Genomic DNA, 112,266 nt, shown 5'->3' with positions numbered 1-112,266 from the left:
AATAAAACTGTTGAAGATCATGTGGAAAGCTCTTCCATCAAACTGGCTGAAAATGCTCTTCAACGTTACCAGTGCAAGGTTTGCTCGAAAGGCATTTTTGTCACAGTTAGCGTAAGACTTCAGATCATAGGGCACCGACACTCCTGGATATTTTTCAACTTAGGACATCTCTAGAGGGGAGTTACCTAAGATATATTTGTAGTCTGCAACATGTCTCAGATGGACTACTTTACACTTTGAAGTGTTAAAGGTAAACCCGTTGTAATCCTTTCAACTTTGAAGTGCCAGTATATCTTCTTGCTTGCGTATCCCTCTCCAAAGTTTCACATCAGCAAAAAGCAACAAGTCAGACGATTCCTGTTGTGGAAGATCATTTATTATATATCAAGAAGAGAAGAGGTCCTAGTAATGAGCCCCATGGGACCCCACTAGGACATTTCATAGCCTGAGAGAAAGTGAAGTTAACCCTGACCTTAAAATGTGGAGTTTTTAGATATAAAGTGAGCCAGTCAATTAGAGGTGGTTTGATACCCAATCGCCTATTGATAAGACACATATGGTTGATCCTATCAAAAGCTTTTGAGAAATCAAGGTAAATGATGTCAACCTTCCCCTTACGATAAAGGATGCTTGTCCATCTTTCCACCTCAGTCAACAGGTTGGTAATACAAGGATGAACCTTCCTGAAACCATGCTTTTGGGGTGAGAAGAAATTTAAGGACAATAAGTAGTCGTGTATACCATCTCATATCAGGGACTCCATAATTTGAGAAGGTATAGAGAGAAGGGCCGAATGTCGGTAGTTTGAGAGTACGCCGCATCAGCCTCCTTTAAAAATTGGTGTGATGTGAGCCGGATTCCAAATTTCCGGTGGTTTGCCTCGACTTGGAGAGTCTGAGGACATCACGCTAAGCGGTGTTGTCAGGATTGAAGCTGATTCACTAAGTATAGCAGAATGAATCATATCCGAACCAGGAGAGGTGTCTTTTCTTATGTGCTGCAGTTTACGGAACACCAAGTCAGAGCTCAGGTTCACTTCGGAAAGACCTTTGCAGTTGCAGGTGAAGCTTTCATCAGTGTAGTTGATGTGGTCGATTGAAATGTCCGAGAGTATTGATCAACCAAAAGGTTAGCGGCATCTGATACTGATCTGATACTGAGGCCTGTCTTCTCTTATTGCCTTTGTGCATATGTTTGTATTGAATGTACGCGCCGTTGTTATCAGTTCGTTTGTATTCTGCCCAACAGTGTCTTTTGCGGCTCAGAAAACGAAGAGTGCGGTTCTTGATGATCGTAGGTTGGTTGTAGATTTTGGGGACCGTTTGAGGAACTGAATGCTTAGTAGCACATAAGAGCGTGTGCAGTAAAAAATCTCAATGAGCATCCACTTCAAGTTGAGGGCGAACATCCGAATGCTTAGTAGCACATAAGAGCGTGTGCAGTAAAAAATCTCAATGAGCATCCACTTCAAGTTGAGGGCGAACATCCCAATCCGCCGGCTGTAGATAGTCCTGTAAAGCCGACACATTCAACCGTTTGAAATTTCAGCTCCTGTTGTTGTTGGAATATATTAGCTCAGTTTTGCTGACAAAATTGAAGGCTATGACAGCGTGATCGCTCCTCTCCAGGGGAGCTGAAATCGAGAGGTTGTCAACTAAGAAATCTTCGTTTGTAAATACCCAGTCTAAGAGCGAAGGAGTGTAACTGTTTCTCCGAGTTGCCGACTTCAAATTTTTGAATAATCCCACATCCTCAGTGAGGTTGAAGAACCGAGTATCAGTTGAGTTTTCAACCCCAATATAGGTATGTTCCGCGAAATTGACTCTAGGAAGATTGAAGTCCTCTAGAATCAGGATATGACAGAATCCGAGACGCGTAGAGCGGGATAATCCTTCCAGCATACTATTTTCGTACTCGATGCCAGCAGTAGATGACCTCAACTAGACACCTCGGGGTGATAGATAATCTTACCGAGAACCATACGGATTCATCAAGATTGATAAATTCTTGGTCGGGCACTTGATGTATCTCCAGGCATGATAAGGCAAGTATAAAGCTACTCCACCCTCAATTCCTGTTTTTCTTTCATTGCGAAACAGAGACACCCCAGGCATTGCTAGCTCCTGGTTCGTAAACTGAGAAGATATCCAATTTTCAGGTATTCTTTTCAGATAAGCGTTATTAGAATTGCTAAGATCACGTAGCTCATCCGTTTTAATTGATAAACTCGCGGCGTTCATGTATAGGCAGTTTATGCTTTCAATTTGGAACGCATGAGATCCTTCCTGTTTGTCTGCATGAGCCTTACGTAACCTACCTATACACGATTTTCCGAGTTGATAGCCTCCGTCCTTTACACGTTTTTTATGATCAAGACAATTTTAACGTGGAATGATCAGCTCCAACTTGCCTTTGTGCTTGATCCCTGGGGTCATGTGGCCTATCCCGATGCATGGTGGATTCCAGTTGGCAACTGACGTCTGTTGCACGAAATGCTTCCAGAGTGCTAGTCGCATATCGGAGGGATGGGAAGTTTATTTTCATTAGCCGGGGTCTAGAATCTCCGTCCTTCTTGGCTAGTCTCGTCACTGATTGAGTCAGTATGTTTTCAAGCTTCAAGGATTGCGTGATGAATTTTCAATTCCCTAATATCAGAGTTTGTGTGACTAGGGTCCGTGTTTTCCAGTACACCTTGCACAGTGATATTTCTGCCGCAGAAAGAAAACTTTTCGAGGGGATTCCTTAGGGATGTTCTGAGTGAGATTGCGCTCAGAATACGGTATGTCAGGTAGTATTCTTACGTTCTCATCATATTTCAGTAAGTGACTAGCTAGTAGGATATCCTCTACGTAAGTAGTATTAGTAAGTGTTACGTGAAGCAGCCTCGGGTGATTTCGATGCTTAGAGTCCTTTCCCTGAGTGAGCCGAGTGACCGTCAAAGGCTCTATTGTGGGAAGTTCAAGCTTTTTGTTTAACACCCCCCAGAGAATCCTGTCATTTTTGTCCTGCGAACTGAGTGGATGACCAGGGCTGTCTTTAAGGTCCATGATTATGAGCGGATCAGGCTACAAGATGTCAGGCTACAATATGTTCTAGTGGGATCTCTTGGGGCTAGGACCTGATTTGATTTATCAGTTCTTGCTGGTGATATGAAACTCTCGAGAGAAGTTTGCAGCCAAGACAATAGTCTGGCATTTCAGAAGGATCTGACTCTACTTCAATGTTGAAAGGATTACAACGGGTTTACCTTTAACACTTCAAAGTGTTGAAGATACGACGGATATTCTAGTTTTACAACTAGCAACCAGTAGTACCTTCTATATTCGATCGTTCTCGGCCAAAGGAAATCAGAAGTCAGACGAGAAGAGGTAGGAGAGATATATTTGATACGTTACCAATATATCGAGAGGCGTTCGTTATTAGCTGACTATGGAAGCGTAGGAGCTGTGTCCCACGCCGAATTGCAACGTGATCTGGTACAGATGCATGACCGAAAGCCTTCAGTTAAACAAGCCCACTTAAACAACGTGGTCAGCATCCAATGTCGAACACTTAGAAAGCTATTGATTTTGGGGAATTATTTACAGCTACAGTGTAAAGTAGTCCATCTGAGACATGTTGCAGACTACAAATATATCTTAGGTAACTCCCCTCTAGAGATGTCCTAAGTTGAAAAATATCCAGGAGTGTCGGTGCCCTATGATCTGAAGTCTTACGCTAACTGTGACAAAAATGCCTTTCGAGCAAACCTTGCACTGGTAACGTTGAAGAGCATTTTCAGCCAGTTTGATGGAAGAGCTTTCCACATGATCTTCAACAGTTTTATTCAACTCCAGTTAAATTTTGAAAACATAGCGTTTCTTATCTCACTGAAAAAGAATAGGGACACAATGGAACACATCCAAAGGCGAGCCACTAAATCAGTTAAATTAATTGAATTCAAACCTTTTAAAGAGCGTCTCAAATCACTGATGCTTTGCCCATTTGAGTATAGATGTCAGGGAGGTGACCTTTTAACGGCTTTCAAATGCTAACCCTTATTTAGCACAAAATCCATCGTGATTAGGGCAGCCGACTGACTGGGATAACCACATGGGATGGTACCAACTATATGGAACGTTTTTGTAACATAAAAAAGCAAACACAAAGGAAGCATTAAAATTATAGAGCTTTTAAAGAAGATTTTAAATATGTTTTGAAGTGAACACGTGAGATTTTTTGTTCCCAACATGGCACCTTAACAAGGTAAAATTTAAATTTGTTTATTTTGATACCCAACTGTAGTAATACAGTTAGCCCGCCGGATTCACTGCTGGTTGTGCTCTTGTGTGATGCCGAAATTAGTTTGTTCCCTTAGTTGTCTTTATTTTTTAGGTACCTGTTTCTGTCCTTACGAAGGATGCCCAGTTGGACTTCACGCTGAAGCGCAAGGCCTCTGGGGCACAGCTCGTCTCAAAAGTAAGCTACTTGTGGTTGTCTTAAAGACTCAGGTTTGCACAGCTCTAGGTATTAGAGAGATGTGGTATTTTGGTCTTCAGTGTGTCGACCACAAAAACAGAATTACTTGGCCAAGAGCCGATAAAAAGATCACGACAATGCAAAAAAACAAGGATGGTCCATTGCATTTTGACGTCAAAGTGAAGTACTATCCAGAGGACCCGTCGACTGAACTTATTGATGAGACAACTCGTTTGTATTTCTACTATGATGTAACTACTGTTTTGCGAAACGATATAATGATATTCATAGGTTAAAGACGACATAGTGAGTGGAAAGATTTACTGTCCTGCAGAAACTGCTGTTTTATTGGCTTCTTATCAATATCTTATTCGCAATGAGGCAAATGGTCCATCTACTGTCAAAAAACCGCTCAATATCTCCAAATATCTTTCTGCAAAGTAAGTTTTCCTATTTGTTTTATGATTTGTGTAAGCTGTGTGATAAATATTGAGTAGTGTAGCTAAACCGTTATTGGTACGACTTTGATTCATGGGTGACCTGTGAGCGACCTCTAAATGATATTGCGAGAATCCAACCTGCTAGGGCTATATAAGGGTTGAAATACAGAGTAAGTGGTCAGACTTAAGATTTATGTTTCAGTCAGCTACAACGTAGGACCAGGTATATATATGCGTCGGTTCAAGTTGCCATACCTCGTTAGCACAACAAGATGAACACCGGATTCATAGTAGTTAATTTAGTGGGGGTAATATATAAAAGAAAGATCATACATAAATTTATAGTATAGGAAGGAAAACACGAAGCAATTTTAATCTCAGGGTCCAAGGGAATGTAAAGAGTGTATACATCTGTCATTGTGTTCGATTCTGAACCATGTCACCTAGTCTCCAACCATTGTTTATGATAGTCGCGCGGACCCCAACCAAATAGTCTGCATCTACCAACATGGCTTAAACTAGAAGTTGGTGAATTCAAGCTCTGATGCCATGTTTTGGTTTGGCCGCCGCAAACTTTCTTCCAACCATCCCCAATACTAGTCAGCCCTTGCGCGTCGAATGACCCAATAAGAGTAAAGGATAAACATCCATCATCCTCTATTGCCAAGCATATAATCGAAACAGATCACAAGATTGATCTTAACTCGGCTTTTGTTGTGTTGTTTAAGAGTGTAAAAGGGCGTATACTGAGGTTTATTGAAGCCTTAGCCATACGAAAATCCAAACCCCCTTTATGTATTCAAAAAGTTTGTTCTCTCCTTAAACCTACCCTGGTAATATATGCTTATTACCCAAAGTGACTAGGTGTCAAAGTGTTTTCGCATTATTTTTATCATTATTGTCCTTGTTTATTCTTACCCCTATTTCCAGTGTAGTTGACCTTTTATTTTTATATATAAATGTTCTTAACAAGTATGTGTGATCAGATTGTTTGAAATGTATTGCGCTAATATGTCATCACATAGTTCTGATAATCTTCGTCTTATTGCATTATCGAAATTTATCAAGGGGACTAATTGCTTTAAATCGCTATTCAGGCATACGTTTAGTTGTTAGGGTTACGAACTGGAGCTTTTTAAATCACTAACTGACAACTACAACTCCAGAATGTTATTTTGTCATATAGTCACATGGGTTAGATGCAAAAATTTGTAACTGGTTTAAATCTTGTTGATCCGCCCACAAATTATAGGCTTGCCAGGTTATCCCTTGAAGTTGCAGACCAATGAGTTAAACCGAGTCGAAAGATTGATGCTTCGTGGTTTGACTTTATCAAATATCTAAAGACTAAACAACAGCTCAAAATCGATTGAACTAACACGAATGTATTCATCTAATCTCTCATAAACCATGTAATGTTTTCTCACACTTTATAATCCTTCGTCCCATCACTTCAAAGCTATATTCTATATTTGTGTTTTACTATTATCTCAACACTCATTCTCACATTAATGTCCTTTCTGGTACCCTAAATTATGTTGTGGCACACCCACGTCTGGTACCTCCTTGTACCAATATTTGTGTTTAAATAATAATAAATAATGTAGTAGATTGGTATTCATCCCCTTTTAAGTCTTATGGTTTTTACAGACTTATTCCACATCAATATCGAAGAAGAGTATTCTGAACTCACGGTTAATCTTATCAATAGCTTAAGTATCCTTAATTCCGTTAGGACTATTATGAGTTACTATCTGATTGGCAATTTGATCCATTTTTGTAGATGCGAGTATTGTGACCATTTGTCGAGAGTGTGACAACTCAAATGTATCCACTTATTATTGCTCTGGGATTCCAAAAGTATTCCATACTTCGTTTCGTAAATCCACCTTTTCTTACAAAATCATTTCCTATCCCTTATCTTCTACTATCACTGATACTACTGCTACCACTTTGATAATCCTCTTGTCAGTTTTACAACTACTGATATCAGCTCAATCCAATTCACATATTAGCCAGATTTTTCCTCTAGTTATTACTTAGTTGAAGAACGCAAATAAATAACTCATCATCACACAACCGTCACCACAACGTGGATTTCAGTCAGTGAAGTTCCTGTCAATCGAAAATGTACCTTAACTCTTATCACGTGGGTGAAAAAAATGTGTCTATGAAAATAGTTACCCCTAATGGTAATGAGGAATGTATATCAGTATTTTAAAACATGAAAAATAGCCTCGTAATCCATAACTTGTGATTCAGAGGAGTATTATTCCTGGTTTGATTGTCCGGATGTTTGTCACTTGATGCTACAAAAATACTTCACCAAATATATAAATAATCTATCTCCAGAATCATAAACCAGCTAAAAAGTTTTTTCTCCTGCTCTTTAAACCTATAGTAGGTACAACGGGATCTCATCTTTTTCCTACACCAATCAACTTAACATGCTTGTTTGTCTACATTGATTTTAGTGTACGTGAACAATATAATCTAACTGATGAAGAATGGGAAGCTAAAGTGTTGAATTGTGCATCTGCACATAAAAATATGTCCAAGGACGATGCAGTAAAGGAGTATCTAAGAATTGCTCAAGATCTAGAAATGTTCGGAGTTACATTTTTTAAAATAAAAAATGAGAAAAAGACGGACCTATGGCTTGGTATTGATGCTTTAGGTTTGAATATTTATGAATACGACAACCAGTGAGTTTTTCGTTCTAATAAGTTTCTCAACTTCTAAGTTGTCATATTACATGACAATCCTCAATATTTCTCTTGTTTTCAGCCAGTAAGTCGTACGTTTAAACCATAATTCACTTCAGGTTGAGCAACCGGTTAGAATCACTAACCCTCATACCTGAAGTGTGACTCCAAACTACACACCTTTACCTGCCAATGAGTTTATAGTAACATGATCCTACCCCCTACCTCTTGTTTTCCGAATCCATAACAATCAGTCTTTCGAAACAACTTTTGTTTCATCTTGAAAACGCTACATCACATAGGACTTGTAGCATAAATAAGGATGCAGTTTTATTTGCTAGTTGTCACTTCATGGTAAGTTAAAATTGAGGCTTGAAAGAAATTTAATTAAACACATGTATCAACGGATTCTGATATTCACATTTATTAACACTATATTTCACATGTATTAGAGATAGCCTAACCATAGTTCCGATTGTGCGCTCATTTAGTGTATGTCCAAATTTCCGTTTGTAATAAGATAACTTATATGGGTAGAAAAGTGTTTTAACTTGAGTAATTTATCTGTACGACTATACGAAAGCAGAACATGAATACTAGGATTATGGATGTTCAATCGTGGATATCTAATGTTCCCTAGCTTGTGATAAAACTATGAGGCAACTCGTTATGTCAATGTAGAGTGTAGTAAATAAAGGTAGTAAGACTGCACATGAGCCTTCAACCTTAGTGCTTATGTATCCAGTCAAATTAAACATCTACCTCATGTTTACCAGTAAACAAGTTATTCCGCGGGAAATTATGAGTATATCATGTGAGATACCGGTTTGTAGAGTCTATAGTTATCCTGTGCCGTGTTACGGTTTACTGGACAAGGTGAGGTTTTATTTTCTAAGTCGATCTTCCTTATTTACTTTACGTCATAAAGATGCAGCATTGCTAAAGATCCTGGTTTTTTGAGAGGTATACCTTACAGTTGTTAGATCCTTATATATTCAAAAATACTTCACCACTGGACATGGAGTTATTATTTGTTTTACCACTCCAGTCGACCTGTCTGGCATGGTACGGATCCAAATAGACAAGTGTTGCAATCAGTGCGACTCGGTTGGTTTATCACAAACAAACTCAATCACCAACTCAAAGTACCAGCTACGATTACGGGTAGTTTCAATCGTGATCTGGGTTACTGGCTTACCTTATAAGATAGTGTTGGATCTCAAGTCGATTTCTTTAATTCTACGGATTTTACCCACATCAATCATTGACGATTTTGAAATTGCTAAGGTTTATTCAAACCAGTTAACCATATAGTGTAAATTTACTTGACTACGGTCTGCGCTTGACTACAAGAATACAATAAGTCAGTTTTTTTATGACACGGTACATCTTTAATAAGGGACTATCTATTTAGTGAATTCCGTTTTTAAAACGTTATACAGTACTCGTTAATCAAGACATATTCAATACTAATTTTTTTAAAAAACAGATTTAACGAAATATTGTTTCAATATATATGAACAATACTTAGTTTCGCTATACAATTTTACACAATACTTTAAATTGTTGGATAAAAAAAAGTCGTCAGTCCACTTCATGACTTGTGTAACGTCTCAATTAAACGTTTTCTTCTTCGAACTTCACAGATTAGCACCAAAGGTTACTTTTCCATGGAATGAGATACAAAAGTTATCCTATTCTCGCAACAAATTTTTCGTCAAGCCTGTTGAAGCTTCTGGGAAGGTAAGTGATTAAAATATGTTTTTTTTCTTTGTTCAATTAGTTATAAGTATGTACTTACAGACTAATTTCGTCGTGTTTATAAATCGATGTGCGCTAAACAGGAATCAAAGTCGGTTGACTTTTATTTCAAAATAAAATTCTTCACTAAATTTAACAAGCTCGTAAAGTGACGAAGAGTCTCTAGAGCTATATTTCTTACTGAATAAACATATAACAATTTTGACCGTCTCGATCTATGGGCCCCAAATACTATTTTGAAGTACACAAAATACTCCTGACAGACAGCTCGAACTCCTGTTTCATTCAGAGTTTCGTCATATGTCTACAATAACAAAAAAACAACAGGTCTCTTGATTTTTTATTTGATCTTACAGAATTACTGTGATTTTTATTGTTTCTCAAGTCAGTTGGTTCCTTGATACTGTTTGGCTAGTTTTTATAATAGGAGTTGTAACTTCCAGCATGTGGACTTCCTACATCAAAATCATTATGGTTAGTGTTTGAAGTTAATATAAATGTATTTAGTTTTCAGCTAAATGTTTCTCAGTGATCATGTTGGTATTTGTGTTGTCACCATCTTATGTTTGAAGCATTATTCTGCTTTGTTTATTTTGTTATGTAAAAAGCTGAAAATAAAAAGCAGCATTGTATTTTGAAGCAATAAAATGTGTTGTTATGCTCAGTTTACTGGTCATTATTTTTCTATAGTGAAAGCATAAATCGTTTTGTTGTATTTGCATCCACTTCTCTCCCTCTATTATTGTATGTAGTGATATGATAAAAATAGATTATCCCAAGTTTGTTTTTTGAATTAATTATACAATTTATTTTGGGCTTATTAGCTTTCTTTGTTAACCCAGTGTTCCAGTGCTGCTTCTTTTTGCATTGTACGTTATGCAGATAGATTGTTATGCTGACATCACTAGTTGCTCTTCACTGTCTCTTGGCTAATTTTAGGTTCTCGTATTCTACACGGATTGTACTCATACATCTAAACTTATTCTAAACCTATCTACAGGCAACCATAAATTATATGCCATTCGACGTCAACCCGATTCGATCGAAGTACAGCAAATGAAAGTTAAAGCTAAGGAGCGACAGACTATACGTGATGCTGAAAGGTGAGTGTATTTTAATATCTAATAATGTATTGTTTGTGTTATGTCCCGGCGAAATTAATCAAAACTAACGGTCGGGATCCACTCATGGACTAACATTATACGTATATTCTTATTGCATAGTTATTGGGTAACTAGATTATGTATATTCATATTCCTCCTATTATAAGCTTTATTTTGATCTATAGACTATTATGTTACGATTTACTGTTCTTAAATTATGTCCAGTTTATTAATTATAGTCTCCCACAATCACAGCCTCTTTTTGGCTTGATCTAGTACAAATGCCATTTCCAATTTTATGGTTTGATGTGGTCTGTTTGGCTTGTATATAAAGCAGGTATGTTTGAAATATGATGCATATAGTGGAGACTAGTATTGGTGTTCTGGACTCAACTGGCAGGGCCAGGAGGAAAAGGACCAGTCGGGACTCTAGATTGCTCATACCGGTCGATACATCTTTAATTTGGCACAGTGTCAAGATTGTATAAGTCATATCCCTATTGGCGAGTAAGTCACATGATAATTAGCCAAGCTTAAAGGCACAACGGAATACACTTCACATTTATAAAACATAAATACAAATAACATTTCTACCACAGCTTTTATAAGCTTCATGGGGGTTTGCTTTTGCAGCCAGTATAATGCTATTGAGATTGTTTACCTTGAATGATTACAAAAAGGGCAATATTAAGGCATCTGCTTGGTATGCACATATCCCAAAAAATCTAATCACGGATAATATACTTCAGACGCGTTTGTTTTCCATGTAGTCCAAAATGTTACTTCATGATACTTTGCGGCATTACTTAGTCTAACCATAAAAAATAAAAACAATCAAGCTTGTTTACCAATTTACTTATTTTGAATGTGATCAGTCCCATTCGATTAGTGACTAAAAAACTCAATATTAAGTCCCTGCTTAAGTTCTCCCAAATGGTATTATGTGTGGTGCTAGTGGTCTGCCTTATTATGTCTAAATTTACTACTCGGCAATTCGTCCTTTATTACCTTATGACTGCAAAACAGGTTATCAGGGTAGAAAACGTACATAAGTTTGTAACATTTGACTAAAGACACCCGAACCAAATCAGTGGCTGTTGAATCGTATCAAGAAATGCGATTATTTTGATTGGGACTCGTAATATGGCCATGACCATTTTCTGGAGGCTTTAGGCGACATAGCCCAAATGTATTCAATATATATTTTTCTCTAGATCTTTAATGTTATTATTATTTCATACTTTTTGTTTTTAGATCACGTTCGTTGTTTGCAAACTTAATTTTCTGTTTAGTTTCATATATCACTGGTATCATTTCAATCCCTTTGCTTTGTACAGTATTAACTTTTCCCATTACAACAGGGTAAAGGGTGTGAATTGCATATAATATCAAAGTGGTTTACAAAAATTTACTTTTAATTAAGAAGAATCCCAGAATAATCTTGCCATGAACCATTATTGGGTGATGTTATTTACACGGTAGAAAACAATTTTAGTTAATGGTAGGATGTACATACATTCACCTGAATCTTATAGGTTACATGATGAGTAGTATATCTGGTGTATTGATTTTTAAGTATTGACAACCAATATACCGTCATATGTTTTAAAAATGATTACAAGTAAACACAACTAAAAATTTAATCGAAAATGGAGTTCTCAATTTACTATTACGTTTTGTGAACAAGGTTATGTACTAAAGTGCAGAATCCTATTGCTATCCATTTTTGTTAAATCTACTACTACTGTCTGGTTCAGTATATATAAAGTCAACCATTTCTAACTGGACTGTGGATCTAAATATGTAATCAGTCAGAAATACTTTTAGATCTCATATTACATTGATAAAGGTATGCTAAATGCGTAATGTATAGCTTCACCAAGTTTACTTAACTTACTAATATGGCCCCACGTCTTTGATTAAGTGGTATAAACGCTTAACTTTCACCTGTAAGGGGAAAAGTCTAGTCACTCCTTTAGGTACACTAGTATAAAAAGCTTTTTAGTGCACCTGGCTTTACTACTATATATGTGCACCACTTGCAAACGCACACCTCTACTTGGTCACGGTTTACGACTTACTATGCTTTTTCGGTAAAACGCTAGATAAAAGCGAGGAATATCATTTCCGCGTGTGATACGCTTAGACGTAACTTATGATATTCCCATATATAATATCGTATCACGATATCACACTTGTTCACCTAGTCAGTCTTTCTATAAAACACGTTTCAAAATTGTCCGTGTGGCATACGTAACTTATACAACTTAATTATCGGTCTGTGTTGACCTAGCTGATTTGCATGCGAACACAGCTACTAGAAATAAAACATTCTAAATTCTACGCCATGTTTGGCACTCATTGGATATGCATTTATAATTGTTTTTATAATAGAGTGGTAAAAATCTCGTAAATGAGTTGGATTGTGGTAATGTTTCTTGATAATTACCTGTCAACATTTTCCGTGTACCAATCAAAAAACAGACTATAGTAATATAACTCTGAATTACTTATCAAATCAACTGTGCACACATTCTTGGCGATTGACACACCATTTTGTATACAGTGGTGATATCTAAAAATTTAAAAGCCTAAATCATTTCAGGATTCTGACTAGAGACCTTTGGGTAACTAGCCCTGTTTTACCAAGATTATAAACATGGTACCGTTTAGAAAACAGATTTCCTAACGCTTTCGAAAAAAAAATACTGAAACGAAGAAATACTCGTCTACCTTCTTGGAGCGGATAGATAACACAAAACAATATCCTTTCAGGATATTAAATTTACCTTTCAAATCTGTAAAATGTATTACAGACCACTCTTGAATATCCGATGTTTTCTAGCCAGACCCCTTATCCAGAAACTCTACTTATCCCAGGAGATGTCAGTTTCACATATTCTGAGGGATTGTCTAATGTTACTTCAATTCGTGATTTATCAAATAATCGCTACCACCAAAGGAGTCTTCGAATCACCACTCGTGTATTTTGGGACTAACAACCAAGCAACGTTGGGCTAGGAGTAGGGTATTTGAGAGAGATAACAAATCGATTAATGAGACAATAAATCTCCAATTAAGATGGTTGGGACAAACAACCTTTACGTCGACGTGTGTTATCTGATGTAGGAGTAGGTTAGAAAAAAGCTGAAGGCAACCAAACCAATGCGTGACACCAATCTAAGTAATCATTGACAATTAGACTGAGCCATATCAAAAGGTGTAGATTATCTTATTGGTATTCTCCAGAATACTGTAATCAATAGCTAAGCATCTTTGACGATATAGCTCAGGAGTGTTAGTGACGGCGCGGGCGCGTTCACTCTATGTCTTCTTCTAAATCCCAAGTTTCCATATTCTTCAGAATCCTGTTATTTCACTAATTTAAATCCTCTATGCCTAACTTCCTCTATTACCGCTAACACTTACTACATCCACTACTCTGGGATTCCTCCCGGTAATCTCATCGCACTGAGTTAGTGGGTTGTGGGAATTAAAAGGGGTGTACAAACGTGCTAGGTCCTGTGTTGGGTTTGATTAACTGACCTTCACCAGCAACCAACTAATATGACCCATTTTGAATCAAATCCATACGCAATAATCAGGATGCGAATAGATATCATTTTCTTAGACTTATTACGAATTAACCACCCGTTTGATACTAAAACGGTTTATCAGAATTAGCTCAATAAGGTAAGAAATAAACGTATGTAAAGAAAAAGGGACCAGTGTCAGGCATACTTCTTATTTATAAGTCTAGCAACACTTTACAATTTAAAGTGGTGTAAACATGTTCCGGGTCCTGCACTTCACTGGATGACCACCCTTCTCGTCATAATATACTAGCCAAAAAGATGTAACTCTTGGAGTAGGGCTTTCTGTGTTACTAAGTTTCAAAGTGTTACTTATCTGGTTCATAATTGTAAGTTCACATCCAGACTGTTTTACAACTTGATACATCGATCTGTCATTCAGTGGGCAAAACCCTCCTGTTAGTGCTAAAAACATCAGCTTCGTTGTCTTTTCGATTGAATTTGATTGAATTAGTTCTTTTGGTTACAAACTAAATTGCATCAGCATTCACTTATTGTTTTATACAATAGTGAATCTATTAAAATAGATCCTTAGGATATACCAGAAGAAAACCCAATTCAAACATTCATTCAATGAATATTCTTTCCTCTTTTTGTTTCGAAAGTAAATTAAATAACTTAACGTTTTATTTGAGCTAAACTTTACCAACGTGTCTAGTAGTTCTATCTCAGTTTGTTTTCAGTACATTTAATAAATGCTTGTTCTTTTCTTAACTGTAAATTTCAATGACTGAATGTACCAGTGCAGTGCACTGTGGTGGCATATATTAAGACAATAATTTTGTGGTTGTTTGTAATTTGTAAATAATTATAGCTTTTTTGCTTCTATACAGGTCTGATTATTCATATTTTAACAAACTCAAATTAACTTCTAATTAATTAATATATCATTAAGGGAAAAGCTACGTGCTGAACAAGAAGCGAGAGAAGTAATGGAAAAACGACTACAAGATATGCAACGTTTAATGCAAGAAAACGAGGAAGCATTTGCACGTACGCAAACAGTTTTAGAACAATATGAATGTAAAGTTAATGAATTGAATGCACAACTTGAAGAAGAAAAAAATGCACGAAAACAATTAGAAAGCTTACAGTGTTATCTAGAAGAAGCAAATCGCAAATTAGGACTGGTAAGATTTGATGAACATTCTAAAAATACTTTTGTTTTTCCCTTTCGACTTATTTCATGATAATAGCGTGCTTGTTTAATTGTTTAACAAATAAACCTATTCGACATGAAATCTCCAGTTTGTATCCTTATCTTACCAGCTAGCAATTATTAGAGGTGTATTGTCAAGAAGATCCTAATTTGCTTAAAGTTATATCGCCGTTACTCGTCTCTGTCATTGTAGATATTATCTTTGAACTGAAATGTGGAACTACACGAGTTCCCCCTACTTTGAAGTTGACCTTTTATTCCTCGTTATTGATGAGTCCCACAACCTCCCTAGGTAAAAGTATCACAGTAAAAGCAATCAGTTACTTTTCATGGTAAGCAGAGGCAGTTGTTAAGTGTGAATCCTATTCTTTTGAAGACCGTACAACAGCTAAGTTCATTAGTTAAGACTCTAGTTTAATAGTTTGAAAACTTCGCTTTCGATTAACACTTATCTACGCAAGTCAACAGCATTTCCAGTCTTCCTATGATAATTCCAGCTATAGGTAGCTATACTTGGTCATGGTGTTGTACTAATCAAACGATTCATGGTAAAGGACGATTTTTTTGTCTTATTTTTCATAAACTGTGGTTCAACTGCTTTAAGTCAATGGAAGAACGTCAGCGTCTAGCACAGGAACGCGATGAAATCGAAGCCAAAATTCATGAGCAAAACCAACTACTCCAGGAACGAGAAGAAGAAAAGCGTCAGTTTGAGGCTGAACTGGCTCGCGTTCGAGCTATGCATGAAGCAGATATGGACCACTATAGTGAACAAAAACAAGAGTCTGACGGTTAGCGATATACCACTTAAATATTTTTTGACCATTGTGATTAATTGGGAACAAAATGGTTATTGTGTGATATACATTTCCTCAGCTTTTAAAGTACCATCAACTTTCTAACCATTTATTTAACAAACTCATCAGATTTTCTTTATCAAACCGCAAACAAATAAAGTTATTAATCATCTATGTAATTTCTAACTTAAAGGACTGACCTTACATATAGCACTTGTATACATTAAATCACTATGTTTGTAGCTGCAGAGAGCTCCCATTCTTTGTCAGCTTAATATCTCAGCTCATATCACCTTTCGTGTCAAAAAATGGAAAAATCATACGCCTAGTCACTGTACAGGACAACAATGCTTTATATATAACGAGTTATGATTCATCTGCTTCCAACAGATTATTATTCCAAACAAATTATTTACATTAATAGTCTTCTTTATAACCAAATTAAATATAATTAGACATTTTATCATACCATCTTCAGTACCATATCCTAATGTATCCTTACCTAAGGTTTATTTTTCTTCTGATTCCTCTAAATACTAGTATGTGTATATTCGTGTACACAGTAATAACAGTTGCACTTAGGTCATTGAACCATTCTCGATCTATTTGTTTGCCCCTATGGCTACTACTTATACTATTATTACGACAGTTAATACCATTATTGATACTATGTATATGTATGTATGAAATTTATTGATTGTGTTTTAGAATGTGAACTGGAGGCAGTCAATAATGTTGATGAGGATTTACGTCAGTCCAAACAAGACACTGATGAGGACCATGCTACACGCCTTAAATTATTACGGCAAGATTTAAGCTCTGTTCGAAATCCAAATAAGATGCAGGCGATTGACATTCAGTATGAGGATATCGTAAGCAAAGGTATGGATAAATATCGTACACTAAGAGCTATACGTGAGGGGAATACGAAAAAACGAGTTGATCAATTTGAATCCATGTAGTTCGTATAATTGGTTGGCATTCGTGTAGTAAATAGAAAAGAATTGATTCATTTGTTAATTAAACTATTTCTTTCGCTTGTGTAATCAAACATTCCACGGGAAAACGCCAACTAAATTACTGTCAAGCTGTTTCTCTAAAAGTCAGATTATCATATTTGTGTTTTTTTGCCTCCACATTTTGCACGTTTATATTTTTTTATTGCCGTTGACATTGTAATAGGATGATAATTATCTCATGATTCTGGTGTAAACACTACTTGATTGTAAAGAAAAACAATTCTAGCTTCTCAACATCTTATAAGATATTTTGCTTGTGGCCTTCCCGTCATCATCCTTTTTTTGCTCAATTTTTTAATATATATTCGTTTATTAATAATGGTTATTATTTCTACTATTATTATCAATTGTTTCTATCGTTGGTGCTAATCCGCTACCTGATGATACGCCTCACGCGTATTCTATGCAAGACTAAAGAGAGGTCAAGTGAATGAGACCACAAAGAAAATTTTGTATCACAGAGATTAAGACTACTACACGCACACATACATATATGAGACACTCGTATAATTATTTATACATAAGGTGTATTTTATCCCATATCCAATGTTTTTCCATATTTCATGAAAAATCGGATGCTTATTTTCTGTCACCAGTCTTCCGCCAATTGGTTAAAACATGTAGACAACTTTGAAATATACTGGTGATGCAGTGATTCGCATATTAGTATATGTGTATCTTTTATAACGGTCCGTTTTTCTTTTTACACGAAGGAGACGTTAATTTACGTTAGACGAATATCTACACTAGATTCCCTCCTAGTATCTATTCTACAGGACAGCAACACAACTCAGATCAAGAACACGTGATTTCCACACTAAAACTCGACACAATCCAACAATGAACAATCGATCAATAATAATAAATAATAAGGATAGGGGAATATATAACTCATCCGACACCTGTCAGACTATATATATGTCTGACTAAGCAGACAACCAACCATTATCATTCTCGTCCACACATCGGTATCATAATAGGAGTATGCATAGACAGAATTGAATAAAACAACTATTTGCCGAAACAAATATACTTGTCCGACAGGATCTCCGATACACATGTTACTCTGGGAACCTGTTTATCTCAAGTTGCGTCTGTAATGTACTCTCAACAATCGGTAGCTTTAAACCGTTCGCTAAATTTATCCCTCCGTCTCATACAAAGAAAAGCACAAGACTATAGGTCAAACAACCCTTTATTGGATAATAAAAATGTCTAAACAACCCAAACTGAGTAGTCTACTATGGATTTGATATATGTAACATATTAGGGATGATGTCGATCATATGATGTGAAAATCATTATCTATATTCATTGATTGTGAATGGTAGTCTAGACAGTTGTGTAGGTGTACTTTGTTGTAAATTACATCTTGTTTGGTGTTGTAGTTACTGTTCATAATTTTCGTGCGTAAATTCCGGTGATATTTATATGCCAAGTAGCATCTGTTTTACACTATTTGGAAACGTTATAAGCCGACAAAATTTGCGTCCACATTATAAACCCATATATGTAACTATCCCCAGAGATGTTATAATGTCATTACTCCGTTATACCGACAGAATTTTTTGTGACAGGAAACTCGAAGTGACCACGTGACGGTTATTTGGTTCCAGTCTACTCCTTACTAATAACCTAAGTCATCAGTTACTCCGAAGATGATAATGTGCCAATTAAAAATCTTAACAAGAAGTCGAAATGTGGAGCCTGTTTCAAGTTACCTTGATCTTAGCGAAACACTTCGAAGCAAATTACTGTGAAAACTCAGATTTACAGATTACTTTTCTTAACCCCTGACTTTTTTCCCAGCGTAGTGTAAAAAGGCAGATAATTCTAAGATACTTAGTAGTAATGCCTGTTATTATGACAGCGAACCTATTGACATCCCTAAGTACACGATTGTCCCCAGAAGAATTGTCTCGACAAACCTTGAGTTTTACAAACCTATCCTAACCGGTATATCAAGTATCCTCTGTTTTTGGAAGAATAAGCTTGCCTTATGACCTCAATTGTAAAGTGTTGCCAGACTTATAAATAAGAAGTATGCCTGACACTGGTCCCTTTTTCTTTACATACGTTTATTTCTTACCTTATTGAGCTAATTCTGATAAACCGTTTTAGTATCAAACGGGTGGTTAATTCGTAATAAGTCTAAGAAAATGATATCTATTCGCATCCTGATTATTGCGTATGGATTTGATTCAAAATGGGTCATATTAGTTGGTTGCTGGTGAAGGTCAGTTAATCAAACCCAACACAGGACCTAGCACGTTTGTACACCCCTTTTAATTCCCACAACCCACTAACTCAGTGCGATGAGATTATCGGGAGGAATCCCAGAGTAGTGGATGTAGTAAGTGTTAGCGGTAATAGAGGAAGTTAGGCATAGAGGATTTAAATTAGTGAAATAACAGGATTCTGAAGAATATGGAAACTTGGGGTTTAGAAGAAGACATAGAGTGAACGCGCCCGCGCCGTCACTAACACTCCTGAGCCATATCGTTTTTGATCTCCATCCATTCATTCGATACACATTAAACTCGTTTCTTGGTGCATACATCGGTATCGTGCAAGTTGGTACAAGCCGACTGTGGTTTCTTAATTCACGCAGAGTATTCCAGTAAACAACTTACTAGGTCTGATGGGATTTCCGAGAAGCAGTCGACCTACACGGCTACTCCACTGATCGTTAGTTCAGGGATTAATGCAAACTTATCATGAATTAGTGTTTTGCTTTTCGTGGAACAGAAGCGTCTCCCGAACATGCTCACAATGTCTTAAGACGGTCGGTAGGTTTCAGCGTCCTCACCAGACGCATATATAACATCTGGGTGTTTTAATTCAGTAAAGCAGTCACTTGGGAAACCGATTCCTGATAAGTTAGATGGTAAGAAGTATTTTCTCTAAAAGAATGTCTCCAACAATGTTGAATAAAAATAAGTAAAGCGGGGAACTCTGTCAAACACCTTGAATACCAATGCCTATAACCGTTCGTCATAGTGGAGGTATAAATGTTATGATTTTCTGAAATATATTAGTAAATTAGGTGTGTGTTTCTCTTGGGTTGGGTGTCGTCATTAACAGTATGGTACCCCAAAGCATGGTTGTTGAAGTCTTATTGTAATACTAAGATACACTCAGCAAATCGAGAGATGTGATCTCTTTACTCCAATAATAACCTATATCTATTATCATTGAATAATTAATGGCATTTTCAAGTCATTAGCAGTTAATTGATCCTGATCGATCATAAAACAGATTTTGAACTATACCCCCAACACAGGTAAATCACTGGTTGATATCCTTTGTTGTCAAACTTCAGGTGTGTTGTTCAATCAATCGTAAACAACATGTGAACCTGTTATAAATCTTTAGCCCTTGTTTCCGCAGTTTGGTGAGATCGATTTGTCAGAATAAATATCGAAGTATTGGTATCAGTAATAGTAAAAAATATTAGACGTGAATAATATAGTTCTAGAAAGAAAGAAGATCCTTAGAGTAAAAATAACATTATAGTTACAAACTAGAGATAAATGGTAAACCTATCTTCTGAGCGGTCGCTCCTCAACTGTTATCCTACAAACTCAGGTAGTTCACACCTATCAACATACCTCAGAACTATAGTTAGTAAATTTATAAAGACATCCTACGTCTTGTCTTGCCAGTCCTTGACGTGTGTCGAGTATCACTGACTAGGTTTGGAATCTTTCCAGCCACTCAACGAAATATAGGTACTTTTATTTGAGGCTCTAAAATGGTAAGTAGAAACCTTTCAGCTAAGCTTTTAGATACCAATCGAACCCAGGATACGTCTTGCCTTATGTGGAACTCGGGTAGACATACATTCATCCCATTGAAGATGTAATAAAACGCGTAACAATTATGTGTTCGTTGTTATTTGCTTGTTCAGTCCATACATCTTTGTTTATTTTTTAATTCATACGTCAACCATTCAGTTTAGACAATCACAAACTTATTTAACGGTTATAAAAGTACTTTCTTTTGTTGATTCCCAATGCTCCTTTTGGCATATGTACCATCCCCAGAAAGTGCCTAGATATTGTCTCTACACAAAAGATTTCCGTGAAGTCATTATGTAGTGCATCGTCAGTGGTTAAATACACAACGTACTACGTATAAATCTAATAAGCATAGTTATCATCAACAAATAAAATGTAAGTGTATGATGAACACAGAACAATATGTCAAAAATGTGCCACGAATGCATCGTCATATGCTACAAGTGTCATAGATTCTACATCTTTGTTGAATTAAATAAGTTTAACAGTCCTCAAAAAAATCTTGACAGCAGAGCTAAGTCCCATTATCTATAATCGGTACCTGTGTATAGTGATGTAACAGTGACATCAACTATGAAGTTGAGTCCGGTTACTAGTGAATATCCAGAAATGAAGTGAATTTCTCGACAATGGCAAAAGTATCACAGTAACAGAGCGTTAAAGTCAGTTGTATAATATTACGTGACTCCAGTCTAGTTACCGTATTCATTCTTGGGTAATCTGTTAGTGAACATTGCCTTTAAAAAGGACCCAAATGGTTGAGTACCTCCAAGGATAAGGATAGTTCTCTTTGTTTCCAAATGCTCCCATATGGTCATAGGTTTGTAGCCTCGGACTGGGACGGCTTGCTCACTGGTTTTACGTGCTGGTGGTGTTTCCACGAAAATGAAAAGACAAATAGCTAACATTGTCTTTTTAATTGAGATAATGGATATAGAGTTTTCAAACAAGGTCGTTGGAAATTTCAGATTTCAGACAAATGGTCTCCAGGATCCAGAGAGAAAGAAGGTTCTGTGAAGTTATTTTAGTCGCTAGTCACTATAGGACAACCTTTTGTGATGACTCCTTACTGCCTTGTAGATTAGACCCCAAGTCAACGGTTCGTGGAATAGTCCCCTAAAAAACACCTACTTCAGTTTTTGCACAGTAGAAGGATCCAAGCTTTTCCTGGTACTGACGATAGTGTGATGCCTCTGTAATTCTCAAATTTGCTCAGATATCCTTTCTTTGGTATCCTGATGAGGTATCCTTCTTCCCAGTCTGTCGGCATTTGTTCCTCCTCCCAAATCACATTGAAAAGAAAATGAATCATGTTCGCAGTTACTTTAATGTCTGACATCAATGCTTCATCCAGTATATTGTCAGGTCCTGCTGCCTTCCCGCTCTTGATTTCTCCGATGGCCATCTTAGCTTCTTCGATCGTTATTGGTGTAGAGTGATGAATTCCATTCAATTGATTGTTCCACAATGATCCGTAGAGTTGCGATTTGGTCTGTACACGATCGATCCTTACGGAATTCAGTCTGTTGATCTCGAAGTTGGGCGTCTACGGAATCCTTCATTCTGTTTAACAGTATCCTGTTGAAGACTTTTCCTAGTATTGAGGGAAGAGTGATGCCTCTGTAGTTATCACACTTGCTGAGATCGCCTTTCTTGGTATTTTGATCAGAAGTCCTTCTTTCCAGTCTGTTGGTACTTGTTATTCATCCCGAATCTTACTGAAGAGAATGTGTAGTATCTTTGCAGTTGCTGCTACATCTGCTTTCAGTGTGTCTGCCGGGATGTTGTCTGGTCCCACTGCTTTGTCATTCTTGATTTGTCTGATGGCCATGCTGATCTCTTCAATTGTTGGTAGGCCAACATCGATTGTGAGGTCTGTGGGTGCTGCTTCGATGATGGGTGGGTTCAGTAGAGCTGGTGGATTCATGAGTTCTTTAAAATGTTCAACCCACCTGTTTCGTTGTTCTTCAATGTTGGTGATTACCCTGCCTTCCTTGCTTTTCACTGGTCGTTCTGGTTCACGGTAATTTCCAGGGAGTTTCTTTGTTGCATCATACAATTGTTACATGTTTTCTTCTCTTGCAGCCTTTTCCGCTGTCGATGCTAAATCATTCACATATTTACGTTTGTCGGTTCTTATGCTTCTCTTCACTTGCTTGTTTACTTCTGTGTATTCGGCTTGTGTCTTGTCTTTCTCTGCTCTTGTTCAGCTGGTATTGATTGCTGCCTTCTTGTTCCTCCTTTCTTCAATCTTATCCACTGTACTAACAGTGATCCATTCCTTGTGATGGTGTTTCTTGTGGCCCAGAACCTCCTGACATGTTGAAGTGATTGCCTCTTTTATCCCTTTCCAGTTGCTCTCCACAGTATTTCCCTCTCCATTGAGTAGATCATGAAAGGCTTGAGACCTGTTGCTAGGGGCTATCTTGGATTTGTTGAGTTTGTCAGTATCCCGAAGAAAAGCCGTATAAAACTTTGGTGATGTTTTCCACTTCGTTGTGCAGTGCTTATTAAGTTTTAATTTCATCTCGGCGAACAGCAAGTGATGATCTGATGCTATATCAGCTCCTCTCCTGATTCCCACATCCTCCACCGTCCTCTTGAAGTTATTGTTGATTCAGATATAGTCGATTCGGTTCTGCGTAGTGTGGTCCGGTGAAGTCCATGCGGTTTTGTGTATGCGTTTGTGTGGGAATATAGTTTCGCTTATGACCAGCTTATTGAAGCACATAGGTTTGCAAATCTCTCAGCATTTTCGTTCCCTACTCCCAGTCCATTTTGTCCCATGATGTCTTCGTATCCAGTGTTGTCCATTCCAACCTTGGTATTTAAATCACCCATCAGAATGGCCAGGTTCTTTGTTGGGCACTTCTCGACGATCGACTGCAGCCTATCGTAGAATTGGTGTTTAACATCTTCATCGTGGTCGTTGGTGGGCGCATAGCTTTGGATGATGTTCATTGTAATGCCCTCTTTCTTTGTTTTGAAGGAGGCTTTGATGATCGTTGGTCCATGAGATTCCCACCCTATAAGTGCATTTCGTGCTTGTTTGGACAGCATCAGTGCAACTCCTTGTGTATGTGGATCATTTTCTTCTTCATGGCCGGAGTATAACAGAAGCTCTCCTGAAGCTAATCGTTGTTGTCCAATGTGTTTCACTGATCCCAAGCACCTCCAGGTTGTATTTCCTCATTTCTGCTGCAATTCGAAAGACTCTTCTTGACTCCCACATTGTCCGGACGTTCCATGTACTTATAAAAAGTTTTTCTCTGGTTGTTAGAAGGGGCATCGGCCTTGTGACTTCCGAAGAATCTCGGCTTTCATCACTGGGTGTCACAATTCCTCCTTCAACTCCCAGTGCAGAGTTTAAATGGTTTGAATAATATTTTCTGGTTAGCGTTTTTTTAGCGAGTTGGTTTTCTACGGGATGGGGCCGCTAACCACATGCCCAACCCTTCTCCTTTATCTAGGCTTGGGACCGGCAGTAGCCCACGGAGGAGCTACAGTTGGAGTTGCTCCTACATTTCCCTCTAATATAATTTTCCTCTAACATATTCGATGTATTTCAATAGATCATGACGTTTTGCATGTTTTAACATTTTATAACAAAAATTATTAGTACTATAGTCATTTTCGATTATAGTTAATTTTTGTTAAGCCTTTTTATTAACTTACTTGACAAACAACGTTATTCGAACAGTAACAATTCGTCTATTTTTTGTACTATTATGGTCTCTGTCTTGTCTGTATAAAAGCGTACGCTTGATCACGTGACAGCCTACACACAAATCTCTCTCTAGCTAAATGTCAATCGCTTAAATGTTGCTCGATGAGTCATTCTCTTTCATGTGTATATATGTACTCGAATCCTGTTATTAGCCTTTGCCTTTCCTATCTAAGCCTTCTTCGATTTGATTATAAATTCGTCTCCGTATTTGCTCGCATATACACACGTTTGCCTCTCTGCATCAGTTCCGCTCGATATGCTTGTAGCTTTGTCATTCATGCTATCCGCCAGTAAACTGTAGTCGCCGCTTCTTATTACCTTCTGATTTCAACCACCCTTGAGATTTATATAATAACGGTTATCAAGGTGATTGATTAACGAAGCTAAACTACTACAGTACGAAGAAATATAAACGGATGGAAAATTTAAATAATAACTGAACAAATATATATTTGGATACTTAACATTGTTATATTTTACAGATAAAACTACTAAAATACATACAATGCAAATGACAACTACTGACATGTATGCGTAAATAAAATTATTTAGCAAAGTTTCTGTGCAATAAGAAAAGTCATAAATAAAGACTCGTGGTGTGAAGATATTATCGATTGAGTAAGCTACGTTGAGTTCGTTCGTCAAAATTATGAAGTGTGGAAGGTTCATCGACGTAGTGTGCTGCGTTAGGTTCGTGGTAGGGCTAACCACTTTAGTGGCTTTTTATCTGACACCAATTAGATCGTATGAATGATTGTTATTGAAATATTCATGCCGCCAATCCTCGTGTGTACTTATCGACTTAAATCGCGTTAATGAATAACAGAATAGAAATAAGACACATGAGAATGAAGTTTGCATACGCATATTTCGTACACTCATTGATCTGAACAGAAAATCAGGGAAAAGAAGTGGGGAAAGCGAAGCGAAACTAAGAGGAGAGAAAACCATTGAGTCAACTCGTATTGACCAGGCGTGACTCAATACTTATATTCAGAACAAAAATAAGTCACAGACACGTAATGAATATGATAAGTAAATAACACACATACGATCATACAAAGAAACAGTCAAGGCTAATAAGCGAGTAAGTGACAAGGTCAAAATGTAGCTTGAGAAGAAGGAATAAATTGGTCTGTCCAGAACTGGAATAACCTCTATGGGCTTGACGTAGTACCAGCCACTGCAAGATATCTCATTTAAAAACTCGACGATAAGTTACATCACTCGATAGTTTCACGATACGCGAATAGTACTATAAATACACCTATGATCAATTACTTGCAGCCTATGTATGTCTTCTAATTTCACACCTACAGAATAATGCATATTGGACTTTTGCTTATAATAATTTTACTTTGGTTGGTGGATGGACATCTGGTTCACACGACAACTGGTCCAAGACTCTAGAAACCAAGGCATTTTTCTAAATCCACATTGAGACCTTTTAGTTACCAACACATCGAATTTGATGGGACTTTCATGATAAATGAAATGGTCAAACCACCTGATTACTCCATTCCCTATGGACTAATAAACTTCAAACCTCTAGTCTCAACATGATTGTTGCGAGGCCTAAAAGTTTCCTGTGTAAATTTCATAGATGGTCACTACTGAGAAGTCTTAAACTAGAAAAAAAAGCCGTTCAATTCTTTCTAATTTCTAATAGTTCATCAATCCACTATTTTAAAGTTTGACATAAAAAATCATTCCTTCTTGAAATTTTTTACAACTGACTGATGTTTTTATCCGCCAATTTTTATTCTTAACAAGTATCTTAGCATTGAAATTATCCATTTAAAACGAAATTCATGTACATCATTAAATAACAGTAGTTAAAACACTCAATGATCAAAATGAACCGATTAGTGAAATCTTATTAACACCCATATGAAACTACTCATTTTTCTTATGAATAGAAGTTTATATAATTTCTTGTATTCATTCTTCAATAATAAAATACCACTGACAGAAAACACAAATTAGTTGGTTATGTGAATTGCTTTTCATATATGATGTACGATTTAAGTATCAGATTAATCCGATTTCATGATCATTTGATATGATGAAATGAAATACCAATCAACACCGGTGGATCAATATTGTTCAGATGTACTATTGACCCTTTTAAACTAGAAATGAAGTTTCAATATATGCTCATATTAAACTTGGCACAATCATATTATTCACTGATGGATTTTGACTTAATTAATTCATAATCAATGATGAAATTGTTCCAAGCGAAAATTGTATCAAACTCTGGAATCGTGATGAATCTGAAAAAAAACTTAGGTGATGGCAGAATTTAAAACAATTTCCTGGTACTTTATGTAATGCACTACAATTTTCTCTATAACAACTTCAATTTTTAGTACATTAGATAGTTTTATGAGTAATTCGTATGAGTTAAAGATAATTTTTGTCATGAACTAACATCAGCTACCAAAACACTAACTCGTAAACAGTGGTGGATATTTTTCTTTTCTAGTGTAGAGATCTTTATTGGTCATGGCTTTGTTTGCTAGATCAGGCGTCTGAACTAATTACATTATAAAATTTACCATATTTATGCATGACAAACAGCTAGTTTCGTTTTACACAGGACTTAACGATTTGTGTTATAGAGAAGTTAATAAATGGAATGACTCATACGGTGTGTCAATAATCTACCTCCATTAAGTAAAACGACATGACTTTAGACTTGTTAAGATAGGAATGAGTCATGTAGCTTACATTAGTGGTTAACATGGTAAACGAAGGCAAATGTCCTCTATCTATAGTTTTCTGTGCGGTCTAATATACAAAATGTTTTCAGAAAACTGTTTAAACTGAACTGAAATTTACCGGTTAACAAACTAAGGCTTACAAGGCTTTGCTAAGGATTTAATATTCATCCTTCGAACGGATTAACTATAAGGTGATCAATTTTACTTATTCTGACTACATATTAGTCTACTTGTTAGTAGGAAGAATACTTCCATAAGTAACGGGAATTAATCACATATGGTAGACTCAAATCAACAATGAAGAACGATAAACATTGATGATGCTAGGAAATATAAATCAGTGAACGTCGACCTAGTAATCAAGTGGTAGCAAAAATGGTAGGTAAATTGGACAATTTAATTTCTATCTTAAACATGATCAGGGATTTACATCAACGATAAATAGATCATTATATCACCTTAGTTATTCATCATGTACTATAAACAGAAAAACTAGTTATTTTCATGTCAATTTTCAGGGTTCAAGAATCAAAGTCCGGACCCTATCCCTCAAAGTTATTAAGGATGTTATTTTTTCAGTGTCATTGTTCCGAAGCTTTCAAGTATGCTTCCTTTCGATTTTGTCTAACACTAACTAACCACGAGAATTATCTCGAATTTCCAAGTTCAATATTCGATAACTTGTGAGCTGTTTCCTGAACTTTAATCAGGCAACGTTTAAAATCTCCAAGCTTCTTAGTCATTCGAAAAATTAAACAGTTAATACATTGCATAACATATAAGAAGAGCTAACAAAATATTTTGACGAAAGGTCAGTATTATAGTGGTTATTTAGGAATCAAGAATTAGATGTTCAGAATATGTAGAAATACAAAGTGACAGAAATTAGAAAATCATCAGTATAGGGTTTTGGAGGTTGTTGAGTCTCATTGAGATTGTGAACCGATCAATGTTAGACGACCATTGAGGAAATGGCCGTCCAGGATTTTAATGGTAGCCTAAACTTGATCGGTTCATGATTTCAATTAAGTTGGAAAATTGTTTAAATATTTTTGAAAGCAAGGATTTAATCAAGGTCCAAATAAAAATTCACGCCTAAACTGATCCCCAAGTTAGCGAGAGCAGTTGTACAAACTTCTCTTGGATGCAAAGGATAGGTTTGTGAAAACAGATTTCGATAGTTTCAGCAATACGAAACAGACGAACTGGTCAACCATGTGGTAAAATCTTATGGAATACGTTGGCTAACCTTAAAAGCTTCATTCAAGTCAACTTGATGGCCTGTGCCCGCCACGTCAGCGAGAATAGAACTCTTACTCATCTTATATCTCCTTTGGTCAACAAAGACGAATGGTGATCTGCTATGCGATGATGGACTTGCCGAATTCTACGCTCTATATTACTGACTCCACAGGAGCAAGTGAATTTGTAAATACTCATAGATGTGGTGAATTAAAGCAGTCTGTCTTTATTGATGGTTTTCATTATCAGGCAACTGCAGAAAACCACATTCAGTTTGGCTGCACCGTGTTTCTAAACTACTGAGCTGCAATTTCCTCGGTAGCAACATCACGAGATCGTAATTTTAAGACGAGTACTATATATGGAAAGGTAGGTACATTCGGTCTTCTAGTCATTCGTCTCATGAGTTTGCTGATGAATTTCTTATTTTATAATATATGCAGCTTTGTGTCAAATAGATGTCTTTGAGACTTTCACCTTACAAATGTAAATGTTGTATTATAAATATGTGAGTAAAACTATGCGTCAACCATTTATGAACTTCACGAATTTCACTGTGTTAGCAATTTACCTGTGATTATTTCGCTTTACTCATATCGTACCAACATTAATGATTGATTCATACTTTCATTTTATTTTAGTAAGTTTATACTAGTATCAGATGATTATGATAATGTAATATTCAGATTAATTACTGGTTAGTTTTTAAGACATTGGTCAATGAAAAATAGTAGTCGCCAAAAAATAATACAACCGGGGAAACTTTCAGATATTGGTACCTCGATCCAGAAAATATGATTTCCTTCAGCCTATGCGACAGCGTTTAGATATTAAACATAGAGAAAAACTTTTAATAGACAGTATTCAAAATGATCACCTTTGTAACGTGTATTATTAAACGTAGTCGACCAAGCTATTAACCATGGTTCAATACGTCATTTGCAAAGGAATTTAATCATACAATACACTTAAATTACTCGTACTATTTTGCAAATAATGTACATCCAGCTGACGAGTCCAAAACAGGACAAAACGCGGGTCCTGGATTCTAGTGCTAGCCTCCATCCATATTTGCTAGCAAATAATGAATGTTTTTGTCATTTTATATACTTTATTCTTAACATTGTTATCATTAATTGAAATATTATTTTAATTGTCTGTTCTACTGACCTTACCTTGGAAAGTTTATGTGAATTGTGTTATATTGGAACTATAAAACAACAATAAAATTTTTTTATTTGTATCTATTTTTCAATAGAACTTAACTTGAAGTTAATATTACATGTTTTGTTTAAAGTGTCTAGTCAAAATTGAGTGCCAGTGATTGTTCTGTTTAACCTACTTTCGATTTAATCTATATTTTCTAGTAATTCACACGTGTATTATTATTTAAAATATAGTAAGTGACTTCATAGAGAAGAATAGACATTTACACCTGATTGAAGTTGATTTTCATTGTTAGATAAGATTGCCTGGAAACTTAAGAGCCACTATTAGTTCATATTTTTGGGCTTAAACAATGCTTATTCACAAATTTAAGTCCCATAGTGACCGCGGTACTTTTAGAATACAACTTTTGACTAAAGTCAATGATTTCCAGTTCCAAATATAAGCAATTCGTAACATAATGTAATAATAATAACAATCATACTTTCATAATAGTTGACTGGACAAAATACGACTTATTACTAAAATATAAGGCAATTAATTTTGATGCTATTCACACACATGATAACTGCTCACGTTATTTGATAAAGTAATAAAAGTTAATAATGTAGACTATTTGGTTTGCTCTTGATGGAATAAATTTATCTTAGTCATCAGAATACCTTAAGTTCATTCCCATGTAAGGTTATGGGTGTTCATTTCTTAGTAGATGGAAATAGGTTTGGAATACTGTTTGTGTAAAAGCTGGCAATGGGATTATTACTTTTAGATATTCATGTCTACATAATAATATTAGTAATACCCTGATGTTTGAAGACATTTTTACTGAAAGAGAATAATGCTATACATTAATTCATGTATTTAAATAATTATCCACATAAATCTTCGAAATACATAGTGAATTTCAAACTTTATGTAGGATAAATTTATCCCCCCATTTCAAAATACATCCTCCAATCATAAGTGAAGTTAGATTGAAGCTAACTGTGGAATCCAGCACACACGCTTCGTCCAATTCAAGATTCACCAGCTGGATGTACCAGTTTGTTGTGTACACTGAGAACAGAACCCAGTACCTAAAGCTTGAAAGCTTAATTTTTATCCACTATGTTAATGCTTGTAGGTACATCTAGCTAACGAGTCATAAGTAGGGTGAGGCGTTTGGCTCAGATCTCACTACTGGCCACAATCCGACTTTACCAATAAAAACTAATTTATTGGAGTCCCTATTATCAACAACGAGACCTAAAACTATCCAAATATAATGCATGCTCTTTTTTACTACTATAAACATTACAATTACTTCGACCACTTTGCTCAGAGCTTATTTATTTCACTTCACATGATAGTGATGTGAAGTATAACAAATTAAATTACAACTCATTTATGTGTCATATCTAGCGTAACAAATGAATTTTATTTACTTAATTTTGACTGTATAATAATAATGAAACATTGAAATTTATTGAAACAAGTTTATTTATTGACAAATGAGAACTATAGGAATTAGACTACTTCAGTTTGTAGAATGGATCAATATTGTTAGAGTAATGAATTCATAAAACAAAACTGTGCACGTCAGGGTATTAGATATATACTGGAGTTACCTCAACCCCTATTGGTCAGTTTCGTTTATTTTAAAACGACTAATACTGAGTCCCTATACATTTTTACTGTACACAAAACTAGTTACTTATGCAGTGTAACACAACTGAAATTTCGCTACTAAATGCCTCATTCTCATTCCGCATACAATTATTGAAGTGTAGTTCCATTAATTATAAATCATTATTAAAAAACATTAGCATCTAACACAGTCGTTATCTTTATCTCTTCCTTCGGAAAAAATTTCGTGATTATTCCAGCTACTTAAAACTGAAAATGCTAATTTAGATGACCTTTTTAAGGACACTATATGAATGTATTATATCAAATTGTTTATTCTACTCATGCATACATACCACAGATTGTGTAGAATCTAATGTTATTATTTCCATGTATACATATATTATGATTAAAAAAAAAACAAATTACTGTTATACAGATGATCTGTCTTTCAAGTATAACTCGAATATATTTGTTACTAAAAAAATTCCTAATAGGTAGGAAAACATTTTTCGAAATACATGGTGTTAGATTTTACAGAAATATACTTAAGTATCTGAAAACTATTTTATATAAAAGCATCTTTTACTAGTTTTAAAAGTTTGTATTTCTCCATTGCTGAGACAGCCTCCAAGTAATAGTGAAATACACTGCTTAGGGAGCACATATACCAGCGAAGACTGGTTAAGTTCAACAATGAGTATAACAACAAAGAGGAAATGGAATACAACAATACCCATCAGAGAATCCTTTGATTGTTATGACTCACCAGACTCGTGGAAACGTTTTCAGCAGTGTTGCTGAACAGGATGAAAGATTCAACAGACGTACAGCTTCGAGATAAACAGACTGGATTCCATAAGGATCGGTCGTGAACAGACCAAATCGCGACACTACAATCAATTGAATAGAATTCAGTACTATATACTTCAACTTTCTTGACTATGAGAAAGCATTTGACAGAAGAACATTATGGAACCTTCTTCAACACTATGGTGCACTTAAGATCGTCAACATCACCAGGAATTCATACGATGGACTACACTGCAAAGTCATGTATAGAGGACAGTTGACAGATGCACTCCAAGTGAAACCGGTGTCAGACAAGGCTGCATACTCTCGTGAAAGGAAATGGAAAAGAAGAAGACTAAAGATCACACTGGGTCGAGAATTGGAAGCTGACATCGAAGGGATTAATGGCAACTGGAAACAACCGGAAAGGATTGCCCAAGACAGAATTCGATAGAGACTGCTGGTGGGTGGCCTATGCTCCTCTACGAGGGGTAACAGGCGTAAGTAAGACTCGTGGATAATGCTGTTTTGTCTTAAGCACCAGGTATGGGGTTCAGGAAATGATCTTTATCAATCACTTATTTTTCAACTTAGCAAACATTTCAACATATGTTTTTGATTTGTTCTAAATGAACAATTTTCATGTACACAATCGCCCTAATGAAAGGTCTACAACTTATCGCTAATATAATTCCTATCAAATTCAATCGAGACTCTTACGGTGGTTGGTATATTTCTCTTTTCCAATGCTCTTTTAAAAAGCCACAAATGGTTACACCGTAATTCATGCATGAAACATGCTACATGACAAAAAATGATTTCTTAAGAGTAAAACTAGTCAAAGAATGTTCGTGGATAAAGATGAATGGCAGTTAATAACATAGGTGATAAGCTTGTTTTTTTTCAAACATTTTGAATATTAGCAGTTTAGACGGATAACAAAACCGAAATCTATTATAATATTGTGTAGTTATGCTGAGAATCATTTACTGTAATCAAACATATGGTATTAAATAACGGGATGCTTATTAATGAATTAATATTATGATAAGAAAGCATTAATTGAAGAAAACTATTCCGGATTCTGTTGTTAGCGAGCATTCATAACTTTTAACTAATAATTTCATTACAATAATCGTGAGAGAAGCATTAGTGAATAGTAATGAAAGCCTCGCAATTATAAACTATTCAGTTCAACAAAGAACACAATACAACCGAATGCATTCATCTGAGTTGGAAAATGTGTATTGTTAACATTAAATTATTTAATACAACAAAATCCAACTAGTTTACAGTGTCTTATTTTATTTCACTATAAAGTAATAATTCTTTTGAAAGATAAATAGATAAAAATTATCTAAAAAAAAGAGATAAATAAATCAAACGAATATTTCGAAATAAATTGTTAATTGATTTGTCTAAACAAGTAAACACCATCAACATGTTACAAAGTCTATTGAAATGGAAAGAGTAAGACAGTTAGTAGTCATCATGGCAATAATGAAAAATCATTAACTCTTCTAAACAAATACACACATCATATATGACTCAGTTTGTAACTGTACATAATTATATTTGGATTTAACATGCATATAACGGGAGAATCCAATTGATAAGCATACAAATACATCTCTTTTTAAATAGAGGAATACGGAAGTACAAGTCACTTATAATAATATCAATGGAAAATATACATAATGAATTTGTGTCATTATTGCTTTACTCACTTTTAAATGATCAAAAAATCGAAAATTAACCAAGTTTGAAGAGAAAATGTAGAATAATGATAAGCAACTACGAGTAGTTTTGACTGTTCCTTTTATTCAAACTTCTTTGTACAAGTAACCAAACTAAATAGTCACGTGAGTATAAGCACACTCGCACAAACATACAAATAGGAGAACAGATCACAGTCATGTTTTTGTTTTAAAAAAAACAAACACAAATAATTCACCATTAGTTTTAAAAACAATAATAATAATAATGTTGGTGATTTCACTGTTTACTACAAAGTATCATGAAGGCGAAAAACACACACATGAAGTCAGTCATGTGCACATAGATGCATCATAGCTTTAAAGTTGAAAAAGACTCCAAGAAAAAAAAGTATTGTTGCACTTTTTTTCATTTCAACGTAATAAACACTTCTTTTCTAAACAAAAAGTACAGTCAATGAATATTAGTATGGTACTAGGATTGTTGAGATTATTTTCTAACCTTACAAAGTACAAGGAAATACACAAGAGTGGCTAACACGCAAAAAGAGACTGATTTCGCACTCATTTTAAACAAAATATGGTAAATGAAAAGGAAAACACACAGAATGAGGACATAACGGAGACGAAACAACACCAAAAACGTGAGAACCTCTGTGAAAAGAGGGGGGAATGATTGATGAATTAAACAAAAAACAATGATCCAAATTCACGTTCCCAAACAGCTTGACTTGATTTAGTTAATTTCTTTGATAATTTTATAGCACCACTACCATCGCCAAGGCGATTACCACCGCCAATAGGTAAACTAATATTGGGATTGAATTGCTCAGAATTGAATTTATTATTGACTGTATCATTGACAGATGAAGGATTGAAATTTTCACGTCCTTGTAGTTTTTTTAGACCGTTTAAAATAGGTGGAGACATATCATGTAGATAGAAGTCACATGATGATATATCATCAAATACTTCAGCCATGTGTGCACGTACAGAATGTGCCTAATATAGTCAACAACAACAACAACAGATAAGAAGTATATACTAACACTAAAGTGTATTTGTGATAAACGAAAATAATTATTTAAAACTGTATATCACTGAATGTGTTCTCTTCGGTTTAGTTTTGGGATTTCACAATAACACTCTACTCACGATAATAAAGCGAGATACATTAATTCCATGACCCATGGTTCATTCACTGAATATACAATATTTTTAAACTTCTTAAATCATAGCTACTGATTCGCAGCTTCAGACTGTTTACAATAAAAAAACGCAACTATTACGTCATATAATCGATATATTCTGTCCTTGAAATAATTGGAATTCACATATATCACCTAGTTATCCCTGATTTTTATTGGTTCTCTCTCCGGCAGTAATTCTAACAAGCTAATAAATTAAAGATCTTTAATATAAATATTTTTTGAAATTTGAGACATTGCAAACTGACTGTTTGGTATTAATACTGAATATAACATAAGACATTGTGCACAAACTCATCAGTGGTAGTTTACTCACAGCAATAAAAATTATTGAGGCTTTGATTTTGAAAGGAAAACGTGTTAACAGAAGAAATTTTTCCAATGATAGTGATAATGAACTAATGGTTGTTGTATAACGTATTATTATTTCGAATTCATTTTTGTGTTAAGCTGGGTACTGTTGATTGTTTTAATGTGAATCCATCTATCCCGTGTGAGCTTACAGAGGTATTGCGCTCACATTTTCTTTAGTTTACCGAAATCATACACGCTGTAACCCGAACACTTCAAACAATAACAGAAACAGAGTACCTGCGGCAAAAACAGAAATCTGCCAAGCGCTAGATACTGAGTTTCTGAAACCGGAAAGCTATTCGTTAAAAAAATGTATGCATAAATATTTCCAATGTATATATGAGGTGTTAACATTTTAATGTCTTTAGATTTATGCAGATATGTATAAAAAAAAGTACAAAACTGACTTTTTCACGTTGTTGAGCGCAGATTTCATTGAACTCAACTGAATTAAAACATCCGCCTAATAAACGATCTTCTTCGACAAATTTCGGCGGTTTTTGAATTTCTTCTCCGTCACCTATGTACATAAATGAATAAATAAGTGGAATTTGTGAAAACATGAAGTACAAAGTGTGAAAAGACTACACAAAAATACCTATTACAAAAACCAAATGACAGTTGACAGTTCAACTTTTATTTGCTAATTACACTATGACTAGGTGATATCAATCAGTCATAGTTGTACGAAGTATGAACTATCACTCTATAATCATATTTCCCTTCACATAGAAAAACAACTAATCGATGAAAGAAAATCTTATAAAGTCGTATCCGAATTACAAGATTACACATGACATCATTCATGTGTAGTAGCCTTCATGTAGACGATGAAATTATTCAGAAAAGTCAGTTAATCAGTTATAATCAACGTAGAGTTTAGTACAAATGTACGTCAGCACATCAACAGAACGAGGTGAAAAGTAAATAAGTAAAAATAGCTGTAGTAACAACGACGGCAAAATTAAACCTTGAATAATACTGTTCAAAAGAGGGGGGAATTCAAGAAATAAAAAATACGGAATAATATTGAAACTTAAGATTTAGTGGAAAATAAAAATTGAATGCACTACGACTAATTCTAGGTTATAAACAGGTATATATATATATGCCTGGTATCTGTAGGACTACCTCTGGAAGATTATTAACTATTCATTCATAAAGAACCTCACTTAAGAAGCAGTCTTGTAAAAACTACTACTACTACTACTACTACCCTATCTTACGTTCCATCGAGTGATGTTTGTGTTAGTAATGATAATGAAAGAAAATTAATATCAAGTTTAAAAAAACGCTAATATCCTTATGAAGTGAAAACATTTGTCAATTATTCAATAAAATACCGGACATGCTTTATGTCTCATTATACAAAAAATAGAGTATATTTGCAAGGTGCAAGTGAACTTGTTCTGCCTAAGGAAAAACAGAGAAATTTAGAAAACAATTAGAATTCATTTCGATTAAATAGTCGCTTTATTTCCTTTTATATTTTAAATATTCTGGTTAAATTAAAAATAATATTAATGTCGAAACCGCGATAATAGGTGATATTACTTGATTTAGGAAACTAGTGCAATTTACACAATACAAATAAGAACACGAAAACTGATGAAGGTGAGGATTTATTTCACCGTGCAAAATACATGAATTGTTATGACGGTAGCTAACTGATATTGACGTCTTGATCCCGTGAACTGCATGACATAAATAAGAATGTCAAGATGATAGATAAGGATTTATTTAAGACCAAAAATAAACCGAAACCAATGTCTGAATAGAACAATTTCGTATGATTTACATTTATTAACAGTGACTTTTGCATATATTAAACTGATTAATACCAGACATTAATTAGTCAATAATGAATATTTACAATATATAATTAAACACCTAAAACCAAAAGATATAACTAATATAACCACACCATCATAAAATGTGATTACAGATTATACACTATTGGAAAACAAAATCAATTGAGTATGTCATTTGAGCCGTCATTAATTAACATTCTTGCTCATCATATTAATGAACAATATCTGTGCCAGTGTAAACGGTAGTATTTATTTGGATCAATATTTAAATAAGAGAATAATGGTAAAGGAATAAACATGTTTGGATATTTTTATCTCGTGGAATGTTGCAGCAGCACAAAAACATATTTTGCCGCAAAGATTACATTCACGTAAATACTGAGGAAGTTACACGTAATCAACTGATATAATTTAAAGTAATAAAACAACAGTGGTAAAGACTTGTTAATGTAGAAAGAAATATATTTATCTTTTTGTAAAAGTTACAGAACTCAACACATTAGTCATTAGTAAATATACGTAGAGTTTATGTAACAATTTCAGAACTTTAAAGCGTTACTAATGTATATAGACAGAAATAAACAATGCTACTACTACTACTACTGTTACATTTTATCTAGGACTTACCACAAGTGAATGCATTGTCAATCATTAATTCAGTTTTGAGTATTCACAATGCAGGGAGATTTAAAAATTTGTGGGGAAAGAATAGGGTAACTAATAATCCAAAGTGCTATACAGTTTACTTAGAAACAGCTCAAATAAAAAGTTTGTTTTTAATAGGTCATAAAAAGTATTCCATTGGTCATAACCGTTGGATTCTTATACAGTAAAATAAAGTATTTTTAAAAATGTAAACATTAACTAACGTCCATCTTTATTCTTAATTCACTGTCCGAATTATTTTAACTTTATCAACACAACAGAGAAAATAAATCCCGAACTTTTCGTAAATGTGCAATTGACGCAAATAGTCAGCACATAGTACGAGATTCAGAAACAAAAAGGGGAAAATCTAAGACCGGTGTGATTGATAAAATATTTGATTGAGTGATGAGTGAATAATCATTTGATAAAATGGGTTGAATAAATGATTTAGAATATTAGTGAAATAGTCGTTCAAAAAGAGAACTCTTGTTTCAATATATGTTGATGTTTTAAGGAACTAAGGCTATGAAGAAGACACTATAACAATAATACAGTGAATAGTTAGTCAAGAATAAAAATAAAAACCTATAAAACAATCAGTGGAGGTTCACTTTCGACCATCGCATCAGCAATAACAAAGAACGGTAAAATGATCAAGTTTTGGACAAAGGTAACTTAATAGCAGAGAGAAATTTGTAACTTGGGTACATGGATCCAAAAAAGCTGTATCCCATAAACTTGATGGTTTAATTTATGAAGATTCCTATCTCGATCTTGAAAATATCAAAATTCACCGTATGGCTTCCTTAAGATTATAAGTTTTAAAATTATTTGATACCCTTTATTTTATGGATGCATTAATCTTTTCATACACATAATTTCCTTCATTGTTTTAAAAAAGAGCAAAAACAAAGATTGGTGCAGGATAGTAGGAATTCATTTTATTTCGTTACGTTCTCATCAGCTGTTTACAACCTATATTATTTTAAAATTAAAGTTATTACATATATTGACATACTTATAAATACGAAGGTGATTAGATATATGTGTATCATGATGTAGCGAAGAGTTTAATAGCGCTAATAAGGTCATATATAAAGTTCGAGAGGGAAAGTTCCAGAACATTGAACTAGTGACTAGAACACAGGGTTAACAAACATAAGATGAGTGTGCAACGAAGTAACTGAAAACAAATTAATGGTAATGAAGAAAGATATGAATTGAAATCAGTCAATTGTGAATTAAATAAAAATGAAAACGATTTAATCAAATTTCAGAAAGAGCTGAATCTTCTCTACATCATGATACATATATTCATATCTAGTCTTACCCCTCGTGGAGGAGAATAGGCTGTGTGTAGATATACTATGAAAAAACGTAGGTTGATGTACACTTGTGCTAAGTTCTACACTGTCTATGATACTGATAATGTCTAGTTTGAATAGAAATGAACATCTTTGGATTTTTCCGTAAGTGGCGAGTCAAATTATCCTGATAACTTGTATCTGTTTTCTATTTAGTCCTTAGAAGATCTATTATTTAAATTGTATAACCTCTATTAATAAACATCTCAATATAGATCCAATCTATTAATCACTGAGGATGAAAACTAGATGGTCAGAAATCAAGCTAAAAAATTTATCCACTAGGAGTGCGAATACCCATGAGGATAACACAACACTTAAGACTAATTACCAACGAGTAAGGTTATCAGAATACACTGATTTTATCCAGAAAGATAATGAAGGTTGTACAATTAAGATATTAGGCTAAGTGAATTTAATACCAATCAAACCAAATTTAAAGAAAAAGAGTCAGCTATAACCACAATAATCTGTATAATCGAAAAATGGAATGATAAGTATTGAAAGCAAAACAGTTAAACAATAATATTATTACGAATGATTAAATTGAGATAATAGAGTATAAAACTAATATACAAGGATTCAAAGGCCGACGACTCAACGTGTAATAAGCAAACGATAATATGACCACTATTTTGTTCTTAAATAATACTTTTTAAAAAATGCTTCTGTAGTTTCTACCGACTGACAAAATAGCAAAAGAGAAATAACCTCGTTTATCATTAATTTAACAAATATGAACTGAGAATTCAAAAACTAACTTTTCTTATGCTTAATTAAACGGATGATATTTTAATGAAATCTTATTTTAATTAATTAATTAATTACATTAAGCAAAATTACTCACCTTTAAAAAACACATCTAGACAAGTCAGAAAAATTTAAATAATTAAGTACAGAGAATAAATGAGAGTTAATGGGCGAGAGAGTTTAAACTAAATAATAGACATTAGATTATCACAGCATAAAAAAATAATAGTGACTGATTGAGAATGAAACTAGTTGATCTATTCTTACATCACAAACACTAAATGACTGCACAAGTTTTGAAAGTAGGTTCATAAACTTGCCAAAATTCTCTCTCGTGATTATTTTCAGACTCAAGTAGTATAGAAGTTTAACGGAAATTACATAATCAGATGAATGGATAATATCAATTGTTGGTTTATTATTCCCTTGCCATATCCAATGTCAGTGATTTAATGGATCTTATTACATCGCGATAATAATCCGTATAATTACAGTTGTTTTCGTTAGTTTGTTTTCGTAGCATACTAGTGATAACTGAATATGTCTCATTAGATTATCAATTAAAAATAGCAATGAAAATATTAACGGTTTTAAATTTCGTCATAATGTTAATAAATTATTTATTTCCACATGACTGTCGTCAAGAAGGTGCAAGTATTTATAAACAGTTGTCTACGCGAAATACCCAACATTCACTGGTCGGATACCATCAGCAACAACCTTCTGTGGGAGAGGACAAACCAACTTCCAGATGAAGAGGAAATTAGGAAAAGATGTTGGAAATGGAAAGGATATACATTGCGGAAGTTATCAAACTGCACCACGAAGCAAGTGCTAACTTGGAATCCTGAAGGGAAGCAGAAAATAGGAAAGCCAAAGAACACATTTCGCCGGGAAATAGAAGCAGATATGAAAAGGATGAATAACAACTGGAAAGGATTGCCCAGGACAGGGTTGGATGGAGAATGCTGGTGGGCAGCCTATTTTCCTCCACGAGGGGTAACAGGCGTAAGTATTTCCACATGATGTACAATAATGTAACAGTTCATTATCTGATCTTCCATGCAAGTTAACAGTCAGTATAATAAGTAGGTAAGGTACATCTGTATATGAAGAATCCCAAATGAGACGGAATATATGTTCTGGATTCAACTGTTAATAACTTAGAATTTACAACAAGGTTATATGGACCTATCTACTCAAGATGAGCATATGCGAACAAAGAACGGTCAAAAAATTTAGCTCTCAATATTATCAACATGATGCTATGCGATCCCTTGTAAGTACTTCTATATAGTATGCGTAAACTAAAAATATAGACATTAAGTCCTAACCACCTCGAAGTTCAAATCAATATAATTATCTGAATGTGTTAGTTTTCGATATATGTAGCCATATATCTGGACTACGATTGGAATTCCTTTTAACTAAACAGTCTAAGAAAAGTAGTTCGCTATGTTCATCTTCCTTTTTGAAAGTGAATTTGGAGTTCTGTATCCCTTTGACACTGAGTTTAATCCTAAATTCAGACCAATTCTCTTATAGACCTCCTATTTTCAATGCGCCCATAGAAAATATTGAGACTTTATTACACTCATTTTTAACTTTCCTTACGCAAAAGATTTTACGAAGTACATCATACCGGTATGCTATTTAGCCTTTTTCTAAAGTATTAAAGATTATCAAAACTGAACTGTAACACTGATCATTTATAAAAACGAACTAACATATTTTATCTACAAATTTAAATCTTCAGATAGTTTGAAACGAGGTACTATTAAAAAAGATAGTAGTATATTCAGTAGTTTAATAGATATGTTTCAGTTATCTTAAAACAGTCTTATCACGCCATGATCATTATTATAGATTTTAACATAACATTTTTTCATTGAATTCCGTTAAAATTAGAAAACATTATACCCTGCATAATTTCATCTTTTTCTTACAATCGGTCTTTGGAATTATTTATCCCTTCTAACGAATAGTTACGTTATTTGTATTCCAGGTTAATATACAAAGCATATAATCAATACTATATACGCTATTATCTTTTATTAAAACATTAAAAGGTCTTCTATTAGAACTTTCAATGTATTACTGTCAGCACGCCATCTAATACAGACAGTATTATATATATATATATATATATAATGTTTGAAGCTAAAATAAAATAGGTTCGAATTCTAGTACGAATGTCAATATTGTGATGTGTGTACGGTTGCATAAAGATGGGACGAAATGCGTGTCATGGATTGAATGGACAACCGAAATTGGAGAGACTATAATTTATAAACGAACCAATGAAACTAAAGATAGCAAATCTTGGATTTTGGCGTAAAGTTCATTAATCTATGTGGTTAAATAACAATTTGACATTATAGCTAATGTTAAATCGTGATGAAAACCATAACTTGGCTTTCTAACACTAACTTCTAACTTTAATCCTAATCCTGATTCTTCACACTAATCTATAACTCTTTTCTGATCCTAGTAAGTAGGTAAGTTTTCTTAAGGTTATAATTTCACCCTGAAATCAAAATCTACCAAAAATTGATATTGTTAAGTATGATTGCAAAGCTGGTTACTGTATCTTTCATTTCCTCAGTTGTACTCAACATATATTATAAATGTTATCTGTTTATAAACATTTACATTCCAATAATTATAAGTACATAATTAAATTAATCAGCTTGTATACAATACACAGACAGGCACCTAATATATATATATATATATATAAACACAATGTAACTAGTTGACTTCCAATAAATGTACACATTATAAATGTAAATGTATGAATATAATTAAGTATGTTTATACAGATCATTCTATTTCTCTCTTATGTGTACAACTGGATGTGATCTAATTACTAATGGGGTGGAAATACTTTACTCATTCAATCAGTCATTATTTCATCAGTATACATATATGTATGCATGGTAAAATCTAAATATGTAAAGATGCATGTACACACATATGAATGTATCTTTTCCTATACGTAAAACAGTATCATAAAATCTGTTCGCCTAGTAATTACCATCAGTAGCCTGATTGTGTAATTTTAAATTCAAAAATAACATAAGAAAAAGGAACATAACTCTACAAAATATGTGTCAATATCAACTGTTTGTCAGTTTTTTTAATTTGTATTTATCCATCTTTTTAAATTCACGCAGTTTCATAATCATTTCTTTTTTGTTTATAAAACAAACAAAGAATTTTAAAGTTAATTTTCATTAAAAATTGGTGTCAACTGGAGATAGTACCAATGAATAATCTGTGCGGTTAAGAAATACCAGAAGTTAGACAAGAACTTAAATACGAAATAAAAATTAAGCTACAAAACAATCGAATACATTTAATAATTTATTCAGTATATATATATATATATATATATATATATATATATATATATATATATATATATATATGTATAATAGCAGTAGTACATGAGATAAGGTAAAGTTAATCATTCTCATTCAAAACCCATAGTTTCACTAAAACTGGATAATTGATGTCCACTAAATGGATCACACAATATAATTGTTCAATCCAACAACTATACAGACTGAAACTATAAAATCTTAACAAATGTTAGAGTAATTTCGTTATTTTTCCTTCTTATTATTTACTTAAACACATAAATATTGGTACAAGGAAGCACCAGATACATATGCGCCATACAAAACTCATTTGATTTGTGTGAGGGCTGTGATACTGACCGGGTGCCCAAACTGAAGCAGGTGGTTGTCTTAGGGGGCCACACCCCGAGCCTTCGACCTAAAGGTCTGATCCACAAGGCAGTGGAGCATCGTGAGGAGATGCAGTCCCATGATAGCTGGTGACCAACGATTGATTCATACGCCATTTATTCCCTCAGGATACTGGAGCCCATTTGCACCATTGGTTTGAAATCAGGGTTTTCCAACTCCCCTAGGTGGACTCGCCGTGTCCACCAACCCGGTTAAAGCGCTGGACATTCGCTTTTCGTCCTCTCACTTTCGTAAGCAACCCCCCGCCACGAGAAGGCAGTGAGTAGGACTTCCCTGGCAGAGGCTATATACGCGTGGCCATGTGAGAGCATTTCGAGAGGGAGAGCGGACTCTCCATACTCTCGGCCATACTAGGGCATTTGGGTTTAATCCCTTTTTATTTCATTTTGCTTTTTAAATGCAAAATGGTTATGGAGTGGAGCGGATATCTTGAATGCACAGGGTAGCATAAATTGAGAAATGTAAAAAAAATCTAACTAGTTACGATTGAATTTATAAAAGGTAGGAAGTATACACAAAATAAATCGAAATCAGATTTGTTTGACCAATAACAACGAGATAATAAGAACAAAATAATCTGTACATATTCTAATAATAATTCATGGTTTTTTGAATCCATCCTTCATACTACATGAAAAGTACAAATGAGCCAAAGTAAACCAAGTTAGGAATGAGGCAGTAAATGACCGAAAAAAAGCTTAATGAGGATTGTAGCACACAATAAAAGTTAACTGAAATTGAAAAAAACACCATACTATTGCATTCCAACTCAGTGGTCTAAATTATTATGTTTTTAACAAGACCTGATGATAGTTACATGGAGTTCGACCATATATAGACTCGGAACTAGGATGCAGAGGGCTCCCTAGTTAAAACTAATCAACTAACTGATATTAGTTGAGTTTGTTTTCTGTTGTTTTTTTTTTGCGAAAAGGCATCTTAAAATCATACAAATCTCTCATTTACCAGATATAGTTTCGTTTAATCGGTTACAAATGTGAGGTCTATTGAAAATATACATCGCCCAAAGTGAAGTAGGTGGGATGGGGTTCGATTTCGAGACTTAATAGCTGAAAGTTGGACGCCTTGTCCACTTAGCCACCACTTTGAATATAAAGCATTACAATACTGATTCAGGTTATTCACTGTTTTCTACGTTTAATATCTAATTGGTAACAAGTCAAGTGTTATATCCAGTTAGTTATAGAGTGGTTTCTTGAATCAATAAGATAGAATTCTTCATGTAACAACATAAACTACGATGAAATCTCATGTTATGAAAGTAGTAAAACGAAAATTCTGATTACTAAAATCAAAAATTTCCTAAATAATGAACTTACTAATTATTTTGCGCATATTCTTGAATGACAAGTATTCATCGACCATCTTATATTTGGGAAGAGGGGAGGAAATGAGGAAATGGAAATCATCAATGAAAATGTTGGTTAACAAAATGCAAATATTGAATATGACATTATTTAATAATATAACTGAATAGCATGTGTTGGTCAACTATTTGTGTACACTAAACGAGCGAACAGTCAACAAACTTCTAGTAAGTTAAACCTATAACTTATTCAGATAGGCTTGAAATCATTTAGGTAGTTGTATACACGTGAAATATGCTCAATTGAACATCCACGGCTTACAGTTTAGTCGCGATTGAAATAGATCAATGACACTGACGTAACAATAGATTATATAGGTTTGATTCCCATGAAGAGCGTCAGTTCCCATTTAGATTGTAGATACTCTCTGTTTATGCATGTTAACTAGCACAAAGTTAACATTCAAAACTTACTACCGATTACCTCCGACTGTCTGAAAGTCAGACTTATATACTGAAATTCTTCCAGTTGATTGAACACCAACTAGTAAGAACAAATATTTCATGCATGCCAAAAAACCGTTTTTTTTACTAATCTACACTTTGATTTCGACCTGACCTTATAAAGTAAAAGTTGCTATGAGTCTTAGACAGTTCAAAGTCAACAGATTCTTGAAAACATTTAGATTACAGGTTAGTACATGTTGTATCAACAAAGATCACAATTGTCAAGGTCCTGATGAACACAATTCAACAAATTTCCACACAACCGAAAGACAAAAAAACTGAAGTAAATTCAGTTGTGTTCATTCTGATGACGAATAATTATGCTAAGGGCTTGGTAAAAAAAATTAAGAAATGTAAACAAAAAGTGCAGGATTGATCAAAAGTATAGATCAACTTTCTGCCTATCTCATACAATAGGGGAACTTGGGAGGAAACCAAGAGGAACCTAAATCATCATAATTGATGTGTGGGCGAGAATGGTTGGTTGTCTGTTTAGTCATACATGTAGATAGTCTGACAAGTGTCAGATGAGTTATATATTCCCCTGTCCTTATTATTGATTGATTGTTCATTGTTGTTGGATTGTGTCGAGTTTTGGTGTGGAAATATATTTACGTTCTAGTCAGGTTAATCACGTGTTCTTGATCTGAGTTGTGTTGATGTCCTGTAGAATAGACACTGGGAGGGAATCTATTGTAGATATTCGTCTACAGTAAATTAACATCCTATTTGTGTAAAAAGTAAAACGGACCGTAATAACAATAATATAAGATTAATTTTTCCGAACGAACAATACACATAGTTCAATGTTAGTTAAAGTCAAAAATACAGTACCAAGGGGAGTGCAGTATATTCCTTTCGAAAAATCATCCCACCTTGATGAATTGTTTACTTGTTTACTTTTCTCCTCTGTCGCTTTGTGTGTCTGTATATGAACTCAAAAGATTTGGAGACAGATACTTTTCAAGACAAAACAAATTGGATAATCAGACAAAGTGACAGGTCAATCAGTCAGTCAGCCTTAATCAACGCAGAGCTCAGCAAAAATATCAGTTGACCCAAGTTACAATAGGCTTGAACTTATCAACAGTACACATCGATCATTTTATATGAAGGATCGTATCCACGAGGATTGAGGTAGGTTTCACAATGAACGGTTTAGTTTGTTATTGGAGAGAATCTGACCCAAATTGATAGGGATTAATCTGATTTATTCAGTGTCAGCTGCTTATTACTTTATTTCACATTCAACACCACGCCACAATTTATGAAACAAAACACTAGAAATTATGTATTTGGGAAAAAGTCACTACTAGTGATTAGACTAGATTACTTTTTGTTGAGATTTAAAGGCATTCAGCGTTGGACTGTATGGAATTATTAGTGTGTATTACTGAGGTCTCGTTACGTACTGGAAATAAAGCAAAAACATGTCTGTCTGTCGTCAGACGTTCTCCAATCGTAATAAAATTTATTTTCGGTTTATGTTAAACCTTTATACATATACAATATCAACCATGATAATACTTACATTAGTTGAATCTGCCACTGAATAAAGACTATCAGTTAGCGAAAAACTACTTCCAGATTGAGCAACGCATGTACCGCTTTCTACAACTGTAATTAATAGATGAAAAACAACATTATTATCACTATTGTAATGAATTTTATCATGAATATTTAAACTTTCCTAAGGCTTTAATTTCTACACAAATGAATATTTGAATTGATTAACGATCTATGATCAGCCGAGAACAATTGCATAACTTGAGAACGAACAATAGTTATACATGTACATAATTTAATGAATTCTCATTTGATGAAATCCATTATTTTCAGAATATATTTTATTATTATTATTATTATTATTATGAACATGTGAATTTTATTAAGTAGGACACATTCATTACCCAGGCAGTATGAAATCCTACATGTTCAACAATCCATTAATTACAATCCATTAATTACAGAATACGACCAGCGTCAATTTTATTTTACAATCCTTACCTGACTAGTTTTGTAAACAACATAATTTGTTTCCTAAATGATAATCAGTGTTACGAATGGACTTAACCGACAAAGCTTTAATTGCATAGTAATCATTAAACTGAATGATGTGAACGCTGTACTGCATTTTATGACGAAAAGCATTCTGATTATGTTACGTGTCTGTGAGTACTTGCCAGTAAAGGATTCGAAGGTAGTGAAGAAACAGATATGGACTATGAAATTAAAAATGATAACATTCAAAGACACAGTTTAGGACGATGTAGATAATTTCCAACCTACTGAAACTGCAAGCATTTACATGTGCTAAACAAGATCAAATTATTATCAGTTAAACAGTTGGTAGCAACATCCACATAATGATTAATCCGCACTATAAATGTAAGCCAGGAATAGTCATCCGATTGTTCAAAGAAGACTTTAAACAAGTGTCATGGAATAAACACCATTCGTATGATAATGTGATGCGTCAGGAACAAAAAACATTGTGAAAATACACGAAATCCCTAACTGACTGCATGATCATAGCTGAAGAAACAATTTCATTGGTTCGAAACTCCACAAAATTATGCTATCTATAACAATAGAGAAATCTGAATTCAAGAATCCAAATGACCATAATGATCAGATTTGTCCGCTATCTGATCGGTGTTAAAAATTATTATAATTAATAATGACAACAATGGTTGCCTTATTCAATCCTGTCACATCCCGACGAGAATAATTAAAGCTAACGGTCGGGATCCACTCATGGACTAACATTATACGTATATTCTTATTGCATAGTTATTGGGTAACTAGATTATGTATATTCATATTCCTCCTATTATAAGCTTTATTTTGATCTATAGACTATTATGTTACGATTTACTGTTCTTAAATTATGTCCAGTTTATTAATTATAGTCTCCCACAATCACAGCCTCTTTTTGGCTTGATCTAGTACAAATGCCATTCCCAATTTTATGGTTTGATGTGGTCTGTTTGGTTTGTATATAAAGCAGGTATGTTTAAAATATGATGCATATAGTGGAAGCTAGTATCGGTGTTCTGAACCACCATAAGGAATAGATCACTGTTAGTACAGTGGATAAGATTGAAGAAAGGAGGAACAAGAAGGCAGCAATCAATACCAGCTGAACAAGAGCAGAGAAAGACAAGACACAAGCCGAATACACAGAAGTAAACAAGCAAGTGAAGAGAAGCATAAGAACCGACAAACGTAAATATGTGAATGATTTAGCATCGACAGCGGAAAAGGCTGCAAGAGAAGGAAACATGTAACAATTGTATGATGCAACAAGGAAACTCCCTGGAAATTACCGTGAACCAGAACGACCAGTGAAAAGCAAGGAAGGCAGGGTAATCACCAACATTGAAGAACAACGAAACAGGTGGGTTGAACATTTTAAAGAACTCATGAATCCACCAGCTCTACTGAACCCACCCATCATCGAAGCAGCACCCACAGACCTCACAATCGATGTTGGCCTACCAACAATTGAAGAGATCAGCATGGCCATCAGACAAATCAAGAATGACAAAGCAGTGGGACCAGACAACATCCCGGCAGACACACTGAAAGCAGATGTAGCAGCAACTGCAAAGATACTACACATTCTCTTCAGTAAGATTCGGGATGAATAACAAGTACCAACAGACTGGAAAGAAGGACTTCTGATCAAAATACCAAGAAAGGCGATCTCAGCAAGTGTGATAACTACAGAGGCATCACTCTTCCCTCAATACTAGGAAAAGTCTTCAACAGGATACTGTTAAACAGAATGAAGGATTCCGTAGACGCCCAACTTCGAGATCAACAGACTGAATTCCGTAAGGATCGATCGTGTACAGACCAAATCGCAACTCTACGGATCATTGTGGAACAATCAATTGAATGGAATTCATCACTCTACATCAACTTCATTGACTACGAGAAAGTATCTGATAGCGTGGACAGGACAACACTATGGAGACTTCTTCGACACTACGGCATACCTACCTGAGAAGATAGTCAATATCATACGGAATTCCTACGATGGATTAAACTGCAAAATCGTGCATGGAGGACAACTCACCAACTCATTCGAGGTAAAGGCCGGTGTCAGGCAAGGTTGCTTACTCTCACCTTTTCTCTTTCTCCTGGTCATCAACTGGATCATGAAGACGTCAACATCTGGAGTGAAGCACGGGATACAGTGGACAACTAGGATACAGCTGGACGACATAGACTTCGCAGATGATCTGGCTCTTCTATCACACTCTCAACAACAAATGCAGGAGAAGACGACCGGTGTAGCAGCAGCCTCAGCAGAAGTGGGTCTCAATATAGACAAAGGGAAAAGCAAGACTCTTTGATACAATACAGAATGCACCAATCGAATCACACTTGACGGAGAAGCTTTGGAGGATGTGAAAATCTTCACATATCTGGACAGCATCATTGATGAACGCGGTAGATCTGATAGAAATGTGAAGGTGAGGATCGGCAAAGCAAGAGCAGCGTATCTACAATTAAAGAACATCTGGAACTCAAAACAACTGTTTGTCAACCGACACCAAGATCAGAATTTTCAATACAAATGTCAAGACAGTTCTACTGTGTGGGTCGGAGACGCGGAGAACTACGAAAGCCATCATCCAGAAGATACAGGTGTTTATTAACTGTTGTCTACGCAACATACTTCGGATCGGTTGGTCAGACACTATCAGCAACAACCTACTGTGGGAGAGAACAAACCATATTTCAGCAGAGGAAGAAATCAGGAAGAATCGCTGGAAGTGGATAGGACACACATTGAGGAAATCAGCCAACTGCGTCACAAGGAATTCTGAAGGCCAAAGGAGAAGAGGAAGACCGATGAACACATTACGCCGATAAACGGAGACAGACATGAGAAGAATGAACAAAAATTGGACAGAACTAGAAAGGAAGACCCAGAACAGAGTGGGTTGGAGAATGCTAGTCGGTGGCCTATGCTCCATTGGGAGTAACAGGCGTAAATAAGTAAGTGAGTAAGTTTGCGATAATCGTATAAACTAAGGACATAACAAATACTATACCTTTGGTAAAAGTAAAACATTTCTCAGCACAAAATGTGAAATATCAGCAGCGTCCAGTTTCAATAAAATTTTACTCAACTTATTAATTCTAACTTGTTTTTTGATATTTTTTAGACAGAAACCACGAGGAAAGTACGTCAACAATAGTGGCGGTTCTGTTTGAATTTAACAATGATTAGATTGTATTAATGGGTAGGCTTGTTATTAAGGTGCATGATCATATGTGGTTAACATACGTAAAAATGAATGGAACATAAGAAACTATTGCGATATTTCAACATGCGAAGAGTAGATGGCCGAAAAGCTTGAGCTGACTACCGTGCTACTTTTTGATAACAGTTTTCTATTAGTGTTGATACATGACACAAGCCTTAGACAATAAAATTAGCCACCATAATATTATACTTGGAACCGAGAACTGTCCAGTCATTAGGGAACTTCTAGTCTATGAATGGACAAACAAGACAACATATTAGATCGGACGCAGCATAAACAGTTTTGTGTAACAAGCACACTACCTTTAGATCACTGGGTTCATAGTTTTAACTTTAGTCTATTCTTAATGTAACATGATCGTCAACTAGAGACAGAAAGGTTATATGACTAATCTAAAGCTATGAATAAGCACAGTACGAATTTTTATCTTAAAAAACAAACAAACAAGTTCAATGCTGAATAAAACAAAAGCAATCAAGTATCTAATCATACAGTACACCACGCTGAATATATAGAAACATTGGTATGTAACTATTTTTTTAATAACCGAATAGGTGATCATACAGGCTTAGTGGAGAATGCAATCGATATGATAGAGACATACAAATACAAAGACAGAGAAACAGAAAACACAACGGCCAAGTCAATATAGAATAACAATCAATTATTTCATGTATGCATACATCTAGATCTATAGCCAATCGTTTTAATTCCTTTGTGCACTACACTAAGAATTGTGATTAACCAAATATGCAGAACCATAAAACACCATAAAAAAGATATATGATTTTGCACAGACGCACAAATACTAACATTACTTAGTTCATAAATTCATGAGAAGGTATTGTTAATGCCAGAGATAAACATAATCATGCAAACAAACACACAGAGAAAACGGCGAGACTGATACAAAACTCTTTTTTTCAGATAATTTAACAAAAGACTAATATTTGAACAAATAATATTCTGATAGTTGAGGTCATGATTCAATTGAAGCTAGATTACCATGGAAACGGCCGTCCAGTGCTTCCACAAAACCCCTTCTGACAAATAATATTATTTTCGATAAATTCTCTTCAGGTTCCACAATTATGTATCCAAATTAATAATCCGAAAAGAAATGGCCAGGTTAAAGGCAAAGTACATTGTTTAAAGCGTGTAAATTTAGGACTGTCAAATCAAATAGAATAAAATTATTCATGTTGGTATGACTCATATAGAATGTCAACTTGAATCTGTATATATGTTAAGTAAAAATCTTAAGATTTGTGATCAGAGTAAATATGAGTCAGATAGGGGGTGAGAAAGATATGATAGTGCGATTACAATTCGATCGAGTGGAAGATTAAATTGTGTGAAAAACTAGTAATACGTAATAAGGAGGGATGACTGCGAAGTGAATGAATCATGTATAGGGGAGATTAATAATGATGTATAATAATAATACTATTATTATAAATTCAACTATTAGTGTATAAAGATAGGAGAGACAATTAGGCTTGACTACGAAAGGTCGTAATTACATAATCAAATTAGGTCATCCAATGGCTAAGATTAATATTGATTAATTGGCCTTGTGGTTGGCCAAGGGAGGAGCAGGGGTTGGAGAAATTTCTTATGTATGCATAGCTCCGACTTCTTCATCCTGATGGCTACTGCCTCAGCCGTTTGAAGGACTTTAAGCCTGACAAGCTTTGGCAAAAAATTACTGGCAAAACTAGAAAATGGTCCACTCAAAGACACAATTAGCCATCTAACATCTTATTGTCGCTATCTAGATGATACCTTCATAGTATTAGAAAAAGAACATGAAAAGGAGAACATCCTTAATATATTTAATAATATCCACCCATCAATTACCTTTACACTAGAAGAAGAACAGAATGGTAGTATATCGTTTCTAGATGTCCAACTAACCAGAAGAGTAGATGGAACATTAAAAAGAGGGTTACATAGAAAATCTACAGTTGGACAGTACGCTCATTTCTATAGCGCAGTACCAATGAAATACAAAAGAAACTTAATAAAGATCCTGACTCATCGTGGCAGAATGATTTGCTCTGATGACATTATTTTAGATAAATTGGTTAATATTCGAAATTCGCTTAGTAGGAATGGGTACCCAATGAAACTCATCGACAAACACATGATGGAGACGAAAAGAAGGACAAGGGTACCTACTGTTCCGAAGAAGGTACTGTTCCTAAAGTTACAATTCTTAAATGATGTTACGGAAGAAATCTTGACACAGAGGTTAAGAAGGGCAGTACAGAAAACATTTAATGCAGCCCGACTTAGTACCGTCTTCTACAAACGCCCCACAATAAGAACTGTTAATAAAGACAGATCGCCTGAATTCGACACATCTATGTGTATTTACCAATTCAACTGCTCCTGTGGAGCCAGTTATATAGGGCGTACAATTCGGCAAGTTCGTCAACGAATAACAGAACACCATCCGTCGTGGTCGACCAAAGGACAGGTAAAAGGGATTAAGAGTTCTATTCTCTCTCACTTGGTGGACACAGGTCATCAGGTTGAACTGAATAAAGCTTTTAAGGTTATCTACCATATTCCATCAAATTTGCCACATGATTTACGAGCTCGTCTATTACATATAGCTGAAGCCATCGCAATTCATATTCACAAACCGAACCTTTGTATCCAAAAGAAGTTTGTACAACCACTCTCGCTACCTTGGCCATCGGTATAGCGGAGTTTGTAGCAGAATTTCGGTAAACAATTATCTTATTCCTTCCATTTTTTGTATTTTACTTATTCTCTTCATTCGTCTCTTGATTCTTACATAACTACTATATTACTGACCATTCATCAAAATATTTTGTTAGTTCTTTCTTCTCCTTTTTATATATTATGCAACGTAGCAACTGATTGATTTTCGAATAATAACTCTGATTAGTATTAATTCTTCTCTTCCAATTAATGTTAGTTTATAATCGATGTCATTATATAATTATTACGTAACGTATCTACTCCATGAGTGTTATTTAATTATTTGTAAATCACGATAATGCAATGAGAAGACGAAGTTTATCAGAATTATGTGATATATTTGCGAAATACATTTCGAACAATCTGATCATCATATATATATTAGTGTAGAGCCATGATGAAAAACTAATTGAAAAGAAATTTCGCTCGATTCGTTGCTTTTTATTTATCAAATGTCAAAATGGGAATTTTCACTTTATTCAGAAATTACTGACCCTATAAATAACTAAAAAGGATTGGTTTATACTGGCACTATGACCAGTTTGTACTAAATGGGCCAATAGTGAGCTGTTTACTTTCTTCACCAAATCTTTGTTTAGCCACACTGGGAGGTGTTCGCGAGCACCATCATTTCTCTCTCATCCTATCTGACCTATATTTATTCTGATCACAGATCTTAAGATTTTTACTTAACATATATACAGATTCAAGTTGACATTCTATATGAGTCATACCAACATGAATAATTTTATTCTATTTGATTTGACAGTCCTAAATTTACATGCTTTAAACAATGTACTTTGCCTTTAACCTGGCCATTTCTTTTCGGATTATTAATTTGGATACATAATTGTGGAACCTGAAGAGAATTTATCGAAAATTTATATATTTTCAATCAGTATTGTGTTTTCACATAAATACTCATGTTTTCCAATTAAAAAGTGGGCCATGTTTGTAAACAATGGTACTGACAAAAACAATAAGAATTAATTGTTTAACTGATACATTTTATGAAACTTATGAAGTGTTTATGTGTGTTCAATACGTTAAATGAAGCTGTGATTGACCGAAAGTATATTTCTTAAGTAACAAAAACGTTTACTACTGCCGGCATAATATATGATACACATACAGACGAAACTACAGGTTTGTAAAAACGGAAATAGAAACTTTTACTAAGAGATATGGAAGTTAATTCATTCATATACCATGAAGGAAAAGTTCTTACTATTCACTTATGAAATAAATAACATTCTGCTTAACTGTTCCAAAATAACCTTAATTAATATACAGTAACAACGAATACATTCAATTTTCAGGTATCATTATATACAAGAACAGTGTCACATGTATGCGTATAAATTAAAGTACACTTTTACTGTATACAAATAAATCATAAAATATTTATAGAGCATAGAATGGCCTGTTATCAGTTATGTCGAAATTAGATGAATTGACACCGATAAGTACATACGTTAATAGGGATTTCAAATTATATCAATTTTTTATTACTGAAATTGGAAAAAAATAAGTAAATGGCAACAAATTTATCAAACAGTTGAAATGGCCTACTTTAATTTACTGGATTAAACGTTTGAACCTTATTCTACCTACATAAATTCGAGGCAGAGAGCATGAAAACAGTTTCGCCCAAATCCAAATACAGATGACTCTGTTTTAGTTACTCAGTTACAATAAGAAACAGTGAACAACTGATTTGAATTTGCATGGTACCACACATTGAGTACAGGTCACTTACTGATAAAAAGTAGTTTCAATTAACTGTAACTTATTAATGAAAGAGAAGCATGTAAGGGTCATTGGTATGACGGTGTGGATTGTTACAACAGAAACGGATTCGCAATGAAAACACACGAGTCGACAACAAGTACGAATGGTTCCTACCACAGTATCTTGCATCTTGCTGAACCACATAAATATCGGAAGATATAACTGCAATAAATTTTCATCTAAAACGATAAATAATCCAATGAAATTATTCTGATTGTGGTGTTTTCTACTTATGTCGACAGACATAAGTAGTATGTAACACCAATGGGAAGTGAAAATCCTGGCAACAAAAGGCTATGAAAGTCGACTTGAAGAAAACGGAATTAGAAAAGAATTGTGAACTAGAAGAATACAGAATATGAAGGAAAATGGTGTAAATTTGCAAATGGAGTAATTAATGTATGGTTCTTATATTTTATCAAGAGAATCTTTAACTCTGTATTAAAATGGATTAGGTTGACTCACCTGTAGGTTCATTCACTGCAAGAACATGTATCATGTCTCAAAATCTATGGTAGGAGACACTTAATCTTATCCATCAATAACTTCAAATGATTATTTCTAATTTACGCACTTCACCTCGGTTATCTTAACGCGAAGTGGTTGAAAGAGGTTTCAAAAATGAGGCTGGATGATTGAATAGCTAATAATTTAACCGCTAGGTTACTAAAGAGTGAAGAGAAGGGACAATGAAACGCAAAAAAGCAATTGTATTATTTGCAGTTTCTAAATCAACAACACAGTGACATGGTATTTCGCTGAGACACTTTTCGATGCAATCGATGATATAGTCTTACTTGACTTCAGTCCCCAAATGCCCAGGTACGATCGAAAGAAGGAGAGTCTGCTCTCCCTCTACAAATGCTCTACCATGGCCAAGCGTATATAGCAACGGACAGGGAAGTCCTACTCACTGACTTCTCGTGGCGGAGGTGTTGTTTACGAAATTGAGAGGACGAAAAGCGAATGTCCAGCGCTTTAACCGGGTTGGTGGATACGGAGGATCACCTTAGGGGAGTTCAAAAACCTTGATTCCCAAACATCTCCTGACGTTGTTCCACTGTCTTGTGGATTAAACCTTCAGGTCAAAGGCTCCGGGTGTGGCCACCCAAGAAAACTACCTGCTTCGCTCTGGACACCCTGGCAGTATCACAGCCCTCAAACGAATCAATGACAACTTCTACTGGTCTCATTGATAGTGTGTGGCATATATGTATTTGGTGCTCTTTTGTACCAATGCTTATGTTTTCAAATAGATAAATCAGCTCAAACTAAGAATAAACATGTTTCACATAAAATGAGAACATACAACTCAGTTTCCAACAAAAGATTTTGCTATTTAAAGGCCATCTGAATGATTTTAACACTTGACCGAAATATGGATGCAAGTCAATCACAAAGTAGATCAGTCAATTTGTCAGAGCAAAGTAGAACCAGCTACATACATGCATCGATTCAAGTTACCACATTATATTAGCACAACAAGATAAAATACCACGGTAGTGAAAGTAGTACTAATATCCGTACTGGTAGAATCAACTTGGCATGGACAAGATTATTTTAGAAGATGCAATGAATTCGTTGAATAAAAAGTATAAGATTCGTTCGATGCCGAGGATCTAATGAACGAGAAAGGATGTATGTATCTGCGTCATTGTTACCGATTCTGGAACATGTCACTAGACATCTTCAACCTATGGTTATCATAATCGTGAGGACACTAACCAGGTAGTCTGCATCTACCAACACGGCTCATTCAAAGATTAAATGACTTCATGGACTGACTCCCCATCTTGGTGTGATCATACTCAGCTTTTTTTCAATCTACCACTACAATACGGATAGTTGAAATAATTCTAATTTGATAAATCTGTTAAATAAAGTGCTACAACGAAGCGTTAAAAAATAGACACTACGAATTCTTTATTAACCAATCATAATAAATACTTACGACTGCTTTCACGATATAGCATTGTTCCATCTAAATATGTTGAATTCATACGTGCACCAGAAGTCGAGTTTGCAATACTGGAATTTTTATCATCAACGGTACCATAATAAATTGACTGATTTGTAAAATGTTCATTACCGCTTACACGTGGATAAATGTTACCATCGATAAGTGGATCAGGAGATTTGCCATCATATAATCGTAAATAAATCGGATTATAAGGAATTGACAAAACAGCAGTATCATAACCAGTATTTACTAATGATTCAGTTATTTTATCTGATGAAAACAATAGATCATCATTTATTTCAAATTCAGTTGGATAGCTGTTTGAAAAAAGAAAGAAATTAAAAAACAAAAGGGACATTAATTATTACCACTATTAATCATAAGAGAGAGAGCATAGAGAATAACAAAAAGATGTTATCTTGAAAACAATTGTGACTTGTGTGGTGAACCACATTGAGAATGATGAAATAGTAAAAAGCTGATGACAAAGAATGAAAATAGCACTATAGTTAATTTAAAAAACAGAAACCATTGAATATTGACTCACGCTATCGTAGTCATCATTAGAAATGAGGGTTGCGAGTTCTATCCTGAGTGAATTAATGTATGCACAATGTTAATCAATGCTGGTGTACAAGTAGATTGAAAAAAAGCTGAGTATGATCACACCAAGATGGGGAATCAGTCCATGAAGTCATTTAATCTTTGAATGAGCCGTGTTGGTAGATGCAGACTACCTGGTTAGTGTCCTCACGATTATGATAACCATAGGTTGAAGATCTAGGTTGACTAAAAGTCTAAGGAACGATCGTGAGCAGTGGTGGGCAACGAAAGCAAAAGAGATGGAAAAGGCAGTGGCCGTAGGCAACACCAGGCAACTCTTCAGACAAATAAAAGAAACCGGAATTAGCAAGTCAAGTGTAAGTGAAACGATCTCGGAAAAAGACGGAACCCTTATCTGCTCTCAGCCCAGACGTTTAGAACGATGAGCAGAACACTTTAAGGAGCAGTTCAGCTGGCCTTCAGCTACTGCACAACTACCCACTATTACCAGACAGCCGGAATGGAACATTGAAGTAGGCCCCCGACCCTACCTGAAGTTCAAAAGGCTATAACTAATCTGAAACGAGGAAAAGCAGCTGGTCCAGATGGATTGGATCCAGAGGTCTTTAAACATGATGGCCCAATTTTAGCGACTGGGTTGACTAATATTCTGAATAAATCTAGGAGACGGACGTAATCCCATCCGATTAGTCACAATCTCTGATTGCCCCAATATATGAGAAGGAGCTAAAATCATCCTGTGATAACCATAGAGGGATTAGTCTGACTAACATGGCATCTAAAATACTTGCCTCAATAATTATCGGGCGCTTAACTAAGACTCGTGAACTGCAAACACGAGAAAATCAGGCTGGCTTCAGACCTGGTCATGGCTGCATTGACCACATATTCACTATTCGTCAGGTCTTAGAGCACAGGCATGTTTATCGGCGTCCGACAATGATGGCTTTTCTTGACTTGAAAGCAGCATTTGACTCTGTAGACCGAGAGGTTCTGTGGCAGTGTCTGTCATTGAAAGGTGTACCTCGGAAGTACATAAACCTTGTGAAGGCTCTTTACTCGAACATTACTAGTCGAGTCAGAGCTTATGGCAAACTGTCATCTGATTTTGCAACCTCAAGTGGTGTCCGACAAGACTGTCCACTATCCCCATTTTTGTTTTACTTCATTATAGACCTATTGCTGGAAATAATACTCTCGTCGACTGAATTTTCAGGAATTGATCTCCTACCAGGGGCTCCACTAAACGACTTAGAATACGCAGATGATATAGTCCTGTTTGGTGAAGACACTGGCAAAATGCAGAGTCTTCTGTTAGAACTGAGTAATAATGCCAGGATGTTTGGGATGCGTTTCTCCCCACCTAAATGTAAATTGTTACTCCAGGACTGGCCTACGTCAACACCTGAACTAAGGATAGGGGGCGAAGTAGTCGAACGCGTCGACAACCTCACTTACCTTGGAAGTCTGATCAGACCTAATGGTTTGGTGTCTGATGAAATCTCAGCACGGATTCAAAAAGCTCGTTTGGCTTTTGCCAACTTACGTCACATATGGCGAAGACGAGATATCCGTCTATCAATCAAGGGACGAGTATACTGCGCAGCAGTTCGTTTTGTTTTACTTTACGGCTGTGAAACATGGCCATTAAGAGTAGAAGATACTCACAAGTTCCTAGTATTTGACCACAGATGTCTTAGAAGTATTGCTCGCGTCTGCTGGGATCAACGGGTAAGTAATAGTGAAGTTAGATGTAGGGTATTAGGGAATGATGGTAAATCAGTTGATGAGATCATGAATCTTCATCGACTGAGATGGTTAGGCCACGTGTTACGTATGCCTGAACACCGATTACCACGACGCGCAATGCTGACTAGTATTAGGGATGGTTGGAAGAGAGATAGGGGCGGCCAAACCAAAATGTGGCATCAGAGCTTGAAGTCACTAACTTCTAGTCTGAGCCATGTTGGTAGGTGCAGCCTACTTGGTTGGGGTCCGTGTGACTATCGTAACCAATGGTTGGAGACTCTGTGTGACATGTCTCAGAATCGATCACAATGACAGGTGTATACACTTTTTATCTTCCCTTAAACCTTGAGATTAAAATTGCTTCATAACTTTTTTTCCTTCCTATACTATATCCTCATATACAACCTATCTTTTATATACTACCACCACTAAATTAACTACTTCTATGAATCCGGTGTTCATGTTATTGTGCTAACGAGGTATGGCAACTTGGACCGATGCATAAATGTGCCTGGTCCTACGTTGTAGCTGACTGACTGACTGAGGTTGAAGATGTCTAGTGACATGTTCCAGAATCGGTAACAATGACGCAGATACATACATCCTTTCTCGTTCATTAGATCCTCGGCATCGAACGAATCTTATACTTTTTATTCAACGAATTCATTGCATCTTCTAAAATAATCTTGTCCATGCCAAGTTGATTCTACCAGTACGGATATTAGTACTACTTTCACTACCGTGGTATTTTATCTTGTTGTGCTAATATAATGTGGTAACTTGAATCGATGCATGTATGTAGCTGGTTTTACTGTGCTCTGACTGACTGATTTGACCAGTACCAAGATAATGTTTCATTAAGAAATAGTATCAGCTGCAGATTTATGAAAAATCATGATTGAATTAATGTTGTGGTCAAGGTTTTTTGTATAAAAATGACAGTTTTGTTTTCTTTAATATGTTTAACCTTTTATTTTGGCTTTCTGTCTTTCAAAAAAAGATTCAAAACCCGTGGTTATATAAGTAAATTATATCTAATATCAGCATTTCATCAACAAATTGCGACATCATAGCATGAAACATATCTAAACCTGTAGTGTAGACGTTGTTGTTAAAATATTCAGCTTGATATCAATAGATCATAGAATCAAACCTCGCTCCATCTACTACTTTAGTGAGAGCAGTCGAGTGCTACTGATGTGTGTCAAATACAAGCCTTGTACAAGGATTATCCAGTGAACAATTATTCGATTGGATTTTATTATTTGGGTCTGTTAATTAAAAATCTACCGTCCTTAGTCTTTTAATTGTACAATATCAACATACGTTTAGCATAGGTTTACTAGGAAAAATTCATTAACCAGGTACAGATTCGTGTAATTGGCTATTGATACTATCCGTCATTCAAACGAAATTATTTGGGACAGGGTTTAAATTTGAGTCTTAATAATTATAAGTCAAACACCTTAGCTACTCAGACATCCCTCATCAGCGGCTGTTGACAGTTTTGTACTAAATATTATCTGCATATAGTTAATTGACATGGACGAATTAAAGAAAAACTAAAATTGATGAATAACATATGTGAAGTATCATAAAAAAAACTACCTGTCCACGGTATTTGTTCGATTAAATGCAACAGAAGGCAGTAACCACGGCGCTATGTCTCGTCTACGTTGAATAACCTATTAAAAGTAGAAGAAAATAAACTAAGTAGGAAATCCGACAAAGATACAGTGAAAAAATTACTGAAGTTCGTAATATATAAATGCGGTTAGTGGGGATTTGTCAAATTTGAAGATCATGAATTAACATCTGCTAAGGTAGCACCGAAATATGGAGAGCAGTAGATATATGTTTCACTTCTATTTTCAAACATTCCATATGATTCCACTAAAGATTGCCCTCAAGATTTCCACGTACCCTGAAAATCTAATGAGCAAACGTAATCAGTGTCACCAACAGTATCGGAAGTGAAGTGAACTCCTGTTAATTTTAGTGAACCATGATCGGTTAATTATGCAAATTAGAGACACTTTATGAAATTTAAGCGTAGAAGACAGAAATCTGCATGCAGAAGTAGCATATTCAAGATCTAAATGGGCCTAATTTCCCATATAATTTTTTATACTCAATAATAAGTTGTTCTTAATAACTCCACATTTTCCATTTCCTCCTCACCCTCTGGATATTCGTTAAGTGGACAATCATCTTCCATATATTTAAACCGTCAATTATTCACTAACTTTATCCGTTACATAAATTTCTGGTGACATTTGAAATTTCCAAACACTTTGTGGTGAAGCTACCTTCTAATTATCAATAGACTACAAGCATTTTCTAAATAGCCATGAAGACAATTGTATAGCTCCCGTAAATGATATTGTCAAAAGATGGTGAATTTGATTCGTCAAATTATCTGTAATTATTTTTCAGTTAGAGATAGGTTCATAGAATATTAGGATATTTGGATTACCAAAAATACATAAGAAACATGGATCCAACTCTATATAAGATGGCAGGTACGAGCAACTAACGATTTCCAAATGAAAAGAAAATAGTCTCCTAGTTCTTAAAAGCTTTCAATAGTTCCATAAATGACATCAGCTTCTGGTGAAGTATTTATAAAATATGACAGAGATCAGTAATAAAAACATTAGACTAAGGATATAGACCCGAGAGCATCGTCAATAAATTTTCATTCATCGTATTCACTATCACATATATATTTCGATATACTACTATGACGAATAACCAAGAGTCACTTACAGTATAAATATGTTCACTAAGTGATTGAAGATTAATCAGCTGAACAAGTAATGTTATTGTGCTAGCTAGTAATGCATGTAAAGCACAGCGATGTGTTAACGGCATATACGTATTTTCATCAATGATTTTTGTTTGAACTGCTAAGATTAAACGAAACAATTCTGTAATAACCTGTTGAAAAAAAATAAGAAGGAAAGAATTAATTTATTAAACAAAAAATAAAATAAACGAGAGTGAAATAGAACGTTTTGTGAAAAAACTGCACTTGATGCGTTTTTTATCATCTAATGTTCCATGGTTTGAAATTTTAGTGCAATTAGGAAAGAAAACAAAAGATATATAACAGAAGTTAAAAACCATAACCCTGTATTTAACCGTTGAAAAGTCAAAAATAACACTCAGAAATCCTATTGCAGATAATACGTTTCCAGAAAATGTAATTCACATTACATAGATTTGCTAACACTAACAGAATGATTAGTTACAGTAGTTGTGATGATAACGTAATAGGATCGATTTCGATTGAAACTTAATGCCAACACTGATACTAGTAAAACATGATATTAAACGAGAAGGCCGACCTAGATTATAATATTGAAGTCAGAAGAATTCGGGACTGAAGTTTCAGATTACGTGAAACACCAATTGTAGGCATTCGCCGTTAGCGGCATGTAGAATAACTAAAATAATTTGACGAACTGAATAATACTTGAAACGCTTACTAAGCCGTGTGACCCTGATTTAACTAATTATTCTTAATTTGAAGATGTGTGAATTGCCAATCGATAAGACATTGCCATTTATCGTACACACACAATCGTATGTTACTAACTTTATTCATTTAACAAGTTGTGCAATACTTTTGTATTTATATTTAAGTGTACGTGCATGGTTTTTGTAAACAATTGGTTCCATAGTCTTACTTTCAATTATTATACTACCATTTAAGTAAATTTTATACTTAAAAACAGATAGCATCGTAAACTGCTCCGTGTTCTAAGTCATGTTGACATATTGACAAAAAGTCAATAACTGAGCTTAATCATTATTGTGTGTAGTATTAACTGGATTCAGTCAGATATCTTTAGTTAAGAAAGATTAAAGTATACATACACGATGTTAAATACAACGAAATCATCAACATTTACAATAAGCTGAATCCAAGCACATCAGTAGACAACAAGTCTCCACAGAAAATAAATTTGTATCAAAATATCGTCGAAATAAAATAAAGAAAAAAGGTAAAACACGTTTTAAAGCTAGATAGATTAAAAATTACTAGGAGTTTCAGGTACACGAAGATTGTTGAATTAGCAGTGCGCTGACTGCAAAACAATATCATGAGTCGATTTAGGTTTGAAAGATGAATCACTGGATTTTTGACTTGATGTTCTAAAAGTATGATGCTAAACGCGAGAATTGGAAGATGTACACTCGTTATAGATATGTGATAACGAGGAATCATAGCATAGACAGTTGTATGACTATACACCTTAATTTCTACGCAGTGATGAAAGTAAACGTTAGAACAAAAAACTATCCAATCAAAACAATTTATTGCTAATAATATGAGGGTGGTAACACGTGAATAACGATTTTTTTAGATCTATTATGATACTAAACCGTATTTAAATCTATAAAACAATGTAACTGTCTAGTTTAATAAAATATTCAAAAGAATAAAGCACATTTCATTTCATCATTTTTGTATTTAGAATAGCATAAAGTGTAGAGAAAAAATTACAACAACTAACCTGTTCTGCACCCATTTCTAATGCGACCAATCCAACAGTGCAAGACAGATATTCTAAATTGTCTACTTTGTTACTAGGATCTAATAACTGATGGTAAATATTTTCAATAAATAACACACCAGTCTGTGATAAGGCACAAGAAAGAAAGAAATTTAGATCTTACTATCATCAACATTAATTAAATAAATTCATCGTTTAGAGCTAGATGATGCGTCAGAGGATGATATTTACCAGAACCACAACTATATACATATATGCATTCGCTTTAATTGAAATTTTAGGAAAACCCATCATTGTTCAGCAGATATTAATTACTAGTACTGATCGACAAGATCGGTTTGTGCCCTGTTGTTACACTGACATTGGTAAATTGTAGATACTCCTTAGTGGTGATTACCTACTAGCACAGATGCTATTTCTATGGTTTCGCCATGTCGATTGTCTCAAACCATAAAAAATCGAAGATAATATGCATCATGATGCCCAGTCACTCGCACCAGTGTGATCACATTCCCACTTGATGGATAGAATCCGATCAAGATTACGAGATAAACAAATAAACATCGGTTAATGCTAAATATAACAGAAATCAATTGCATATTTGTTTTATTGGCAAATTCACCTATAGTGATGAGAAAAATACTTTATATGTCAGACTGGTTGCAGAGATGAAGTATTAGAATCCACGTAATCATAATATATAAAATGTAATTCATAAACCAAGTACAGATTTATGTACTTGGCTTTGAGTCACACTTTAGATGTGAGGTTTATACAATTCTACTACCTAAACCCGTTTAGATGGTATGAAGTTTCAACGTGTTGTCTAATGGTTGAATGTAGAGAAATCTTTAATCACTAAGGCATAGCTCAATAAGTTATAATTAAATGATTGAAGTCTAAGCTAATTTACCTACTTTGAACAGTATTTTAGTAGTACAAACGGTTGCAAAAAACTTTCAAATGAAAGGAATACAGTGATGCGTACCTCATTAATGTGGTAAGATTACATTCATTTTACTACTTACTTACTTACGCCTGTTACCCTTCGCGGAGGAGCATATGCCGCCTACCATTATCGTTTATTTCAATCCTTTCTCATATTTCGAATAAATCATTTTCATTTCTTTCCGATTCATAATTTTAATAGTCTGACGTCAACTGATGCTATTCCTTACAACCATTATTCCGTGTTTAGTAGCTTCCATACGTAATTGGGTAAAACTTCGTAGCACTATGAATTTATCTACTATTTTAATGCTCTAGAATTTTCCAGCTCACATTTTTCTATCTGAATCACTTTTTCTTAATCTTATTAACTTCGTGGTTGCTTTGCTCCAATGTGATGATACATATTCACTTCTAATCAACTTTCCTTGCAAAACTTTAAACTTTTATGACAATTTTTATTTAGAAATACTACAGTTCCTAACAAAATCAAATGAATTCATTTTATTCTGATCAAATATTTGTTCTTCCGGTCATTAAAAAGATAAATAGTTATGGATGAGTTATAGGTATATTCTCAGCTCGGTTACTCTTGGATTTCTCAATCAAATAGTTGCATTGAGTACCCATATAAGAAACGTATTTATCAGAAGTAAACTCATGTGACTGCATAACGTAACTGTTAACACCATAAAAAACAACATATTAAGTGAAAGTGTTGTGTTCAACGGTTCAATTCACATATTATCATATACTTAATCCCAGTGTTAGCCACCTGTGAAGAAACAGGAGACAAAGTGAATCTTAACTGCCCGAAGCCCATAAGCAATCTTTACATCTAAAAGATATTTATGGTTTGTCAGACTAAGAGGAAAATTTCTGTAGCAATCTTCATTGTCAACTGATTTTTCATATGACTTTGATATAGAATATTATTTGTCCAATAATCGAGGAATCCAATAAAAACCAGGATAATTACTTTTTCAGTATACTTTTTGAACCTATACAATGCTTCTCTCTAATGGACATTTTAGTATACGATATTTTTTAAATGAATTTTGTTACATATTTCATTTTCATAATTTTTAAGAAACGAAAAAAGAATTGTATTTTCGAGATGATCAGAGCAACTTATAAATTAAAAGGGCGATTTCAACAAAAATATACCATCTATTGTGAAGCTTTCAATGTTTTTCCAGAGAACATTAATAAGAGCAATATAAATCTCGTGATGAATGAGGATCTGGGCAATGTGACCAGTTTAAATAAACATTAAGACGAACCTAACGTGCTTGTTTTTTATATGGATAAGTTGATCTTTTAAATAGGTTCGCAGATACCCTGTTAACAAAAAAAACAAGCAAACTGAAGCAGGAAGACAGTCATATCTAAATCAAGATAGTTCTTGGCTAAGTTAATCCTGAGACTGGTATTGCATCAATTATGTCAATGTGTTTTACATCACAGAAGGCATATATATATATAGTATGAAAATAAAGTTTTCAAAAACATAAAACAATTCAACTATAAATAAAGCAATACGTTTACCTTTTTCATGAATAAAATATCTTGTCTTTCAGGCTTCTCCAAGATAAAATAATTGCTTAATCCGTTCTCACCGTAAATTCTTAAGCAATAATAAAACACGTATGAAACAGAAGTAAGAAGAGACAAAAGGGGATTGGAAATAAAACCAATCAGTCATTTTTCTGAACATTTCAAAATTTTATTTCGCTAGAATATAATAAATACATACGCGAATGATGGAAATAGACGTAATTTAAATTAAAGACGAGAATCTAAGTGACCTGGTGGTCTCGAATTTGCTAGTAATTCAATTACAATCGGTTAACTGGCACTGTTATGAGAATGAATGATATCGAAAATCTTAACCACTGAACCGATTTGTTTTGTAGAATTTCTGTAACAAAATTAATTATTCTGTATAAAAAAATATTATTCTGAACAGGAAAAGTTATGATCCCGTTTGTCCAACGTTCAATAAAAAATTTTCTGTACGTTGCCGATAAAAAATTTGATGCAGTTTCATTTATTGTAATATGGATTGTATTGGTTAAGTGGTAAAATGATGTAGTGTGGCATCAAATTAGTATGAATAAGGTTATTTATCTTCAATCAGTAAATCGATTTTAGACAACGGTGATTTACATCAATTGTCATAGACAGATATACAGTGGAAATTTTTACAATATGTGTAGTGTTGCTACTTATATTGACATACATAAGTAGCATGTAGCACCATTCGGAAGTGGAATGCATGCCAGCAGAAGATTGAAATGAACAGGAAGGGGAATGGAGAGCAATTGTAATAACAACAAAATTTTAAGAATCATGAAGTATGTAAAAGACAATTGAAGGAAGATGAGCATATAACTTATTTGATGTACGGCTTTCATAATTTACGAAGGCAATCTGTAAGTTTGCATCAAACAATAAATTTGTTTTGCCCACCGGTTTTCGTTCCCTACATATATGATAGCCTATGGTAATTAGTGTAGCTTGGTAAACAAGTATAGCATTTCACATTTATTCATCAACCAAACTTTACCACTGAGAGTTAGTGATATTACCAGGAGCCAATCAGAAAAAAAAGTGGGTGGGAAACATCTTGTACAGGTGATCTAGTTCCCAGAAGTTGAATACCTTACCAAGCAAAGACAATCGTAGCTGATGGGACGACTATTGACTAACACTGATAGATTAACAGTAATTGATAACAAAGAACTGAAGAAAGAAAGAAATGGTGTGAACTACAAACGAGAACAATGTGAGATATTATAGTTTTAGTTTTATGCAGCTGAAGGCTATACGAAATAACAAATCATGATAACGAATAAAAATAGACAGACAAACATCATCAACATACAGAATGGCCCAGAGGTTCGTTGGAACACGTTACCAAACCTCATTAAAATTGTGACAAAATAATTAAAGGAAACGAAATAATGTTTTAACAATGATAAAAAGGAGAATTAACATTGAGAATATGGTTTGAAAAAAAAGAGTGGAGAGACATGGATAAAGGAATACAGGAATTTAAGACCGAGAGTATGTTAAGCGTGGATCCATCTGTGTTATTGTGAGCGATTCGCAGACATGTCGACCAAAGTCACCAACAATTGATTGCGGCTATCTCGCGGACCCCAGCCTGGTAGTATCTCTTTACCAAAATGGTTTAGACCAGAAATTAACAACTTCGTAGACTGATACCACGTTTTGGTTCGGCCTCTCTAGCTTCCTTCCAACCTACTTCTGACGGATGAGAAAATCTCTATAGAAATAGACAGTGGCCTGTTTAATTTTCTGATAACGTACACCATCTATAGCACACGCCAGTTATCTAAATGTCTACTGTAATGAAACGTGCAGAAACACACCTTTTTCAACCATACAATTACATTGATTGTTTATGAGAATAGGATATCTAATGAATGTACTGAAAGCATTACACGTACTTCTGAGGTAAGACTGATAAGTCTTGATGATTGAACGCTATACTTGGTTCCTAAGCTAGTCTCGTAACCCCCAAACTAGAACTACACAGAGACTTGAACACGAATGAAAAGGCACAAAATATGTGGGAAGAACTTTACTCCAAAGGTTCATTTATGTACAGAAAATATAGGGTTTTTATAGTATTTTAGAAGTCCTTGGGTTTTCCTGAAAATTCTAGAATGCTATTAAACATAGTAGCAGTGTAGTTATCAGTCAATCAGAACCTCTACATGTGACTTTTCATTTTCGTGATATTTCTAGCAAAACTTCTAATCAAACGCTGATTGGATAAAATGCTCCACAATGTTTCCCGAGTTTTTCTTGTCTTTAGCGAGAAGTTTTCTGGATCACCCCAACAAGACATTCAATGTTGAAATAATTGAAACCAATATTACATCTGCATAGTCTTAAGCCATTTCAACGAGAAATGCAAGTCGAAGCCGATTGGAATAAATGAAATGTTGATGTGAATAAGACTTGATTTTAATTCAGGAAGTGACTATCTGTTGAACTGAGCCTAGTACAAAACTTCATAACCTAGATTGTTAATGACAACTGAAAATGACAGTTTGAGATAGTCCACATTATATATATATATATATCCATATATATATATCCATTTTGGCCTACATTATATTATTCTGTATTTTAAGAAGGGGGTTTTGTGGAGATTTAAGTAATTTTATAATGAATTCATGAGTCAATTGAAGGTAGACCACCATGGAAAACCTGGAAGCACTGGACGGCCGTTTCGTCCTAGTGTGGGACTCAGCAGAGCACATCCACGATCCCACCCTGCGCGACTTGAACCCAGGAACTATCGGTCTCGCGCGCGAACGCTTAACCTCTAGATCACTAAGTCGACATCCAACGGTGGTAATGTCTAACTTCAACCAATCCACGAAATTGAGCAACCGTTCACCATCGTCTTCAATTGACTCGTGATTTCAACTATTCCGTATTTGTTTATTTCCTATTTCAAATAGTTTCTAAACCGTTAGTATGTTATGTTTAACTCTTTTAGTGTGTATCAATCTGGTATGGAGTACCACAACCACTAAGCACGTAAACTATGACAACAACATGATTAAAAATAATGGTACTTTTGATAACATTCGACTCACCGAACAGTCAACAACTGTTCTGTATTCCCATGTCGATCAATTAAAGTATGTAGTATTTTCTGTACAATTATTCGTATGACGGGATCTGGATCAATAGCGACACCACGTAATAAAAGATTTAGAAAGTCCGAATTCAATGCGTTCGATATGGCTACTGTTTTATACTGTGTGGCGACAGTTAGCATAGTTTGTAAAAGGACCATAATTAACGGTTTCGGACGATCACCATACTCTGGGTGATAACTATTTAAAGAAAAAGAATAATAAAAGGACAATAGATAATGAGAAACTGAGATCCGAAACAACAATGTCATAATCAAAGCGGACACTGACACAAATGTGCGTTAACCCTTACCACAATAATGCGATAAAAAATGGTGTGACATTAAAGCAGAAAAAAGAGTAGTCCGATTTAGGTAATAGCATCAATAGTAATAACTTTTAAAAGACATAATTCATATCTTATTTGGTACCAAAATCAAATAACTAAAAAATAACCCTCAAACATTTCATTAAGCTTAAAAGAACAACTTTAATTAATATCTCATGCATGAGGCATGTTTCCCAAATACCTAAAATTGTTTGATCTAATATATAAATGAGAATCTAAATATCATCAAACACAAGAAAAGCCATTACCGTAGAGAAATGAAAAACTTGTTATATATACCACGATAAGAATGTCAACTATTCTGAAAAGCATTTCATATTAGTTTCTGGTCAATATCTGAAGACGTTAGTGAAAATCAAGGGCAAAAATTGATTCACAAGAGCAGTGTTCAACTCTTTAGACTTATTAGGAGAATACTATTCATCTTTATACCGAAAATTTGAGTTCAGGTAAAACACTAAGATTCAATAGAGCTGGTCTATTCAAGAGTTCCTCAAGGTGTTCTACCCACCTGTTCTTCTGTCCTTGAATCTCATTGACTGGTTTGCCTCCTTTGTCTTTGACCGGTCTCTCTGACTTATCACATTTCGCTAGCAGTTTCTTTGTTGTTTCATATTTCCTTCTCTTGAAGTTTTTTCCACCGTCATTGCTAGGTCTTGCACGTACTTCTGCTTATCGGCGTGTGCGTTAGCTTCCTCTGCTCTTGTTCGACTGTGGTTGAGAGCTGTGTTCTTGTTCTTCCTTTCTTCAATCTTGTCCAGGGTCTCGATAGAGACCCATTCCTTATGATGATGCTTCTTGAGTCCCAGAACATCCTGACACGTTGAAGGTAGCGCTTCTTTGGTCCCTCTCCAGTTGTCCTCCATTGTAAATTCTTCTTTCAGTAGATCCTGTAGGGCTTGGGACCTGTTGTTGAGAGTTATCTTGAATTCGTTGAGTTCGTCAGTTTGTGGAAGGAAGGCCGTATTGAAACTTCGTAATCCTATTCCCCTAGTTGTCCAGTGCTTCTTGGTAGATGGTGATCTGAAACTACTTCAGCTCCTCTCCTGGTTCTCACGTCTTCCATTGATCTTGTGAATTTTTTAGTGATGCAAATATAATCGATTTGGTCCTTTGTGGTGTGATCCAGTGAGGCTCACTTAGCTTTGTGTATACGTTTTTGGGAGAATATTGTGCAGCCTATAACCATTTCGTTGAAGGCACATAGATTTGCGAATCTGTCACTATTATCGCTCATTTCTCTCAGTCCATGTCGTGACCAGAGTACGGCAGCATCTCTACCGAATCTATCCTTTTCTGTCCAGCTTGGGTCTAATGTGTTTCACTGATTCCGAGCACCACCAAGTTGTATCTCCTCATTTTCGTAGCTATTTGATCAGTCCTCCCAGTCTCCTACGGTGACTCGACATTCCATGTACCTATCTTAATTGTTGCTCTGGTTGTCAGAGGAGGCGTAGATCTCATGACTTCCGAAGAGTCTTGGCTTTCATCATGAGGCGTCATAATTCTTCTGGATGAAAGTCCTTCTACTCTCAAGACAGAGTTTAAACAGTTTACATTGTTTTCTCTATGAGTTCTCTAAATAATGTTTTCTGCGGGATGAGGTTTCTTGCGCTTTGCACAACCCTCCTTTTTTATCCGGGCTTGAAAGCGGCAGTAACCGTAGAAGCTCTACAGAAGGAGTGAAGCCAAATAACCATACGCTTAACCATTTAACCTGAGAGTCGAATCAGATTCCCAAATTTCATTGAGTATATTCATAATGTGACTGAAATTTAAATACTTAAACGTAAACTTAGTAAATGAGCTAGGTTTTAAACGTCTAAAGTATTTTTCCCATTAAACTAATATCCACTGAAAACTTGAATATATAAAAGCTCTGGATATCTATTCATTAGATCAATGGCATCGCGTTTACATGAAGATTTATGAACTATCCTGTACAAGTTCATGTGTTGTTTACATTGATGAAAAGATCTCAACTACAGCAGAACAACTAGATAATACTCTTTATTTTCCGATAGCTATCCAACTGAATTCATAGTCGATGATAAAATATAATTTTGACCCATACAAAATCACCAAAAATAGCCACGTAACATTACAATCCAAACACACACAAAAAATACCAAAAATACAGTTCATTTGAAATTATGTAACTAAAGCAAAATTCACCACAAAGAATGACCTATTATGACTTGGAATCATTCTCTTTGTTTACAAGTTCCATTCTAGCTTACAAATAGCTTTGTGATCGATATAGTTTACAATAAGACAATAATTATTTATCACAAAAAAAGAAACAAAAAATGGATTGAATTACATAACAGACCGAATGATTTGGTGTTTTTTGTTAATTCACTTTTCAGTATATACAGTACAATACAATATTCAATATTATTACTATTTAGACTGTTTAATATTTCGAACCGAAACCATACCTAAGGATATATATATATATATATATATATATATATATATATATATATATACTCAACCACCACGCACTTCGACTTGAAACCCTGACTCTCGTAATAATAGGTCGGAAGATAGCTAGAGATCTCCAGAGCAATATCTGGCACCAGTTGAACTTATCGACTACTGGATTGAGCAGTGTTGATAGATGAATATTGTCTATTAGAGGTCCTGATGATTGTGATGTGAGAGGAGGGATGGCATGTCTCACTCTTTATTCTCCTTTAGATTTTGAGCTTCAAAATCATCTTATACTTTTTTTCGACGAGTCCATTCTTTCTCTTCGAATTGTATTGTTGATCCCCAATCTTTTTACTATCTCTGATACTAATACTACTTCTACTAATATGGTGTGATAAATTCAACTGATATATATATATATATATGTTCCGAATTTACTGCATTAGCTATTCAGCGTTTAATAACAGTGTGATTACATCTTATAATACAGACACATAAACCCAGTTTATTATTTTTTCTTAAAATGAAAAATAACAGAAATAGAAAAGATTTAGATTAAATATTGGGACTGTTCATATACTTACTTAACCATTGGCTCAAAATTCAATATAAATTTCAATATTTCGATTTTTTGCGTGTCTGGAAGATTTTTAGCAAATTCGGCTATAGTATTGATAATTGCTTCTTGAAACTGACGTTCACCGGATAATTTTCGATTAGAATCATTAAATGAAGGTTGATCAGGATCAGATATTTGTGAAGTTTTATCAATACTGGCTTTTAAGATCTAAAAGTTTCGGTGTACAGTGGAATAAAAGCAATTGAACAAATAAGACAAGTCAGTAATAGATATATTTAGAGATACTTCAGTGAAGTAATGTAGAGACAACCCTTAAAATTTTCACAATAGGTATTCAAAGACTTGTGAAATAGACATTATAAGAAACTGGTGAAGTCATGAATCCTAACATAAAGTGGTCATTATTAATAAATCAAAGAGCTGTAAATTTACTTAATTCCGTAACAAATTTGTGTGCATAGATATAAGTCAGGTATTTTTGCATCAGGCTACTTTCCTGCTTGTATTAAAAAAGGTTGAAGGAAGTTTGAAAGTGTGACCACAAAGAAGTGTTGAGTCCCCTACATACTAAAACAATGCTCAAAATAAACGTTGCTAGAAGTGGTGCTGATCTTTCCTGTAATATTTTCTTATCTTAGTAAACCTTGATTAAATAATCATTCAAAATTATATATATCTCCATATCAAATATCACTGATGAAACGGGTCGAACATACTTAAATTATATTCTAATATAATTATGACATCACTAACCAGTTAAATTTTACATTTATTAACAGAAATAAAAAAGCAATGAGATAAGGGGTGTGGGTTTACAGTAAATTGGACTTAATGTTTCAATAACATCGTGCACAAAACAACGACACAAGCCCTTATTTGATATGTTTATAACATCAATGCCACAATGCTGATAAACCTCTAGCCACTACAACTTTCTGGTGTCTGTTGACCTTAAATGGTTTACCAATAGTTGACATCAGTATTCGTTTGAAACTTAACATGAAATTATTTTCTATCACAAAAGTATTTAGTATAAATGTTAACTACTAATAAGTAGCTCGATTCAATAACGTAAATATGTACCACTGGCACGGTTCAAAATCATGACACAAGCCATATAAAGTAATGCTACTTTTACTAAAACTCTCAAGCAATATTTTGATAAGTATATATTCTAACCATTATCATATATACAGTCCAGATGTCCCAATCTACCTAAACTAAGAGAGATAATGTAATAATGACTAAAACTTTAAAGGCGAAACCTGAATACTTGAGTAATTGAGGAATAAATTCACAATTTTCACATAATGCAACTTTCAGAAAGACATAATTGTAACAGTAGCATGCCCAAACCTATCTATATCGATTATTATCCTCTTAATCAAACAAAGATAGTTCGCGGATCAAGAAGACATAATAAGTATATCATGCAGATTCGTTACGAACTCTTGTGTTCGTATTACTGTACATCGGTGCCGTGGTTGTTTAGAATACATATACTGTTCATTAGCTTATCCCAGTCTTTATTTGCGTCAAATATAGCGAACTGTAGTGATTAAAATCTACTAGATAAGGAAGAATGTAACAGTTAATTCGATGTATATTATTACCCCATAATAATTATGATGGTGTTGTGGTCTTTGGACTGAGTGGTTTAGTTATGAAGGTTTCATTGTCCTTTTGAACAAAGTCGTCACCACATACCATTTAAAGCACGTAATGATAACGTTATCAAAGCTTCACAATTAAACCAACCAGTATACACAGACGACAACATTTCCAACATCGTCATCCGGAGCTGTAAATATTCTTAATCTGATAATACTTAATTTGTCTAATGTATTTATATGACAAATAACAGGAAAAAAGCCAATGAAAGAAAAATAATCACAGCCATTTACTACATATGTACTAAAGTCTGTACATAAAATTCACCTGAGAGAAAAAAAAGACAAATGAACATTATTTAGTCATTATTCTATTACTGTAATTGTACTTTCTTAAACCAACCCCGATAAAAAACAGTATAATTTTTTTTATTTATATTCATAAGTCAATCTGGCAACTGAATCCTCTTCGCCGCACTAATTTTTTTATATATTCTAAGGATTTACGGGTCTAAACTAATAACTACGAACAAATGATGCAGATTATATATATATATATATATATATATATATATATATCTTGGAACCCCAGAGTATGGATGAGATAGTTATTCAGTGCTACTTTATCATCAATTAATCATCATGAGATGATGCTAGTTCATCATAATGAAAACGATTGAATTGACTACAACATTCTACTCCCGTAGAATGTGATCTCCTTTGCGTCCAAAAATCTAACAAACTTCAAAGCAGATAATAGTATAGTAATCATTTCTATTTGTTTCCTTTTTATCCATTCATTATCTCTTTTCATTGAAGTGAATTGGATTTATTGACCGATTTAAAATGATTATCACCAATCTGTCGTTTTCGTTTTCACTTATTCTCACTAATCACTATTTTGTAGATGAATATTGATAAAAAAGATGAACTACTTCCAAAGTTTGCATATAATAAGTGATATTGTTGTATTAAGTGGTGTAATCAATGAGAGTCACCAATGTTTAGTAGTCAGTCAGCTGCAATGTAGGACCAGGAACATATATGTTGTATCCCGAAGAGAATTGTGAATGGTGAATTTTGAGGACTGTTTGTGGACCAATGTAATATGTATATTTCCTATTGTAACTAACCTAATCATATTTGTGTTCCTCTTATCATTAGCTTTATTTTGACCTTTGAACTATTATTATACGATTCTTGAGTTATCATCAGTTTATTGATTACTATTCACAGCCACATCCGGCTAAATATTGTACAAATATTATTTTCTATTTTACGGGTCGATGTGGTCTGTTTGGTTGGTATATAAAAACCCAGTATGTTTGTGAATATTGATTCATACCACTGAGGCTGTTATTGGTGTTTTGGACTTAACTGGCTGGGCTAGGCAGATCGCAGGACCGGTTAGCACTCTAGTCTGCTCGTACGGTTTCGTGTGTCACTGTTCCAACCGACAATTCGTTGCTCTCTAATTGGCGGTCTTATCGCGTCATACATTAACTAGGTATTCACTCGGCCACAAGATATAACAGTATCGGTCCAACTTGCCACACCTCATTAGCACAACAAGATGAACACCAAATTCATAGAAGTAGTTACTTCAATGGTACAAAAGAAAGATTGTGTATAACGATATAATACAGGAAGAAAGAATTAGTTCGTAGAAAGAAAGCTATAAAGCAATTTCAATCTCACAGTTTAAGGGAAGACAGAGAGTGTATACACCTACGTCATTGTGATCGATTCTGAGACATGTCACACAGAGTCTCCAACCATTGGTTACAATAATCGCGCGGACCCCAACCAAGTAGTCTGCATCTACCAACATGGCTCACACCACAAGTTAGTGACTTCAAGCACTGATACCACGTTTTGGTTTGGCCGTCCCTAACTTTCTTCCAACCATCCCCAATACTAGTCAGCATTGCGCGTCGTGGTAACCGGTGTTCAGGCATGCGTAACACGTGGCCCAATCATCTCAGTCGATGGAGATTTACAACCTCATCAACTGATTTACCATCATTCCCTAATACCGTTTGTCTAACCTCACTATTACTTACCCGTTGATCCCAGCAGACGCGAGCAATATTTCTAAGACATCTGTGGTCAATTACTAGTAACTTACGAGTATCCTCTATTCTTAATGTCCAAGTTTCGAAGCCGTAAAGTAGTCGACCTTATCACACTTACAGACCTGTGAAGTCAATCCATCTGGACCAGCTGCTCTTCCTCGTTTCAGATTAGCTATAGCATTTTGAACTTCAACTAGAGTCGGGGGGCCTACCTCAATGTTCCTTTAAGGTAGTTTTGGAATGGTGAGTAGTTGTAGAGTAGCTGAAGGCCAGCTGGACTGCACCTTAAAGTGTTCCGCTCATTGTTCTAAATGTCTGGGCTGAGAGCAGACGAAATTGTCGTCTTTTTCTGAGATCGTCTTACTTACATTTAACTTCTTAATTCCAGTTTCTTTTATGAGTCTGAAAAAGTGAATTGTGTTACAACCATTGCATTTCCATCCCTTTTGCTTTCGCTGCCCATCACTGCTCACGATCGTTCCGGAGACTTTTGATTAACCTAGATCTGACTTATAGGCAAGGATGGCTTCAAGCAATATGGAGGCAGTCCGCACAGGTTAACTCCTCCCCTATCCTGTTCCGGGGGCTACTGTCGTTCCAAGGCCCGTGTAAAGGAGGAGGTTTGGACATGGTGTTAGTGACCCCATCCCGTAGAAAACCAACTCGCTAAAAGACGCTAACCAGAAAATATTATTCAAACCATTTAAACTCTGCACTGGGAGTTGAAGGAGGAATTGTGACACCCAGTGATGAAAGCCGAGATTCTTCGGAAGTCACAAGGCCGATGCCCCTTCTAACAACCAGAGAAAAACTTTTTATAAGTACATGGAACGTCCGGACAATGTGGGAGTCAAGAAGAGTCTTTCGAATTGCAGCAGAAATGAGGGAATACAACCTGGAGGTGCTTGGGATCAGTGAAACACATTGGACAACAACGATTAGCTTCAGGAGAGCTTCTGTTATACTCCGGCCATGAAGAAGAAAATGATCCACATACACAAGGAGTTGCACTGATGCTGTCCAAACAAGCACGAAATGCACTTATAGGGTGGGAATCTCATGGACCAACGATCATCAAAGCCTCCTTCAAAACAAAGAAAGAGGGCATTACAATGAACATCATCCAAAGCTATGCGCCCACCAACGACCACGATGAAGATGTTAAACACCAATTCTACGATAGGCTGCAGTCGATCGTCGAGAAGTGCCCAACAAAGAACCTGGCCATTCTGATGGGTGATTTAAATACCAAGGTTGGAATGGACAACACTGGATACGAAGACATCATGGGACAAAATGGACTGGGAGTAGGGAACGAAAATGCTGAGAGATTTGCAAACCTATGTGCTTCAATAAGCTGGTCATAAGCGAAACTATATTCCCACACAAACGCATACACAAAACCACATGGACTTCACCGGACCACACTACGCAGAACCGAATCGACCATATCTGAATCAACAATAACTTCAAGAGGACGGTGGAGGATGTGAGGACCAGGAGAGGAGCTGATATAGCATCAGATCATCACTTGCTGGTCGCCGAAATGAAATTAAAACTTAATAAGCACTGCACAACGAAGTGGAAAACATCACCAAAGTTTTATACGGCTTTTCTTCGGGATACTGACAAACTCAACAAATTCAAGATAGCAACTCCACGGATAATTGTGGAACAATCAATTGGATGGAATTCATTACTCTACATCAACTTCATTGACTACGAGAAAGTATTTGATAGCGTGGACAGGACAACACTATGGAGACTTCTTCGTCACTACGGCATACCTACCTGAGAAGATAGTCAATATCATACGGAATTCCTACGATGGATTAAACTGCAAAATCGTGCATGGAGGACAACTCACCAACTCATTCGAGGTAAAGGCCGGTGTCAGGCAAGGTTGCTTACTTTCACCTTTTCTCTTTCTCCTGGTCATCAACTGGATCATGAAGACGTCAACATCTGGAGTGAAGCACGGGATACAGTGGACAACTAGGATGCAGCTGGACGACATAGACTTCGCAGATGATCTGGCTCTTCTATCACACTCTCAACAACAAATGCAGGAGAAGACGACCGGTGTAGCAGCAGCCTCAGCAGAAGTGGGTCTCAATATAGACAAAGGGAAAAGCAAGACTCTTTGATACAATACAGAATGCACCAATCGAATCACACTTGACGGAGAAGCTTTGGAGGATGTGAAAATCTTCACATATCTGGACAGCATCATTGATGAACGCGGTAGATCTGATAGAGATGTGAAGGTGAGGATCGGCAAAGCAAGAGCAGCGTATCTACAATTGAAGAACATCTGGAACTCAAAACAACTGTTTGTCAACCGACGCCGTCACATGGAATCCTGAAGGCCAAAGGAGAAGAGGAAGACCAAAGAACACATTACGCCGAGAAATGGAGACAGACATGAGAAGAATGAACAAAAATTGGACAGAACTAGAAAGGAAGGCCCAGGACAGAGTGGGTTGGAGAATCCTGGTCGGTGGCCTATGCTCCATTGGAGGTAACAGGAGTACGTTATTAACTTACATTTGGGTCAACCCCATTTTCAGAACTACCTAAGTAAGACTTCAGTTATTCCTGGAATCTACGTTTGGCTTTCTCGTAAATGAGTTCAATTTTAATGGGTCTTCTTAATATGCTTTTCCGTATCGAATGAGGCGAAAGCAAATGCATGCTCGTATTAGAGCATGATCAGAGTCCAGACAGGCATTCTAGAACGAGCGGCAGTCTTCTATTGAGCCTCTCCAAAGATGACTGATGGTAATCTGGTCTATTTGAGTCCATCGTTGGTTTGGTGTAAGGGGTCGCCATGTTAGACGATGTCTCTGTTTGGTACAGCTTGGTACATTTGATCACGTGTGGAAAGATGGCGCTTAGCGGTCAACAAAGTTATCTTTTCGTTGTCTGACCACCACTTTAAAATCAAATGCACCAAATTGGGTTTGGGTATCTGAATAGGTTCTATAGTTTTTATACAGCTGAATTATGACTTAAAGTCGAGTACATCAGCCTATATAGGGGGTAAACAAGAAACATTATTATAATAATTTCACTGAGTTTTATTGATCTCAGGCAGATTAGAACTGAATTACATGGAATTTAGTCCAAATTACAACAAAATCACAAATTTGACATAGACATTCTGTACCTAACTGTCAAACGAAAACCTTTTGAATGAATTCCTGACTAACAGAATCTCTTGTTGTATTTGTAGACGACAAATAAATGATAAGAAGTACGGGCGAATAACAGAAAAAATATATGATAATTACGTTTATGTAAAGATAGAACAGTGATTATTCGGACGATACTATATGAACTTAAAATTCTAAAAAAAACGCAAAAACCGTTTAACCACTTTTTATACATAAGTTTGAACAAATTAAGAAGCAAAAACTCCCTAGTAAACTGTGGAATAATGCTTATAGACACAACACAATCGACACTGCAACACTAAAACAGTTATAAATATTTTAATTTAATGTGGTCCTATTGCTTTTCGAATTGTATACTTTTACAGAATAAATCGACTATGAAAGAAAATGGGAACCAGGATGAAGGTTTCGTCCCATTTAGTACTTATCATCCAGATGCACCCGTATTTTAGTGTTCTTTTTGCGTTGACAATCAAACCTAGTGTCTTTCTCTGCAAATGGCCAAAGCGTTATCCGTTAAGCTATTGAGTGTAAATAGCCACTAATGTATTTAACAGATAAATATATATATATATACGGCTAAATCGCTTACATCAATGCATTTTTCTTTTTTAAGTTTAGTGTGTATCACAATTCTCTATTCCTAGTGAATATGTCTTTTTTTCGTGAGAAATGTATTTCTCAATCACAAGAACAAGGTATCTAATCAGTTTATTATTAACTTCCAAACAGTCATAGACAATACCATTTATCTAAAATATTACAAACGCAGAAGAAAAAAGGACTGACTTACTTGAAGTAATGATTTAAAATTATGAAATACATCTGGTCCGATTGCTCCCTTTGCTAAACTAATTACAACTAGTCCGATGACCTGTATATTTTGAATTTTAAAAGAGAAACAGATAATAACTCATTTATTACAGAAAGGTGAGTTTGATAAATCAACGAGTTTGTAGAGAAGAGAAAAATTCCAACTAACAAACTATAGATAAATAAATGGATAGATATCTACTAACATTGAATCAAATTGATTTATTGGAGTGAACGTAGTTCATACAAGAAAAAAACTCAGTCAAATTTCTGTTTAGTTTACAACTCAAACTAGCAATGTCTTAATCCAAGTATGATGAATAGAAGAAATGCAAAAGTTTTACCAATTAATAACGAACAAATATATATGATGGAGATGGTCAGCTTAGATGCATACTTTTGTTGATGTTGAGTTTTCTGAGTTACATGGTTTTCCCGAAAAACATCATTGATCATTTCATGGATATGCATATAACACAAGGTAAAACAACGAAAGTTAGTAAGGATTCGCTATTTCCTTTTAACATTCACGACTCCAATTGATCAATCACTACTGCTATACGTGCAACCACATTGGATTGCCTTAATTCTATAAACTTATGTAAACCTCTCAAATCCTGGTTAATTAATACGTGGCCTATCTCATCGCTTTCTAAGTCTAGAAAATTACCACCTCAGTGCTCTAAATCTTCTATATCTATTTTCAAACGATTTGAATCATACATAAATTCTCTTCAACTTCTATAATTATCATACAATCCATCCCATCTTTTTCCAAACTTCATTTAAATAATACTTAACCCGTCCTCCTATGTTTTTGGACTACACCTCCAAAAAACCTATCACCAGTTCCTACACAGATATATATATACCTCAGTACATATCGTTGTAAGCAGCTGATGAAAAACCATGAATTAAAATGAATTCATATTACTCTGCCTCAATGTTCGTTTTGGCTTTATAAGAACTCGTAAAGAAAACCAACTGAACGAAATTACAGGTTTCAGTTCATATGGTATGTGATTATCAGTGGAATCCAGGACATGCGTTTCGTCCTATTCGCGGCTCGCCAGACGGATAGACCTGAATTCTAGCATTACAGCTTAAACTGAGACTCGAATCCAATACATCCAACAAACGAGTACCAAACAGGACAAAATGTGTATCCTAAATCCAACAACTAGACATTTACCGAATATATTATTGAAAATGTCTGTTTTGAAGATTTTCGTTGTGTACAAGCACGATTTTCGAATTATATTACTAGTGAATATAAAAAAGTGTAGGAGGAGTAACAGTGTTCACGAGATCTACGCCTCCTCTGACAACCAGAGCAACAATTAAGATAGGTACATGGAATGTCGAGTCACCGTAGGAGACTGGGAGGACTGATCAAATAGCTGCGAAAATGAGGAGATACAACTTGGTGGTGCTCGGAATCAGTGAAACACATTAGACCCAAGCTGGACAGAAAAGGATAGATTCGGTAGAGATGCTGCCGTACTCTGGTCACGACATGGACTGAGAGAAATGAGCGATAATAGTGACAGATTCGCAAATCTATGTGCCTTCAACGAAATGGTTATAGGCTGCACAATATTCTCCCAAAAACGTATACACAAAGCTAAGTGAGCCTCACTGGATCACACCACAAAGGACCAAATCGATTATATTTGCATCACTAAAAAATTCACAAGATCAATGGAAGACGTGAGAACCAGGAGAGGAGCTGAAGTAGTTTCAGATCACCATCTACCAAGAAGCACTGGACAACTAGGGGAATAGGATTACGAAGTTTCAATACGGCCTTCCTTCCACAAACTGACGAACTCAACGAATTCAAGATAACTCTCAACAACAGGTCCCAAGCCCTACAGGATCTACTGAAAGAAGAATTTACAATGGAGGACAACTGGAGAGGGACCAAAGAAGCGCTACCTTCAACGTGTCAGGATGTTCTGGGACTCAAGAAGCATCATCATAAGGAATGGGTCTCTATCGAGACCCTGGACAAGATTGAAGAAAGGAAGAACAAGAACACAGCTCTCAACCACAGTCGAACAAGAGCAGAGGAAGCTAACGCACACGCCGATAAGCAGAAGTACGTGCAAGACCTAGCAATGACGGTGGAAAAAACTTCAAGAGAAGGAAATATGAAACAACAAAGAAACTGCTAGCGAAATGTGATAAGTCAGAGAGACCGGTCAAAGACAAAGGAGGCAAACCAGTCAATGAGATTCAAGGACAGAAGAACAGGTGGGTAGAACACCTTGAGGAACTCTTGAATAGACCAGCTCTATTGAATCTTAGTGTTTTACCTGAACTCAAATTTTCGGTATAAAGATGAATAGTATTCTCCTAATAAGTCTAAAGAGTTGAACACTGCTCTTGTGAATCAATTTTTGCCCTTGATTTTCACTAACGTCTTCAGATATTGACCAGAAACTAATATGAAATGCTTTTCAGAATAGTTGACATTCTTATCGTGGTATATATAACAAGTTTTTCATTTCTCTACGGTAATGGCTTTTCTTGTGTTTGATGATATTTAGATTCTCATTTATATATTAGATCAAACAATTTTAGGTATTTGGGAAACATGCCTCATGCATGAGATATTAATTAAAGTTGTTCTTTTAAGCTTAATGAAATGTTTGAGGGTTATTTTTTAGTTATTTGATTTTGGTACCAAATAAGATATGAATTATGTCTTTTAAAAGTTATTACTATTGATGCTATTACCTAAATCGGACTACTCTTTTTTCTGCTTTAATGTCACACCATTTTTTATCGCATTATTGTGGTAAGGGTTAACGCACATTTGTGTCAGTGTCCGCTTTGATTATGACATTGTTGTTTCGGATCTCAGTTTCTCATTATCTATTGTCCTTTTATTATTCTTTTTCTTTAAATAGTAACTGCGAAAATGCTTCATGTTCTATTTCGGAGGATTTGGGAGGAGCAATAAATGCCGACAGGTTGGAAAAAAGGATACCTTATCAAAATACCGAAGAAAGGAGATCTGAGCGTATGTGAGAACTGTAGAGGCATCAACCTACTATAGGTATCGGGAAAAGTTTTCGACAGAGTTTTGCTGAACCGAATGAAAGATTCAGTGGATGCCAGGTTAGATGTCATGAGGATCGGTTGTGTACTCAATCGCGACCATTAGGATCGTTGTTGCACAATGGATTGAATAGAATTCGTCACTGCATATATATATATATATATATATATATATATATATATATATATATATATATATATATATATATATATGAGGGAGAGAGAGAGAAGTGATCAGAATAATAAATCAAAATTGCGTTAATCGTCTATGTATCTTAGTGTCTTACCTGAACTAAACTTGTACGTTCGGACAATGTGAAATCGGATTCATGTAGGCTGAGATGAGCAACTAATTGTTTGACTAGACTATGCGCCACCTGAGTTGTCTGAATAAAAATAGAAAACAGAGGCAAAAGCTCACAAACAAGTAAATACGAATGGAAAATTTGTATTAATTTCGTTTGAAAACATTAAAGCAAACTGAAAATAACTTCCACTATTGGACTTATCGGTATCACTCAAAAAATAAGAGAAGAGAAAATGACTTAGAAAAATTAAACAATTACTTTTTATGGTTTGTCCAAAAATTCCCATTTTATGAAAACAGTGAAATATAAATTTTCATCAGGTTCTAGATCTATAAATATAAAGGATCGCCAAGTTTAAGGCAACCATATACTTGTGAGAATTACAGCAAACGAATATAGGATTGTTGGTAAGATAAAGTGTAATCCTTAGTGTTGAAGTGTCTATTATTATGCTAACCTAAATAAGTTTATGGGTCAATTGAACTTGTGAAGTTAACAGAATAAATATTGATAACATGAGGTCAGAGAAACAGTAATGTGATAACAAACCAAACCAAGTGTTTGAGAGAAGGTTTTATTATAATGTTTAGAGTGATAAGGATTAAGGAATAATAGAATAAAGTGAGTGCTAGTTAACCTATTCACGCATTCACAAGACTGAAGTATAAAATTACTCAAGTGAATATTGCATAATAGCCGTTCCAACATTAACAATTTCATTTTTTTTAGTAAACTTACTAAGTCCTTATCCTGTTATTTTTAAGACGATAGTATTCGCTTTAAAGTTAGTGATCCCTTACGAGCCTAATGAAAATATGTCGATAAGATTAATCTTCAATATCAATATTTCGCTGAGTTTGCAGAAAAATAATGAATAAGTCGGTATTACATGAAAATGACGATTAATAGTAATAAATCATGAACCAATCGATGTTAGACCATCATTTGAGACCTGGAAGTGTATGCGATGAGCACTGATGAGGAGTCCCATACTTGGATGAAACGGCCATCCAGTACTACCAGGTTTTCAATGATGGCCTAACATTGACCAGTTCATAATCTGAACGATCCTATGCTGATAGTAATAAATCAAATGATGAAAGAAGTACATACATGTAATATGCCAAATTGAAAAAGATATAGTACTGTAGAAGCCTGTAAACAAAAATTCACTCAATTATTTACTTTTTTACACTTTTTTAAAAAGGAAGCCAACGACAACAAGTAGAAAGAATATCTAAATGAATAACTACGATCATCATAACAACCTTCACCACGATGACAACCGGTGAAAAAAAATTGTAGGATGGTAGTAATATGAGGACAAGAAAAAAACAGTCGAATAGTTGATCTTCAACCATATAACGTACGATCAGATTAATATCAAAGTAGAATGTCAAAATTGTTTAGTGTGTGGTTGAGTCATCGACTGGGAATAGCTTGATAGATTATTGAAATTATTTAAATTTCAGTATATTTCTATTATTTACACTTAAACAGTAAACACGACTAACCGTGTATTAAACTAATGAACAACTGTTTCAGTAGCATAAGAGATACAAAGTAATGTAGACATGAAAAGAATTAAATTGATTTTGATTGGCTGGAAAGATATTTCTATTTTATTAGTTAACATCAGAAGGGGTTTTGTGGGTATTATAGTAACTTCAATAGTTAAACCACCACAATGTTAGACCACCATTTGGAACCTGGAAGTGTATGGGATTGTGGATGAGAACTGATGAGGAGTCCCATCCTTGGATGAAACGGCCGCCCAGTGCTTCCAGGTTTTCCATGGTGGTCTAGCTTCAATTGACTCATGATCTCAACTATTGAAATTATTAGTTAACCTTAATCCTAATAACGCCGAATTCGAATGAAAACAGACATGCATAATTGTAGTGTATTAGCTAATTGGTTGACTGTAAATGGGATAAAATCTAATGTATCAGTTTGATGTCAGTGAAACTTTATGTTATTATTACTAAGTTCTCATTTTATGCAATCGACCATCACGTGAACAATAAGCACGTTAGAAATAAAATCAAATTGTATCATAGAGAGTAGGTAATTCAATTTATCATTTCATAGTTTAATTTCCAATTTTATATGATGTATAAACAAAGATGGATAGTGGATAGCAGTGGAATCCTGGATGCGCGTTTCGTCCTATTTGGAACTCGTCAACTGGACGTACCTGCACCTCAGAGTTGATGTTCACTTTGGGACTCGAAGCCAGTGCCGTTCGCTTCAAACACCATCGCGTTATCCACTTAGCTACTGAGTCCTGATAGCCACCTGCTTTTGTAATGGGGTGAAGTTACATTCATATGCTGTTGTTTGCTTGTATCTTCCCATTGTTATTTAAGACTGCAATTGATCAGTATCTTGTTGGCATATGTGCATCCTGTGCAGACTGCCTCGACATTGCCTGAAGTTACAAGCTTTATAAGCAAAGATGGATAGTGGGAAGATACAGGTAAACAACACCAAGTGAATTTATCTGATGTATTTCGGAGAAAAGTGATGGGTGAACGAGATTATTATCTTCTAAAACTTGATAAATTTTCACTAAACGCATTGTTCATTTAATCAACTTTTAGAAATAAAATAAATGCTAACCGAACCTTCTTTCTTCATATAGACTTGTTAAATAACTCAGTGTATAGACAAGTTTCAGTAAAAATCACATTTACATCGATTAAATATACACTGAGAAAAATTTTATATAACAGAAAAGGAAGAAATATAACTTTGCTCTCTCACTACTCCCCGTAAATTTACACATGTTTCACTCATTGCAATCCGTTGTTTTTTCTACCGCTAAACTGCACGGTTTTAGAAGGGTAACTTGTTTGTTGAAACCTATCTTTCAGCCAGCAAATCATACCTTCACTTCATCTACTTCAGTCTGGATAAACAGATATTATATCAATAGCTCTCAAACAGTGCGTCTCATAATCGAGTATATTAACTTGTGCCTGATAAATAAATTACACTGTTATTTATGAGAATATGTGAAAGTAATCATTAACTGATTTGATACTCATGAGTAAATAGATCACAGTAAGGAAAATTGTTGAGAACTAAGGAGAACGTGACAGTCTGTTCCCCCTAGTTTGTAACTCATTAGCTATCCGCACCTACAACCCAGCGTAAGATCGAGTTTATTATCTTCATGTACCACGACGGATACTGACATCTGCTGAGTATTGAAGAATACGAAACCAGGACGAAACAGCTTTTTCTGTTCGTATGACGTTAGTGAGCGATCAGTAAATGCATGTCAGCTAACATATTTAGGTAATTAATATTTTTCCTTCCAGTAAAAATTAACTGTATCGGTAATCTTTGTAGTAAATTCATCTTTAAATTAACTTTAGTCATCACTATACACACACAAGCATGCTTGAAACAATTCTTGTTTATTTAAAACTGAATAATAATAATAGTGTGGTTATACTGAAAATGTTTACTTTAATATTATGCAATGATAAAATTATAGAAAAAATGAACAGGTTTCACAACTTATCATTCAGTAATGATTATTGGAAGCTTGAGGCTCATGTTTAGTGAACCTTTTTTAATTTTTTGGAATTATCAGCAATACTTTGACGAATAGATAGTGTAAACCAATTTTATATTTCACATGAATACCTTTGAATAGTTCAACTTGAAAAATAAACATTTAATTATACAGCAATCAATCAATACATAAGGCACACACTATTACCACTTACTTTAATTACTATAAGTTATTTAAGTGATGATGAACTAATTTATTAAGTAAAACAAACACAATAAATCCAGAGGCTTTCGAACCCTCCCTACTTAATGTGATTTAAGAGACCAGGTGGTAATACTAGCCTTCTCTCACATGATGTAGCTGAAAGACTAAACCATTAACCTACACTTGGTAAATGAGTTACATTGGCTAATCAGTATGAAAGGGTAGGATAATGACAAGGTGTATCTGAACCACTATTACTGATTTTTTTAACGGGAACGTAACGCAATATCAACCTTATTCTCAATTGTTCGTCAACTGATGTTAATACGACAAAAAAATTGTTAAAAATCATCATAAAACCACTTGAATATGTGAATGACCTCAATTATTGTTATAATTAGTTGAATAGAAGAACACATATACCGATACAAATGCATATGCACACAAATATATATATATATATATATATATATATATATTCATATATAGTAGACATCTGAGAATTCATGAGATGATAACAAACAAGAAAAAAGACAAATGATGGAAGAGAAATGAAAAATAAGGTATCATCCGATTATAAAATGAACATATTCTATAAATTTCTTGATATTGATTGGAATGGAGTCAAAAGAAATGTAAGAAAGGTATCGATTCTGAAAACTATTCTGATAGAAAGCAAATATGACTGATAAAGCAGAAATTTTCTATATGAAATATAATCAATTACAAGCACATACAAAAGCGTTTACAGCGATATTCTGATACCTAAAGAACTTGATTTTCAACTATGTGGTAATAGGTTCAATCAAACCTCATTCGATCAATTTTAGTTGAGAAAATCGAGCAGTATCATTAACCTACACAGAAATATAATAAGTCAAAGCCGAGTACATAGCATAGACCTGTACTTAGTGACAAATACTAAATTATGTAAAACCATGAAGGAAAACATTTTTCGAGCGCTAAGCTGATTTATTCTAAATTACATCATCTCATGTCAAATCACAGAAAAGCGAATTAGGAATACCATACAATCATGTTATGAAAATGAGAGTTGAAAGCACCAAATGTTCACTTCTTTCTAAGTAAGTTGTACGTAACACGTAAATCGATGAGATTCCATGTTAGTTTATTTTGTTTATACTAGGGTTAAACAAATAATCTTATCAATTCACTGAATAATAGACGAGCCAATGAAGTAAGAATGCTAAAACGGGTGAGGATTTACACTTATGACTTTCTCATATTGTTGTCATATAACATCATCTCGCTAACTCTTCGACGAATTCACTCATTAAACTTTTGTATATCATGATAAATTTCCGATAAAAATAGTTATAGCTATGAGGAAAATTCAGTAAAAAACCTTTCGTGTGAATCTATTATCACTCAGATAAATGAGATTATGCACCGACATTTCTCTAATATCCAGATTGGAAACTGATAATAAGCCTCGAAAAACCAATAAAAATTGCAGTACAAGAGTTTTACATGTCATTACTTCCGCAGTGAGATACTTTTGATTTATAGACACTCTGTGCTCATTTTCAGCTACAACGTAGGACCAGGAACATATATGTATCGGTCCAACTTGCCACACCTCATTAGCACAACAAGATGAACACCAAATTCATAGAAGTAGTTACTTCAATGGTACAAAAGAAAGATTGTGTATAACGATATAATACAGGAAGAAAGAATTAGTTCGTAGAAAGAAAGCTATAAAGCAATTTCAATCTCACAGTTTAAGGGAAGACAGAGAGTGTATACACCTACGTCATTGTGATCGATTCTGAGACATGTCACACAGAGTCTCCAACCATTGGTTACAATAATCGCGCGGACCCCAACCAAGTAGTCTGCATCTACCAACATGGCTCACACCACAAGTTAGTGACTTCAAGCACTGATACCACGTTTTGGTTTGGCCGTCCCTAACTTTCTTCCAACCATCCCCAATACTAGTCAGCATTGCGCGTCGTGGTAACCGGTGTTCAGGCATGCGTAACACGTGGCCCAATCATCTCAGTCGATGGAGATTTACAACCTCATCAACTGATTTACCATCATTCCCTAATACCGTTTGTCTAACCTCACTATTACTTACCCGTTGATCCCAGCAGACGCGAGCAATATTTCTAAGACATCTGTGGTCAATTACTAGTAACTTACGAGTATCCTCTATTCTTAATATCCACGTTTCGCAGCCATAAAGTAAAGCAGAACGAACTGCTGTGCAGTATACTCGTCCCTAAATTGATGGACGGATATCTGGTCTTCGCCATAAGTGACGTAAGTTGAATCCGTGCAGAGATTCCGTCAGACACCAACCCATTAGGGCTGATCAGACTTCCATGGCAAGTGAGGCTGTCGACGCGTTCGACTATTTCACTCCCTGCTCTCATTGACTGAAAATCGGCTTACAAATCATAAAGCCATCATTGACCTTGCCTTATAGTTTAGCTACACCTGATTATTTTATGAAGCGGTGCTTGAGATCAAACTCTACTTCATCTAATTCAGTTTGGACACCCACGCTAATAAGACTAGTTTGCGACCCTCCTTAATGAAAGTACGTTTTTGTCCACTCAACATTAAGTTACACTTACTTAAAAAATCCTAGTAATATTATTTTCCGATTCATTTTCACAATATATAAGTACATATATAATCCAACAGCGCAGTATACGTTAAGGAGGGGCTCGTCCCCGGAATCATACGTCTAAAAGCGCTTTCATCAAATAATTCGCTTCTTGACAGAATTCCACTCATAAAATGCTAAAGATCACAGATAAAAATTCAACCAGTGTCTCATAGTTGACTACGTAATTAACACTGATCTACTGTAATAATCGAATGTACGTAATAATAATAATAATAAAATAATAATAACGTATTATCCTATTTAATCGTAACAGTAGCATTGGTGAAATTATTTTAAACACTAAATTTAAACAGAAAGGGTAGAAAAATCTGATGATGATGGCGACGATAATAATAATAACTGGTTTGGCAAAATAACCTAGCTGGTAAAATGAATAACCAGTTCTAGTGATGATTATAACGATTCGACAAGATAAACCTAAGTGTAACGAAATTCTGCTCAAATGGTCAAAAATTACCATGGGAATTTTCCCCAACTAGAATAGAAAGATACAGTTCTTTTTGAAAAAATGTATACATAAAGAGTTAACACTGTGAAATATTTAGACATGGAAAATAAAACGATAAAAGACTATATAAGTAGATGCATATCAGACATGTCAATGAGACGTATTCTTAGGGCCTTAAACATGTTTAAATATTCACAAATACTGATTTCCGATGTTTGAACAGATTAATCCACGAGAACTTACAGCTTTCCGCATAATTAAGACCAATAGGTAAAGATTTTACGAATTGATGCTATATCTTGATTGATCTATAAGTCTAACCATCTTCATTTCAATTGACACGAAAATAACTGAATAAACAGTGGTTTACATTGTGTAACACCATCACAGTCGATAAAATTTTAAAACTTAGGTCCAAGATTTCATGCCGATCGCTTCCAATCATCTGACATCAAAACAATGTGCATACAACGTTGAGTTACTCATAATTGGTAGACACAATATAGAGTTATATTGTACAATAACCCTTCGATAGTCATTTGAGAACATATGAAGTACCACAGACAATGTATGCTGAGGAAGATCACTCACGTTTTGCATTAAATTATGATATCTTACTAATAATAATCTGGAAAAACGACAACGACAACAACAACCGCTACAAATCTCAAGTCGGTTTTGATCACATGACAATATCAGTTGACCATTTACTGAAAAATTGAAGGACGACAAAACTTTTGACATTTAGAATAAATCATTTACTAAGTACATGTTTAAGTAATCGGCTTGAAAGCGAAACTGTTTGAGTTAAGGTTAATAACACTACCCGGCTATCCAAACCCAAGTAGGTGTTGATGATAGGTGGTTGGAGGTAATCGGTAGGAAATCTTAGATATAGGGATTCTTGATGGTTGGTACTTGTTAGCATGATATACCTGTAATCGTCAGAGAACTGATGTTCCCTGCAAGGATTCGAACCCATTTCTCTCAGTTTTACAGCCTGAAACGCTACCATTGAGTTAGTTGGGTTGCAAATAACCCCCAAGAAGGTGCAGTAGAGTTCAAATTTGTAACCTAATGGGTCGAAGTCGCTAGATATAAGTACATAAAAACACAAAATCTCTACATATAACGTTATTAAGACGAAATAAAACAACAGATTATGTTTTGATTCAGTATGATGTTCGTAAAGTATAACATGAAGTATTCTTTATGTATTAATTCAGAGAAAAGTTTACTTTTTATCTTCACCACTTTACATAAGTATATTATTTAATGACTGAGCACCAAGTACCACTAAAATATATATATTTAAATGCGTATTTGATTAAAGCTATTGTCGTGTTTCTAAAGTGTAAATAAGATTTCTATTTTTCATCAATTTTTGTCTTCTTGCTTGAATTGTGAAAAACTCACTTCCCCTATTACCAGCATCAGTTTTCTCAGTTATAACGGGAACGTGTAAATCAGCACTGGCTTTAACCTGACGTTCACTATCCAAACAAGTGTGACCAGCTTAATGACCCATTTATGGATGGAATTACACTTTATTAATTTTAAAATGTCCTTTGATGGAATAAATTATTACTAAATATGTACATATTTTTTACTACTGGAAAAAAACATATACATCTCCTTATTATCTCAAAGTGCGATGAATGAACACTGTGAAAGAGATGAGAAATAATATCAAAAACCTATTTTCAATATTTGTTAATTTTGAATACTGCATGCGTAAGTAATTTTCAATATTTACTCAACTTGCATAAATACATAGATGCATATATTTATCGATCTGTTATGAAAGAAATAATAACAATTAATTCAGCGTAAACTTGAAATCAAATAAAAACCTAAATAACTTTTTCAAAACTCAAAGAAGCCGACAATCATCAGAAAATAGGAAATACTTTATCACCAGCATGCAACAATTAGAAAACAGTCTAGATGAATCAAGGGCAAAGCATCCGTTTTGGAATAGATGAAGACTCCTTGACAGTCCTTATCCATGGTCTTACACTGGACCAGAACAAGGATACTTATATCTTGCAGCGAGCACGACACCACTGATTTGTGAAGCCGTGACCTGTGGAGCCAATTAAATCAAGAGTGAATCATTTACACTGATGGAATTGAATAAGGATAGCACTTTATCACAAATCAGCTAGAGTTGGGGAATGCTAGTATTAAATTCTGATCAAGTTTGTTGAGACACTAGCTGCACGTCGAAAACCAGGCTGGAAACACCATTTAACTGTGCTTCAACAGCTCTGGATACAGTGTCAATTTACGATATAAATAAACTTTGAAATATACAGTCATCAAAGAAACACCACTTAAATTAACTTTTTTCTTACCTTGAGTGAATCCAAAAGATATTGAAATATGAGTAAAGGGAAATCACAAGGATCCCACAATTTATGATTATCTAAATGTCTACAAAAATATTTAAAAACAACAATCATTGGTACATAGATTCATTTATTTTCAATAAAAAACGTATTTTAGCATGAAATAATTATTGAACCGTCAGTAACTAAACCAATAGTGTTAAATAAATGGATATTCACCAAACCTAAAAATAAACTCCAATCAAATCGATAGCAAAAAACGTCAACTACTGAATAATGAACCAATTTTACATAATTATGGAATCAATCATACTAGTTACACGGAGAAGATCCACTTAGATGATGCTTTGATTAATATTTAGGTAACACATTAGATAACACATTTAGGTGACCTAGTGATATAAAGAAGCTACAATCACATGGATTGAAATCATCACATACAACTGAAAGTGAACCACTGAAGGCAGTAACAGCGAATTCAGCAAATTTATCAGCGAAGACAGATAGCGCAGAGGATGTGCAGTCTGGAGCCATGTAGATGTTAGTAACGTAAACACAGGTGTTTTGAACGGCGTCTTAAAGTTAGACAGTCGATAAAGTCATTTGAAAACTTGAAACAAGCAAAAGTAGATCAACACCAGTTAACGTTTACAAACGTAGCTACTCCGCCACCACACCTCTTTTTATTTTTTGATCGATCCTGACGATAGATATTGAAATCACGTAATGATACTAAGCAATCGTCCTGTAAGTCAGTTAACCAAGATTCTTGAATTGTGATGACACTACAATTACGATATATGTTTTGACTTAGTATGAATTGGAGATAGTCCACCTCATTAATTAGTGATCGGCAGTTAGAATTTAGCAGCTCGGGAATCGACATTTGATTAATGTTCATTCTCTTTAATGCATATTGCCAACCACCACGATGTCTCTTATTGTACTTGTTTGTAATTTTTGCAGCGAAAGGACGTACGCTTTTCATAAACGCGTCTGTATAGGTTATACGATCATTAGACATAATAGAGTGTTAAAACAAATTAAAAAAACAGATAACTTTTTGAAATATTTAGATGGCAGAAACAGGTAGCCCAGGTATTCAAGCAGGCCGCCGCTGAGAATTCTATATTGTACCAGATTATAATATTGAATAAATAAATAAGGGTAAAAAGACTTCCAACAACATCACACGATTCAATGGAATAAGTCTTCAAAGTAATTCATCCAATAAAGATGTAATACAATGAACTAGGACGTTATATCTCCCTAGATCGTCCTTAATTGTTAGTCTGAGACATCTCGATAGATGTAGACGATTTGTTTGGGGTTCAAACGATTACTGAAGTTGGTTGCAATGCTCCAGATGCATTCACTCCTTATCTTCCCTCAGAATCTAAGTTTTAAAATTACTTTATCTTTTCAATTTTGCCAATTAATTCTTCTCGCGTGTTATTTTATGTGCCTAATTTTTTTTACTACTTCGATTACTCTGAAATTTGTCTAGAAACTTTTTATCTTTCTTCGTTGGTTTAGCGTGCCAACTTGAACAGATGTACATATGTAACAAGTTGTATGCTGCTTGTAACTGAGTGACTGACCTTTTTTCTATTTGCCTGAAACTTAAATTTTATCTTGTTTTGTAATACCTTTCTAATTGCGACCTGCATGAATAGCAATTCTCTCGCAATTGAACTGTTTGTCTTAGTGTGCCATTTAGTTGTCTAATATTTTTTTAAGATACTGTGCACATGTTAGCACATAAAATATGTATCTCCGACTTGTAAACACACGCTGCTGTATTAAGTATGGAAAAACCAGCTGCGAAAGTTCTTCAAATATACAAAAACAGTCATCGTGTTATTTATTCTGATACATGAAACACAAACTTACGTTAAAATAGATGTTACCACAGGTTTAATATTTGTATAAGAAGCTTGTCTAACAATATCTTCGAACACATATACAGCTTCTTGTGAAGGATCACATTGTGATTCATTTGAACTGGAATCCATTTCAGACCTTCGAAACAAGGATTTTTCAGGAAAAAGTATATTAAATTAGAATTTCATCTATAATAGCAAGTAATATCTTTTAAAGGTATTGCGATATAACCTGTGATATAATCATGGTTCATGTAAAATTAAATATACATAAACGCAGGTAAATACTAAGACCAAATAAATATTAAAAGTTATATATATATATATATATATATATATATATATATATATAGTTATCCAAAAGATGATAAACTTATCGTTTGAAATATTCATAAAGAAAAGTGGAAACGTAAGCTAATATTCCATTTAATATAAGCAACTACTTTCAAGACATAAACAAATCATCGATGATATATATATATACATCAATTTGATATATATTGTTACGTGGATTTTAGGTGTCCTTTGACCTTGAGTGACTCTTTAACTAACATCAGTCTGTGAAGAAATCTATCTGGAAACCGGACTAATCTGCATATCCAGTTAACTGGACACTATGTTAACTTATTTGTAAGCTACATAACATAGATTTTCTACACATATGGAAAGTTCGAATTCCTGTGAAAATAATTTAGACTGTATGCTTTTATATACGACAATTCATATTCTCACCGTTTATAGCTATTAATCTAAATAACGTCAAAGAATGTTCTCTTAAATGAATAACCTGGTCTGAAAATCATATGAATACATCAAAATTATTTTTGTGAAACAAATAAAACTAATAAACACTGAAAACCAGCTAAAAATGTGGGCAGACAATAATAAACGGAAAGGTAGTGGGGAACAACTGCAATAACTGCACGCGCGGTGAATAGTTTTACGAAATGAATAATAATATGTGCTTGTACTTAGCAATGAAGGGCCTTATACTATATTATTCAGGTTCAACAGTACAAGTGGAATATTTCTTAAAATATGATAAACACTTAAAATAAGAATGAGTAAATAACAAACAACTACGTACAAAAAAGAAGGATGTTGGAAGAAAACTATAAGAACGAACATCATCACGATTAATTGCAACCCATATCATTTGGTGTTAATTTGCAACGTTTGTCAAGCTACATTAGAGAAACATAGGTTTTCCTATAAGAGATTCTTCATCGTACCACTGAGATATTTACCGATGTGCTTATACTTGATCGGTGACCGAGCCTCATGGCGGGCAATAGTTTATGATACACCGAACACAGTTCGACTACTTTACTTAAAAAAGGCTCACTCCGTTCTTGGCTAATTTATCTCGACTTAATCTCATGACTTTTTGTGAGTTAATCGAGGGAACTAATACACTAAGGAAGATGGTGAGGAACTGATCAACTACTTTTAAACTACGTTAGTAATGTTCCTTTGCTTAGTAGTACTCTTGCTCCGTCAGTTAAAATATTTTTTCCAGGACTTCAGAAAAAATGGATCGGTTTATTTCTCTATGGTTAAAAAAAGTGGGATGTTCTCGCACACCAAGTAAAACAACTAGGAGTTCAGATCGATAAGATTGAAATGTCTTACTTAATAATTTGATCTAAATGGAAACTTGACTTCAGCCGGTAAATGATCTGAATAGAAATTTAAAGCAATTAGTCCCTTTGATAAATTTCGATAATGTAATAAGACGAAGATTATCAGAACTATGTGATGATATATTAGCGCAATACATTTCGAACAATCTGATCACACATATACTTATTAAGAACATTTATATATATAAATAAAAGGTCAACTAGACCGGAAATAGGGATAAGAATAGACAAGGATAATAATGATAAAAATAATGTGAAAACAATTTGACACTTAATCACTCTGGATAATAAGCATATATTACCAGGGTAGGTTTAAGGAGAGAACAAGGCGTTTTTGAATACACAAAGGGGGTTTGGATTTTCGTATGGCTGAGGCTTCAATAAACCTCAGTATACGCCCTTTTACACTTTTAAACAACACAACAAAAGCCGAGTTCAGATTAATCTTATGACCTGTTTTGATTACATGTTTGGCAATAGAGGATGATGGATGTTTATCCTCTACTCTTATTAGGTCATCAGACTCTATTTGTTTGTTCTCTCCTTAAACCTACCCTGGTAATATATGCTTATTATCCAGAGTGATTAAGTGTCAAATTGTTTTCACATTATTTTTATCATTATTATCCTTGTCTATTCTTATCCCTATTTCCGGTCTAGTTGACCTTTTATTTATATATATAAATGTTCTTAATAAGTATATGTGTGATCAGATTGTTCGAAATGTATTGCGCTAATATATCATCACATAGTTCTGATAATCTTCGTCTTCTTATTACATTATCGAGATCTAGATAGATCTTGCTCCTGACTGACTCCGACCCTTTTGACTTCGATCAAAGTTGGAAGGTTTATTTTAAGACATCGTGGTCAAACGAACTGCTTTTTGATGTCCTTTTTATCAGCAGACTTATTGTGACTGAGATCAAATCACTGAAGCAATTTTTTGAGGCCTTAGTTGTGATTTTATTTAAATAATTCAAAACAATCCAATTGTGATTTCCAGAAATATCTTAATCATTTTCGCTTTTAAAATCAACACATGTACTCTCAGCTCCTACTTGAGCTTAATTCGCTCTGAATAGTACTTGGAAACAACTGAACTTATGACACAAGTAGTTTGTATTAAACGACTGACTAATCTATTATGGCACTGATAGCTTTCAAACCGAATTCAGAACCGAACATTAAGGTATGCTACGTAACCACGATACCACTAATATTGATTGATGCATACACTTATAACGCTTTGGTCAGAAATAAGGACTATATAAACCGAACGACAAATAGGTTACAGTGACTGCCTTTGACCAGATCACTGTGAGAATTATAAGGATATGGAAAACTTTCGGGGTTGAAATTTATAGGATCACAGAACTGTAAAGTTACGAAACCCATAGAAAGCCTAAGCAAGCGGATGTTCCCGAATAAAATCTAAGTCAAAAGTTGAATTCACGAGTTGATTTGAGCTAGAACACTCTGAAAAACCAGGAAGCACTGGACGGCCCTTTTATCCCAGTATGGAACTCCTCAGCAGCGCGTATCCACGATCCTGCACACGGGATTCGAACCCAGGACCTTCGGTGTTGCACACTAGCGCTTAACTTCTAGACCACTGAGCCGGCATTCGACGGTGTCAATGTCTAAATTCAACCAATCCACGATATTGCGTGACCGTCCACCATTGTCCTCAGTGAGTAACTGCCTCACAACAGACACGGTTGGACTCCACTGGTCACAGCCGTTCAGTGCTTCCAGGTTTTTCAGGGTGATCTGGCTTAAATCAACTCATGAACTTAACTACCGAATTACCACAATTTCCACAAACCCCCATTCTGATAATAATAATAATAATATGCAAGTACAATTTTTAGATTCGTAAGCTAATATTATGAGCATAAAGTATTGGCGTAAATGCCCGAAATTCGCGAAACCATCCTCGACAAACTATTTCATGAAAGGTCAAAAGACAGTCTATTTCTCAAATTTTAAATTATAACTAGACAATTTGTTTTGACATCTTACTTGTCACACATGTTGAATAGGAGCGGAGGTACGATTTTGTCCATATTTGACTCGTGAACCTCCAGTATTAGCTGATCGCTGACCATTTTACGAACAACGCCTTGGATTCCTTGTATACCTGCCACTCTGACACTGGAAGCATTTGAGAAAATCAATAGGAACTTACGCATTACGCTCTTGTGGGTTGGGAAGAGATGCGTGAGCCATAGCAGCAAAATGGTCAAGAATCTCATTACATTCTTTGTGATAATTAGGAGAATCATCGTCTATTTTAGAAAACTCTACAAACTTGACCTAAATTAACCAAAAAGGACTGGTGACTTGCCGACTTAGAGGCCATTATTTGCAGGTCCACGCGATTAGTCTCCAGAAGTAGTTGGATCATCTTCAGAAAACTGATAGCCAAAACCAGTCTGTGACCATGACAAACTTGTATTAGTTTGTCAATAGCTTTGACGGATATCGATATATTTCTTGAAGAAATAAACATCAAACAACCTTACTGGTCATAACGCCTACTAAGATCCTGTGAAAGTCTCAGGTGCAAATACTTGGCAATTCGATCCAGCTTATCAGGCTGGTGTAAGCAATAGTGTATAAGTTTATTATGGTTATTAGTATCCTAAAAATCCGTGACATATAAAAAAAATAGAATTCAAGCAAACCTGGGGACTGCCAGAGTACAAATTATCTACCATTTTCATCCATTTCGGTCTGCATGGCCCACACTTAAAACATGTTGATCGTACACCTAGTAGATCCCTTGAATTAAACGCAAAGTAACACAAAAACCTACATAACATTCTAAAACACTGCAACGCATCAATTTGTAAAAGTCACAAACTGAAATCTGAACGTTTGAACAATAAAACAGCATTTGACAAATGAAATATGTGGAAGACTAATAGCATAGTAGTACGAATCCTCGGAATTCGTATTTCCTTCGCAATTGTTTTTCGATAGTATCAGTTACTGACACATGAAGACATCATACTCTGCAATCTGGATTGATTTGCAGCCAGTCAAATGCCTGTGGTTCAATACCACAATTCCTGGGTTTATGGTAACCTTACAGCGACTTAAAAGGTGAAGTAAATTTATCAAAACCTTAGTATTCACCCAAAAAGTACATGTACTTAATTCAGTAACCATAGAGAGTCATAAGGAAGAATTATCCGGACTAAGATGTCTGAAAATTTACAGAGGCTTCGACTTCGCTCAACTTATTCAGGGTGGAGAATTAGACAAACCTCTCGGTCACGGCTTTTTGCCTAAAACTGCCAAATCCCGGCTGTAACCGGTCTGTCCGACCGGGTGTTCGAGCAAATGTCAAAATCATCTCATAATGACTTTTCGGGCCTGGAACAAATAAATTCCTAAGGAAATGAGTATAATCTTATATGAACTATAAAAACCTGAAGTAGTCAACCAACAAAGTTCTTTTGAGGTTTTTAAGATCTCCTGATAGTAGAACACTGCTATGTATACGTAAAAGTCCTTTTCCACAAACAATAAAGGTTGATGTCAGGCTTACTTTAACCAAACTCCTTTATGACGTTATTCGACCACCTACTAGAGCCTGTAGAGTCGCTGAAATAACACTTAACTATACCCAAGTTAGTCTACCAAGCTGAACGTATTACAACTATGGAAAACTGATTGCCTGGACGGTAAAGCCAATGATAACTAGCGCTTATTATTCCGCCTGCTGAATAGGATGATATTTGTGGTAGCTTTGTCGTATATGCTATTTTCCCTCCCCGTAAATGCAGTGCTGACTAGAAAGCTTTTACTCGGTCTCTAGGTTTACTATATAGCATGTAGCCAGGCCATCAGTCTGAGGGTCCAAGGTAAAGAGGAGGTGTTTAGTTGCATCGGTTCCTAATCATACAATCTTTAAAGCCGAATATATAATCACTAAAAAGATTCACATTCATCATGTAACCCCTATAGAAGGTCAAAAATGGTGAATGCAGGAACAATTGATTGATGTGGCATGGCTCAGCCTTGCAGGCGTCTTAATCTGTGTAACTAATCCCTAATCACTTTAAAACATTATTCCATCTCCAACCTGAATGTGTTCTCACAAGTGCTGAACACCGTATTGATGACTTTCACGACACGACGAGTCCGAATAGACAATGATGAGACTTCAACATAATATTTTATAGATTAGGTAGTCACAGGATAAATCTACGATTTTGGGATTACATCTGTTATTGTGGTGACAAAGATAGATGTACAAGTGCCGAATATAGGTTAAATCCAGCATCGATGAGACCGATTGAAAAAAGCTTGACCTTTCATTAGTTCTAATATTTACTCTAACTTAATCGATTGATTTTTCCTTTTTTTAACACATTTTATTATTAATCCGCTGACTAATGCTCATGTGAATTATTGAACTGTAATAGGGATTAGCACACATAGCATACTGGTTCCATCAATGGGAGTAACTGATCATCAATCTTTATGTTTAGTTACTACGGTCGATTACAAAACATTAGTGACATTTACAACTCCGCCTGTAGCTCTTCTAGGGCTACTGCCGGACCCAAACCCACAAAAAGGAAGGAAATTTGGCTTCAGTCCGCAGCCCCATCTCGTAGGAAAGAACCTTGCCAGAAACCGATGACTAAATAAATAATATAAACTGTTGAAACTCTGTCCTGGGAGTTGAAGGACTTTCATCCAGAAGAATTATGACGCCTCATGATGAGAGCCAAGATTCTTCGGGAGTCATGAGATCTACGCCTCCTCTGACAACCAGAGCAACAATTAAGATAGGTACATGGAATGTCGAGTCACCGTAGGAGACTGGGAGGACTGATCAAATAGCTACGAAAATGAGGAGATACAACTTGGTGGTGCTCGGAATCAGTGAAACACATTAGACCCAAGCTGGACAGAAAAGGATAGATTCGGTAGAGATGCTGCCGTACTCTGGTCACGACATGGACTGAGAGAAATGAGCGATAATAGTGACAGATTCGCAAATCTATGTGCCTTCAACGAAATGGTTATAGGCTGCACAATATTCTCCCAAAAACGTATACACAAAGCTAAGTGAGCCTCACTGGATCACACCACAAAGGACCAAATCGATTATATTTGCATCACTAAAAAATTCACAAGATCAATGGAAGACGTGAGAACCAGGAGAGGAGCTGAAGTAGTTTCAGATCACCATCTACCAAGAAGCACTGGACAACTAGGGGAATAGGATTACGAAGTTTCAATACGGCCTTCCTTCCACAAACTGACGAACTCAACGAATTCAAGATAACTCTCAACAACAGGTCCCAAGCCCTACAGGATCTACTGAAAGAAGAATTTACAATGGAGGACAACTGGAGAGGGACCAAAGAAGCGCTACCTTCAACGTGTCAGGATGTTCTGGGACTCAAGAAGCATCATCATAAGGAATGGGTCTCTATCGAGACCCTGGACAAGATTGAAGAAAGGAAGAACAAGAACACAGCTCTCAACCACAGTCGAACAAGAGCAGAGGAAGCTAACGCACACGCCGATAAGCAGAAGTACGTGCAAGACCTAGCAATGACGGTGGAAAAAACTTCAAGAGAAGGAAATATGAAACAACAAAGAAACTGCTAGCGAAATGTGATAAGTCAGAGAGACCGGTCAAAGACAAAGGAGGCAAACCAGTCAATGAGATTCAAGGACAGAAGAACAGGTGGGTAGAACACCTTGAGGAACTCTTGAATAGACCAGCTCTATTGAATCCACCGGAAATCGAGGTGGCACCTACAGACTTTCCTACGGATGTTTCTCCACAAATGATCGAGAAAATCAGGATAGCCTTCGGACAAATAAAGAATGGGAAAGCAGTAAGACCAGACGACATACTAGCTAAAGCACTGAAGTCACAAATAGAAGTAACTGCGAAAATGCTCCACGTTCTATTTCGGAGGATTTGGGAGGAGCAATAAATGCCGACAGGTTGGAAAAAAGGATACCTTATCAAAATACCGAAGAAAGGAGATCTGAGCGTATGTGAGAACTGTAGAGGCATCAACCTACTATAGGTACCGGGAAAAGTTTTCGACAGAGTTTTGTTGAACCGAATGAAAGATTCAGTGGATGCCAGAATTTGATATCAACAGGCTAGATGTCATGAGGATCGGTTGTGTACTCAATCTCGACCATTGGTATCGTTGTTACTCAATCGATTGAGTTGAATTCGTCACTATATATATATATATATCTTATGCAGACGTAAAGGCAAGGATCGGCAAAGCTAGAGCAGCATTCCTACAATTGAAGAACATGTGAAACTCAAAACAACTGTTAGCCAGCACCAATTCAGAATCTTCAATACGTACGTCAAGGTAGTTCTATTGTACGGAGCTGAAACTTCGGGAACTGCTACAACCATCTTCAAAGAGGCACTAGTATTTATAAACAATTGTCCGTTGACCAGTCACCATCAGCAACAGTTTACTGTGTGAGGAAATAAATCAGGTTTCGGCTGAAGAAGAAATTAGGAAAAGATGTTGGAAGTGGATAGGACATACATTGCGGAAGTTATCAAACTGCACTACAAAGCAAGCGCTAACTTGGAATCGTGAAGGGAAATGGAAAAAAAGGAAGACTAAAGAACACACTGGGTTGAGAATTGGAAGCTAACATCAAAGGGATTAATGGCGACTGGAAACAACCGAAAGGGATTGCCCAAGACAGAATTCGATAGAGACTGCTGGTGGACAGTCTACGCTCCTCCACGGGGGCTAACAGGCGTAGGCTAGTAAGTAAGTAATGGGAATTTTTTAAGTAATCGAATCTTTTCCGACTCATTATAACTCACAATCTAAAATAAACAACCACTAAGGTAACTGAAACTTGCAAATTATTTCGCACGTCTGTGTGTTATTAAATTTTCACTTGTATAAACATGAATAAAAAGTGTGAGAAATTTATGACTATGAATCGTACTTTCTATTATTCCGACTATAGATTCGGCAACTGGAAAATTACATGATTTATACATTTTGTGAACAATATAGAGACGGAGGTTATACGGTCTAGGTGCAATGGGATAGGAGAAAATGTAAGGAGATAAATAAACCAGAATGATATTGTACTATTTGTTTTAAAAATCAATACAGTATCAGATTTTAAGTATGTGCTTTTAAAAGATCATAAAATAAACTAATTCGAATGTAGAAGGATAAACTACTTATCCCTTCTATAGAGGTCCTAGGAAAAAAGGAAAATGAATGGATTTCCAGCTTGTTTACGGAGTGTACTTTCGATGCGAGAATGATCTTACAATTTAAATAGATACCAGTGAGTAGACCTTTACGTACCAACTACACTATTCTTGAAGGTCTAGACATTTGACAGTATTGTAATGTGACAAGTAATCATTTCACATATCGGTTTTTATTGTGACAAAAATGTCTTTCTACAATGTTTACTTGGAAAAAGAAATGGGTTTGTGAAATTATTTATTTATTTAAACACATAAACATTGGTACAAGTAGAACGCGTAAGAGCTGACAGGCAGAATTACGTGGAAGAGCTAGCAATCATAGCGGAATTAGCTGCAAGGGAAGGAAATATGGAATATCTATGTGACATGACGAAGAAACTTGCTGGGAAATGCAGTAGATCATAGAGACCGGTCTAGGCCAAGGGAGGCAATTATCTGAGGTATTTTATAGAAGGAATGTTTATGGAACTATGACAAAAAAATTAAAAAGCAGCTAAGGAAAAACAATGAGTTAAGAATGTAGTGATCCCATATCGTAAAGTAATTTCGGAATAGATTGAAGGGATCCCAACTCTTCAACTTATAAGAGTATTCTTTCGAACAAACAGTATTGTAGACCATCAACGTTGATGGTCTATGTGGAATGATTGGAGGTCTACTCGAGTTAGACGGGGGCGGTGTGACAAATAAGCTAACTTCGAAATCACACCTCGCGATCAGCACCTCACGGTGATTGCCCCATCGACGTATCAAAGGATCATGGATGCTCTGAAGACTGTACAACACAAAGGACGTTATTACAAGAATACATTAGTTGGAGTAGATACAAGCGAAAGTACAACCACTGCCGCATGGGCCATCCATGGCGTATGATTGACTGATGCGCGTTGACTATCCTTGACCATGACAGGGATCGATGATCTGTTCGTGACATTTCACTGACCCTACAGTATTCTACAATGAAAGCTGATAAGAATCAAGGGTCAACTACACACGGAGAAACAACGAAATGGTGTTTATGAAATGAAATGTGGTAAGTGAAGCGCTACATCAGGATAACTGAATGCGAGGGTGAAATAACACCAACTGTGCTTAGAACAGATTCCTAAATCTCCAGATGATATAAAAAGGACTCAGAAATAAATCAGTGATTGCATTACACTCAACAGAGTCTGGTCAAACAATTCATTTCAATAGCATAAAAATCCTTCAAACGGTATTGATCCTTACAAAGAAATACTAACAGCCGAGGTCCCACACTTATGGGCAAGTCTAAATGGTATTAGTGGGAGAAATGGAGTACAGTTCGCTGTTACATGGCAGCTAATAACTAATGAGTAAATCTGAACTCCTTATTCCATTTAGTCTATCACTTGTTATCTGGATAACAACAATTACATTCAGCTGCTTTAATCAGCTGTCTTATCTGAACTTCGTTCAACAATTAATCCGAAAAAAAAATAAGACAAACTTTCATCCCCTCACTTTTATTTTGTTTATTTATCTTCATTTTATGCATTCTGGGACGTATTTCATTCATTTACATATATGAAAATTGTATGTTTTCTTACAAATTTACTGATCAGAGGTGATAAATAGTGAGTAAAATCTTTTCTCATACCTCAGATCTACCCACGAATACACAAAATCTGTTATCTTAACACAGTTTTTGTTTCACGCCACATTTCTGATACACACTAAAGTAAATACCTACTTTAAACATTGTTAACGTGATTGGGTGACCTGTTAAGTATACACTTAACTGGAGGACCACGTACTTTTCTATATTCGATAATTCTGATGTTTGATTATATCACCTTGGAAAAGCTTGAACTAGATTGCTAGACGAAACGTTGGATTTACTTCAAGTTCATTCGCTGTGATTTTCAAGTACATCCTTCCTCTTTCTTGTCTCGCATCAACTCACCACCCAAATATTGTGAAACTATTAGATCAAATTTAGATGAAATTTCTTAAACAAAGACCGTAGTTCATAAATTTCCGGTGAATTTAGGATATAAATTTTCTGCAGTCTTGAGATCATTTCAGGTTTTTCATATTTCATGTCCGACGTATTTATCTGCACTCTTCGGATTTTTTTACTCGATCAACCGTGTGATAAATTCCCTAGCATCACACACATCCAAGAATTAGTTTTTAATCATTTCTTGTCACAACGGGTCTTTTATACGTCAAATTGGTTGAACAAACCGAATTTCGAAAATAATCCTGGGGAATTCTACTTTTTTCCTGGGTGATCTAACATTTTTTAATACTTCGTAACATGTGTGTATTTTCGCTCAGACTGTCCATGTTATATATATATATACCTAAAACCGTTCGTTACGTAATACATGCTTAATAGCTTCAAATGACAACATACTACTATTGGAAAGTGTGTTGTTTTCAGGAGAGCCATATTAGATTTACGCTAATTCTGCACTTCCTAGTTCTGATTTTCATTGCTAAATATTTATGGAAATTGCTAGGCTGACTACAGCAACCTCTTATGTAAATATATATATGATACCCATCATGTTCCAAATTGCTATTCCGCAGGTTTTGTCTTAACATTTTATTTTGTCTACCAAGGTTTTATGATTGTCATATTCCTCATCAACTTACACGTTAACCTGGCTTATGTATGCATTCTATCATATAATCTCTGTTATTTTAATTTTACGATTATCTGAACCGCCCCTAACATTTCCACCAAACCCATCATAGTCGTTGCTGCTATGCGTATTTGGATTTATGAATCGGTCTGTCACATTAGTTGCTCAAAAAAGATGTCGAACATAGTTAAAATTACCCAGTCGAATCGATACAATATTATCGTACTCCATAGTAGCTAAGCTATCACTTTAACACCAAGTGAACAAATATTTTTGGATCGCAATTCTTAACTTAATCAGGCTTCTCAGATCCGTTGATGCTACAAACTTCTGATACTTCTGAATCACTCAAATTAAAAATACCCATTTCCCACTGGCTAACCCCTGATCAACACTACAAATATTAATTCATAATGGTTTCTGAATATCGTCATATAGCATTGGCATGACTTGAAAATCACACAATATGATTGATAAAATTGATGAAACTACTGACAAACTCGGTCGATAAATTAACTTATAGTATCACCAAATAGTGTTGTTTTCTCGTGGTTATCTTTATCTATTGTAGGTGATTTCAATATGTTTTTCTCTCAGTCGCTCATTCAGTATACATCTTGGAACCTCGTCATTCTAGATGGAGGTTCAGCGATACAATCATGCATGCGAATCATTAGTATAAGGAGTAGGGAAAATCTTCAAATTGAAAACATCACTGTCGAATTTACCCCAACACTAACTAAGGTTCAAGCCATTATCATAGACATGAGTTGGAAGTTGCACTCCCCTTGGTCACAACTTACGTTCTCCCTGATGATCACATGAGCGTCACTCGCTGTTTGCCATCTTGTACAAATTATTTAGTCGAAAACATATTGCAACGTCATATCACCTATAATTGTGGCCCATAGGCTTTGTCGATTTCAACAGTTCTTAATCACTGTAATGAGTCGTTTTCTAACTTATGCTAAACTGGAAAATGGTAACTAACTTGTATTCACCATCAGCCGGTAAGTATGAACATTAATGGTCAGTCCATTGCACACCACATCGTTGATCCTAGAGCATATCTTTCACGGATTCACACACGTTCAACGAACTATTGTCAGCTATCTGTCACATATAGGTAGCACACACCACATTATTAGTTTTATTAACCCTTGTCACTGCTAAGCAATAATGAGGTCAAAAAATCTCCCCACGTCTAAATAAACTGTAATAAACTTGACAAACTAGCTGGAACACCAGTCAGAATTATTCCTCTCTGCAGTTATACTTCTGTTCTTCCAGTTAGCCTACTAATGCTGATGTAATTGGAAATCAGCCCATGCGAACAGCGTACCTGTATAAACGTTAACTGGCTTTCTAATTTAAACCAAAGATAATACCAATATAGACATTTATACAATATTATTGTCTTTTATTTATGAACACAAAATCCTTGTACTGCCCAAAAGTTAAGCGGTTAACCAGCGGTTACTCTTATGCATCTTAATGTAACTTGTTAAAATATCTTTGTGCTAGATAGTTTTTCAGCATTATAATCCCACTTTGACCGACTCCTAAATGATCTTCACTTGAGTCTTCATTTGGAGTGTGTTAATAATTAAACAAAACATTTTTGAAACTACCACATGTATTTCCCGATCATCTGTCCCCGTCTTCTTTTTGATTTATCCTTCTGTTTATCGATACTTAGAGTATTCTCATTTTTCTGGTGACCTCCAGAGCGCTATTATCTCACCCGATTTGGTATAGAACCAACGTCACTTTAGTTCTTGTGGTGGAATAGTGTTGTGGTATTGGTTCCTAACTACACGATCTATGAAGATGAGTGTATAATTACCTAGTAGGTTTACATTCAACATATTACACTAACAGCAGGTCGACTGTGGTGAATTCGAAACCAATTATTCGAAATGGCGTGGTTTGGTCATGAAGACGCCGTCACATAACCTCCCGCTTTCTGTGTCAAATGTATTATTCTCTTCCTAGCCTAAATGTGTTCATTGAAGGTGCTACTCGTCACATTGCTGATTGTCACGTAAGACGAGTCACTGTAGACAATGGTATGACTTCCACGTGAGGTCTCATCTATTGGGTGGTCATATCATGACAGATCTACGATTTTGGAGTTAGTCATATTACTATAGTAGTACTAATACCGAAGTAGACCATAATTCTATGGAGACAGTGAGGAGAACTCATGACGAATCCGTCTTCGAAACTGATCTCCACCCCATGCGTTACTTTTCTTTTATGCTTTTTTCTAATTACAGATGTCCTGGGGTAAGTTATGTAGCCATATTGTACAGAAAATCTTCAGTCTTAAAATACTGTTCCATTGATGTATTTTCCAATACACCAGCAGAATATCGTAACTTCAGTTTTCTTCTGCCTGAGTAACTGATATGGCTGCATGGGCGATTGTTTCTACAAACCCATCGAGATAAGTGTCGGGTAATTGCTTCGGTGTCCTGAATAAAAGCTTATAAGGTGGCTCATCGGTGCATAGGAGTCGTTATGTGTTGGTAACAGTTTGAAAAGCAGAGGCCCCTCAACCTAGAATGAGAAGTTTGTGTGGCCAATCTTCAGCGTTCAATGGCCCTGTGTCTCTGTGTTGATTTTGTGAACGATTTCGCTTTGTTCAAGAGTCTAATATGAGTGTCAGGATATCCAGTTTAATGTATGTATAAGAGAGTCCTAGAACGAGTGTACATAATACATGTGTGAAAATCTCCAATCATGCACTCCAAGTGTCACACATTTCTTTGTTTCTCTTCGTATGTATTGCTATTACTCTGAACTTCTGCAATAATGTATATTGTGTCTAAACTTTTTCGGTTCCTTCATATATATTGCATCGCTGTGAAACCTACAGATTCCGAAATCAACTTCATCATCGGTTTCGTCGAGTTTTTATTAACTGTTTCATGTTTGTTTTGTCTAGCATTGTCATTTGGGGATAGTCATACTAAATTACTATGCTTCGGTTATTACCACGTTAACTGACGGTTTCCTCTCCCTCTAGTACTGATATTGAAGCGTACTATCTGTTGATTTTGGTAACGTATGCTATTGATAACCTGTAACTGGTTGTGTTTCATGTATAACTATCACTCTATGACTGATCTCCCATAATTGGAGCAATTCGAATCAGCCTATTCATTTTCTTTGGGAAGGATATTATTTCTTGGTTGATACGAATATTCTTCCTCTTGTGGTAGCTAGGCTTAACCAGGCCTCTGTACCCGTTGGAAAGGTATTGTTCAGATAGATTTAATTAAATATGTACATAAGTTTTTTCTAACAGTATCTCTTTTTCATCTTATTGATTCTTTGTCATGTTGTTATGGGGATGTTCTTGGTTATTATCGTCTTTTGATGTATTTACAACAAGAGGGGAGTGACTACGAGCACTAGAGTCACGGGTTCTCCAAAACTCAAGGAATTCTGGGTTTAACAACAGGTCACTAACAAATAAAAGAACATAAAGTGAACTTTGGTCATGTGGAAAAATTTGGGAATTTCACAACCACGGTTTTAAATCTCAGAGTATTTCTTCCAGTCATTCAACTAGTTACAGGAGAGATAAGATAACGGTTCTCTGGATATTTTAAATAGATATTTGACTACATCACTGTGACCGAAGTCTTGTCCGATCTTTAGAAGGAACATTTCGCTGTAGTATATATTGTGTGTGATGTCCGATTTCACCAATAATTTTTCCATTCATACAGCGTTTCAGGGTTTACAAGCACAAGTGTGGGAACGCGTCAGTTCATTTTTATAGTCTTTTTCAATGTATAAACTTGCACGCATAGCAACGTTACGAAACAGCTGTATATAGTATTAACACTGGACATAAACAACTTCACCCGATTTGGATTACCTTCTCGGAAACTAAAACAAAGTGGAAATAAATCAGATACTGCCAGTGTTTATTTCTCATCGATAATATTGATGACCATTGTCATTTGGTCCTATTCTATTCCATCGATCAAGCAACCATTATCTGTTCATGGAATGGCCATAATTTCTTAGCGGTTAATCGAGATAACTGGACGGCAGTGTGTGTAGGCAGACATTCAGAAGTGCTGTAATTTTTTTTATCGAAACATTTGTAAGCGTTAATTATCTTGCTGTATTTTACTGCGACTTTTATGCATTATTTTCGGTGTATAATGTGTTATTAAAAGATGTATTAAGTTTTCGTCGAAGTTGTGCTAATAGGCTCCCATTTAGCTAGGTCAAGTAGCCATCAACTTCATATCCGTTATTGAAGAACGGTCGATTGACACATTCACGACACTTGATTCAATTAACGAGTAAGCCGAATTCCAATCTAAGAACCGAGATTCTGTTTGAGAATTGTGAGATATCAACCCAAATATGTTGCCCAAAGATCATTGTTACAGTTTTCATAATGGACCTCAAAATGTTTGTGTTCTCATGGCGAAATTTTCCAAATGTTAAACTGAAATGTGATAGAAACCAGAGGGTTTAAGATCAAAAGTACTAACAAATCAAGTTAAAATTTCAGGACCACAAATGCATCCAAAACAGATAAAAACGGGCGAGATTCAGAATCAAGTATTGCGATTATTAAATACATTTGGTTCTTCCTATTTTACTCTTCAGCAAAATAACGTTGATTCTTTCTATAGAATAATAAATTTTCAGAATCACTTTCAAGAGACCAGGCATAAATTTTTGATGATTCAGAGCTGGGGGTCCCGATGATCTCCAGGATCCGGTTGGCAGATGCAACCAGTTCACCTACGGCGTTATTTTTAAATGAGATAAGAAATTTCTGCATCTGTTGAGGAAGCTTAGACAAGAAGAGCTGTCTCAGCAGGCATCATCAAAGGTCCGTTTACCAGTGACCTCGCGCATACGCGGCAACACTTCTGTTACTAAAGCTTAATGTTGTAGAAAAGTTGGTCCAACCTCTGTCTGTCGTTCAGCTCTTCAAGTTTGAGGATAGCCTTCTCCAAAGTATCATAAAGCTCGTGGAAATCATCTTTCGCTCAACGGAATCAGGGTTTGATACTACCGGAGCAGAATGGAATGAGTTGAAAGGTGTAAGGTGAAATAGTTCTAATCCTAAACAACTTAGGTATCTGCTCCATCATAATGAAGATACGATTTACGAATCGGAGGGAAAATTTTCGAAAATATAGAAACGATGTCACAACATGTATAAGTAGTAGTTGAAAGATGATACATAATGTCACAACATTGAATAGACACAGTTTATTGTTTGTGTACCAGACAACCAAAGTTTCAGATATCGCAAAGTCAAAGGGATCTAAGACATTTAGGAAGCTATCGAAGTGTAGAGAAGCGTTTGATTTAAACTTGCTAGCAGTTGTAAAGGATGTGTAGCACCGCATACTCACTCGTTTTCTGGTACAGATGCATGGGCGGTTGCTTTTAGCTGGGGCCTGTCTAGTAAAACTGGTGAGACCTGT

General features: G+C 35.2%; 3 protein-coding genes across 5 annotated transcripts; 1 reads left to right on the top strand and 2 right to left on the bottom strand.

The window, feature by feature from the left end:
- Window positions 1-4,280: 4,280 nt before the first annotated feature.
- Window positions 4,281-17,349, top strand: Smp_066760.1 (putative merlin/moesin/ezrin/radixin; the record flags this gene model as incomplete). 3 transcript variants are annotated; one of them, XM_018789291.1, is made up of 10 exons in its annotated part: window positions 4,332-4,343; window positions 4,375-4,458; window positions 4,491-4,709; window positions 4,750-4,898; window positions 7,373-7,603; window positions 9,250-9,346; window positions 10,304-10,467; window positions 14,956-15,190; window positions 15,824-16,010; window positions 16,725-17,349. In XM_018789291.1, 10 exons carry the CDS (start codon window positions 4,332-4,334, stop codon window positions 16,976-16,978), a joined length of 1,632 nt encoding a protein of 543 aa, XP_018654750.1. The 3 variants fall into 3 exon arrangements, with proteins under 3 accessions (XP_018654751.1, XP_018654750.1, XP_018654749.1); XM_018789293.1 differs by lacking the exon at window positions 16,725-17,349 and having other exon boundaries at window positions 4,281-4,343; window positions 15,824-16,189; XM_018789292.1 differs by lacking the exons at window positions 4,332-4,343; window positions 4,375-4,458; window positions 4,491-4,709; window positions 4,750-4,898 and having other exon boundaries at window positions 7,329-7,603; window positions 16,725-16,978.
- Window positions 17,350-34,095: 16,746 nt separating this feature from the next.
- Window positions 34,096-45,106, bottom strand: Smp_066770 (hypothetical protein). The gene is made up of 3 exons (XM_018789290.1): window positions 45,056-45,106; window positions 35,779-35,892; window positions 34,096-34,811 (listed from the first exon to the last, which is right to left on the bottom strand). Exons 1-3 carry the CDS (start codon window positions 45,101-45,103, stop codon window positions 34,494-34,496), a joined length of 480 nt encoding a protein of 159 aa, XP_018654748.1. The 5' UTR covers window positions 45,104-45,106; the 3' UTR covers window positions 34,096-34,493.
- A 1,217-nt stretch (window positions 45,107-46,323) lies between these two features.
- Window positions 46,324-100,283, bottom strand: Smp_158300 (hypothetical protein; the record flags this gene model as incomplete). The annotated part of the gene is given in 19 exon segments (XM_018789289.1): window positions 46,324-46,476; window positions 47,083-47,168; window positions 57,312-57,637; window positions 61,242-61,318; window positions 62,403-62,573; window positions 64,157-64,279; window positions 66,653-66,731; window positions 69,745-69,987; window positions 73,156-73,358; window positions 80,806-80,886; window positions 84,179-84,277; window positions 93,400-93,478; window positions 95,287-95,415; window positions 98,945-99,076; window positions 99,111-99,232; window positions 99,249-99,417; window positions 99,448-99,566; window positions 99,610-99,706; window positions 100,195-100,283. 19 exon segments carry the CDS (start codon window positions 100,281-100,283, stop codon window positions 46,324-46,326), a joined length of 2,577 nt encoding a protein of 858 aa, XP_018654747.1.
- Window positions 100,284-112,266: the final 11,983 nt, after the last annotated feature.

The sequence above is a fragment of the Schistosoma mansoni genome, chromosome W (genome assembly GCF_000237925.1).
Source record: "Schistosoma mansoni strain Puerto Rico chromosome W, complete genome".
Taxonomy (NCBI): Eukaryota; Metazoa; Platyhelminthes; class Trematoda; order Strigeidida; family Schistosomatidae; genus Schistosoma; species Schistosoma mansoni.
This window is presented reverse-complemented; position numbering and strand designations above follow the sequence as displayed.

Bases quoted from the DNA above. Each gene is read 5' to 3' on its own strand.
- Smp_066770 (XM_018789290.1), bottom strand. From the start codon at position 45,103: ATGGTCGATGAATACTTGTCATTCAAGAATATGCGCAAAATAATTAGT. The intron at 35,893-45,055 runs AAGTTCATTATT...TTTATGTACATA, and splicing joins ATATGCGCAAAATAATTAGT to GGTGACGGAGAAGAAATTCA. The intron at 34,812-35,778 runs GTCAGTTTTGTA...TGACTATATTAG, and splicing joins GCGCTCAACAACGTGAAAAA to GCACATTCTGTACGTGCACA.